This window comes from Pelodiscus sinensis, chromosome 20 (assembly GCF_049634645.1).
Source record: "Pelodiscus sinensis isolate JC-2024 chromosome 20, ASM4963464v1, whole genome shotgun sequence".
NCBI lineage: Eukaryota > Metazoa > Chordata > Testudines > Trionychidae > Pelodiscus > Pelodiscus sinensis.
Window position 1 is genome coordinate 27,478,438 of NC_134730.1, and position 106,083 is coordinate 27,584,520.

At 64.3% G+C, this 106,083-nt stretch overlaps 3 protein-coding genes across 3 annotated transcripts; 1 reads left to right on the top strand and 2 right to left on the bottom strand.

The window, feature by feature from the left end:
• The first annotated feature begins 4,780 nt into the window (after positions 1 to 4,780).
• On the top strand, positions 4,781 to 8,162 carry ACTG1 (actin gamma 1). The gene is made up of 6 exons (XM_075904062.1): positions 4,781 to 4,922; positions 5,634 to 5,769; positions 5,875 to 6,114; positions 6,407 to 6,845; positions 6,999 to 7,180; positions 7,283 to 8,162. Exons 2-6 carry the CDS (start codon positions 5,647 to 5,649, stop codon positions 7,424 to 7,426), a joined length of 1,128 nt encoding a protein of 375 aa, XP_075760177.1. The 5' UTR covers positions 4,781 to 4,922; positions 5,634 to 5,646; the 3' UTR covers positions 7,427 to 8,162.
• Positions 8,163 to 19,010: 10,848 nt separating this feature from the next.
• LOC112543643 (BAH and coiled-coil domain-containing protein 1) lies at positions 19,011 to 105,053 on the bottom strand. Its single transcript, XM_075904061.1, is given in 32 exon segments — positions 19,011 to 21,280; positions 22,050 to 22,286; positions 23,301 to 24,430; positions 24,694 to 24,867; positions 25,002 to 25,124; positions 26,550 to 26,658; positions 27,082 to 27,157; positions 27,517 to 27,631; positions 28,061 to 28,193; positions 28,645 to 28,752; positions 29,334 to 29,668; positions 30,081 to 30,239; positions 31,822 to 32,089; positions 32,936 to 33,050; positions 36,766 to 36,894; positions 37,233 to 37,369; positions 37,871 to 38,046; positions 38,961 to 39,043; positions 39,045 to 39,690; positions 40,398 to 40,758; positions 41,377 to 41,567; positions 41,650 to 41,808; positions 42,046 to 42,254; positions 42,602 to 42,707; positions 43,733 to 44,258; positions 44,260 to 44,526; positions 44,529 to 45,300; positions 45,302 to 45,416; positions 47,272 to 47,394; positions 55,646 to 55,825; positions 90,058 to 90,366; positions 104,924 to 105,053. Coding segments are annotated over 31 exon segments (7,644 nt in total). The 5' UTR covers positions 90,233 to 90,366; positions 104,924 to 105,053; the 3' UTR covers positions 19,011 to 21,073.
• Positions 33,064 to 36,759, bottom strand: LOC142819138 (uncharacterized). Its single transcript, XM_075904063.1, has 2 exons — positions 33,403 to 36,759; positions 33,064 to 33,177 (listed from the first exon to the last, which is right to left on the bottom strand). The coding sequence occupies exon 1, from the start codon at positions 35,571 to 35,573 to the stop codon at positions 34,602 to 34,604; it is 972 nt and encodes a 323-aa protein (XP_075760178.1). The 5' UTR covers positions 35,574 to 36,759; the 3' UTR covers positions 33,064 to 33,177; positions 33,403 to 34,601.
• Positions 105,054 to 106,083: the final 1,030 nt, after the last annotated feature.

A 106,083-nucleotide genomic window follows, 5' to 3' on the forward strand; every position in this document is an offset into this window, starting at 1 on the left:
GGCTCTGCCCCTCAGACCCTACATCATGGGAGGCTGGGTGGGCAGGACTCGGCCCTTCCTGCCATGCCCTGGGGGGGGAGGTGGCATAGGGGGCCCAGTTCTCCCCCTCAGACTCCCCATTCCAAATTCAGCCCCAGCAGGTTCCCCCCCGGCAGCAAGCCTGCTCTCCCCAGCACGCTGCACCCCATCACGGCCCCCGGCCCGGTGCCGACCCAGGGCTGCAGCGACCATGCCGGGTGGTGCCCGGGTGGGGGCAGCGCCAGCCTGGCCGCTGCCTGGGACCAAGACGTACGGTGAGGCCTACTGATCCGGAAAGCAGCCCCCCCCCCACCCGCCTGAGCCTCCAGGGGCCAGAAAAGGAGGAATACGCAGAACGGGCCCCACGCGGCCAGGCTGCCCCCTCACTACCCTTGTCCGGCTGGGTGTGTTCCCACCTCTACAAAGTCGTTGGCCTAGGGCAAACAGGAACCCACCTCCCTACCGTAAGGGCATCCTTTATCCCTAATGGGGCAGCTGCTGCCGGCTGTGGTGACCCTCCCGCTTGGGCGGGTCTGGGACCCACACGCCTGGGGTACGTACTCGGGCCAATGCCCTAGCCTCTAGGCCAGGGGCTCCCAAAATGGGGTGTGTGAAGAAACTCAGGGGTGTCTGAGGGGACCCAGGCACCTCCCCCCTAAGTTTTGCTGCTATTTTTGTTTTTCGGCCTTGGTAAGTTGATTTTTTTTCGCTCAATGAGTTTTGCTGCTATTGGGGGGGGGGGGGGCGTGAGGGTTTCTCAAAAATCAGAAAGGGGGCGTGATGCTGAAAAGTTTGGGAACCACTGCTCTAGGCCAATCAGAACCCACCCCACTGCCCTATGGCTACTTGCTTCATAGCTCCGGCCCGGGAGGGAGAAAGCAAAGCAGCGAGAGAAACCTTTGACCGGTGCTCGGGGGCGCTGTGTCTGATGCCTGGCAGCTGGTGATACCCTGCGGGCGGCAGCCTTGATGCCCGTTTGCCCCCCGAGCGCTCCGGCAGAAGGGAGGGTGCTCCAGGCAGCCATTCGGGGCAGGCTGGCATTGTTCTTCGTATGTGCTGGGGTCTCGTCCCCACTCGGACGGGCAGAAGGCGTGGCGGTCCCCGGGGGGTACTGTGCCTGGTGTATTTCGAGGGGGTCTACAGGCTGATGTGGGTCGGGGGCACGGGTCAGACGGGTTATCTGAGATGAGTGTTCTGCCCCCGCTCTCGTCACCTGGAGCCCAGGGCTGCCCTACCCAGGATCTGAGTCTGATAGGGAGTTACTCATCCGCGCTGACGAGTGGGGATTGGCGGAGCTGGCAATCGGCTTCCTAGTTTGGACAAGAGGAAGAGAAACAAGTTACTGTCCGGGGGAGGAGGCGCGTCACGGGCACCTACAGCAGGGCTGGCTGGTTAGCCACCTCTGGATGGAGCCCGTGGGGATGGGAAGCGCCCAGCAGTTAACCTGTCGGGTGCCAATCTTGCTTGTGTGCCACAGGGATTTGCAGGCCATCCAGACCCTTGTCTGCAGAGCGGGTTTGCCAGGCCATTGCGCCGGGCCGGGAGAACAAAGAACAGCAGGCGTGGCCCCCCCTCCCGCCCTCTCACCCCAAAGGCCTGGCTGGTTTCCATCAGCACCTCTAGAGCACGGCTATAAAAGCCTTTTAGTGCCGAGGGGATGAATAATGGCTGTTTCCTCTGGTGATTAACCCACCCCCCGCCAGGCCAGGGCCGGCAGTGATGGAAGATGACGTGTTTTTCCCAGAGGCGCTGGAGGTGTCCTGGGCTGGAAGGGGAAAGGCAAAGAGGACCGCCAGCCCACCGCCACCTGGCTATTCATCGCTAATATTAGGAACCCCCCCCCATTGTAAAGAACTCGTCCACATAGTAACTTCCAATCCCACCCCACCTACATGCCACATGCCAGGAAATTCTCTGAGCTCCACCCCCTCTGATTTTTTTTTTTTTTAGAGATGAGCTGATCTGGTGTCCACTCCTGTGTATTTCATTCCTCCAGCTAATCCAGGGGTGTGTTGCTTCGTTTGTGTACACTGGCCTGCCAGAACCAAGCTCACCTTTCCTGCTTCCAAGGTAATGGTGGAGTTTGTTTATGTAGCACCCACATGTGCTCAGGGCTTTACATGACAAAGCCCTTTCTCCAAAAGGGTGGAGTCTCCCTGACAATGAAGATGGGGCTACAAAGATAGTGGCCTGCTCTCCAGAGGAGCCTTTTCCATCACTCCGAGCAGAGACTACACAACAACCTGAGTTGTATTCTGCACGCTGCGCTGCACACAATCATTGTCACACAACAGCCCTCCAGGCAGGGCCTACTCACGGTTCCAGTGGTAACTAGATGTCAGGGGTCCAGCCCTGCTAACTGGCTTGTTGTGACCTTGGAACAACCACTTCACCGTTCTCTGCCTCCATTTACCCACCTGTAAAATGGAGCTGAAGCTAGCTACTCCCTCAGCTGCTAGGCAGGAGAGTCCAGCAATGAGCCTCATCCAGCCTTTTGTTCCAATCAAGTCCTGCTGTCCATTCATTTGCATCATACAGCCAGATTTCAATCGACAATTAGTGATTATCTCCCCAGCCTGACTGACCTAGATTCCTGGGCAACAAAGATGCAGATCCCAACCTACTGGGCTAACCTCTTCCCACCCATACAGGTATGCTGAGAGTTGACAAACACATCCAAGTCACTTTGTACCCCGGTGTAGAACAGGGATGCTCTTTTCGGGGCCTGCTGTGTCATGCTTCACCCCAGAGATGGCTGCATTTCACTGCTGCTGTTTGCATACTCAGTACAACTGTACCTAGAAAATCACGTTTACCCGAAATCCCTGTTCCATGTCCCCTTGTTTTTAATTACATTCACTATTTCCCCCTTTGTCCATATTCATGCAGCTCCCATAATCCCCTAGCTGAGGACCCACTGCACTCTACAAGAGGGCTGGGCACTGAATAAACCTGAGTCACTTGGGGTTTGCTTTTTCTTGCAACTGTGATGCAGGAGGTATTATGTCCCCAGCAATGGCTCCCTGAGGCACCAGAAGAGCCCATGAAAACAACCACAAATGCAAACATTTCTTAGCTTGTTTGGAAACCCCTCTGAAGATGGCAATCGCGATTAAAAACAAATGCAAACCCGGGCAACCCACAGCTAGAGATGCCCGCCCGTCACTGTAAGGTGCCGTTGAAGCCCTAGCAGGAAAGAGGCTGTAAGATTTAAACCATCAAGTTGCAGGCCTTGATTGCAGGGCACTGGTGAGCATGCAGCCCAGGTAGCTCCCCAGGGGCGGCGGGGTGGCGCTGGGCACAAGGTGGCAGAGGCACTGCTAGAGCGAGAAGAGGGATTGGACGATGGGGTTACTGCTGCGGCTCATTAGGATGAAGGTGCGTGGCAGGGTCTGAATGCAACTGGTTAGCAGCTGAGACACAATTACAATACGCTGTGCCTGGGACACGCCATACCATGTCTGGGGGATGCGCTGCCAGTGCCTCTGGGACATGGGGGCACCCCTCCTGGCATGGGGCAGTGATATGTGATATATTTGAGTCAAACACTGCATGACCCAGGGGTGGCAGCAGGGCACAGCACAGGATGCAGGGGTGCCGTTGCGGAGTCTGGGGGTGCAGAGCATGGGTATACCAGGGAATGCAGAGCATGAGGGGGCACAGTGCAGGGCCTGGGGGTGCAGAGCATGAGATCCTGGGTTGCCAGTGGGTGCAGAGCGCAAGGGCTGGAGGTGTCAGGAGGCACAGGGTGTGGGGGCAATATTGGGGCACACAGCGCAGGGGATGTGGGGGGGATACTGGGGGGCACAGTGCAGGGTCCAGAGGGAGGGGGGCTGGTCCAACTGGGGGGGCTCCCGGGGGCTGGCTCAGGGCAGGGCCTGGGGGATATTGGGGGGCTCCCGGGGGCCGGCTCAGGGCAGGCTCGGGGGGATATTGGGGGGCTCCCAGGGGCCGGCTCAGGGCAGGCTCAGGGGGATATTGGGGGGCTCCCAGGGGCCGGCTCAGGGCAGGCTCAGGGGGATATTGGGGGGCTCCCAGGGGCCGGCTCAGGGCAGGCTCAGGGGGATATTGGGGGGCTCCCAGGGGCCGGCTCAGGGCAGGCTCGGGGGGATATTGGGGGGCTCCCAGGGGCCGGCTCAGGGCAGGCTCGGGGGGATATTGGGGGGCTCCCAGGGGCCGGCTCAGGGCAGGCTCGGGGGGATATTGGGGGGCTCCCGGGGGCAGGCTCGGGGCAGGCTCGGGGGGATATTGGGGGGCTCCCAGGGGCCGGCTCAGGGCAGGCTCGGGGGGATATTGGGGGGCTCCCGGGGGCAGGCTCGGGGCAGGCTCGGGGGGATATTGGGGGGCTCCCAGGGGCCGGCTCAGGGCAGGCTCAGGGGGATATTGGGGGGCTCCCGGGGGCAGGCTCGGGGCAGGCTCAGGGGGATATTGGGGGGCTCCCAGGGGCCGGCTCAGGGCAGGCTCGGGGGGATATTGGGGGGCTCCCGGGGGCCGGCTCAGGGGATATTGGGGGGCTCCCTGGGGCCGGCTCGGGGGGGTATCGGGGGGCTCCCTGGGGCCGGCTCGGGGGGGTATCGGGGGGCTCCCGGGGGCCGGGTCTCCCCGCTCCCGCTACTGGCCCAGGCCGCGCCCCCTTCTCCATGCAGGCTGCGGAGCGCGCTGAGCAAGGGAGGGGCGGGGCCAGGCCATCCAGCCGCCCCACGTGGCCTGGGCCGCGCCAGCCAATGGCCGCGCGTGTTTCGGAAAGATCTCCATATATGGCTATGTTCTCGGCCGGCGAGGCGGGGCCGGCGCCCCCGGGTATAAAAGGGCGGGGCTGCGCGCACCACGGTCTCACTCAGCCGGCGGCAGCGGACCCAGCAGCCTCGCGTCCCGCAGCACCGAGCGGAGCCTCCTGCCCACAGGTACTGCCCGGGCCGCGGGGCCTGGCGCCCGCCTGCGCCGCCCCCCTTCGCCAACCGCAGGCCGCGGCGGCGCGCCCCGGGCTCCTTCCCGGCGGGCCGGCTGGGGCGCGCGCCGCCCCCCCCTTTGGGGGTTCGCGGTGGTACCGCCCGGCCGGCCGTTTGAATGGCGCGAGGCCGTGGCCGTGTGCGGGCTCTGGCCAGGTAGGGGCTGTGATTGGTCCCCCTGGCGGGTGACGTAATAGAGCGGGAGGTTTGTTTGAATGGAGAGGGGTGGGGCTGCTTGTCGCTCTCCGCGGGCAGAGGGGCGGGGCTGTAGGCTAGCCCGTTGCTCCGGCAACAGGCCCCTGGCGCAGCGGGCGGGCGGGGGGAGAGGACCTGGCTGCGCCTCGCGCCCTGCCCGGGGCTGTAGGCGGCTGAGCGCGTGCTGCGGGCTGGGGGCAGGGCTGCCCTCGCTGCCATGGGGGGTGGCGCCTTTGCAAGCTGGGCGGGGCAGGCACGTCTGGCTCCAGCTGCTGGGATCCTGCAGGGCCAGGCCTGGGTGCAGTTAGTGACCCCCTGCAGGTGGGGGCCCCCCCGGCCTTGGCTTGCACCTGCAGGTGGCCCCCCCCCCCCCCCCCCCCCCCCCCCGGCCTTGGCTTGCAGCACAGACCGAGCTCTCCTGGCTCAGCCTGTGCTGGACCCGCCCTTGACCAAGGTCTCTCCCCTCTGCAGCAAGATCTCCACCATGGAAGAAGAAATTGCAGCGCTCGTCATCGACAATGGCTCTGGCATGTGCAAAGCTGGCTTTGCAGGAGATGATGCCCCTCGAGCCGTGTTCCCCTCCATTGTTGGGCGCCCGAGACACCAGGTGAGCAGCCAGCCACGTACCCGTGAAGTGAGAGTGGCCAGGTGTAATATTGCTGGGGGTTATGAAAAGGGGCCTTGACACTTACGGCCTGCCTTGTTTTTAAAGGGTGTCATGGTTGGCATGGGGCAGAAGGACAGCTATGTAGGCGATGAGGCCCAGAGCAAGAGAGGTATCCTGACTCTCAAGTACCCCATCGAGCACGGCATTGTCACCAACTGGGATGACATGGAGAAAATCTGGCATCACACTTTCTACAATGAGCTTCGTGTAGCACCTGAAGAACACCCTGTTCTGCTGACAGAAGCTCCCCTGAATCCCAAGGCCAACAGAGAGAAGATGACACAGGTACACTTGCTGCAGTAGTCTGTGATCTGCCTTCCTCCCTGTTTCACAAACCATCTCTTTCGTTATGGATCTCTTTTAAAACTCAAGTGTTCTTTCAATATTTTCAGGGCTCTGTACACCTCCTGGCATTTCCTTCCTGAAGTCTCAGGTTTCTTTTTTTGTTTTCTTTCTGCCTGCGTTCTTTGCTTTTCCTTTCCCAGCACATCAGTTTTTGCATGCAAGCATGTTTTCAAAGATTGGCTTGAGGCGAGGTTTTCGTACTACCTGTAGTAAAACAGAACTTTCTTTGCAGATCATGTTCGAAACCTTCAACACCCCAGCCATGTATGTTGCTATCCAGGCAGTGTTGTCCCTGTACGCCTCTGGTCGTACCACTGGTATTGTTATGGACTCTGGTGATGGTGTTACCCATACTGTGCCCATCTACGAGGGGTATGCTTTACCCCATGCCATCCTGCGTCTGGACTTGGCTGGCCGAGACCTGACAGACTACCTCATGAAGATCCTGACAGAAAGAGGCTACAGCTTCACCACCACAGCTGAAAGGGAAATTGTGCGTGACATCAAGGAAAAGCTGTGCTACGTTGCCCTGGATTTTGAACAGGAGATGGCTACTGCTGCTTCATCATCCTCCCTGGAGAAAAGCTATGAGTTGCCTGATGGTCAGGTGATCACCATTGGCAATGAGAGGTTCAGGTGTCCAGAGGCCCTCTTCCAGCCATCCTTCCTGGGTAAGTATCTACCAAACCGTCATCTGTGCTGGAACACAACAAGCCATGAGAATCGCTGGACTGCCAAGTGCTAGCTTTGCAGTGCTGACTGCAATCTAAAGCTGGTTAGGGGAGGGGTTGGGTAACTGAAGTCTGATCACTTCTGTCTCTTAGGTATGGAATCCTGTGGCATTCATGAAACCACTTTCAACTCCATCATGAAGTGTGATGTAGATATTCGAAAGGACCTGTATGCCAACACAGTATTGTCTGGGGGAACCACAATGTACCCTGGGATTGCTGACAGAATGCAGAAGGAAATCACAGCTCTGGCACCCAGTACGATGAAAATTAAGGTAAATGGCTCTCCTCTTTCCAAAGAGCTACTGAGTCATAGGAGGAGGCTGCCTTTCCAGATATTCTTGACCACTGACTAACTGCTTCTCCTGTCTTTCTAGATTATTGCTCCACCTGAGCGTAAATACTCCGTTTGGATTGGTGGCTCCATCTTGGCGTCTCTCTCTACCTTCCAGCAGATGTGGATCAGCAAGCAGGAATACGATGAGTCTGGCCCATCCATCGTCCACCGTAAATGCTTCTAAATGGACTTTTCACTAGTATACATTTGCCTGGGCAAATTTATACACTTCATGCTAGCCTCATAAAACTGGAATAAGCCTTTTTTCAAAAACTTGCCCTTGGGAAAGTCTGTAAGACAAATGTCAGTGACTCGAAGTTGCTGATTTGACCCTGTATTCAAGTTAACTGTTCCCCTGGTACATTTCAGCACCTACCCTGTATGTATCTGACCAAACCTTGGTACAGGTGGCATCACTCATGTGGCATAAATGCTAGGGTTAGCTTGTATTGGTAGAAGAATGTTCAAGTATCTCACTATGGGCTAGTGACTCCTGGTAATTCTAGGGTTTGAGCCTAGATTTGTACAGGGTATTTGTCAGACTTCCAATACAAAGTGCTGAATATTCCAGATTTTGGTGTAGAGGCTGGTAAAGTTCATCAAAGAACTTATTTCTGTTGCTGCCGTTGTAGCAAGGCTGGAAAACATGACATCCAAGCCTTACGGGCCAGGTTTCATTTTATTATCCCAGCAAACATCCTTGGGGGCTAAAGTTACTCAACTTTTGAGTTGCTAAAACTGCATTTACACCTGTAAATTTTACACATCAAGTTTAATTTATGTAAGATTTTTGTATGTTGCCTTAATGTTCTCACATGACAGTAGAAAACCAAAACTTGTAAGTCATCCTGAAGTTGAGAAATTGTAATGCCCAACAACACATCAATGTGTAAGGAAAATAAAGCGCTGCAGTAAAACTCCATGGGTGTCCTCTTCTGAATAAGAACCTTGGCTTTTCAGGTATTGGACTAGATTTAATACTATCTGACCTTGCACATAGTGATGTTCTAAGTTCCTTGTACAAGCCTTGACAAATCTCAGAGCTGAGGCAAACTAGTTTCCTTGCGTTAGCTCTTACAGCCAGGTATGCTGGGGTCTGATTGGTACATCTCCACTTCTTCTTACACACATTCTCCCTCCCCAGATCTTCTCATCTTAGTTATAACTGGGTTTAGTAAAGACTTCAAGCTTGTTAAGGTGTGCAATCCCAGTTACATTATTTACATAGCTGGGGTTGCATATCTTAAGCTAACCTGGGTCTAGTAACAGACCCAGCCTCAATTCTAGTCTCTTCCCTGGCCTGTAGTGCAAGCAGGCTTTCATCAAACAGATGCTGCTACAGCAAACCTGTAGTTGCTTTAGTGCAAAAGCTTTTGCTGCCTGTCTAAACTGCCCATGAGTTTGTGCGCAAGAACACTGACTTTCTAATGTAAGAAATCAGTGTTTCTTGTGCAGAGCTATGATGCTCCCACTCAAGAATAAAGCCCTCTTGCGCAAGAGGCCAGTGTAGGCAGGCAACATGCACAAAAACTTAAAGTATTTAAGCAGAATCTTGCCAATGTAGCTGCCCTGTTTAAGTAAATGGTACTAACTACCTTGTCAGACTGATCAGGCCCTACATTTTGGTTTTAAAAAGTCCAGCCAGGCTGCTGCTTTGCATAAGAAACAAAGCACCCTCTACAGGCCCCCAAAGACACTTCTGAAAGTCTTGTGTGTAAAATCCTGGCTTTGATTCCCAAGTCTGGAGCTTCTTTAGGCTCACTCGTTTCCCTCTTCATGCTGGGGGAGAGCCACGAGATTCTTTTCTCCCTTCCTGCTCAGCCCTCGTGTTAGGAAAGGCACTGATTTGTTTTCTACCATTATTAGTTGGGGATCCTGCTATGAAACAGGCATTGGAGCTGTTGGCTTAAGCCTGCTGCCAAGCCAACTCCCTAGCAGGGTGGAGTCAGTTTTGTGTGCAACTGACACAAGCATGTATCAAAACTAACTCTCCAGCTGCTAGTTTTGGAGCAGCAGTCAGAGCGTTCACCTGTCTTAAGTTTCTCTGTTCAATAGTATGAATACATGTATTTCCCTACCTGGGAATTTCTGAATATCCTGTAATTGCATCTATAATAGGCCTTGACCCATGCCTTGCTCTTCTGGCTGGTGTTCAGGTGGGAGCCTGCCAAAAATAATTTTTTTTTTTTAGTTGTATGGGGCTAAAACTTCAATTGTTCTTTGGCAGGGTGGTGGGAAGTTGAATGCAAAGAATTTTTGCCTAGCATAAATAAGGACGAGCATTTGGGAGGAAGCTTTCATCCAATAGGGTTTGAAAAACACCAGTCACTTTTAGAGTTTAGCATTAATGAGCTTCCTGTTGGCAGGCAGTGCCTTGCTGTAAAAGATGAGTTTGAGCAGTAGGCAGAGGTAGGGAACTGGATGGTGTCCATAACAGCATTCTACAGGGAGCTGTGAATTTCAATGTGCTGTACAAACAGCAGCTCATACAAAATCCCTGCATGCTAAGTATTTTCATATTAAACAGGGGCGAAGAAGAGATGCTAATTAATTGAAATACCGAAGGTCGTGCAGTGAGTCAGTGGCAGAGCTGCAATTAGGCTCTTGCATTTGCTTCTCTAATTACTGCTGAGCACTGTTCCAAGCCGTGTGGTTATGTGTTAAACAGAGTGCTGCTGCTGTGTTAAAGTGCCATGGCAACTGGTCTTAACAGTCCAACAGAACTTCCCTCATCACATGCAAGCTGCTGTGGCAAATAAATCAGGCTTGCAGTTGGGTTTTGTGTGAGCAAAATCACATGCCGAGAAAAGTAGAAGTCAGCAAGGTGGCTTGGCCCAGAGCCACAGAGGTAGTTAAGCGCCTACTTTGCACTGTGAGTCTACCATTGTCACCCACTGCTAGCCAAAACCTGGGTGCTCTGTGGGAGGTTCCTGAGGGACTCTTAATTTCCTTGGATTTTTTATTCTTCCTTTCCAAGACCTGCCTTAGGCCTTTTCTACATTTGCCTTTCCCACCATGACAGAAATTCCTTCTTGGCCTTAGCAGTAGAGGCTAGTAGGAAGGGCTAGTGCTTTGTCACCCCAAGTGTAACAATGTGCCCCAAAGTTCAGGAGAGCTCAGCCATCAGTTCCCCTGCATGCTTCCCCTCTTCATGGATGCAAGTTCTGTGCTAACCTGCAAAGGGAAAACCCAGGTTGGGGGCATGGGCTAAGGATAGCCAGCTACAAATACCAATCTTAACGGATCTGACTTGGAGGCCTTTTGGCCAGTGGTTTGTCTCGGACACTGGCTGGCACCAGGTGCTTACCCTCCGGTTCTTCCTGACTCTCACTAGCTAGAGATCAGCTGGGCCCTGAAGAATGAAGATTTATATCCCAGGCAGAACTTTCTGGCCAGATCTACACTTCAAAAAAGTTACATCACTCGGGTGTGAAAAATGTGCACTCCAGTTAAACCAACCTAATCCCTGGTGTAGCCAGAACTAGGTCGCCGGAAGAATTCTGTTAGCCGTTTTCACTGGAACAACAGCATGGATTTTTCACTGTGGGGGTGGATTTGAAAAACACCAGGTGGCAATTTTTGCCAAGCTGTTCGGTGCCATAATACACTCATAACCTGTCTCTAGTTGGCTTTTTGCTGTGTGATTTGCAACGGAGCTGGAAGGGAGGAGTCAAGGTGTTTTGTTCATCCATAAATACTCTTCAAAATGAACCAGAGGGATGGGTAACGCCTTACCAGAGAGGAAGGAAGGCTGCATTTAGATTCTATGGGGCAGGAAGATTTCCTCTGCCATGGAAAAACAATTCAGTCTTCAGAGATGCCGTTTGGGATGCCTTACAGATGTCAAGTTAAATAAGCGGAATCTGTCTGTTGGAGAAATTTTAGTTGGCAGCCGCCTGCGTCTCTGTATCCACAAAGGCCTTAGCTCTAAATCCCCTTTCAAGTGTTCGCATATTACAGGATATGATGTAGTGTTCTTAACCTCCTAGGTAGAATGTTTGCACATTAATCACGCCAGGAAAAAAAACGAGAACGAAAGAAAGTCTGCAGGGAATGCGCAGTGAGAGCGGAAGGATGTGGCTGCTTAGTCAGAGCAGCCGGGACTCCATCCCAGAGCCGTGAGCTCCTCCCGCGCCCCCGTCTTAGAGAGCTGCAGGCGTTCCGGCCACGGGCGGCTTCCTCGTGTCGCTGGCCGCACCCTGGCGGTCAGATCACAGGTGCGCTCGCTGGACACGTGGCAATGCCACGGGGGTGAGGCACACAGGGCCTCTCAAGGCACCTTTTGTTAGCCTGGGGAGGGGACTGAGTTGGGTGGGATGCGGGAGAGAGGACCCGGGGGGGGGGGGGGGATGCAGTTACAGGGGGAGTGGAGAGATGGGCACAATCCTGTGGATCAGGGTTGAGGGCAAGTGGTTCCAGCTCCATCCTGCAGAGAACAGGGGCCATCCATGTGATGCACCATGCCAGCGTATGCACACGTAGACACACACAACCCATTTGACTGCTTCAGAAAGCCAGAGGCATGAAATCACCGCTGGGGGCAAGGGGAAGGGGGACGGGGCGTGGTGAGGAAGGGTGCCAATTCTGATGGAATAAAACCTGGACCCAACACCTTTGTCCCTGCCTTGGGTCCCCAGAGCCAGCACTGCTGAGTGCTGCCTCGGGCCACAGCGGAGCCAGGGAATGAAGACCTGCCACTCTCGCTGCCGTCACAGAGCCACCGACGCCAGCCGGCAGGAACTGGGGGTCTCCCCTGGCCACCGTGCGCCTGGAGCCCTGGGGTGGGTCACTAGCTGCACGGCTCACGTGCTTAGCCTGCTGCATGCACCCTGCGTTCCCAGGCCTCAGCCCTGCAGGAACCCGGCCGCTGGAGCCAGACGGTGCTTTCGGCCAGCGCTGCAGCAACCAAGCCAGGCTCCGTGTTATCGAATGCCGGGGCAGCCCTGCGAGTAGACGCCAGGTGCACTAGTAGCATCAGCCCATCCGGGCGGAACAGGAGGTCCCCTCAGCACAACGTCTGACCCACACGTCTCTGGGATCGGATCATTTCCCGCTCGGTTCCCGGGGGGCTGTTGGTCACAGGGAGCCAGCAGCTGCTGGGTCCCATCTGGGCCATTGTCCGTCTGGCGGGCCAGCCGATTTCTCTGCTCAGAGCAGCGTTGGGGGCGGGGCTGCCAGCGTACAGCTCAGCAGTTCCAGCGCTGCCCTTGCCCGGATGAGCTGAGCGCTCGGGGCAGGAAGAATTCCCGACACCAGACTCCCGTTCCAGGCGCGCTGCCTGGTTGGTTCTTTATCTGTATCAAAGCAGGGCTGAGGGTCCCCTGAGGGTCCCCAGCTATGGCCCAGGGCGCCTGGCCTGTCCAAACAGCACAAAGACAGTCCCTGCCGCCAGGGACACAATCCCAGGTATAAGGCAAGTGACCCCAGCTGGGGTTGTGTGTTTTTTCCACAAAAGAAGGTGAATTTTCCTGCTCTTTGCCCCCAGAGCGCCGCCAGCCACTTGTACTTCTACGGGAGTAAACTCTTGCGCCCTGTCGGTCCCGGATCCAACCATCTGTCTGTCTGTCCCATTCCAGCCCCGTCTGCCTGTCTCTGGCTGATGTGTCTAGCCGTAATTCCACAGCCGTGCATCAGTTTTCCCCAGGCGGGTGTCACCGCAGTGGCTGGGTTTGCTTGTGTACATTTCCTTGGTGGCTGGGCCAATAAAAGCTATTACCTTCCCCCCGCCCCGGGGCCAATGGGCCAGCAAACAGCTTGTCGGGTTTGTGCATTCGACTCCCTGCATGGTTGGCAAGCAAGTCCGAGCCGACGGGCCAGAGACAGGTGCGCAGGCAGCATTTCCTGCCAGAGAGGGCCGGCCGGGGAGTGTCTTGATCACCAGTCCCCTTCCCATGCCACTAGCAATGTGAACCCAACGCTAAGGGAGCAGCTTCCGCCCGAAATCCACTCCGGGCCATCCCCAGGGTGCGCACTAGAGGGCGGTGCTGGACCGCTTCAGCCGGCTTGGCGCTCTGGGTGCCAGGCGGGCCACCGATCCTTGGGTTACAGGCAGTGCAGCGGCGAGGGGGGGGGAACAGACACGTACCTGGGGTCCCAGTGTCCCCCCGCCAGGAGGCCTCCCCAGGTCTGCCTACTTCAGTGTCTTTGGGGGCCGGTCCTTATTGTCACCATAGCGCCTGCGGGCCCAGCGTGCCGGGCGCTGCACAGAGTGGGAGCCGGCCCCTGGCCGACCCAGCTCGCTGCCAGCTGCTCTGCTGATGCAGTTGGCAAAGGCAGCAGCTTCCTCCCTGCTGAGCAGAGCGGAGCCTGGTGCCCGGCAGGGGCTGGCGCTGGCCCAAGCGGAACGGCCCCCTCTCTCCTGGCCTTGATTGACGCCCTGGCTGGCAGCCTCAGCGGGGGGCGGGGGGCTGGTCCCTCCCAGGGCAGGCTAGGGTGGGGGCAGGCAGGTCTTGACTGTAGCTGAGCAGGGAAAAGCAGCATGTCCAGCTCCTAGCACGGGGCTGGCATTAACCATTGGGCACCACAGCCTGCTGTGGATTAGATCAGTCTCCTGAGGAGCAGGGGAGGGGTCACAGCTGGCTAGGCCCAAAGGGCCAGCAGGTTTGGGTGCCCAGGCTGTAAGCTGGTTTTCACCCACCCTTGTTCTCCCTTCTTGGCCATGAGCCCGGCTGCTTTGCCCCCTGTGCAGGGTCTGGCCGCTCAGCCCATGGGGACATCGTGTCTGGTGCCCCAGGCCATGATTGGGGATCTCAGCAAGGAGGTTCGGGAAGTGAGTGAGCAGGCCACGGTCCCCGCTATTCTTAGGACGTTGTGTCCTGCGGCCTCTTCATCCCGCCCCGACACCGCTCCCTTGGGCTCTCCTGCGCCCACCAAAAAAAAACCAAACCCAACCTCCATGAATGGCCTTGCAAAACATTGTATTTATATTTGGGTCCCAGTGTGCTTCCTTTTGGTTCCAGGGCCTCCCGGTCGCACCCTAAGTCATGATTTTCAGCGCCCCCCACCCCCAGCTCGTCCCGGCTGGCGCTGTGGACAGATGCCCCCCTTTCTGTGATGCCCTCTGCTGGCAGCACCCCGTGTGTGCGCTGGGCTGGTGGCAGGGGGCATTACCATGTCATGACACATAAGTGAATGGGTCACCCAGAAAAGGGTGTCCTTGGGGCAGTACAAGGCAGGGACGGGGGTGAGCTTGGGGAGCAGAGCAGGGAGGGGGTAAGCTGGCTCTGCCAAGCCCCCTCGTCCCGCCCTGCACGCTGTGCCTCACGCCCGGCTGGCTGGGCAGTAGCCATCCCCCGCAGCCTTTGCTTGTCTCTCAATTGGCATTCGTCATGGCTTCGCTGGAGCCAAGTTGGCTGCGTTTGATTGTTCACTTGTTAACTTGCTTAGTCGGGGACTTTTTATACTGTGGTGTTGGAAGGAATTCCCGGCCTGCCTCCCTGTGCCACGCGGGGGGGGGGGGAGGGGGGGCGAGAGGGGGTCCCCGTGGCTGCAGAGTGATGGGTGGCGGCTTAACTCTTTGACGGCCTGCAGCCAAACCCAGGGGCTAGTGCTGCAGCAAATCGGCGCACCAAGGCCTGTTCCCTGTTCGGAGACCCGGGGGGCTCCAGGATTCTCAGACGCTCCACACCCAGCTGCCCCTGCCGTTGGCAAAGGCCTGCTGGGGTGCCATCTAGCGGCAGAACGTGGGGTGGACACGTGGCTCAGCCTGGGGGTGCAGGAGAGATGCTGTGGTGTGTGGACAAAGGGCCTCGCAGGCTTACGGGCCACGAGGCTGGGCTAGTGCCACGTTGGCTCAGGGTACCGGCTGGGGGGGGCCTCAGGGCAGGCTGGCTGTGCTCTGGCAGAACCGTCAGGACCCCAGGCCTGGGTGGTCACGGGCGTGCCACCGCCCCACTGTGCACCCAGTGCAGGGCTCCCTGCCGGCCAGAGGTGACATGCGCCATGCGTGGGGCTGCCCCAGAGCGCTGGGGTCACCCTACGGGGGCGTTTCCGGGCTCTGTGTTGTGCCCTGGCAGGGAGGAGGTGAGGGGCATTCCTGGGGCCCTGCCAGGGACTCCCCATTGCACCCCACCCTGTGCACCCCGGAGTTGCTTGCAGCTCAGGCATCCCTGCCCTAGGGTGCGGGGGGGGGGGCTGGCAGGTCCCCTGTTCCCAGCCTGTGGCTGCTGGTGCCACCTGCCCTGCAGCGCCCCCTGGAGGAGAGGAGCGGCCTCCACCTGGCCCTGCCTGCGGGGAGGGAAGGGTTAAGATCCCCGGCGTGGCGAGAACAAAAGGGAGCCCCGCTGGCCAATGGGCGCGCAGAGCTGCATTTTGACACCCTCTGGTTGGCTGCGGCAGCGCCAATGGCAGGCGGGCGCTGGCCGTCCGTCCTGCCCCACGTGGGGGAAGGATCCGCCAGGCAGGTCTCCATTGGCTGGCTGGGGGCCCGTCCATCGCTCAGTCCTGCGCGCGTCACCTCGCGTCAATGAGCCGGGGGGGGGAGTCCCGGGAGGGGGCGGAGCCCGAGGCTGCGGTGACGGGCGATGCAGGGGCGGGAGCCGGCGGTCCCCGGCTGGGATCAGCCGCTCTAACTGGGCGGGAGCGGGATCCCCCCTCCCCCCCCCCCCACACACACAGGTGGGGAAACTGAGGCAGGCAAGGGCCGCGATTTGCCCCAGGGCAGGGAGCTGCTGCCCCGCCCAATGGCCCTGTGCTGCGGGTTCATCTCGTTAGCGAGTCCCGGCTCCCCCCGCCTGGCAGGTGCACCCGGCTCAGCGCCTCCCCCAGGGAGCAATACCTGCAGCCCCCCGGACACGTGCCCCCTCGTGCATGTGACTGGCCTTGGGGCTGTATGGGGCAGGGGGCTGCAGCCTGCTTCGTGGGGCTGTGGGCATACGCCAGGCCTGAGCCGGGCTCGCTTGGCGTGTGCAGCCTCTGCCTTGGCACCTGCTCCCCGCTGCCCGGGAAGCCTTTAGCATCTTCCCCCCGGCCTCCTCTGCCAAGCCCTTTGCTGCGCCACGTCCCTGAGACAGCCCCGGCCTGGTCTTCAAGCTGTACCCCCACTCTGACCCACTGGGCACCGCCCCAGCTCTCAGCCCAGGGTGCCCCTGCCCGGGAAGCAGCTGTGGGGTAGCCTGCTGATCAGGGACCCTGAGCCGGGGAGCATGGGGGAGGGAATCTGTGGGCCAGGGCATCCGTGGCTTCCTGAGTCAAGATCGCCCCTCTGAGGCCTGGCCAGCGCTTGGTTTCAGTGGAGACCAAAGTCTCTCTGGGACTGTTGGATCTAAAATCCCCCCCCCCCCCGGTCGTTTCTTGCTGGCTTCACTTTTGAGCCACTAAGCGAAACCAGCCTGAGCCCCGCCAAGCAGCTGGCAGCCCCCAGCCCCACCCCCTGCTCAGGGTGGGGGCTTTGGAGGGGTCATTTCCGGTTCCTGCTGGCCCCTGACCCAGCTTCTCAGATAGATCAGCCCCCCCCCTCTCCTCCAAGGCAGCTTCTCCCCAGGACCCAGAGACATTCGACCCCTCCCCTTTGGCCCAGGCGCTGCGCTCGCTGGCTTTGCACTTGGGGCTTTGTGGCAGGGTCCCCTGGGCAGTTGGCTCGGGTGGTCACAGGGCGCTGCTACCCCAGCTGCCACTGCCCCAGGTTCCAGCTGCCCGGACACAGGCAGCTCCCTTACCCTGAGCTGGCGGCATGGGGCCTGCTCCCAGGTGCACAGGAAACCGGCATCCAGACAAAAGCACCGGCAGGGCTCCCGTCTGAGCTGGCAACCGGGGGCCCCACCTCGCCCTGGGAGCCTGGGGCTACTGGCACGAACTGCTGAGCTCGGCTGGGGTGTTACCCCTTCCCTGGACCCAGCACCTGGAGCTGGGCTGCAGCGAGGCCTTTCCTGGAGCCAGGACTGCCCCCCACTTCAGTCTCCGAGCTCCCCGGAGCAGTGCCCTGCCATGGGCTGGTGGGACGGGATGCTCTCGGGGGGCCAGGCTGCCCAAGGGAGTCAGGGGCCCAAAGGCACAGCCGGGCACCCCAATGTGTTTCAAACAGGGCTATGGAGCGCTGAGGTGGCAGCTGTCCCCAGGCAATCGGTGCCCCCGCCTGCACAGCCGTCAATGGCCATGACGTCATCATCGGGCACCCCGGGCCGGCGGCGCCCTAGGCGACCACCTAGTCTGCCTAGGCTCACGGGCTGCCCCTGGCTGTCACTTCCCACGAAGGCCTGGGGACGGGGCGATGGGAGCAGCTCAGCCGGACATGGGCTGGCCCTGGGGCGGCTCGTGCCCGGTGCGGGCCTGCTGGCCGGAGGCTGCCCATGAGCACTTGGGAGCGTCTGGGAAAGCCCGGCCTGCAGTAGCTCCCTCCTCATTCACCCGGCTCCGCTCACCTGTGACCAGCCAAAGTGCCCGTTGACTGGCTGGGCTGGGCGGGCACCTGGCTGAGCTCAGAATTTCTGGCCATCAGCCAAGATGCCTTTTGGGGGGAAGGTCTAGCCCCCCCCCAGCCTTGGCATCTTTGCATCCCCCCTTGCTGTGGCTGTGGGGGCTGGGGGAGGAGGGGGCTGCCTGCTGGTGTCTGGCCTGGCCCCCGGTTCGGAGGTGAGGCAGGCGCTGGGCAGCTGAATAATTAACAGGCCCGCGTGCCCAGTTGCTTTGTGGTATTAAAAACGAATTGCGATCAGCCCCGCTTGTCATCTCTACCGGCGCCAACGTCACGTCTATTGATCCGTCACCCGGGGCCACCATTTATCTTGCTGCGGCGGTTCCCATAAAGCCTCGTTTGTCTTGGGCACAGACCGGGTGCTTCCTTTTTAACCCTGCGCAGCCTGGGTACTGGGCACCCTCCCCCGCCCTGCCTGTGGGGGGAGCCTTTCCTGGGGGATGCAGTGGAGGTGGGAGGGGCAGGAAGGCTGGGGGGGGGCACCTGGCCATGGCCTTGGTGGCTGGGATGGGGGTCAGCAGGGCTGCAGCGCCCACGGGCGGGGATGGGGGGGGCATTGCGTGCAGCTCAGTGATGTGGTCCCTGGAACGTGACGACTGCTGAACCGGCTCCTGGCTAGTGAGAGTCAGTAGCCAGCCAGTCTTGCAGGGTGCTGCCTGGGGGGGGGGCGGGGGGGGGCATGATGGACCCTTGTTCGTATGATGAGGCAGCTCACCCTGCCCCATTGTAAAAGAACCCAACTCTCTGCTCTCCCTAGCTCCTACCCCCAGCCCTGAGGGGGCAGAACCAGACCTGTGGCTGGGGCAGGCTGGCTGGGGGTCTGCCCCCCCCCCCTCAGATCTGTTGCGCTGGGTGGGGCAGATGTGGGGCACTGCTGGAACTTGGCATCCAGCCCCTCCATCCTCCCGAGCCAGCAACCTCTCCACCTCCCCTCCCACGAGTGGCGCGGGCCTGGCCATGGGCTGACCCTGACTTCACACTGCTGGAGAAGGGGGTTGGGGCTGCATCAGGCCAGCCAGGTTCTGACCATCTCAGGTCAACGGGGAAACTGAGGCACTGAGCCACCACCTTCCCCAAGGGACTTGTCTGCAGCTGCGAGGGGGTGTCAACATGGAGACGGGGCCCTGGGACCGCTGTAGCTGTTCTGTTCATTCCGCCCCTCCCATGGGACAGCTGCCTCGTCACCCCCTCCCAGGCCAGGGCATTCCCAATGCTCCCCCGTACACAGCCCCCCCCCAATCCTCCCCTCCTCACACCCCTGCCCCCAGCCCCCCCAACACACTCCCACCCCCCAGAGTGTGGCCCGGCGGCCCCCATGGGGGGGGAAGCCCTGCCCTGCGAGGGATCGGACACCGGCAACGTTTCATATATTTATTCGTAAGCCAAGTTATCGATAGAAAAGATCCATACTAAAAGGCCTTTACATCGTCTGCTGTTCAGAAAACCGTTGTGTTTCCCCTTTTTTTGTGGTCGTTTTTAGTGTTTACATTGAAAAAAACCTCCCAACCCCTCAGCGCGCACGGCCCTTTACACACGTACAGCGTAGTGCGGCCACGGGGAGGGGGCCAGCCGCTGGGGGTCCGGGGGGCGGTCTCGTGCTCTCCTCAGGAATCTGGGTTCCCCTGGGACCGCCAGGGAGAGCGGAGGATCCTGTCTCTGCTCTCTGAGGCTTGACACGTTCGGTCCTTTTCCTCCGGGGGGGGGGGACAGGCCAGCGCCTCCTGCCCCAGTGAGGGGCCTCTGACCCAAGGGGGCAGCAACCACAGACCGCAAAGTATTGCACGGGGGTGGGGCCGGGGGGGCACCTCAGAATACGTCAGCCCCTGTTGGGTCCCTGAGGCGACCGCCAGGCCCTGGAGCAATTTGGGGGCTCGGGGACAGCTGGTTCTTGGTGTGGTTGGGGGAGGGGGTGCCTGCGCAGTGGGGCTGTTCCCCTGAGCCACCACGGGCCACCCGCAGCCCAGCTGCCAGAGCAGGCGCTGGCCAGCACAGGGGCCTTCTCCGGGCATCCCTGTGGCTCCCAGCATGGCCCTGTGGGGGGACCCAGCGGGGGGGAGGGGGAGAGGTGCTTTGGTTTGTCTGCAGGAAGCCACCCACTTGCCCAGGCGACAGGATCCGAGCAGGGCACAAGACCCCACTCCTGGCTGGCTCAGCCCCACCCGTCCTGGGCACCTCCCTGGAATGCCCCAATCCCCTTGCCCGGGCAGCCCAGCAGGGGTCTGCCGAGCCCCCCTTGCCGGAGCTGCAGGCCGAGGGCACCCGGAAAGAGACATCCCAGCCCCTGCCCAGGGCATGGGGGCAGCCCTGACCCATGGGCAGTGCTGGGTCCGGCCAGGCCCCTGCACCCTTTCCTGCTGGGCGAGTTTGGTTTAATGGATTACGAGGATTCAGTAAAGAGGTTTGGGGCCGCCTGGACACAGCAGGGGAGCGGCTGCGGTGCTGTTGGGTTTTGCCTTGTCGGGCCCGCGCCCCCCCATCTGAACGCCTCCGTGCCCCCCCTGGAGCCCCACCCTTGTCCTTTAACCAGGGCGCTGGCGCGGCTGGGAGACGCCCGGCCCGGCCTCCTGCTTGTGCGCGGGGTGGGTGCATGCGGAGCAGCAGGTCTGTGCGTGTGGCGGCTGCATGCGTGGGCCCGCCTGGCGGCTGCGTGGGCCCGGCGGGCGCGTCTGGCTCCCGAGGGAAGCAGGCTGTGACGGTGGGATTTCGCCGAGCGTGGCTTGGCCTTGCTGCCCTAGAATAATATATATACTCTGTGTTCCCCGCCACAGGGCTCGTGGCCCTCGACAGCACGCCGGGGTCGCCAGCATCCGAATCCGAATAATATTACTACACCGAAGGCCCGAGGGAGCGCACCCTGGGCGGGGGCTATATTACAGTCTGGCCAGGCCGGCACCACCCTGTCGCGGGCTGAGCACGCCCGGGCCCTCCCTATGTACATAAATCCCCGGCTGTCCTTGTCGGGCTGAGGGCAAACAGTGCATTGCAACCCCTGTGGTCCGTCGGGTTCTCCGCTTTCCATAAAACTTCCCAGAAGAAATACAATATTTACACGAGAAATAAATAGAATAATACACCTGATTTCTGCTTTACCTGCTGGCAAACAGTCCGAGGTACTAGGGACAGTATGGCTTGAATTCAAATCGCTCCGCGCCTGCCAACGGGAAGGGGAGCTGCGTGCAGGGCTCCAGCGAGCCAGGCTGGCTCTACCCCGTGGCCGGGATCCGGGCCGCTGCTCCGCGGAAGCTGCCGCTGGGGGGTTTGCATAATTACCGGGCCCGGCTCCAACCAGCGGAGGTGACGCCTCCCGCGGCTAGCCCACCCAGAGAGGGGAGGCCAAAGGCCCCAGCGTGCCCAGTTCCCAGCGCCTTCCCTGCGGTGCCGGTGGGTGGCCGGTGGTGGGTGGTTCCGCCCCCGGCGGGGTCAGCACAGGATGGGGACGCCGTCGGCAGTCACCAGCCGGCCCGTGGTGGGGTCGTAGGTCCCTGCTAGGTAATAGAGGTCCTGCCGGTCCTGGTACTTCTTGCTCCGGGTCAGCTGCTCGTAGTGCTCACGCCCCACCACCTGGCACTTGTGAGAGATGGTCTGCACGTCGTTCTCGTCCTCGTGGCACGACTGGTACAGCGCGTTCTGCGGGCAGAGGCCGGGCCCCGGCACGTCAGCTCTGGCCGTGCTGCCCCAGCCCCTGCAGGCGTGGGGCCAGCCTGCTCTCAACGCAGCCTGCGGGTGCTCCCGCGAGGCTCGGGGAAGGGGCCCTCCGGCAACCCGTCTGGCCGCCCGGCGACTGCGTCTCGTGCCCCCTGCCCATCCTGCGCCCGTCGGCTCAGCACGTCCCATGCCTGGCCGCCCAGCAACTGTCTTCTGTTCCCTGCCCCAGCTCCAAGCCTGGCTGCCCAGCGCCCCCACACCCAGGCTCCAGGCCCCAGGCCCGGCCCCCCCCACACCCAGGCTCCAGGCCCGGCCCCCCTCCCCACACCCAGGCTCCAGGCCCGGCCCCCCCCCATGCCCAGGCTCCAGGCCCGGCCCCCTCCATGCCCAGGCTCCAGGCCCCACCCCTCCCATGCCCAGGCTCCGGGCCCGGCATCCCCATGCCCAGTACCCCCACGCCAAGGCTCTGGGCTCGGCCCCCCCCCCACACCCAGGCTCCAGGCCCCGCCCCCCCCCCATGCCCAGGCTCCGGGCCCGGCATCCCCACACCCAGTACCCCCATGCCCAGGCTCCAGGCCCGGCCCCCCCCCACACCCAGGCTCCAGGCCTGCCCCCCCCCATGCCCAGGCTCCAGGCCTGGCATCCCCATGCCCAGTACCCCCACGCCCAGGCTCTGGGCTCGGCTCCCCCCCACGCCCAGGCTCCGGGCTCGGCCCCCCCCCACGCCCAGACTCCGGGCCTGGCCCCTCACCTTGCCGTCGCTCTGCCGCTTGCCCAGCTTGGTCTCCTCGGGGTGGTAGAACCACTTCACCTTCACCACCATGTTGCTCCCCCACGACTCCCACATGCTCTCGATGCGGCCGATGTAGGGCAGGTGGGGCCGGCCGGCTGAGAGGAAGACGGCACAGTCGCCAATGCGCAGCGTCTCCTTGCCCCGCACGATGGCCTTGTAGAACAGCTTGCGGGCCTTGCCTTTCATGCCCCGTCTCTGCGAGGGGCAGACGCAGTCAGGGCCCAGCCCCCGGCCCCATGCTGGCCTCCCCGGCACGGGCAGGAGGCGCTAACAGCAGCCCGGCCGGCCTGGCAGGATTGGGGGGGGCTGTAGAGAGCCGGCTGCTCCAGGCCCCCTGCAGCCAGTCCATCGTGGGGGTGCCAGCCTGTTCCAGCAGCTCCCTGATGCAACACAGCCCTGTTCAGGGCGTGCCCGGCCCCTTGCCCAATGGCCCCCACTGGCACCGCTCTAGCAAGAAAGGGACGAGTCCACCAGCCCTGCCCCGAGGCTCCTCTGGGGGCGGGGCCAGAAGACCCAGGGGCGGGGCCAGATGTACAAGCGAGTGGGGCCAGATTACCCAGAGGTGTGGCGTACCTGGGGGTGGGGCCAAATGTACCCGGGGGTGTGGCTAGATATTTCCAGGGTGAAAGAGGCCAGATGTACTTGGGGAGAAGGTCAGAGACACGTGGGGGTGTGTCCAGATGTAGCTGGTGGCGGGCCCACACGTTCCCAGAGGCGGGGCCAGACGTACTTGGGGGCGGGGCCAGACGTACTTGGGGGCGGGGACAGACGTACTTGGGGGTGGAGCTAGAGGTAGGCAGGGTTGGGACCGCACATTCCCAAAGGCGGGGACAGACGTACTTGGGGGCGGGGCCAGACGTACTTGGGGGTGGAGCTAGAGGTAGGCAGGGTTGGGACCGCACATTCCCAAAGGCGGGGACAGACATGCTTGGGGGCGGGGACAGACGTACTTGGGGGCGGGGCCAGACGTACTTGGGGGTGGAGCTAGAGGTAGGCAGGGTTGGGACCGCACATTCCCAAAGGCGGGGACAGACGTGCTTGGGGGCGGGGACAGACGTACTTGGGGGCGGGGACAGACGTACTTGGGGGCGGGGCTAGAAGTACAGGGGCAGCGCTGGACACACCCAGAGTGGACAGGGCCAGATGCACTTGCGGGGGAAGACACCCGGGGGCGGGGCCTCCCGTACCCGGGGGCGGGGCCAGACCTACCTGGGTGGGGTTCCCCGACCACTTCCAGAGCTGCCGCGCTGGCAGGAAAGCGGAGATCTTTGGCCGATTTTCCACCGACGGCAGCCGCTGCCTCCGGGAGAACTCTTTGGCTTTGGAGAAGCTCAGGGCCTCCTTGCGCTTGAGCTTGGCCTTGGCGCTGGCGGCGGCGGCCTTGGCGAGGAAGCAGCGCTGGGAGGCGCTGCTCTTGGTGCGCAGGGCCTGGGACTGCGCCAGCAGGGTGGGCACGGGGTGGGTGAGGCAGGTCTGCAGCAGCAGGGCCGAGGCCTCCTCGTCGGAGCTGTAGGAGGAGTCCTCGTTGTCGGAGGAGCAGAGGCTGGAGGTGGAGCCGGAGCCGGAGGAGGAGGAGGTGGAGGAGCCGGAGGAGGAGGAGGAGACCGTGAGGCGCGTCAGGAAGCGCGAGGGCACGCTGGCGCCCAGCCCGCCGGCCTCCTCGTCCTCCTCGGAGTAGGAGCTGGGGCAGTCGCTGTCGCAGTTCAGGGCGTAGTCGGCCTGGCCCCCGTACTTGCGCAGAGCCAGCCCCATGGGCAGCTGGTGCAGGGGGGCCCGCCCCTTCCTGTCCTTGCCCACCAGAGCTGGGTGGGCGTAGCCGTGAGGGGGGAGGGGCCGCTCCAGCTTGGGCCCGAAGCCCTTCTCGCCCATCAGCAGGGCCTTGCAGTTCTTGTTCTTGGGGGAGGTCACGCCCTCGTGGTCCAGCTTGACCAGGTACTCGCTGCCCGGCTTCCTCCTGCCCCCCTTGCCGCCCTCCGCCTCCAGCCGCTCCGCCTTCTTGGCCCGCAGGAGCTTCTGGGCGCCGGGCAGCCCCAGGCCGGCGCCGGCGCCGAAGGAGGCGTAGGAGCTGGCGATCCGGCTGAAGGAGTCGGAGCCGAAGCCGTTGCCGAAGACGGGGGCGGCCACGCTGTGCACGGGGAAGAGGGCCTCCTTGGCCCGCGCTTTCTTGCTGCTGCCGTTGAGCGGGAAGAAGTTCTGCAGCACGGCTGGGTTCTTGCTGGCCGCCTTCCGCTTGGTCTGGGCCACCGCCGACCAGCTGAGCAGGGGGCTGCCCCGCCGGCCCAGGAAGTGATCGGCCGGCGGCAGTGCCTTGGCAGCCAGGCCCAGGGCGTCGGCTTTACCTGCTGGGGAGCGAAACAGCCGGGTCAGGGCAGGGGACGAAGGCGCTGGCTGGAGAGAGGCCTGACGCCGGGGGGGGGGGGGGGTGTGCGGCGCCCACGGTGCAGCTCTGCCAGCCCCGCCCTGGGATCCACCCTCCTGGCTCTGGCGGGGCCCCTCTCCCGACCTGCAGCTCCCTGCCGGGCCAGTCCCCTGCCAGGTGGACTTTTCCCTCCGGTGCTAGGGCCCCCTGGCCTGCGAATTCCCAGCCCTCGGCTCCGCCTACCGGCTTTCTCTTTGCTAGCGGCCTTCTTGCTGGTGCTCTTGGGCGGCTCGGGGCCGTCACGCCCGTCCGTGCACAGGCTGGGGGCCGCCTCGCTGGGAGGGGGGGCCTCGCTGGAGGACCGCTTTGTCCGACGGCAGGTGCTGGAGACCAGCAGGGCCGGGGAGGGCTCCGTGCCTGTAACCACAGCCAGCGTCAGGGCCGGGGAGACCTGCGCCTGCCGCCAACACGCGGCGTCCTGGCCCAGCCCCCGGCCGTGCGCGGTGAGTGCAGACCCCGCCCTCTCCCCCGGGCCCTGCTGGGCGGCTCACACTGGATCTGGTAGTCCGGGGGCAGCAGGCGGATGTTGGACACCGAGATGTGGCCCGTGTCCCCGTCATCGAACTCCACCACCACCGAGTCCAGGTCTTCCTCCTCCTCGTCGCTGGAGGGACCTGGGGGGACCTGCTGTCAGGGTGTGTGGGGGGGGAGCCCCAGCGCCACCTCCTCCCCCCTGGGCAGGGCCCCGGAGCGGCCGTGAACGGCGCCAGCATCCTGGCCCGACCCCCCCAAACGTCCCCTCCCCCCGGTACATGCACCCGCATCCTGGCCTGACCCCCCCAAACGTCCCCTCCCCCCGGCGCATGCACCCGCATCCCGGCCCGACCCCCACAAACGTCCCCTCCCCCCGGCGCATGCACCCGCATCCCGGCCCGACCCCCCCAAACGTCCCCTCCCGCCGGCGCATGAACCCGCATCCCGGCCCGACCCCCCCAAACGTCCCCTCCCCCCGGCGCATGCACCCGCATCCCGGCCCGACCCCCCCAAACGTCCCCTCCCCCCGGCGCATGAACCCGCATCCCGGCCCGACCCCCCCAAAGTCCCCTCCCCCCGGCGCATGCACTCGCATCCCGGCCCGACCCCCCCAAACGTCCCCTCCCCCCTGCGCATGAACCCGCATCCCGGCCCGACCCCCCCAAACGTCCCCTCCCCCCTGCGCATGAACCCGCATCCCGGCCCGACCCCCCCAAACGTCCCCTCCCCCCTGCGCATGCACCCACATCCCGGCCCGACCCCCCCAAACGTCCCCTCCCCCCTGCGCATGAACCCGCATCCCGGCCCGACCTTCCCAAACGTCCTCTCCCCCCGGCGCATGCACCCGCATCCTGGCCCGACCCCCCCAAACGTCCCCTCCCCCCGGCGCATGCACCCGCATCCCGGCCCGACCCCCCCAAACGTCCCCTCCCCCCGGCGCATGAACCCGCATCCCGGCCCGACCCCCCCAAAGTCCCCTCCCCCCGGCGCATGAACCCGCATCCCAGCCCGACCCCCCCAAACGTCCCCTCCCCCCGGCGCATGCACCCGCATCCCGGCCCGACCCCCACAAACGTCCCCTCCCCCCGGCGCATGCACCCGCATCCCGGCCCGACCCCCACAAACGTCCCCTCCCCCCGGCGCATGCACCCGCATCCCGGCCCGACCCCCCCAAACGTCCCCTCCCCCCTGCGCATGCACCCGCATCCTGGCCTGACCCCCCCAAATGTCCCCTCCCCCCTGCGCATGCACCCGCATCCCGGCCCGACCCCCCCAAACGTCCTCTCCCCCCGGCGCATGCACCCGCATCCTGGCCTGACCCCCCCAAACGTCCCCTCCCCCCGGCGCATGCACCCTCATCCCGGCCCGACCCCCCCAAAGTCCCCTCCCCCCGACGCATGCACCCACATCCCAGCCCAACCCCCCCAAACGTCCCTTCCCCCAGGGCATGCACCACATCCCACCTGCCCCGCCCCACGGCCCCAATCGCCCAAGCGTCCCCTCCTCCAGCCCATGCACCCGCATCCCGGCCTGCACCCTCTCCGCCCAGGCCCTGCGGCTCCCACCCTGCACGACGTTCCCTGGGTAGAGGCAGCGGGACTTCTGGCTCCAGTACGCGCAGACCCTGGCGCCCGGCGGGAGGTGGTGGCTGGTCTGGGGTCTGACGTCCAGCACCTGGAAGGAGACAGGAGCACGTGTCAGCGGGGATCTCCGCAGGGCCGGCCCACGGGGCAGGAAAAGGGGGCGCCTGTCCCCCCCTGGCAGGGGCTCTGCTGGGTGAGTCCGGCTGTACTCCAGCCCCACGCCCCCGGGCACCCCCAGTGGCACGGAAGATGTGTTCCCCTTCTGCCTGGGGCCCCGCGCTGCCGTCCTGGCCCGGCTCCCATCCCTGCGCTGGCCCCGGCACGCCGGGCGTGCTTGCCCGTGTTTGCCTTGGCCGGGCGCTCGCCAGCCCTCCCTTCCTGCCCGCGCTTTGAAGGCTGCCCTGCCCGCCCTGCCCAGCTGGCTGGGACCTTCCGATTGTCTGAGGCAGGGTGTTCCCCTCCCCAGGGCGCGGGGCCAAGCTGGCTGTTTACCCAAGGTGAGCAGCGCACTTACAGCTTCCTGCAGGAGCTGCTCCAGCGAGTAGATCCGCTGCCGGTTTCCTCTCTCCCCCTCGATCACCACGCTGTAGCTGCGCAGGGGACAAAGGGGTCAGGCCAGTGCCCCTGGGCTTCCGGAGTGCGCCCCGCCGGGGAGGGGGGGGGGATGTCCGGCCCCGCGGGCCCCGGAGCCCAGAGTGCAGCTCTGCTGGCGGGATTCGGCTGCAGGGACGGCCGGGGAGCCCAAGAGAGGGGGGCAGGGCCAAGGGCGGGGGGTGGGCTCCCTTTGCAGCCCAGGAGCCACGCCAAAGAGCGATCGCGCCCTTGGACTCTGCAGGGGAGAAGAGCCAACGGGGGCCCCGAGAAGGCAGCCCCTCCTGGCCGCTGGCAGGGGCAGTCTGTCCGTCTGCTCCTCCTGGGCCCCCCGGCCCCTTCCCTGCATGGCCCTTACATGTCCGGAGGCTGCAGGGTCTTGACGCTGCCGGCGTAGAGCAAGCTGTCCTCCTTGGGGATGAGCACGCGCAGGCCGTCCCGCAGGTCCTCCTTGTGGATGGTGCAGACGTGCGCTGGGGGAGAACACAGGGTGTGAGCCGCTGCCCCAGGGTCGCTCACACGCCGCGTGGCCCCTCCCGTGGCTTAGGGGGGTGGAGCGCGCGCGCTGGCTGCTAGGGGCTGGGCACGGGAAGCCGGCTCTGGTCAGCGGGCGCCGAAACGGGACGCGCGATGCCCCCCCCCCCCCGGGACCCTGTCCCACCCTGCTCCGAGGATCCCAGAGACGAGAGTGGATTGAGCCCCACAGCCCTGCTCTTAACCATGGGGAAACTGAGGCACGGCGTGGGGAAGCCACACAAAGCCAGGCAAGGACCCGGGAGTCCGGACGTGGGGGCCTTGGCCCCGACTCCTCTGCCCTGAGCCCTCCGAGCGGTGTGTCTTCATCCCATGCCCCAGGCAATGCCATCCCCCCCCCCACTAGGGGCCTGGCAGCCTGAGCTCACCGTGGGCTGTGCCCTGCCCTGCCCCCCGCCGTGGGCTCGCCTCCTCCTCCGAGAAGCTGCTGTTGTCGTCAAACTCAAAGTCGTCCTCCACGGCGAAGCTCTCGAGCAGCTTGCTGACCGCCCGCCCCTTGCACTGCGGGGACAGGGGCCGGGGCCGTGAGCAGCCAGGCCTGCGCGGTGCAGGGCCACCAGGGAGCCGCTCGGCCCAGGCCCCAGCCAAGTCGCCTGGGGGCTCGGCCAGGCCCTGAACCCGGGTCGCACCTGACAGCACCAGCGGGGAGGTGGCAGAGGTGGGGGAGGGGTTGCCACGGCGGGGGCTGGGCTGGCAGAGGTGGGGGAGGGGTTGCCGTGGCGGGGGCTGGGCTGGCAGAGGTGGGGGAGGGGTTGCCGCGGCGGGGGCTGGGCTGGCAGAGGTGGGGGAGGGGTTGCCGTGGCGGGGGCTGGGCTGGCAGTGGTGGGGAGGGGTTGCCGCGGCAGGGGCTGGGCTGGCAGAGGTGGGGGAGGGGTTGCCGAGGTGGGGGCTGGGCTGGCAGAGGTGGGGGAGGGGTTGCCGGGGCGGGGGCAGGGCTGCCTGGCTCATTTACCTGTTTGGTGGCCACCTTGCTCTTCACCTTGGCCAGCTTCTTGCCTTTGCTGAGGATGCTTTTGGCGTTCCTGGGCGAGAGGGCCAGGGCCAGCGCCCCGTTCTTCCGCTGCCAGGCAGGAGGCAGAGTTTACTGCCCAGCTGGCTCCTGCCCGCGCCTGGCCCGCACACCCTGGGGCTACAGCCCAGAGACCCCCAACCACCGCCACAGGCCCCTGCCCTGCACCGTGCAACGCCCCCCAACCCTGCTCACTCCCCCGCAGGAGCCCCTCACCCCTCCCAACTGCAGAGACCCCGCCCCCAGCACTCACCCCCAGGAGGCCCCCCCCCAGCACTGACCCACAGGAGGCCCCGCCCCCAGCACTCGCCCGTAGAAGGCCCCGCCCCCAGCACTCGCCCGTAGAAGGCCCCGCCCCCAGCACTCGCCCGTAGAAGGCCCCGCCCCCAGCACTCGCCCGTAGAAGGCCCCGCCCCCAGCACTCACCCGTAGAAGACCCCGCCCCCCAGCACTCGCCCGTAGAAGACCCCGCCCCCCAGCACTCGCCCATAGAAGACCCCGCCCCCAGCACTCGCCCATAGAAGACCCCGCCCCCAGCACTCGCCCGTAGAAGGCCCCGCCCCCCGGCACTCGCCCGTAGAAGGCCCCGCCCCCAGCACTCGCCCGTAGAAGGCCCCGCCCCCAGCACTCACCCGCAGAGCCGACTGCAGGACCTTGCTCTTGCGGGTGGCTTTCTTCAGACGCTCGCTGGAAATCTTCGCCCCGTCCTCCCTGGGTGCAAACTGCCTGGCGGTGCCGGGGAAGGGGCTGTCGCCAGGGGCCAGGCTGCCCGCGCTGGACTGCACCAGCTGCCGCAGGCTCTCCTTGGGCTTCCCCTTTAGCTTCTTCTTGGCGGCCCCCTCGCAGGCCCCCGTCTTCCTCCTGGCGGGCACCTTCTCCAGCTTCCCCGGGCCCGGCTCCACGTCGGGCTTGCCCGGGCGCCGTCTGATCTTGACTTCGCCCTCTGGGCTGGAGATTCGACAAGGCCCTGCAGGGCGAGAGGGGAGGGACGGGCGGCTTAGGCCAGGGGTCCCGGCGACTGCCAGCCTGTGCCCGCCCTGCCCCCCGAGCATGCCACGGAGCACAGGCCCAGCGCCGGCTCGCAAGCCAGCATCCTTGGGCACCCGCAAGGGACGCGGGGACTCCTGGACAGGTGTCCCCAGCCTGATGTGGCCCCCTCCACTAGGCGGTGACCCTGCTCCTGGCGCCCGGGGCGCTGCCCTGCTCTGACCCCCGTGTCCATGGGGGCAGCTGCCGAGCACAGCCCCTGCCTTCGCTGCGTATCTGCAGTGGTGTCCGCACGAGCCAAAGGCAGCTCCGCCTTCACGGGTCTGCGCCCGCGGCCCCCTGCGCCCGGCACCTGCCGACCCCCGGTACCCGCGGCCTGCCTTTCCCGTTACCTAGCAACCCCTGCCTTTCCTTTTTCTTCTTCGCCTTCTGATTGGCCTCCATCTTCACCACCGAGGACGGGGAGGGCCCGACCACGGCGGGGGGCGCCGAGGGGGGCAGGGTCTCGTCAGGCGACAGGGCGGCGCTGTCCTCACTCTCGGAGTCTGCGTCTGCAGGGGGAGAGAGGGGCAGGAGGGATTGCAGGGGTGGGCACTGAGCAAGGGGCCTGTCTCTACCCAGCCCCCCTCTCCGCTGTGCCCAGGCTGCCCTGCCTGGCCCTGGAAGCCTGGGTACATCCTGAGGGCAGGACATGGGGAGAGGCCTGGGGCCCAGGGAGCTCCAGCCACAGCATCCATGGGGCCTGCGGCAATCTCCTCTACTGCCCCAGGCACGGGTCCCACAGCAACCCCCCGCTGCAGGCCCTGCCCCGGCTTCGCCCTCTTGTCTGAAGCCCCTGCCCTGAGCGTGAGCCGGGGGATTACCGGGGGGCCTGGCATGGGGCGGCTCCCCTCTGGTACTCACCGCGGCGGTGGGAGTCGGAGCGACTCGGCAGCCTGGTCCACCCCGCCTCACCGCCCATCCTGCTGTGCTCCGCTTCCCGGCAGCTGTGGGCCGCAAGGCGCCACGGCCCCAGGGCGCTCCGGGTCCCACCGCCGCAGTGAAGCCGAGTGCAACGGGCCAGGAGAGGGCGGGGGAGTGTGTGTGTGTGTGTGTGTGTGCGGGGGGGGGGGACCCCTTCTGCTGCCCCACACCAGGCACCTCGGTAATCTCTGGGCCATGCTAGGCCCTGCCCAAACAACGGGTGAAGCAGCCACCAAAAGGGGGGCCTAGGAAGTCCTATGGAGGGGACAGTTCTGCCTGGGATCCCCTGGAAGGGTCGGGCGCAGGGCTGGGACCCCCCTTCTCTGGGTGGCCCCCCCAGACAGGAGCAGAGCCATGCTGGCCAGGGCGGGGGAGGTTTGCTGCAGCCAGGCACTGCTGGGGCCGGCACAAAGCCTTGGATTTCCTCCTCTTATCTGGCCTTCCCATGTCGCTGCCCCTTCACCCGGGGCCCAGGGAGGGCGCTCCCCAGAGAGGGCACCTCCTTCCCCTTCCCAGCGAGCACTTCCTGGCCCCGCTTCCTCCTGCCTGCATCCTGCCCCTCTCTTTGTTCTGCCGGACCAAAGGGCTCTTGGGCAGAGGAAGCCGAGGCTTTTTCCCACTCTTGTGTCAGGGCCTGGCGGGCCGATAACCCTGCCCGGCAGCGCTGGGTCGCCCCAGGGCCGCAGGAACCCGCCCGGCTTGGCTATTTTTACATTTGTAAAGTCCCACAGAACTTCCTCCGTCCGCCAGGTGGAGGCCTGCCCGCCCCTCCCCTAGCGCTCAGCGCCGTGCGTGCCCCCAGCCCCGGGGAGCTCCCTGCCCAGGGCCGGTGCTAAGCAATTAAAAAGCAAAAAAAAAAAAAATACCGGACAAAAAAGGTTGGGGAGTAACCAGGGAAACCTGGGGGGAGGGTTCGAGAGGTGGGGCCGAAATGCGGCTCTGGCAGCGGCCCCAGGCGAGCGCCCGGCTCACCCGCCCCTAAGACCGGCTCTGTCCCTGCCCCACACCCGAGAGCCTGCAGGGAGCGCTGTGGAGCGGGAACAACCCGCGGCAGCCGCCCTGTGTCGCTTCCCTCCCCGGGGGCCCGCCCGGAGCAGCGAGGGCCCCTCTGCAGCAGATGAGGGGGCGCAGCCCTAGAGCCGTGGCCCGGGCCCTCCCCCACTCCAGTACCTGCGCCGGCTGCCCCCGGGCTGGGCGTGGCTTTGAAGTGAGCCGGGTCCTGCGGCGGGTACTTGGGCGAGGCGGCGGCTTTGGCGCTCTTGGCCCTGGAGAGTTTCTTCTGGATCCGGCTGCCAGGGCTGGGCTCTTTCCTGCGGAAGGGGCTGATGCCCGCCGGGAGCCCTTTGCTCTTCACTTTCTGCTTCAGCTGCGAGACCTTGTGAGCCACCTTGGAGGCCAGTTTGCTCTGGGAGCTGCTCTTCTTGCACCGCACCTTGTCCTGCGCGGGCCGGAGACAGCACAGGCCTCAGCGGCCACCCGCCACCGCCCCCCGCCCGGCAGCCGCGGCTTCTCCTGCCCCGCAGTGCCGGAGGAGCTGGGCTTTCCAGCAGCGCTAGGACCCTGGCCCAGACAAAGGGAACAGGGCCGCCTGGAGACCCGGGGGCTCCACGCTTAGTGCCCCCCCAGCACCGCTCCGGAGCCACCTCTCGGGGGACCAGGCATTTGGTTTCCGATCAGGATGCTACAAATCCGGCCAGGGGCGCAGCAGGGCTAAGCCGGGCTCCCTGCCTGCTGCCCACCGGGCTCCCGGAAGCATCGGCTTGTTCCCCCTCCGGCTCCACACGCTGCCCCCACCTCACGCGCCGGCTCTGCAGCGCCCATTGGCTGGGAACGGTGGCCAATGGGAGCTGCGGGTGGCGCCGGCGGACGGGCAGAGCGCAGAGGCCACCTGGCCATGCCTGTGTAGGAGCCGAAGGAGGGACGTACCGCTGCCTCTGGGAGCTGCTCGACGTAAGCACCACCCGGAGCCGGCATCTGAGTCCCCCCCCACCCTCTGAACCCCTCGGCCACACCTCACACCCCCATCCCAACCCCCTGCCCCACCCCAGAGCCTCCTCCCAAACCCACTCCAGAGCCTGCACCCCCAGCCCAGAGCCTGCACCCCAAAACCCCCAGCTCTGGCCCCAGCCCATAGCCCAAACCCCCTGAGCCTGCCCGTGAGTGAGGTGCCAGGCTCTGGGCTGGGCTTTGCCCCCAGATGGGGCTCGGCACCAGTTCATTGCTCTGCTCCCTGAGCTGGCCGGGGGGCCATTCCCAGGGCCGGCGGCCGGCAGCGGGCACTCACCTGGGCGCCCTTCAGGCTGCTGTAGGCTGCCTCGGCCATCCTGCTCCGCTTCTTCTTGGGCTCCCCCTCGCTCCGCAGCTCCGCGCACAGCAGGGACAGGCTGGTCTTCACGGCCCTGCGAGCAGGGACAACGGCCTCAGGGCACCGGGCATGCAGAGCCGCTGGGACGTGGCCTTGTTCCAGACACCCGCCCAACCCAGCCAGGAACCAGCCCTCCTGCCCCGCCCTACCCAGCCAGGAACCTGCCCCCTTTGCCCTGCCAGGAACCTGCCCTCCTGCCCCGCTTCACCGGGCCAGGAACCCGCCCCCTCTGCCCTGCCAGGACCCTGCCCTCCTGCCCCGCCTCTTGCCCCACCCCACTGAGCCAGGAACCCACCCCTTCTGCCCTGCCAGGAACCTGCCCTCCTGCCCCGCTCCTGCCCCGCCCCACCGGGCCAGGAACCCGCCCCCTCTGCCCTGCCAGGAACCTGCCCTCCTGCCCCGCCTCCAGCCCCGGCCCGCCAGGCACCCACCGTGCCTCCAGCCCCACCTTGCTGGGAGCCCTGTCCTGCTGGCCCAGGAACGGTAGCCCCCCGCCAGCCCAATATCAGCCCCGCCCCCCAGGACCCGTGTCTCTGCAGAATGGGCAGAGCCCCCCCCCCCCCCCAGGCCCCTCAGCAAAGCACTGACCCAGGAGCGCCCCCAGCTCCCCACGGCCACTGAGCCCGGAGCCCTGGGCAGCACCTTGAACTACCCCAGCACTAGGCAGCTGAGGGGGGTGGGGGGTTTACATCTCCCCCACTCCAGCCCCTTTGCCCAGAGCCACATTCTAGGGAGCTAGGGCCCAGGGCACGCAGCTAGAGATGGGCCAGGCCTGTGCTGAGCACAGAACCAGAGCGACTCCAAAGTCCCGCCCTGGCCTGCCGGCTGAACAGGGCGCTGGGTTCTTGTCCCACCGAGGTAACAGGCGCCTAGTCCCCGGGTCGCCCCGTGCCTCAGTTTCCCACTGCATCGAATGGGGCCTTTGAAACGGCAACGTGTTACCTTCAGCTGCCCCGGCCCCGCCCGCTTCCTTCCCTGGCAGGTGTATTATCGGGGGGATGGGCTGCATGGGGATCCCCCCGCCACACAATGCAGGCTGCAGCTGGGGCGGCCGTATCCACCCCCCCTCCCCACCCTGCATCTGCTCCTCCGCGGGGCGCTGGGGAGGGGGCGTCCTCTCCCTGGCACATTCCTGGGCTTCTCGCGCCTCCCTGGCACATTCCTCCGAGAGCGGGAGGCGGGGGGGGGAGGGGGGCGCTTCACGGACAATCGCCCCTTTCACCAAACACGAATTGCCGTCCCCAGCTGTCAGGGCGCTTTCTGGGCACGGGGCTGGCAGGGCGCCGGCCGTTCTCACGTGGGGCTGGCCTGGCTCACGGGGGGGGGGGAAGGGGAGGACCCCCCCCCCCGACTGAGGGAGCGGCACAGGTGCTGCCCTCCCCCCCCCGCCCGGGCTGGGGGCTTTTCTTACTGGCTAATTGCCAGAGTCGTTAGAGTGCGTGAAACCAGGCATGGCCGGGGAGCAGCAGCTGGGCACAAGCTGGGGGGGAGGGGGGCCGGGAGGCAGTTCACAAACGGAGCCAGTTCCGGGGAGCGGCACGCACAGACCCCCCCTGCCCCTCCCCCACCTGTCCCCACTGCGCAATCAGCCTGGGCCCCCACCTTTTGACCTGCTGCCCAGCGTCTGCGGCTCTGCCGGGGGGGGGGGGGGGGGGAAGCCCCGGCTAAGCACAGGGAATTGTTCACAGGGGAGGAACAGGCCTGGGGCCCATGAGCCACCCCGGAAGGGATGGGGCCGTGAGGAGGTTCCCCGGCCCGAGGCCGTGGCTCTGCTCCGGGCTTTGGGAGGCGTCTGCGCAGCCGGCTCCGGGGGAGCTGGAGGAGGCAGGAATGTCTGTGATAGGACGAGGGCCAAAGGGCCGGAGCCGCAGCTGCTGGAGGAATTCGCGCGCCGGGCTGTGGCCAGGCTCCCAGACGGGGTGCACAGGGAGGGGCAGATTCCCCAGGGCGCCAGGCTGTGCGCAGCGCATGTGCCGGGGCGTGCCAGTGAGAAGACGCACGTGTGCACGGGGTCACGAGCAGCGTGCGAGCCGGTGGGCTGTCGCCACGATGGGCCCAGAGCACACGGGTGTGCAGCCCCCAGAAAGGCCGGGCGTGAGTGCGCAAACTGGGGTGCGTGTGTGTGAGGCTCTGTACAACAGGAGCCAAGGAAAGCGCTGGGTGATGGTGCCTGTGTGTGTGCACTGACGCACACCGTGTCCCTGTGAGGATGAACGTGTGAATGCGCGTGCACGGGAAAGCATGTGCGTGAGCAGGCGTGTGCACGAGTGTGCCTGGGAGAGCGCACGTGCTTGTGCGTGCACACGGGTGGCAGGAACAGGTCTGGGTGCGAGCCCTGCCTGGGGAAACGGCCCGGCCCCACATGGCGGCTGTCTCGGCAACGCCAGGAAAGCAGGCAGGCCAGAGACTCAGGCCTTGCGCCAGGGGAGGGATGTGGCCAGATCTGGAGCTGGGAAGGAATTCCAGTCCCCTGGCCTGGGTCCCACCCAGGCGTTTGCTGCCCCCTTCCCCACAGCCCGGGTAGCCCTGGCCCGGTGTCTGGGGCAAGGGTGGGCATGCCCTTTGCCCCAGCCGCTAGAGGAGACAGACCTCGGTGGGGCTGGCAGCCGGGGCGCCATGGGGCACGCTGGCGATGCCCACGGCGCAGCGTGCGGTGTCTGACCAGGACCCTCCTCCCAGCAAGCTAGTCGCGGGCTGGTTTCCCAAGAGCTACTGGAAGCTGCAGAGCTCTGAGGAGGGGCGACCGGGGGGCAGAGGGCGGATTTCTCCTCTTTCCCCTGGACTGGGGGAAAGGCGCAAACCCAATTGCCCAAATAACCCAGGAGAATTCCCATCAGCCATATGGTCGAGCCATGTTGCAACCCTAAGCCAACACGAACGGCTTTTTTTCTGTAACTCTAACCTTCACTCCATTTGCTAATGTTTTGTGACATAAAACCTCGAGATTAATTTTTTTCCTCTGTCTTAATTGAAGGAACCATTTAGTACAGATTTAACTATTATTACCAAATCATCAGGATTGATGCTCTGCGCGCACACACTCCAATCATGTTTGGACTAGCTCGGAGGATTTATGCAAATGGGCCTGCCGGGAGAGGCAATTTGTAGCCGAGAAGGACAATTATACAGGGCCCGGGAGTGCGGGAATGACTGTGCCGGGCGGCTAATGGATAATAATAAAGCGCCAGCAGCAATGAACAGCGCTGCAGCGTGACCAATGACTTTATACAGCGCAGATAAAGAGGCTTTTATGCAACGCTGCCTTCCCCGTCCAAGGGGGGGGCTCCCCGGGACTGTGCCGGCAAGTCGGGTCCGCTGCGCTGGGCGACGGGGCGGGAGGGAGCACAAGGCGCGCAGCGGAACGGGGGGAACCGGCCGTGCCGCCGGCCCCACGGGGAGCCTGACGCGCCCGGCCAATGGCCCGTCATCTGGGGCAGAGGCGCTGCGAGGCAAGGGAGACGCAGGCAGCCGACTGAGGGCACCGGGCCGAGGCCCTGGCACCCCCAGGGCAGTGCCAGCGCTCGGCTGCTGCCCACCACGGAGCTGGGGGTCTGGCAGCCGGAGCTTCTCAGACCTGGTGCTGAGACAGCCAAGCGGGGGTGTCCCGCCGGGGGTGGGAACGAGCCCCCCCGCTCTCCCAAGCCACCGGGCAATGTACCCAGCACCCCCCTGGCATCAGCGCCTGGGGCTTCCTCAGCCACGCCACCCCCAGCAGCCGGCGTAGCCCACAACCCCGCAGCCTCACTCACTTGACTTTCCGGCCGTCCGCCCTGCTGAGCGCATTGCTGGGCCGCAGGGCGCCGAGCGTGCTGGAGTGCTTCCGTTTCCTCGGCCGCCCTGGGCCGCGCCGCGCCGGGCTCCGCGAGCTCTCGTCGTGCCTGCGGGCAGCAGCCAAAACCCACAGTGAGGCCAGGAGGCCCCCGCTCTGGAACTCGCCCCCCCCCCCCCCCCCCCCCGCAGTCTGCACCGGGCTCAGCCTGGGCTCGAGTGTCCAACGCAGGCTGAGAACGGCTGCAAACTCGTCACACACCGGTGACCTCACTGCCCCACTGCTATTCCGGGTTCTGCCTAGGGAGGGTGCTCCGACACCTCCTGGGACACAGCAGAGGCCTCGGGGGACCCCTCTTCTCTCCTCCCCGATACCCCATCCCTCCCCGCTCCCTGCAGCTGCTGCGGGAGGCGCCGGGCTCCGAGGCGGGTGTCGGGGGGCACGTACTCGTGGTCGTGCCGGCGCTGCAGTTTCACCAGCTCTCGTTGCTTCTCCTTGTAGCGACGCTGCAGCTCCGCCAGCCGCACCCTCATCTCCACCTCCTGCGTGTCCAGCTGCTCGATGGCGGCCTTCAGGGGGCAGACCTGGGGGGCAGGCCCGGCGTCAGCAGGGGAAGGAGAGCCAAGGGCCTGCCCGCCCAGCTCCCTTCGCTGGCACCGCCAGCCTGGCACCTCTCCTGTGCCTGAACCGGCCCGTGGAGCCCCGCGGAGCTTCGGGCGACTGGGGAGAGGAGCCCAGGCATGTGCCCCTTTCAGCTGGGACGGTCCCCCTCCGCCAGAGGCAACGGAGCACCCATCTGCTGGGGATGGGCCACCCCACCCAGCCACCAGGTCCCCTGGCTCCGGTTCCTAACAGGGCACGGCACCTGGGCCCCGCAGGGAACTGCCTGGCGGGGAGCCTGGAGTCCCCACGTGCCAGAGAATGCGCCTAGCTCTGGGGGGTGGTAGGAGCCAGGCAGGGCCCTGGGCAACCAACAGACTAAGCGTGGGAGGGGGCCAAGGGCCCCAGAGGCCAAAGTGGGGCTGGGGGGCGAGCACGGGGCTCCCAGGAGCAGAGACAGGCGGGGGGCCGGGGCTGGCACTCACGGGTTTGCTTTTGGGGGTCCAGGTGTATTTCCGCCGCAGGCCCCGTGTGCGGGGGGGCAGAGGGGCTGCCAGGGGGCTGAGGCAGGGCGGGCTGAGCTCCTCGCCGGCCGCCTCCACCAGGGCTGCGATGGTCGCCAGGCTCCGGAGGTTGACAGCCACCAAGTCTTCATCCTCCCCTGCCGGGAGCAGACAGGTCAGGGGAGGGGGAGCTGCCCCGGCCCCACAGCGGGGACCATCCCGCGCCCCCAGCCTCACAGGCCCCCTGGGCTCATCAGCTAACGACCCCCACGAGCCACCCCCGCCCAGTGCCTGCTGGCGCGCCCTGAGCCCGGGACCAGAACCCCTGCCATCGCCATCGGCTGCCACAGCTCCTGGCTCCCCGCCCGTGCACGCGGCGCTGGGAGGGTCTGCAAGCCCCAGCGATCCAGCCGCAGGGAAATCCACGGGGATGCCAAGTACCTTGGCCAGAGGGTCCTGGCAGCTGCTGGGAAGGGGCGGGGGGGGGGGGGGGTTTGTTCCAGGCCAAAGGGCATGGGCTGGCAGGCAGGAAGGAGGGGCAGGGTCCCACGGGTGCAGATGGGGCGGAGGGGGGGCAGAATCCCACAGGTGCGGCCGGGTGGGGCAGGGTCCTGGGAGTGCGGCTGGGTGCAGAGGGGGCAGAATCCTGCAGGTGCAAGCCTGGTGCCACCCCTGCCCCGCCCCCACCGGGCGATGCCGCCCTGCCCTGCCCCCACCGGGCGATGCCGCCCTGCCCTGCCCCCACCGGGCGATGCCGCCCGCCCCGCCCCCACCGGGCGATGCCGCCCTGCCCTGCCCCCACCGGGCGATGCCGCCCTGCCCTGCCCCCACCGGGCGATGCCGCCCGCCCCGCCCCCCACCGGGCGATGCCACCCTGCCCCGCCCCCACCGGGCGATGCCGCCCTGCCCTGCCCCCACCGGGTGATGCCGCCCTGCCCTGCCCCCACCGGGCGATGCCACCCTGCCCCGCCCCCACCGGGCGATGCCGCCCTGCCCCGCCCCCACCGGGCGATGCCGCCCGCCCCGCCCCCACCGGGCGATGCCGCCCCCCGCCCCGCCCAGAGCTCCTTACCTTGCGTGGCGGCGTCGCACCTCTGCCGCTGGAGCTCCAGGTCGGCCAGCTCGCTGAGCAGGGCGATGCCGGGGACGCCTGAGCGGCAGGGGCAGGGCGAGGGGGGGGCCGGCGGGGGGGGTCCCGCCAGCCGGGCTCAGGGCAGGCAGGTCTCCCAAGTCGATGCCCGCGATGACCAGGGCGTCCAGCCCGCTCAGAGGGGCCCGGAGGAGGCGCAGGGCGTCGCCCTCCTGCTCCTCGCCGCAGGCGGCCTCCCAGCCCGCTGCCTCGCCGGCCTCCTCCAGGCCTGCGCCCCCCAGGGCCTTCGGGGCGGGGCCTGCCAGGGCCCCCGGCTGCTCCTCCAGGCCCCCGCTCTCCTCCAGAGCTCCCTGAGCCGAAGCCAAGCCAGGCCCCCCCAGCACTGGGCCGTAGGGGGGCTCTCCCAGCTCCTCTGCGGCTGCCCCAGGCAGCTCCCCGGAGGCCTGCCCCGGGGGGAGGAGGAGGTGGTGGTGGGAGAGATGCTGGCCCAGGGGCTCAGGCGCGACCCCCTGGGCCACCCGCTCCTCCAGCAGGGCCGGGGCGGGGGGGCAGCGCGGCTCCTCGGCGGGGGGGAACGTCCGGGACTGCTCGGGCTCGGCTGCCGGGGTGACGCTTTGCATAGTGTCGGGGTCGGCCGGCTCAGCGGCGTGCACGGCCAGCGGCGAGGCGTAGCCCATGCTGACGGCCGGGAAGCCGTAGCCCAGCGGGAGGTCTGTGGGGCAAGGCGGCACCGTCAGGAGAGGGGCCCGCGCGCCCCCCACCCCAGCCCGGGCAGGGGCTCTGACCTCCGCTGCTCGCCTCAGAGTCGGGGGGCTCCCTCCCTCGAGGCCTAGCCTGGATGTTGTGTCCCCCATTGCCCCGGGGCCCCCCCAGCCAGTCAGAGGGGCCTGGAGAGCCCCAGCCCCGAGGTGCCAGGGCCCACACGGCTGCTTGGTCGGTGCCCCCCCAGTCACACCACAGAGGGTGCAGGGGAAGCTCGATACGCCCCTCAGGCTGCTCCCCACCAGAGCTCCCAGCCCCCCTGCATCCCCCGGCTCGGCTGCCCCCCGGTACTCAGGGAGCCCATGATGGCTGGGGCCAGACCTCCAGCGGGCATCAACTGGCCAAGCTGGGCATTGGCCCCTCTCCCTGGCCTGGCACCGGTCGCCCCATGGGGGGCCGCCCGGGATGGGGAGGCTCTGGCCTTGCTGATGCCCCTCCTCCTGCCCCCTTTGACTGACGTCTCCCCACCCCCACCCCACCAGGGCCACCCTCCTGCCCCCGAGGATCCTGAGCTGCCAGCATCTCCCCGGGCCTTGCCACCGCGGCGCCCAGCTGCTGTCCTGGCCACGCTGGAGCCTCAGAGACCCGGCTCCCCGCCCCACGGCCAGCGCCAGGCCTCAGCCATTCCCACCCCCCCCGTCCCGGCACGCTCCCCACCTGGCTCCAGCGACTTGGGGTAGCCCCGGGCAGGCTGCCCCTCCGCCCGCTTGTCTTCCGCTTCGCTGCCCTTGGAGCTGGGCGCCGGGCCGGGGCTGGCAGGCGGGGAGCGCGGGGCCACGGCCGAGCTGGGCGCCGGGCAGGCGGGTAAAGTGCAGGGGGCGGCGGGGTGCGCCGAGGGGCATTTCGAGGGGTGCCGCAGGGCGGGCGAGTGGCAGCAGGGCGAGAGCTTGGCAGGGCAGGGGGCCGGCGAGGAGAGGCCCTTGGTGGGGGGCGTTAAGGCAACTGGTTTGTGGTTCAGCTTGAGGGGCTTCTCGGGGCCCAGCTCCTCCAGCTCAGCAGGCTGCTCCTCCGCCTTCCGCTGTGGGGCATGGACATGGGTCAGCCCCGGACAGCCCAGCCCCATGGCCCAGCCCCACAGACCAGCCCCACGGGTCAGCCCCATGGGTCAGCCCCGGACAGACCAGCCCCACGGCCCAGCCCCACAGACCCAGCCCCATGGGTCAGCCCCGGACAGACCAGCCCCACGGCCCAGCCCCACAGCCCAGCCCCGGACAGACCAGCCCCACGGTCCAGCCCCACAGCCCAGCCCCGGACAGACCAGCCCCACAGTCCAGCCCCACAGCCCAGGCCCACAGCCCAGCCCCGGAAAGACCAGCCCCACAGCCCAGGCCCACAGCCCAGGCCCACGGCCCAGCCCTGGAAAGACCAGCCCCACGGTCCAGCCCCACAGCCCAGGCCCACAGCCCAGCCCCGGACAGACCAGCCCCACGGTCCAGCCCCACAGCCCAGCCCCGGAAAGACCAGCCCCACAGCCCAGGCCCACAGCCCAGGCCCACGGCCCAGCCCCGGACAGACCAGCCCCACGGTCCAGCCCCACAGCCCAGCCCTGGACAGACCAGCCCCACGGTCCAGCCCCACAGCCCAGGCCCACGGCCCAGCCCCGGACAGACCAGCCCCCCGCCGCCCCCCGCCTGACCTGGATGTGGGATTGCCGCTGCAGCTCCAGCGCCTGGGCGGCCCGCTGCTGCTGCAGGGCGTAGAGCTCCTGCTGCCGGAGGAACTGGGAGCGCGAGTAGACCGGGAGCTGCCCCGCGTGCTGCAGGTGGGAGCCGGGGGCCCGGCCCGGGTACATGGGCGGCCACAGCGAGGCCTGGTCCATCACGTCAGCTGCCGAGAGAGCGGGGGGGTCAGCGCCGCAGCCCCGGCTGGCCGAGCCCCCCCCAGCCCGCTGCCCGCTCCGTGGCCTTACCCAGCGCGTGGGGGGCGCCGTGGGCTGCCGGCTCCGTGGGCAGGAGGACCAGCTGGGCGGGGGGGTCCTGGGGCAGGGGGAACACAGACTGCATGGTGCTGGGCATGGAGGCCGGGAAGCCGGGCGGCAGGTTCTGGTGCAAGGCCGGGTGGCTGATGCCTGTGGAGGGAACAGGAGGCTCATGGGAGCAGGTGTCCCCGGGGCTGCACCCCCCCCCGCTCTGCCAGGCGGGCCCAGGGCCCCGGCGCTGGCGTTCCAACCCCCGCGAGTCCCGGCACAGCTGGAGGAGCGCCCCGGGGAGGGGGGGGGGGGGCTGCCAGCCCCTCCCTTCAGTCACCCCCCGCCCGGAGCGGGAGCAGGGATTTCCCGGGGACCCCCGCCCCACCTCGCACTGACCGTACGAGTGTCCCCCCATCCAGAGGGAGGGGCTGCGGGTGCGGGGCAGCCAGTGCGTGTGGGCCGGGTGCGGGTGGCCGGCAGGGTCCCCTCCCAGCTGGCCGGGCTGCAGAGAGGAGCCGCCTGCGATCATGAGGTGGGAGGTGAGGTCGCCCGGGCAGCTGCTGGACGGGTGGATCCTGGCAAAGTCCACGAGGTCCTTGTTCTCCCTGCAAAGCGGAGGGGAGACGGAGAACAGTGAGAGGCCCCCCGGAGCCACCCCCAGCACCCCCCCGCCCTGACCCCCAGCCTGGGCTGCCCAGCTCCGAGATCCCCCCCTTGTCTCCCGCAGCCCCGGCAAGCGCTGCCAGCACGCGGCACCGTGCAGGATCGGGCCCCAGGTCTGCCGAGAAGCTTCGGTGCAGCCTGGCCGCCCTCCGGCACCCGCCCCGGGGACACCCAGAGGCCCCATGGAGGAAGGCTCAGGGCACAGTTGCCCAGGAGGTGGGATCCGGGCAGCCCTGGGGGGGCGCCGCCCAGCCTGGCTGTCGTGGGCCGGGGCCCGCTGGGTTCTTACTGGAGGAGAAGCTCTCGGCCCGCGATGCCCAGCCGCTCCTCGCACAGGCGGCCCCGCTCCTCCTCCGCCTCCAGGTCGATGACGTGCATGGGGCGTGCGGAGCCGGCTGCAGGCCACAAAGCGACACGTGAGGGACACGTGGCAGGGCCTCGGCCCTTCTCCCCCCCCCCGGCTCGGGCTGCTGTGCTCAGGGTGGGAAACCGAGGCGGAGGCTGAGGGGCCCCAGCAAGGCGTGGATGGGGGCTGGAAGTGAGGGGCACCGGCACGGTGGGGCTGGCAGGGGCTGCGGGGCGGGAGCGAGGGGCACCGGCAGGGTGGGGCTGGCAGGGGCTGCGGGGCGGGGAGCGAGGGGCACCGGCAGGGTGGGGCTGGCAGGGGCTGCGGGGCCGGAGCGAGGGGCACCGGGAGGGTGGGGCTGGCAGGGGCTGCGGGGCCGGAGCGAGGGGCACCGGCAGGGTGGGGCTGGCAGGGGCTGCGGGGCGGGAGCGAGGGGGCACCGGCAGGGTGGGGCTGGCAGGGGCTGCGGGGCGGGAGCGAGGGGCACCGGCAGGGTGGGGCTGGCAGGGGCTGCGGGGCGGGAGCGAGGGGCACCGGCAGGGTGGGGCTGGCAGGGGCTGCGGGGCGGGAGCGAGGGGCACCGGGAGGGTGGGGCTGGCAGGGGCTGCGGGGCGGGAGCGAGGGGCACCGGCAGGGTGGGGCTGGCAGGGGCTGCGGGGCGGGAGCGAGGGGCACCGGGAGGGTGGGGCTGGCAGGGGCTGCGGGGCGGGAGCGAGGGGCACCGGGAGGGTGGGGCTGGCAGGGGCTGCGGGGCGGGAGCGAGGGGCACCGGCAGGGTGGGGCTGGCAGGGGCTGCGGGGCGGGAGCGAGGGGCACCGGCAGGGTGGGGCTGGCAGGGGCTGCGGGGCGGCAGCGAGGGGCACCGGCAGGGTGGGGCTGGCAGGGGCTGCGGGGCGGGAGCGAGGGGCACCGGCAAGGTGGGGCTGGCAGGGGCTGCGGGGCGGGAGCGAGGGGCACACGCTGACTGGCAGGGCCGTGGCAGGGGGCTCAGGCTGGGCCGGCGGGGAGAGAAGCAGACGGGGGGGGTCTGATTGGCGGGGCCCAGGGCAGCGCCCGGCCAGCCGGCCCCGTTACCTTTCAGGCCCATGGCCGCCCGACTCTGGCGGCTGGAGTTGGCACCGTAGGACTCCGGCCGGCTCAGTGTGTCCTTCTGCCGCGCCACCGCCACGGCGATGCCCACGGGCGGCTGCCGCACCTCGCCCTCCCCGTGGGCCAGCTCGTGGTCTCGGCTGCGGGCGCAGTCCGGCCGCTCCAGCTCCTGCGGCCCTTTGCCGGCCTGGAACTTCCCGTCGGGCTGGGCGCAGCTGCCCTTGATGGCGCCCAGCCCCCGGCCCACGATGAGTGCTTGGTTGCTGTATTTCAGCAGGTTCTTCATGGCCGACACCTCGTCGGGGGGGCTCTGCATGTCCTGGCCCAGCACCGAGCCCTGAGACATCAGCGCGGCCTGCTGCAAGCTGGTGCTGAAGGGGTCGAGGTAGGCGCCCTTCCGCTCCTCGCCCATGGGCATGGGCCCGCCCTGCCCCTGCACGCCCCACGGGGCCAGGGGGGTGCCGTTGTAGCCCATCGGCTTCCGCTTGGCCTCGGCGCCGCCCCCCCCCCAGCTCCAGCTCCGGCGGCACGTGCTGCTGGTGCCGGATCCGCGCCACCTTCTGCCCGCTTGGGCCCTGGCTCTCCTTGGGGCCCTTGTCCATCGTGCAGCAGGACTGGCTGAGTTTGGCGCACAGGGCCTCCTGCCGGCCGGCCCGGGAGCAGTCCTGCGGCGGCGCCATCTCGAAGTAGCTGCCTTTCTCCGGGCCGCCCTTGGGGGGCTGGGGCAGGCTGGGGAAGGGGGCCTCGGGGCCGCTCAGGTACTCCGGGCCTTTCAGCCGGGCGCCGGAGCTCGGCGCCCACTCCAGCCTCCGCTCCCGCCTTGCCCTCCGCCTTGAGGGGGGTGGTAGGAGTTGCCGTAGGCGCCCGCGTGCTCCAGGCCCATCTCTGGCCTGTCCTTGGCCTCGCCGCCCAGGCCGCAGGCCTCGGCCGCCACCTGGAAGGACCTGCTCTTGTCGGTCAGGTGTCCCACGGACGGCACGAAGGTGGCCCCGCTGAGCTTCAGCTCCCGCCCGGCTTTGTCCTGCAAGGGGCACAGCCCGTCGGGGCTGGAGTGGAGCTGCAGGCAGGGGAAGGTGCCGGCCGAGGTGCTGAGCGAGGGGGCCATGGCGGGCAGGCTGGACGGGACCGTGTAGGAGACCGAGTGGTGCAGCATCTGCCGCCGCTCCAGGCACTCGCTGTAGGGCTGGGCCGGCTCATGGGGAGCCAGCTCCCGCTCCGACCGGGCCCCCTCCTTGGGGCAGCGGCTCTGGGCGTGGCGGGGCAGGACGCCGCCCGTGCAGCTGGGCAGGACGCTCTTGTGGGCCTCGCCGTTGAGCACTTTGGCGTTCAGCAGGCAGGCGCTGAGGTGCCTGGCCCGGTTCTCGCAGGCGCTGCGCAGGGGGGGCCCCTCCTTGCAGTGCCCCTCGGGCGCCAGGGGCAGCACCAGCTTGTGCCGCTCCTTGGCCTCCTCCTCCGCCTGCCGCTCCTTGGCCTCCCCCTTGGCCGCCTTCTCCTTGGCCAGCAGGTAGCGGTCGTACTCCTTGGGCGGCTTCTGCCCCGAGCCGGCCTCACCGCTCCCGGCTGCAGGACCCGATGGGGTGGCCGGGGGCGGCCCGGGCGATGCTGGGGAAGTTGTGGTTGGCTGACAGCAGGGCGGGCTGGGCCGGCAGGTTCCGCAGGTAGAAGTTATCTGGGGGGAAGGGGGGGAACAGTGAGTGCGGGGCCGTCGGCACCCACGAGCGCCTCCCTCCGCCGCCCGGGACACGGCCCCCGCCTAGGCGGTGCTATGGCCCTCGCCAGCAGCCCCCCCCCGGCCTCCTGCCCCCACGTCCTCCTCACCCAGAGTTCCCAAACTGCCCTCCCCATCCCCAAACCGTCCCCCAGCCACCCCCCGGCCTCCTGCCCCCCCATCCTCCCCACCCAGAGTTCCCAAACTGCCCTCCCCATCCCCGAACCGCCCCCCAGCCACCCCCCCCGGCCTCCTGCCCCCCCCCGTCCTCCCCACCCAGAGTTCCCAAACTGCCCTCCCCATCCCCAAACCGTCCCCCAGCCACCCCCCGGCCTCCTGCCCCCCCATCCTCCCCACCCAGAGTTCCCAAACTGCCCTCCCCATCCCCGAACCGCCCCCCAGCCGCCCCCCCCGGCCTCCTGCCCCCCCCGTCCTCCCCACCCAGAGTTCCCAAACTGCCCTCCCCATCCCCGAACCGCCCCCCAGCTTCCCCTCCCGGCCTCCTGCCCCCCCATCTTCCCCACCCAGCGTTCCCAAACTGCCTTCCCCATCCCCGAACCGCCCCCCAGCCACCCCCCGGCCTCCTGCCCCCCCATCCTCCCCACCCAGAGTTCCCAAACTGCCCTCCCCATCCCCGAACCGCCCCCCAGCCGCCCCCCCCAGCCTCCTGCCCCCCCCCCGTCCTCCCCACCCAGCGTTCCCAAACTGCCCTCCCCATCCCCAAACCGTCCCCCAGCCACCCCCCGGCCTCCTGCCCCCCCATCCTCCCCACCCAGAGTTCCCAAACTGCCCTCCCCATCCCCGAACCGCCCCCCAGCCGCCCCCCCCGGCCTCCTGCCCCCCCCCGTCCTCCCCACCCAGAGTTCCCAAACTGCCCTCCCCATCCCCGAACCGCCCCCCAGCTTCCCCTCCCGGCCTCCTGCCCCCCCATCTTCCCCACCCAGCGTTCCCAAACTGCCCTCCCCATCCCCGAACCGCCCCCCAGCCGCCCCCCCCGGCCTCCTGCCCCCCCCGTCCTCCCCACCCAGAGTTCCCAAACTGCCCTCCCCATCCCCGAACCGCCCCCCAGCCGCCCCCCCTGGCCTCCTGCCCCCCCCGTCCTCCCCACCCAGCGTTCCCAAACTGCCCTCCCCATCCCCAAACCGTCCCCCAGCCACCCCCCGGCCTCCTGCCCCCCCATCCTCCCCACCCAGAGTTCCCAAACTACCCTCCCCATCCCCAAACCGCCCCCCAGCCGCCCCCCCGGCCTCCTGCCCCCCCGTCCTCCCAACCCAGAGTTCCCAAACTGCCCTCCCCATCCCCAAACCGCCCCCCCAGCACCCTCTCCCGGCCTCCTGCCCCCCCCATCCTCCCCACCCAGCGTTCCCAAACTGCCCTCCCCATCCCCGAACCACCCCCCCAGCACCCTCTCCCGGCCTCCTGCCCCCCCATCCTCCCCACCCAGGATTCCCAAACTGCCCTCCCCATCCCCGAACCACCCCCCCAACCCCCTCTCCCGGCCTCCTGCCCCCAGCCCCCCGAATCCCCCCCACTTCCTGCCAGAAGCGTCCCACCTTTTTCAGTCCAAATGGCCCCAAAGAATCAGCCTCTGGCTCTGGCCCGTAACTGACCCTTGGGGGGGGTCCCCTCCGGCCGGGGAACAGCCCCTGCGCTGCCGTCACCAGGCCAGCGCGCCAGCAGAACGCTCTCGCCGGGCACAGGCTTGTGCCAAGAGCTGCCTGCCTCTCCCCCGTCCCCTCCGGGGCACCCTGGCAGCCCCTGCCCTGGGGAGCAGGCGCCCGGCCGCTGGGCCGGCCCAGCCCCTCCTGGTACCTGCCTTTCTGGCTTTCGTAGAAGCGGTGCTGGCCGTAGAGGACGTTGCTGTTCCCATGGTGATCCAAAGGGCTCATGGGAAGGAAGGTGGAGGCCAGACTCCCCGAGAACCTGGGGTACCCTGGAGCTGGAGAGAGAGAGCGGGGTGAGCCGGGGGCCGCGCTCCCTCCCCTCCCACGCCCCCTGTGCCTGCTCCCCCTGCCACGCTCTGAGGATAGCAGCCCTGCACCCCGGAGAGCCCCCGTGGGCCCAGCAACATGGGGCCGTGATGCTTTCCTGAGCATGTCCCCGGGCCCAGCCCCAGAGGTGCAGGCTGCGCCCCGGGGCCGTGCCCCACCTGGCCCTGCCAGCTCCTTGCAGGTCCCCAGGGAGGGGTCGGCAAGAGCCGAGTCGGCCCCAGGGAGGCTGGGCTGGCATCCACCCTGCTTAGTGGAGTTTGCTGGGGCTCCACCACGAACGGGGCAAACCCGGCAGCTGCCCCTCGTGAACTGGCTGCGTTTACCGGCCCTCCTTTACATCGAGGCGTCTGTAAAACCCACAGGCCCTGTGGGTCCCCCGCACACTCCCATCCCTGCTCTGCCGCAGCCGCCCCCTGTGCCTCGGTATCCCCAGAGCCCCGCTGCAGCGGGTGGGGGGCGCCGTGCTGCTGCCACCCAGGCCAGGGCTGCCCCATGCTGTCCCGGGAGGGGGCTGCAGCCTCCAGCACTCAGGGTGCCTGCCAGGGCGTCTGTCCGCAGTGCTGGGTTCTCCCCCAGCTCCCCCCCCCCCCCCCCCGTGCTCTGTGCGGACACGGCGAGAGCCAGGACCCAGGAGTCCTGCCAGTCACATGCTACACCTGCAAGGCGCCTGGCCCCCGTCGCCCTCTGCAGGAGGAGGGTGGGAGAGCAGGGGCAGGGCATGTGGGTGCCCCCTCCCCATTGCCTGCCCCCTGGAAGGAGACAGGGAAACCCCAGCGGTCAGGGGCCCTGCTCAGCCCCTGGAGCCAACGCCAATGGGCCCACGATGGCTCGGTGCGCCCTGGCAGAGGGGCGTCCCAAGGGGGTGCGGGGCCTGGGACAACCCCTCTGCCGCAGGCCCTGCCCCCTCCCTGCCCCACTCCACCCTTCCCCAAGCTCCGCCCCTTCCGGCTCCTGCTCCGCCCCCTTGCATAAAGGCCCCCTCCCCAGCAATGTGAGCTGGGGGAGTACTGGGGAGGGGGGTAGACACTCCTGCCCCGTGCTGGGTCCCCCCCAGGCAATCCCGGGCTGCACTGGGCCCCCCAATGGCCCTATGGATGGGACGGCCCCGCTGGGCAGATGCACCGGCTGTCCGGCCGCAGGGAGGCGCCCAGCTGCAGCAGCCGTGGGCGGGGCCGGGCAGTGTCCTCCCCTCACAAAGTGCCCTCCCCGACCGGCCTTGCCCCACGGCCCGGCTCTGAACTGGGCCCCAGGCTGGTCCTGGTGCCGCCTCACAGCCGGGAGGGAGCGTGTCTGGAGCCCTGCTAGCAGGAGGCCCGGCAGCCCCCCCGTATGTTTGGGGGGCGAGCACATGGCCCCCGTTTGGCTACGGGACCCGGGGAGACGGCGGAGAGGAGAGCCCCTTTCGGGCAGGAGTGGGGCCAAGGGGTTCAGGGAGGAGGCTCTGGCCACACAGAACAGGGCTCGGGAAACAGGGGCAGTGACGGGGGAGGGGCACTTGGGGGGCCCTTCAGGGGTGCGGGGTCCGAGCTCTGTGCCGCCAAGCCCCAGGCCGAGCCGAGTGGGCCCAATCGGATGATCCCTGGTTACCCAGAATCCCTTGCCACGGCCAGCAGTGCCTGTCCTGGGACCCACGTGTGCCCGGAGATGCGGGGGGGCAGGCCAGGAGATCCAAGCAGCTTCTGACAGCCTGGCCCAGCCTCAACGGCACCGAGGGGGCCTGGCCCAGGCTGGGGGGGCATATATAGCGGGGGTGGGGGGTTCCCTGTGGCTTGCGGCTGGGAACTCCCAACCTCTCAGGCACACGCTTCGAAGGCAGGGGCAGCAGGCACCGAGACCCGAGTGCACAGCCCGGCCGGGAGCTCGCCCCGAGAAGGCTCCGGGGAGTCGGGGCGGGGGGAGTGTGGAGTTACTTGCACACGTGTGTGCACACAGTGCGCCTAGCTGCACACGCGTGAGCCTGCCTGCACTCACACCCGTGTGTACACACCAGCACACACACACTTGTGCACAGCCCCCCCCAAGCGTGGCTGTGCACATGAGGGACACAGACACGTGTGAGCCCAGCCGTCACCGAGTCTGCTGCAGCTCTGGTGGCTTCCCCCCTCCGTCCCAGCCCCCCAGAGCTGCTGGGAGGTCTGGGGCCGAGCCCAGTGCGTTTGCTGCGCTCCTGGCTGAGCCAGCCGTGTGGCTCTGGGGGTCACAAGCGGCACGAATTGCTGAGGTCTCAGCGGCTGCCTCTCAGGAACAATCATGCTCAGCGCCCAGGCAGCCAGCCAAGGGATCTGAGCCGGACACGGCACTGCCAGGCCTGGCTCAACTCTGGTGCCCAGCAGGCACTGCCCAGAGGAACGCAGCCTGCAGCCCCAACGGGACCCTGCTCTGGATTCAATGTCCCCAACTACGGTGCAGAGCTGCTCTGGGCCCAGGGCCCTCCGCTCAGCAGCCCCCCAGGGCCTGGCTCCCCCTTCAGCCCACCCTCCGACCCTCTTCCAAGCCGGCCAGCCCCTCTTCCCCCAGCTCCCAGGCGTGGGGCACTTCCCCACCCCCCTGGCCAGAGGCTCGGAGCCCCCCAGGAAGCCAGTGCAGCAGAGCACCCCACATGCCTGCAGCCCCTCCGCTTCCCACCCTTCACGCACCCAGGGATGGGGCCTGGTGCTGACCCGGGGATGGGGCCGGGGGCTCGGTGGGGCCCCATCTCTGCCCCCTGGCTGAACTACAGGCTGCACGTTTCCCATTGGCCCCTTCCAGCCTCACTGGCCGCCAGGGCTCGGCCCGGCTGCCCGTCAACAAGGCCTCTCGCGAGCCTGCTCAGGCGGCCGTGTGCTGCCCCCCCCCCCAGCGCTCAGCAAGCCCCGGCCTGCCGGAAGCCAGCTGGCACCCGTTCAAACGAGCAGCCGGGCGCGGTGCCAGGGCGCGGTGCCAATACCACCTCGCTCCGCACTCCTGCAGCCGCATCTCCCTCGCTTCCCGGCGCTGGCCCCGGGATCAGGTGGGGACAACGCAGAGTCAGCCAGCCGGGCCGGAGGGGGAAGGAAAAAGGGCTGCAGGGCACGGGCAGAGCGGGGGGGGGGCAGCAGGAGGAGTGGGGTGGAATTGAGGGGCACGGGCAGAGCGGGGGGGGCAGCAGGAGGAGTGGGGTGGAATTGAGGGGCACGGGCAGAGCGGGGGGGGGCAGCAGGAGGAGTGGGGTGGAATTGAGGGGCACGGGCAGAGAGGGCGGGCAGGGCTGGGGGTCTGAGGTGGAATCGAGGGCATGGGCAGAGCTGGGGGCAGCGGGGTGGCCCGCTGCCAGTGGGCGACGGGGGGGGCTGCTCTCTTCGGGGGGGCAGGCTAGCGGGGGGATGAGCTGTGCGGTCGGTCCCATGAATTCCGGGGGGTTGCCCAACTCAAAGAGGGCACTGGGGGTGCTGCTCCCCCCCCAGCGAGTGAGCTGGTTCTCTGGGGCTGGGGGGGGCTGGCCATGGGGAGCCCAGGAAGCTGCCTCCCCCCAGCATGAGCCCCATGGTGCAGGGCCGCGGGGCCACGGGGCCGAGCCAGGAGCGCCCCCCGATCTGTGGCAGCGGGATCCCCTCCCCCCGGCCGTTAGTGGCACAGGAAACCGGAGCGTCGCCGGTTTAACCACAGAGGCTCTGTGCTGAGGCGCGGCGATGGGGGGCAGGGAGCGACCCCCTCCCCGCCCCCCAGGTGCGATAGGCCCCGCCCCCACTCTGGGCGCCGGGGGCAGTGAGTCAGGCTGGGGGAGGGGCACAGGCTGGGGTCAGCCCTGCACCCCGGAGGGGCCATTCCCCGCCCGCCACCCCAGGCTCTGCCCCCCGCGGCTTATCGTGGAGATCGGGCCCGTGGCAGGCACCAGCCCCTCGGGGCCCGGCGGCGGTTATGCCGGCTGCTCCCTGCGCCGCTTCCTGGCACCTGCCTTCCCAGCCCGTTCCAGGGCCCGCCCCAACCTGCGACCCGCCCAGCCCCCACACGATGGCCCCACGTGGCACGAGTCTCACCGGCCTCAGCCCAGCCCCGATGGGAGCAGGCGCTGGGGGAGGGGAGCCGGCTGGCCTGGGCTCCCCCCTCCCCCCCTCGCTCTCTGGCACGTTTGGGGTCTGGGCAGGGTGCTGCTCCACGCCCGTCCTGCCAGCCCCCCACCCAGAGGCCCCAGGAGGCGAGCGGGCTGCAGGGAGCCCCCCCGTCCCGTCTCTCAGCACTTGCTCTGCAGGTCACGGCGCACCAGGTGCCAGCGGCACACAGGACCCTGTGCCCGCTGCCAGCGCCTCCCGCGAGCCCGCCGCATGCAGAGCGAGCACCTGAGTAGCCTGAACTCCGCTGGCACCGCCCGCCCTGCCCCGGGGCAGGGACCAGAGCTGGGAACGCCCGGACCACCCCCTGGCCTGTCTCCTAGAGCACAGCTCATACAGCCGCAGGGCGGGGACAGGGCCGCACAGCCAGCCTGGCAGACGCCAGCCCACAAACATGGGGCACTGCCAGGAGGGTAGATGGCACATCTGGGGACGCACCGCTGGGGGGCAGCCGGCACATCTGGGGACGCACCGCTGGGGGGCAGCCAGCACATCTGGGGACACACCGCTGGGGGGCAGCCAGCACATCTGGGGACACACTGCCAGCGGGGCAGCTGGCACATAGTTTTAAAGATTCCAGGGCCAGGAGGGCTGGCTGCGATCACTCGTCTGCCCTCCTGCAGCGCATGGGCCAGGGCCCCGCCCCACACTAACCCCCGCGCAGAGCTTTTCCCGACCCGCCGGCGATGACGAGTCCCCTGCGCCCCTCGGGGGACGGGTCCGATGGCGAGTTGCTCCCACCGTGAACCATTCACGCCTCGGCCTCCAGCCACGGGCCGTGCGAGACCTTCCTCTGCTGCCCCAAAGCGCCACTGGGCAATATCCCGCCCCACATCGGTCCTTACAGCCGGGGCCTCGGCCCCCGGAGCCATCTCTGCTCTGCTCCCGGCATGTTCTGAGCCCTCGAGCCCCCCGACTCTGCCCTGACCCGCCTCCGATCAATTCATCGACCTTCCCCTTGAGTTGTGGCCTCAGGACTGGACCCAGGAGCCCCGCCGGGTGGCCCCAGAGCCCAGGGAGGGGTGCAAGAACCTCTCGGCTCCTGCTCCAGATCCCCGTGGGCGTCCCAGGGCCCCAGCGGCTCTGCTGGCCACGTTGCACCGGGAGCTCGCGTTCGGCTGATTCCCACCGCCACCCCCAAGCCTTGTCCGGCATCGCTGCTCCGCATGGCTGCCGCCTCTGCTCCCGCCCTGCAGGGTCACGTCTGTCCTTATCGAAACACCTGTTTGCCTGTGCCTCGTTTACCACGCGACACGAGCCGGCTCCGTGCCGGTGGCCTGTTCCCTGCTATTCCCCACCCCCCCAATTTCTGGGTCACCTGCAAACGTTGTCTGTGCTGAGCTGCTGTGTTTGCCTGGGTCACTGGTGAAAATGATAAATTGCAAAGGGCCAAGAACCGATCCCGGCGGGACCCACTGGAAAACACCCGCTCTATGGAGAGTCCCTGCTTACACCTACATTTTGAGGTGGGCAAGTTTTTAATCCACTTCAGGTGTGCCAGGGTAGTTTGATCTCATGTTAGTGTTTTAATTGAAATCTTGTATGGCAGCAAGTCAAAACGCTTTGGAGATGTCTGTGTGTGCACATCTTGGGCTATGTGGCCCTGGGACACACCAGGGAAATCGGGGACACGTGGCCCTGGGATGCGCCTGGGACATCTGGGGACACGAGGCCCTGGGACGTACCTTGAACATCTGGGGACACGAGGCCCTGGAATGCGCCTGGGACATCTGGGGACATGAGGCCCTGGGACGTGCCTTGAACATCTGGGGATACGTGGTTCTGGGATGCGCCTGGGACATCTGGGGACACGTGGCCCTGGAATAAGCGTGGGACATCTGGGGACATGTGGCCCTGGGACGTGCCTTGGACATCTGGGGACACGTGGCCCTGGAATAAGCGTGGGACATCTGGGGACATGTGGCCCTGGGATGCGCCTGGGACATCTGGGGACACGTGGCCCTGGAATAAGCGTGGGACATCTGGGGACATGTGGCCCTGGGACGTGCCTTGAACATCTGGGGACACGTGGGCCTCGAATATGCCTGGGACATCTGAGGACACGTGGTCCTGGGATGCGCCTGAGACATCTGGGGACATGAGGCCCTGGGATACACTGGAACATCTGAGGACATGTGGCCCTGGGACGCACCTTGAACATCTGGGGACACGTAGCCCAGGATGCGCTTGGAACATCTGGGGACACGTGGCCCTGGAACGAGTGTGGGACATCTGGGGACACGTGGCCCAGGATGCGCTTGGAACATCTGGGGACACGTGGCCCTGGGACACGCCTGGGACATCTGGGGACACGAGGCCCTGGGACGCGCCTGGGACATCTGGGGACACGAGGCCCTGGGACGCGCCTGGGACATCTGGGGACACGAGGCCCTGGGATGCTGTGACATTACTGGATTCTGATATGAACACGCAAAACACTGTTGCAACCACTGTTCTATGTTTGCACCAACTCTTGTGCAAAGTGGGGCAAGTGAGGGGTCTGGAGAAAGCTGGTGAATCGCTGGTTCTGTTGACGCTGCTCAGAGGCACGTGAAGTGATGCGTGTTGGCTCTGGGCTCGTATTGCAAACGTTTGTTTCTGGGAGACCACACGGGAGGCTTGGCCAGCCGACCACGAGAGGGCGGACCTGCAGCCCTTCCCTGACAATGCACCTCGAGTGGGGGCTGCGCACATCAGAGGAGCTTTGCTGTGAACGCTCGGCCCAGCCGGGGAGCCAGGGCTGCTCCAGCGTCAGGCCTGGGCAGGTGACTTGCTCTTGCGCGTGACAAACTCCACGCGGGGCTGACGGCCACAGGAGAGCAACGGGAGCCCCTCCACGTGGGCAGGGCTATGAAGAGGGCCCTGAGGGCTCCTCCATCTTATTCCAGCCCATCACTCAAGGAGCATCTGTGCTGTGAACGGGGCCCGGCGGGACGGATGACCCAGCCTAACGGAGGACGTGGCCCAGAGACTTACAGGACAGCCGGTAAATCCACCTCTGCTACCAGCCTGCACCAGGAACCTCGCAATTGGGGGGGGCAGTTTGAGTCTTTTAACAATTTCTTTCTTACCATCATTAAATGGCAGATTCTTAAGGCTCGGCCCAGCAGCTCTTCTGGGTCCGATCCGAGGTATCAATTGAGCTGGGATTGTGGTTGGCCCTTTGGGACTGGGAGAACCCGTTTGGAGGTGGGGGATGGGTTATAACCTCTCCCCTGTGTAAGGAGGGGCTGGGGGGCACAGGGAACACTGGGGTGTGTGAGGGGAGGTGGGGGATGGGTTGTAACCTCTCCCCTGTGAACGGGGGGGCTGGGGGGCACAGGGAGCGCTGGGGTACGTGAGGGGGCTGCTTGTGTGACTCTGCTGGCCAGGGGGGCAGACAGCAGTGCTCGGTGTGGCTGGTTTGTGCCCTACAGAGGAGGCCCTGCAGTCCTGGGCTGTCAGTAGCTCTGTCTTTAAGCAAATCACCCTGATTGGACCCGCTCAGTGCAGCCTGCAGAAACCCCATAATATTACAGATGCTGCTGCCACATCCGGGGACACGTGGCCCTGGGCTGCATCCAGCACCTCTGGGGACATGTAGCCTGGCACGGGCCTGGCACCTCTGGGGAAACGTGGCCTGACACGGGCCTGACACCTCTGGGGAAACGTGGCCCTGGCACGAGCCTGGCACCTCTGGGAACACGTGGCCTGACACCTCTGGGGACACGTGGCCCTGGCACGGACCTGGCACCTCTGGGGACACCTGGCCCTGGCACGGGCCTGGCACCTCTGGGGACACCTGGCCCTGGCACGGGCCTGGCACCTCTGGGAACACGTGGCCTGACACGGGCCTGACACCTCTGGGGAAACGTGGCCCTGGCACAGGCCTGGCACCTCTGGGAACATGTGGCCTGACACGGGCCTGGCACCTCTGGGGAAACGTGGCCTGACACGGGCCTGACACCTCTGGGGAAACGTGGCCCTGGCACGGGCCTGGCACCTCTGGGGACACCTGGCCCTGGCACGGGCAGACTGCTCACTACCGTTGGTTCCCTGGCCAAATCCCCGTCATATGCCGGGAAGAGCAATTTGTGGAGGCTGCTCTGCTGCTGCTTGTGTCTCCCCCGCCTGCGCACCGCCGAGCCCTTACCTTCGTGGGAGTGCGAGAACCAGATCTGGGAGGTGCCGGAGTGCGGGCCCCGGTAGGCCGGCTCCGAGGGGGACGAGGTGGGGCCCGTGGGATGCGTGGGGGCGGCCGTGCCCAGGCTGCTGGTGAGGAAGCTGCCCATGAAGGAGGAGGCAGGCGTGTTCCCCATCAATCCGCTCCCTGCTGTGAACACAACACAGGACCATCAGCTCCGCGGGGGCCAGCGCCCCCTGCATGGGCACCCCCGTGCTCTGTCCCCTGCGCACGTGCACCAGGGAATGTGTGCCCGGGCGTGCACACGCCCACCCACACCACCTATTGGGAGGCTGACCCTCGGCTCCCTTGAGTCGGGGGGGGCGTGGAGGGAAGTTTAACTCCAAGCCGCTGCCCCTTCTGGTTCACACTCTGACCCGGGTGCAGGGCAGGCTGGGAGGCATGTTTGGGCACGTGCACCAGCGCAGGGCCCGGGCTGCCCGTCTGTCGGCGCAGGCCTGCAGGGCACACGTGCGTGTCTGGGCGCGTGCACACAGTTAGGGCCAGGCGGAGGGTCCGAGGAGCCGACTGTCTGCCCGTGGCAGAAGGCACCCCCTGCTCCTTCTGTTCGGGGGGATGGCAGCGTGGTCCCCTCCCCACAGGACCACAGACCCGCACAGCACAGCTGGGACGCCTTTCACATGCTCCGTCCAGCGCAGTCCCCCCTCCCCCGCAGCGGAGGCACTGCACACACGTGTGGCTGTGACGGCGCGTCGGGGTCCCCCTGCCTCCTGCACCCCCGTGGTGGCACGAACAGACTCCCCCAGCCAGTAGAACAGGGGAGTTTATTGCTTCCCCAGGATGCAGCACAGATGTGATCTGGTTCCAGGGCAGGCCTGGGATGCCTCAGCCCCCCTAGAGATGGGGGAGACTGGGCCCCTAAATTCTAGCCCCTTGCTTAGACAGAAACTAAAAACCTCTCTCCCAGCCCTGACCCAGCCAGGTGCGGGTCTCCGCCCTCCTCCCTTTGTCTCCCTCCCTGGGAGGCTGAGGCTGGGTGTCTGGGTTAATCCACATTTGGGAGAGTCAATGAGAATCTCCCATCCCAGCACAGGGGGACCCCGGTCACAGAGCAGACAGCCCCCCCACTGCACCACAGTGGTCCCCAGGGCTACCCACGGAAGCGCTGCGCCCTTTGCTTGGTACAGGCAGGCTGGCTGGTCCCGGGACAGCTGGCGCCAGAGGCAGTGCCCCGAGGGAGCAGCGCAGGAGGCGGAAAGGTTGCGTTGGTGCACACTAGTGAGAGCACGTCAGCTGGGGCACGAGCGTGCATGGGCTGCCGGACAGCACGTGCAGAACGCAGCCCCACCCAGGCCGGTCGGCCCCTCCTGCCTCCAGCTCTGGATTAGGAGCTGGCAGAGCTCCAGGGCACTGCCCCAGCCCGTGGGACCCCACGAGCCGTGTGGGGGGGGGGGGGAGGACAGAGGGTGGGGGCAGCGCCCCTCACCACCCAGCCCGCCCCACCCTACAGCAGGCAGATCTCTCCTGCAGCAGACACAGCTTCCCCGCAGGGCGCACGCGCCAGCTGCTCACCCAGACCGGCCACGGGGTCAAGGGGCCGGATCCGGCCACGGGGTCAAGGGGCCGGATCCGGCGGGGAGCGGCGGGGGAGGCGAGGAACGTGGAAGACTGGCCCGTGAGCTCATGCTGGAAACATGGCAGGCGGTAGCCAAGTCCAGTCCCCGCCCCAGCCCACGTGTTTGCGGCCGGGGGCACGGCCGGGGAGGGTCGCTCCCCGATGGGAGGCAGAGCGGGGCCTGGCCAGGCGCCCATGCGGGGAGGAAGTGAGTTTTGCGCTCTAAGCCGGCCCACGCTCTGGAGCTAATCCCCAGGATGCCTCGGGGATGAGTGTCGGGATGTGGTTACACTCGCCCCGGCCTTCCCGCTCGCAGAGCCGGGGCTGGGCACCGCAGAGCGGGTGGGGCCAGGCCGCGCCCAGCAGCTGGGCCGGGGGCGGGCGCCCGGGCTGCTGCTCAGGGCGTGTCTCCGGGGGAGCCGAGCCGCCGGAGGGGCTGGGACGCAGGGGCCTGGCTCCAAGCAGGAGATGGATTTTCCAGGCTGCGGCTCTGAGAACAGGGAGCCTGGGTCCTCCCACGTGCGGTGAGAGGGGATTCCCAGCTGGAGCAGGGGGGCCTGGGAACAAGGGGGGGGCCCAAGCCTCTGGTGCCCACCACGGGGCAGGCGATGGCATCACGGCGAGGCCCACGCTCTCCCCCGACAGCCCCCAGGGCTGCAGGGGTGGGATGGCCGGTCCCAGCTCTCCATCCTCCCAGCTCGGGGCATTTGGGCATCTCTTGGGGCACCCGCAGCCAGGCCCCCACCAGCTACACCAATACCCCCAGTGCTGACTGCCCAGCCCTCCAGCTCCGCTCCCCTCCCTGGTAGCCAGGGGTTCACGCAGGGGCTGGCTGTGCCAGGGAAGGAGTCAGGAGGGTGAGCTGTTCCCCACTTCCCAGTGTTTCAGAATGAAACGTCCCGGCCCATGGTGGAGCCAGACGAGGCCTCCTGCTCCCCTTGGGCTCGGAGACACTGGGGTTCACTGCCCTTCCCCCGACCCAGCCTCGGCCAGGTCGCTGTGGCAGGGGGAGGCCATGGGGCCAGAACGGACCGCGGGGGGGAGGAGATCACGGGAGAGGATGCTCCGCGCCCCTGACATGCAACCCTGGGGCTCTCCCTCACCTTCCCTCTCGCGCCCCCAAGTCCCCCCAGTTCTTGTTCTGCAAACATCTCCCCCTCCCCCTGGCTCGAGACACTGCCCTCTGCTCATGGCCGCACTGGGGCTCACAGGGGGCTCACCAGCCCCCACCCCCCACTGCCGCGCCCCCCGCATCACTGCGCCCTGGCAAACCGCCCCAACCCACTGCGCTGGCTTCTTGGGGCAGCACCTGGCGCCGTGCGCTCAGACACCGCCCCCAGCGTCTCCGGCTTCCCCTCCTGGGGAGCCTCCGGGGGGGCAGGGCAGTGTGGGGCCGTGCCCCCTGGCACCTGCCCTGGAGGGGGCGTGTCCGGCTGGCTGGCTGCTCTCCCGTGAGGGCTGGGCCCATCTACTGGCCTCTGGGTGACTCAGTGATTCCTGGGTTTGGAATCCAGCCCCCAGCGCCTCTCCCACCCCGCCGGCTCGCTCGGGCCCGGTGACGCGCCTGGCTCCTGGCCGGAGCCGCGGATGCATGGAAACACTTTGCCTCGTCGCATCTGATTCACATCAAGCTGGGAGCGCTTGGACACAGGCGGAGCTTGGCAGGGCGTGGGGGGCTCACAGGGGTCCCCCAAGCATGCAGGGGAGGGGCCAGAGGGGATGGGGGGAGGGGAGGAGGTGTGGAGTCCTGGGGGGGGAAGAGAGCGGGTGTGGAGTCCTGGTGGGGGGAAAAAGGGGGTGTGGAGTCCTGCGGGGGGGGGGGGAAGAGTGGGGGTGTGGAGTCCTGGGGGGGGACGAGAGGGGGTGTGGAGTCCCAGGGGAAGGGAAGGGGGTGTGGTGACCTGAAGGGAGGGGAGGCATGTTTGGTATCCTGGGCAAGGGGGTGTCCTGGGGGGCGGGGGAGGGGTGTGATGTTCTGCAGGGGAGGAAATGGGGGGTCCCCGGGGAGGGGACAGGGGTGTAGGGGTATGGTGTCCCAGGGGGAGAAAAGGGGAGGGGGGTGTGGTGTCTCGGGGGGGAGGAGATGGGGTTTTGGTGTGCTGGCAGGAGCAGAGGGGGGTATGGTGTCCCGGGGGGGGAGTGAGAAGGGTGTAGTGTCCCAGGGGGGGAGGGAAGAGAGGAGGTATGGGGGGGGTATGGTGTCCCGGGGGGGAGGGAAGAGAGGAGGTATGGGGGGGGGTATGGTGTCCCGGGGGGGAGGGAAGAGAGGGGGTATGGGGGGGTATGGTGTCCCGGGGGGGAGGGAAGAGAGGGGGTATGGGGGGGGGTATGGTGTCCCGGGGGGGAGGGAAGAGAGGGGGTATGGGGGGGTATGGTGTCCCGGGGGGAAGGGAGGGGAGGGGGTGTGGTGTCGCTGGGGAAGAAAGGGGTACAGACCCACCAAGCTCTCACCAAGGCTCGGGGCCAAGCCGCCCCACCCTGGCCCCTGGCCAGGCAGTCTCTGGGCAGCAGCCGCGCCCCTCGGGCTGCCGGGTGAACAGGGGGTTCGCCAGCAGAGCGAGCTGATTGGCTGAGCCCGGGCCGGCGCTGCGGGGTGCGTCAGGGCCGGGGCTGCCACGTGCGCGGCGCAGGAGGGCGAGGGCTCCGGGCCCAGCTAGTTCCGGCAGCGGGGAAGCAGGCGGCAAGGCTGGCTGGCTCGGGGCTCCCTGAGAACAGGGCCCCCCCGGCCGCTCTCACACTCCCCCCCATTTCCGACCATGACTCACAGGCGCTGGCACCGGCTCCGCTCCCCAGGCTCCGGGCCTGGCTGCCGAGCCCCGCGGCCAGGCATGCGCCAGGTTCCCACCCCCCTCCTTTCACACACTCCCAAGCAACCCCCCCTCTCCGGAGCTCTCTGCTCCCGTAGTCCTGCCAAGAGCCGCGGAGACGCACGTTTCCCTCATTCCCAGACCCAGGCCTGCTCTGCAAGCAAACCTACAGCCCCTCGCAGACACCGGGCCCTCGAGAGCCCCACGCCGGCCTCGGCACAGAGGGCCCCTCGCAGACACCGGGCCCTCGAGAGCCCCACGCCGGCCTCGGCACAGAGGGCCCCTCGCAGACACCGGGCCCTCGAGAGCCCCACGCCGGCCTCGGCACAGAGGGCCCCTCGCAGACACCGGGCCCTCGAGAGCCCCACGCCGGCCTCGGCACAGAGGGCCCCTCGCAGACACCGGGCCCTCGAGAGCCCCACGCCGGCCTCGGCACAGAGGGCCCCTCGCAGACACCGGGCCCTCGAGAGCCCCACGCCGGCCCCGGCACAGAGGGCCCCTCGCAGACACCGGGCCCTCGAGAGCCCCACGCCGGCCTCGGCACAGAGGGCCCCTCGCAGACACCGGGCCCTCGAGAGCCCCACGCCGGTCCCGGCACAGAGGGCCCCACGCCGGCCCCGGCACAGAGGGCCCCAAGCCGGCCCCGGGCACAGAGGGCCCCAAGCCGGCTCCGGGCACAGAGGGCCCCAAGCCGGCCCCGGCACAGAGGGCCCCACGCCGGCCCCGGCACAGAGAGCCCCAAGCCGGCCCCGGCACAGAGGGCCCCACGCCGGCCCCGGCACAGAGAGCCCCAAGCCGGCCCCGGCACAGAGGGCCCCACACTGGCCCCGGCACAGAGGGCCCCACGTCGGCCCCAGAACAGAGGGCCCCACGCCGGCCCCGGCACAGAGGGCTCCATGCTGGCCCCGGCACAGAGGGCCCCAAGCACGGCCCCGGCACAGAGGGCCCCACGCCGGCCCCGGCACAGAGGGCCCCACGCCGGCCCCAGAACAGAGGGCCCCAAGCCGGTCCCGGCACAGAGGGCCCCACGCCGGCCCCGGCACAGAGGGCCCCACGCCGGCCCCGGGCACAGAGGGCCCCAAGCCGGCCCCGGCACAGAGGGCCCCACGCCGGCCCCGGCACAGAGGGCCCCAAGCCGGCCCCGGCACAGAGGGCCCCACGCCGGCCCCGGCACAGAGAGCCCCAAGCCGGCCCCGGCACAGAGGGCCCCACACTGGCCCCGGCACAGAGGGCCCCACGTCGGCCCCAGAACAGAGGGCCCCACGCCGGCCCCGGCACAGAGGGCTCCATGCTGGCCCCGGCACAGAGGGCCCCAAGCACGGCCCCGGCACAGAGGGCCCCACGCCGGCCCCGGCACAGAGGGCCCCACGCCGGCCCCGGCACAGAGGGCCCCACGCCGGCCCCGGCACAGAGGGCCCCACGCCGGCCCCGGCACAGAGGGCCCCGTGCAGCGAGAGCTCAGGACAGACAGGCAGAGCGTGGGAATGGACGGACCCACATCCACATCCAACCAAGCTCCAAGGCGCAGCAGGAAACAAACATTTCCCCCGTCACTCCTGTTCCCTCGCCCCGGCCCGAGAGCTGTGGTCACACAATCCCCCTGCACCCTCCCGCGCCCAGCGCCCCAGGAGAGGGGGCGGCGCTGGGGGGGAGCCAGGCTGCTCCCACCTCTCTACCCGGGGGGGGATGGTCACAGCCCCCTGCCCCCATACATTGCTGGCTGACGCGTTCCCAGCCCCGCCCCGGATTGCAGCTGGCCGGGGATCCTCCGCAGGACTCCGGGATCCTTAGGGGAAAGCCCCGGCGAGGGTGTGTCCTTCCCACGGCCGGGGCCTGGCTCCCGATCTCCCACCAAGCCTGTGGCTGGTTCTCACTGGCGACTGGAGCCCTGCGCAGCTGCGCTGCCTCCGGGGGCTGCTGCCGGGCAGGGCGCAGCCGGGGGGGGAAGGGGGGAGCAGCTGCAGTTTGGGCCAGGGCAATGGCCGCACCCCCACATGGCTACTGACTGCCCAGGGCTGGCCACTGAGTCCTCCCTCCGCCGCTGGAAGGCGAGCACAGGGCCTGTGCATGGGAACAGCCCGGCTTCCTCCCCAGCTCTCCGCGACCCTCAGCCCCCCGGATCCCAGCCCTGGGCTCCCCACCTCGGCTCTGCCCGTGCCCCCAATCCCGGCCCTCAGCGCCCCGGATCCCAGCCCTGGGCTCCCCACCTCAGCTCTGCCCGTGCCCCCAATCCCAACCCTCAGCCCCCCGGATCCCAGCCCTGGGCTCCTCACCTCAGCTCTGCCCGTGCCCCCAATCCCAACCCTCAGCCCCCCGGATCCCAGCCCTGGGCTCCCCACCTCAGCTCTGCCCGTGCCCCCAATCCCAACCCTCAGCCCCCCGGATCCCAGCCCTGGGCTCCTCACCTCAGCTCTGCCCGTGCCCCCAATCCCAACCCTCAGCCCCCCGGATCCCAGCCCTGGGCTCCCCACCTCAGCTCCGCCCGTGCCCCCAATCCCGGCCCTCAGCGCCCCGGATCCCAGCCCTGGGCTCCCCACCTCAGCTCTGCCCGTGCCCCCAATCCCGGCCCTCAGCCCCCGGGATCCCAGCCCTGGGCTCCCCACCTCAGCTCTGCCCGTGCCCCCAATCCCGGCCCTCAGCGCCCCGGATCCCAGCCCTGGGCTCCCCACCTCAGCTCTGCCTGTGCCCCCAATCCCGGCCCTCAGCCCCCGGGATCCCAGCCCTGGGCTCCTCACCTCAGCTCTGCCCGTGCCCCCAATCCCGGCCCTCAGCCCCCCGGATCCCAGCCCTGGGCTCCTCACCTCAGCTCTGCCCGTGCCCCCAATCCCGGCCCTCAGCCCCCGGGATCCCAGCCCTGGGCTCCCCACCTCAGCTCTGCCCGTGCCCCCAATCCCGGCCCTCAGCCCCCGGGATCCCAGCCCTGGGCTCCTCACCTCAGCTCTGCCCGTGCCCCCAATCCCGGCCCTCAGCGCCCCGGATCCCAGCCCTGGGCTCCCCACCTCAGCTCTGCCCGTGTCCCCAATCCCGGCCCTCAGCGCCCCGGATCCCAGCCCTGGGCTCCCCACCTCAGCTCTGCCCGTGCCCCCAATCCCGGCCCTCAGCGCCCCGGATCCCAGCCCTGGGCTCCTCACCTCAGCTCTGCCCGTGCCCCCAATCCCGGCCCTCAGCGCCCCGGATCCCAGCCCTGGGCTCCCCACCTCAGCTCTGCCCGTGCCCCCAATCCCGGCCCTCAGCGCCCCGGATCCCAGCCCTGGGCTCCCCACCTCAGCTCTGCCCGTGCCCCCAATCCCGGCCCTCAGCCCCCCGGATCCCAGCCCTGGGCTCCTCACCTCAGCTCTGCCCGTGCCCCCAATCCCAGCCCTCAGCCCCCCGGATCGCAGCCCTGGGCTCCTCACCTCAGCTCTGCCCGTGCCCCCAATCCCGGCCCTCAGCCCCCCGGGATCCCATCCCTGGGCTCCCCACCTCAGCTCTGCCTGTGCCCCCAATCCCGGCCCTCAACCCCCCGGATCCCAGCCCTGGGCTCCTCACCTCAGCTCTGCCCGTGCCCCCAATCCCGGCCCTCAACCCCCCAGATCCCAGCCCTGGGCTCCCCACCTCAGCTCTGCCTGTGCCCCCAATACCGGCCCTCAGCCCCCCGGGATCCCAGCCCTGGGCTCCCCACCTCAGCTCTGCCTGTGCCCCCAATACCGGCCCTCAGCCCCCCGGGATCCCAGCCCTGGGCTCCCCACCTCAGCTCTGCCTGTGCCCCCAATACCGGCCCTCAGCCCCCCGGGATCCCAGCCCTGGGCTCCCCTATGCCCCCACAGCTCCCTGATTCTCTGTAGTAGCCCAATCACCGGGGATTAACTCCAGTTTTCTTAACATGAAAACCCGCCTAGAACAAGTCCCTTTCCCTGGAGAGACGAGGCTGGATTTGAACGGGGGCGCCCGAGGCAGCAGCCCCCAGCGCTGCACGCCCGCTCCCCGGCCACCGGCTCCTGCCCAAAGGCTCCCCTGCTCCCCGCCTGTCGCCACGGGAGGGATTTGAACCCACTCCCTGCCCTGCAGCAGATGGTTCCCCAGAGGCCGGACAGAGCCCAGGGGGCTAAGCAGCACTGGCCACCCCGCCCCGCAGCCGCCTGTCCTGGGCCTGCCTGCTGCGGCGAGGCAGGACAGCGATGCCGAGCGCTGGAGCTGCTCCCCTCTCTGCTGCTCCGGGTACCAGGGGAGGGGTCTGAGAGACCCGAGTGAGGGCCACGCGCGCTGCCCACCCTGGGCCCTTCTCCGCACTGGGCCTGTCGGCCGCCCCCTCCCCGGGGCCAGCATCGCTCGGAGTTTGGCCCACGGGCCCCCAGGCCACGCCGGCGCCCACGGCCTCACCCCAGGCAGCGAGGGGTCTGGGTGGGACTGAGACCCTGGCACCCCCCCAGTCCCGCAGCTCGCTGCGGCCACCCGAGCCAGCCCACGTGTCCGGACGAGGCGAGCCGTGGCCGGGCCGGTGAGTGGCCAGAGCCTGGCTCCCATGTGCAGATCAGGGCCCTTGGCGGGGGCCTCGTCCGGGAGCAGCTCGGGGCGCACTGGGCTGGCTGGGGGGTTCTGCAGCACCCGCCTGCCCGGCCTGTCCTCCCTGGCACCTGCCTGGCTCACGCCTTACGCCCTGCGGGCTCTGACCCTGGGAGACCTGCCAGGTGCCCTCTCCTCCCCCATCTCTGGCTCCCCCCGGACATGCCCGGCCCCCCGGGGGCAGGAAGGAGGGGCAGGGGCTCGACAGGGCCGGGCGGGCGATGGGTGCAGAGGGGTGAGCGGTTCCCACGTCCGCCCCGGGAACGGTCCTGCCTGCCGCAGCTGGAAGCGCTAACCCTGACCCCCCCAGCGAGCCCCCAGCGAGCCGGCCCACGCGCCCGTGAATGGGACGAGCCGGCCCCGCCCACGGCTCGGCTCCTGGCAGGGAAGGTGCTTGGGAACGGGGCGGCCTGAGAGCCCTGCGGCCCCATGTGCTTCCCATTAACGTGGGATGGGGCCAGCTGGGCGGGGTCTCGCCTCCCACCACTGAGAGCTGCCCAGCGGGGTCCCGAGCCGGGGGGAGTGACAGGCTGCCCCGCCCCCCCCGAGATCCGCAGCCACTCGGCCTCACCCCCAAACTGGCAGAGGCCACCAGCCCAGCTAGGGATGGGAACGTGCCTGCGGGCAGCTGTGGGCCCAAGGCTGCCCCAGCCCCAAAGGGACCCCACATGGGCCTGGGGCCGGCAGGCTGGGCTCCACCAGGGCTGCATGCTAGGGGCAGGGCAGAGCTCCTGGTGTGGGCATGGGGGGTCTTCCCATCCCGGCCAGAGGGGCAGCGAGCGGGTGTCTGTCCCAGGGCTGGCGCGGGCAGGTGCTAGAGACCCTGCTCTCCTGCCCATGGGGGCGCCTGCCTCATGACGGAATTTTTCCTTTTCCCATAAAAAATCCTTTCCTTTTCCCCGGCATGCCTGAGACCCTGCTCCAGGCCGGCGTCTGGGCTGACGGGGGTCCGGTCCCTCCCAGGCCCTGGTGGAGGCCAGGGTTTCCGGGTGGGGGTAGGGGGCCACAGGCGGCAGGCCCAGGACAGCCTGGGAGCCCCTCAGTCCCCACGCCCCCTGCCAGTGTCTGGGGAGCAGGCATGACGGTGTCCCCCGAAAGGTCCAGCAGGGAGCATCCCCCTCGCTCGCCCCATCCTGCCCAGCGGGCACCGCGCCGCACCAGGGATGCTGAGGGACACGGCGAGGCCTTACAGGAGGCTGCTACCGGGGGCACAGGTGCCCACCCCAACCCCTCGTGGGCCCTAATCAGCCACCCATTGAATGAGGCCGGGCCCCGTAGCAAAGCTGGCTTGGTCCTTGGCCCAGGCAGCCTCTCTGCACATGTAGCCAGCGGGCTCCGACCCACGCCCCACTCCTCACGCCAGGCCGGGCTGGGCCCATGTATCCTACGCCCCATCTCAGTCACAGTCTCCACTCCCGGCATTCCCCTTTGCTCGCCGCTTCGGGCCTCTTCCCCAATCCCAGGCTGGGCCGTGGGACGTGTCTGGGCTGGGTGGGGGTGATGTATTGCAGTGCTATCGCCAGGCCCCCACCGCGCCCGGCACCGCACAAGGCACAGCCAGCCCCTTCCCCAGTGAGCCAGGCAGACAATGGCTGGGAGGGGAAACTGAGGCACGCAGCAAGGGAATGCCTTGCTCATGGTCACCCAGCAGCTCAACGGCAGAGCTGGGAACAGAACTGTGCGTATACATTCTCACACACGCACGTGCATATGCACACACATGTTCTCACACACGTACACCTGTATTCACACACATCTCGCCCGCGCACACGGACGGACGTCAGAACCTTTCGCAGGAAAGAGATGAAACTCGGGGCGCCGGAAAGGGTTAAAACCAAAACCTCCGGAAAGGTGTTTAGCCTCATTCTCCTCCACCCCTGGAATGGGGGGGCCGCGGGAGGGAGCTCTGGGGGGACTTGGGGGCTTTTCCCTTTGCAGACCCTCATTCGGTCCCAGGTGAAGCGAGTCCAGCAGGACTGGGGGCTGGGGAGGAACCATCGGTCCACACCGTAAACACGAGCGAACTGCTCGTGGGGCAGCGCCAAGGCGAAGGGCTGGGCGTGTGGGGAGCCCCGGGCCGGTATCCCCGAGGGGAGACAGACAGACACACGGACAGACAGACACGCGGACGGACAGACACACCAAGGCGAAGGGCTGGGCGTGTGGGGAGCCCCAGGCCGGCATCCCCGAGGGGAGACAGACAGACACACGGACAGACAGACACGCGGACGGACAGACACACCAAGGCGAAGGGCTGGGCGTGTGGGGAGCCCCAGGCCGGTATCCCCGAGGGGAGACAGACAGACACGCGGACGGACAGACACGCGGACGGACAGACACGCGGACGGACAGACGCACACAAAGCGCTGGGCGGATGGAAAGTTTTGCTCGGCTACTCAGCTGGGCTGGGGCTGTGGGCCAGGGCTCAGCATCTCCTGAAATCCCCTGGCCAGGGAGACCTTGCCCTGGCCACAGACCTCCCGGCCACACGGGAAATGGGGAAGAGGCAACATCTGTTCCCGACGAAGCAGGTTTCTGGCCAGGGGCTGAGACGCCAAGTTCCAGCAGAGGGAGCGGAGTCAAAGCAGCGGAGCCAGGAAGTGGGGGGGGGGGGGGGGGGAGGCTGAGCCCAGCTCCGAAATAGCCTCTCGCTTCGGCGCAGCATCCCCTGCCCTCCAAGTAATAACACCGGGCCCCCTTTGCCCCCCAGGCCGTCTCTGCCCCACATCACCCCCCAGGCCTCATCTCCGCCCCCTTTACCCCCCAGGCCTCATCTCCGCCCCCTTTGCCCCCCAGGCCGTCTCTGCCCCACATCACCCCCCAGGCCTCATCTCCGCCCCCTTTACCCCCCAGGCCTCATCTCCGCCCCCTTTGCCCCCCAGGCCCCGGCTCTGCCCCACATCACCCCCCAGGCCTCATCTCCGCCCCCTTGCCCCCCAGGCCCCGGCTCTGCCCCACATCACCCCCCAGGCCTCATCTCCGCCCCCTTTGCCCCCCAGGCCCCGGCTCTGCCCCACATCACCCCCCAGGCCTCATCTCCGCCCCCTTTGCCCCCCAGGCCCCGGCTCTGCCCCACATCACCCCCCAGGCCTCATCTCCGCCCCCTTTGCCCCCCAGGCCCCGGCTCTGCCCCACATCACCCCCCAGGCCTCATCTCCGCCCCCTTTGCCCCCCAGGCCCCGGCTCTGCCCCACATCACCCCCCAGGCCTCATCTCCGCCCCCTTTGCCCCCCAGGCCCCGGCTCTGCCCCACATCACCCCCCAGGCCTCATCTCCGCCCCCTTTGCCCCCCAGGCTCCGGCTCTGCCCCACATCACCCCCCAGGCCTCATCTCCGCCCCCTTGCCCCCCAGGCCCCGGCTCTGCCCCACATCACCCCCCAGGCCTCATCTCCGCCCCCTTTGCCCCCCAGGCCCCGGCTCTGCCCCACATCACCCCCCAGGCCTCATCTCCGCCCCCTTGCCCCCCAGGCCCCGGCTCTGCCCCACATCACCCCCCAGGCCTCATCTCTGCCCCCTTTGCCCCCCAGGCCCTGGCTCTGCCCCACATCACCCCCCAGGCCTCATCTCTGCCCCACATCATCCCCCAGGCCTCATCTCCGCCCCCTTTGCCCCCAGGCCTCATCTCCGCCCCCTTTGCCCCCCAGGCCCCGGCTCTGCCCCACATCACCCCCCAGGCCTCATCTCTGCCCCCTTTGCCCCCCCAGGCCGTCTCTGCCCCACATCACCCCCCAGGCCTCATGCCACTGGCACCATTCCCCTGACCCCCCCCCCATGGGCAGCTCCCACCTCGCTGACAACCCCCTGCACTTCCCCCCCTCCCCGAGAGCAGTGCCGTGGCAGGACCCCGGGAGCAGACACGGGAGGAAGCCAGCGACCCTGGGGAGAGCCGGGTGCAGTGTGGGCAGCCAGGGGAGCTTGGCCCCCTTGCTAAGGGGGCTGCTGAAGGAAGGGTCATGGGAGCAGAGCACAAGTGAAGCCAGCCCCCCAGGCGGAGGACGAGGCGCAGCACCGGGCTCTCCCGGGGTCTGCCCAGTGCCCACCCCCGTGGGGACCCCTCCCCAGCGATCCCGCTGGCACGAGCTGCATTGCACTCCCTTCTCCTCCCGCCATGGGCTGAGGCGGTGGTGCCAGCCGCGAGAAACACAAGCGTCTGGGCAGCGGTGCCCCCCCGTGGCGCGTCGGGGTGGCAGAGTCGATTACGGAGCCTGCGTAGCGCAGCCCACGCCACATTCCCGAGACGAGCTGACATCCCTAGCTCCCTGGGACGGGAAAGGGAAACTGAGGCAGGGGGCAGGGAAGGGACTTTCCCAACGGCAGAGCCAGGCTGAGGCCTCAGGAATTCCTGGCTCCTGGTCCCGAGCGCGGGCTGCTGGCCGACGCCTCCCTCACGGGGACCATCTGGCTGGGTCACCAGAAATGCCAGAGCATGACTCAGGCCTCAGCAGAAGCCGGGGAAGCGGCCAGGCCAGGAGTGAGTTACTCACTCGTCTATTTCAGGGTTAGAACATTCTGAGCGGGGCCGGGTCCCCACGGCCGGCAGGGAGCAGCCACCCGGCTGGGGCAGGCGCTGGGAAGGTAACGCCAGCCTGTCCGATGCCAGCCCCTCGCACTCAGATCCCGCCTCAATCCACCCCCCAAATAGCGAACTGCCAAGGGCCCCGATCCTGCCCTTCGGGGCTGTGTGCACCCGCTTCCTGCAGGGATCACCATCTGGCGGGCACACCAGGTGTGAAACCGTCGTGTCTGCGTGCACGCGCGTGGGCACCAACAGGCGGGCCTAACGCTGATGTGCGTGCACATCCACAAACCTACCGGCAGGCACCCACGCATGTGTGAGAGAACACACGAACACGCAGTGGCCTAACGCCCGCGTGCGTGCGACCGTGCAGTCACCAGTGCTGCCCTCGTGCGAAGGCTGGGGCACATGCACATTTGAGCACGTGCTAAGGTGAGACCAACAGGCCCGTGTGCCTCGGAACACCTGTTGGCACGACACTGACGATGCCGGCACTGCTTCTCCCCAGCGGATCTTTCCTCCTCCGACCTCTTCGCCGGGGGCCCAGGCTCCGGACTCTCCTGTGCCGGGCGTTTCCCTACCCAAGCCCGCTGCCAACCGGCAGGCAGCAGCAGGAGGGAGCGAGCAAGACGCACACGCCGGAGCCAGGAGCCCGAACCACAGGTCGTTATCTGCACCAGGCGAGAGACGCTCCCTGGGTTGGGTCCGCCACGGGCGTTTTACAATCCCTCCCGGCCACACAGATACGTCACAGCCCAGACCTGCGGCCAGGTTCCCCTCCTACCATGGAAGATTGCGCCCCCCAAAGCAGGCGTGTCTTCACCCCCCCAAGCCACTCACCCCTGTGCTGTGCCCCACCCCCCTCCATCCTGCCCTGCACCGTGGGGACAGCCAGCAAGAGCCTGGGGACAGGGTAGCCGGACCATGCACAGCTGGGACCTCAGAGCGCTGGCAGCCGCCGGCATCCCCCCTGCACCTCAACCCAGTGTCCCAATCCTCCCCCCCCCGGCCCAGCCATGCGTCCCACTCTGCCCCCCAGCCCTGGGTCAGCTCTAGCGCCCCCTGCAGGCCCGGGGTGAGGCAGGCTGAGTAACCCGCTCCGGAAGGATGGGGAGGGAACGCTGGGCAATGCACCAGGGCAGGCCGCTGGCCAGGGTCTTTCCTGGTTCTTCCCAGATTGTCTCAGCTCCCTGCGGCGGGAGCAGGGCCGGCGCCAGCTCCGAGCGGCAGCGCGGACCAGCCGGGCGGCGGAGGAAGCTCTGGGCTGGGCGGGAGGAGGCCGGGCTACGGCAGCAGCTCCCAGGAACTCCCTGCAGCCGGGCCGTCTGTAGAACTGTGCGCCCCGTGCCCAGAAGGCAGCTGGCGCCCTGCAGCCATGCCAGATCTGCCATGCTGTCTGCTCGGGCGCCTTCGTCCGCCCGGCTGCACCCAGCTCTAGGGCCAGCTTGCGGGGGCAGGGACTGACTTGCTCGGGGTCGGTCCGGCACCACTGTGCGCCAGGGCCCCCTGCTAAGGCAGATGCTAGACTGGGTGGCCGGGAGGTGGGGAAGGGGGCAAAGAAAGGACCTACAGAGCAGGCGGCCTGCGCAGACCCTGCTGGCGCTTCGCAGCTCTCCCCACGCTCGCCACCCTCGGGAGCCGGTGTGGAGCAGCGACTCCGGCTCTTTGCACCATCCCCTGCTCCCCCCACGCCCCCGGCTTTCCCTCGGCACACCCAGCCGGCTGGGGCGGAGGGCGCCAGACCAAAGGGAGAGGCACGGAATCTCCCGGCTCGGCCCGATTTCTGCCGGTGAGAGAGACGCGCTGGAAACCGTCTTTGCCCCCCCAACAGCAGTGGGTCCAACCAAAGCTATGACCCCTCCCCTCACCCCGTCTCTCTCCTCAGCTGGCTGCCCCCAGCGCCGGCGGATCTGTGCACGGGACGGGCCGCACCTCCCCCAGCCCTGGTGTCGGGTCTCCGCAGGCCCGGGCAGCCTTTGCCGTGTCGCCGGCGGCCCCTTCGCAGCTCCCCAGAGCTCGCGCTGCCCGGGGGGGGCTGGAAATGGTTTTCAGGCTGAAGTTCGGCAGCACCTGGAAGCGCTCGGGGCCTCCGCGCGCCTGGTGCCGAGCCAGGAAGCGAGCTGTCCCCGCGACTTGGGTTTTTAAAGGGGAACTAGGGTCCTCCCCACACCATGCTGCTGGGCAAGCCAGTGGCTTGTGGGACCGGCCTGCCCTGCCCAGGACAAAGGGCCCCACTTCCCCCCTGCCCAGGCGCAGCGCTGGGACGCAGCTGGGGACGAGAGGAGCGGCCCCCAGGCGTTATTCTGGCAGGAGACTGCAGCTGCGGTGGGGGGGGGGGGGAGTCCCTGTGGCGGCAGCCCCCACACAGCCCTTCGACGGCCCCATGGGTAGCGCACCAGGGGACGTCCACACGGCGCCTCTTTCGAGAGAGGAATGCGCAGGCAGGTGAACGGACTTGCAAACGACGCGCGGATTTGAATTCCCCGCGCTTCATTTGCATAATCGCGTCTGGACGCTCTTTCGAAATACCCGATTTCGAAAAAAGGAAACGCAGTCCAGGCGCGGTTGTTTCGAACGAAAACCCTTCTTTCGAAATCACCCTTGCCCCTCACGTTCTAAGGAGTAGGGGTGATTTCGAAAGACGGGTGTTCGTTCGGGATAACCGCGTCTACACAGCGTTGCTGTTTTCGAAACAGGGTATTTCGGAAGAGCGCCCGGACATGAGTATGCAAATGAAGCGCGGGAAATTCAATCCTGTGCTTCGTTTGCAATCCCGTGAACCTGCATTTGAATTTCTCTGAAAAGAGGAGTGCAGTGTAGACATACCCGCAGGCAGCAGGAGACAGGGAACGGAGGCGGGAGGCTGAACAGGACTTTTCCAATTCTCACTAGTCTCCTGCTATCGCCCGGCGCGACCCTTCCTCTGCCCCGCAGCCGGACACCCATTATTCCTAGGGTGCCAGCCAGAGTCGTTGCGGTGCCCCTCTGCCACTGGTCCTGACTTCTCAGCAGGGACACCAGCTAAGGCTCGGGGGGACACCTTTCCTCTTGTCAGCTGCCCGCTTATTCCATCCTTCCACGGCAGGTTATGCAGGTCTAATCTCGGCTGGAACACCGACTCCCTCAGTGGGCCTCAGTGAGTCACTTCCCTGCGCCGTGCCTCAGTTTCCCCACCTTTCAGGGCGAACACAGCTCACTGCCCCACCCAGGCAGCTGGCGCTCCTGGCGTTCCTCTAAAGAGGAGATGCTTCTCGCACGTTGTACAGTGAACGGGAAACATATTGGAGGTTCAATGTGCTGCTAAAATGCTACAATCTAGAGCAGTGTTTCTCAACCAGGGGTACTCGGGAGAAGTCTGGGGGGTTATGTCCACACAACTGAAATTTGGAGAAAACGGAATGTTTGTTTTAAGTTTTACAGCGCTTTATTGGTTTTGTACTTTTTACACCCAAAAATTTCATCGCCCGCCCGGCTAGGGTTACGTTGTTTAAACAACTGTGTTGCAATAGTAGAAAAAAAGTGTGTGTCTGAAAACTGCAGATCCTGGGGATACTTTATATATATATTTAAAGGGGGATACGTATCAGTTTTTAAAAGGGGTACTTTATACAAAAAGGTTGAGAAACACTGTTGTAGAAAGAGATTGTTACCAATCAAACACTGGTAGGTCCCACTGAAATAGGGAAACCAAACAAAGAAAGCACAATTCTCGGCCCCGAGAAAGGCAGAGCCGGGAGGCAGGCATGTCACCGGAGGCGCAAGCTGGCGTTCCGTTCCGTTTCACTGGGACCATCCCTCTCCAAGCGTTGGCCCTGAAAACGTGTGAAATTGCTCCGGCTCCCCCAACAATCTGGCTGCTCATTTGCACGCCGTTTAGCAGGTTCCAGAACCCGCACGGAAAGCCGAGGGATGCAAATTAGCACCCGAGTAGCATCGCCGCCCCTACCTCCTGGCTGGTCCTCACCAGTATCAACAGCCTGCCCCCTCCAATCTCATCTTCCCCCATCTTCCTCATCCATCAATTTGTCCCATAAAGCTCCCTGACATGCTGAAATATCGGCTAAACATCCACTCCATCAGTTTATGCAAATAGAATAAATCCATCCCGGCTTCTCTAAATATTGATTATGCTTCTTAATTTATAGCAAAATAATCATGATAATAAAATGAAAAGTTGGGTGCGGTGCTGGGGGGAGGGAGCTGTTTGTGACCGGAAAATAAATTGCAGCTCACATGGGATGGGGGGTGGGGGGGGCGCGGCAGAGAGAAACTCGCGGACAATGCTGGTTACCTGCTCCCCGCTATTTTCGCTGGGGCCCCGGTGACCGGGACGACCTGCACTAGCAAACGCCGAGGCCTTGGTCTAGCTGTGAGCTTGGAGAGGGAGCTGCCGGGCAGATCCTAGACCTCGCTGAGCCTCCGGCCTACCACAGAGCAAGTGTAGAGTCAGCATACGTGGGTCCAGCTCCTGGCTCTCAGGCGGTCCCAGCTCTGTGCCTCAGTTTCCCCCCTAAAGAGGTGGCTAATGGTGCCAACTCCCCCCGCTCGGTGAAGTGTGCGAGCGTCACTGCTGAAAGCCCTAGGGACACAGAGCACGGCGGGAAGCAAGAGCGGAGAAAGTTTGTTGGGCTGTTAGGTGCTGCTCCTCAGTGCTCCCCTCCCGGCTCAGCCACAGCCCCGGCTGGCAGAACCTCCAGGCCCCTTCCACACCCACGAGATTCCCGGGGGCAGCCCTGGGGCTCATTTCCCCGCAGGCACAGCAAGCCACCCCTGCGCGCACCATCCCCACCCGCTGGGAGCCCTCCTCCCCTGCAGCCTCTGGCCTGGCCACAGCTCAGGGGGCATTTAGCACCGCCACTGCTGGGGCTGCGCGGAGCCGGGCACTTGCGCTGCCTCCCGGGGAAAAGGCTGAAGGCAGCGGCTCTTTGCACATGAACCCACCGGGGTGGGGACAAGCTGAGAACACATGCACCGAGCTGGCTCCCCCCGGCCCCGTGGCGCCTTCCACACGAAACATGGAGCGTGGACACCGCCCTGCGTCCCTCCGAGCCTCCCATCCCAGCTCCCGGCAACGCAGCCCTCTCCCCGCTGTGCAGGCTGCCGCGTGGGTGCCCGTCTCTCCCGCTAAGGACTGGACCCATGTTCAGTTCTGCTCCCTCGGCTCCTGGGAGGTTTGTCTGCACGGGACAGGGGGTGCGTGCGAAGGCTAAACCTGGCATCCTGAAAGAAACGGCAGGAACGGAATCACACACAGAGAGGAAGATAAGGCATGCGGCTGGGCACACGCACATGGGAATGCACACGCATGTGCGTGCATATGTGCACGCCCCCACACGTGTGTGTGCACACCTTTTTCTCCCCTCCCTGCTGTTCATGTGCCCATTGCTACGTGAGACACAGGAAAGAGGCTGTTCGTGGCCCCGAGGGTTTATCTCTAGTTGGGCACCTGCCCCTAGGTGTAACCCTTTGCACACTGATGTGAAATGTGATCCAAGGGGGGGGGGAGACTGCTCCCATCTCCTGTCTGCTCTTAGAACCGAACTTTGGGGGGGGGGGGGCTGGCTGTTGGATTTTTTTTAGTAACAATGAAACCAAATGTTGTGTCTCAAGTTCCCCCGCCTGCCCCCCGTTTTCAGCGACTGTCACCCACCCTTTCAGCAGCGCCTAAAACTGAGCCCCACTAGGACGGAAGGGCTGGAGAACTCCGCCCTGCAGGCCGCAAAGGCAAGGAGAACCAACAAGCAGCGTAAATCATCTTTTCAAGTCCTTCTCTTGCAGTTATCTAAAGCCTTATCCCAGACCCAGGCCCGTGACTTTGCTTTGCTTTTCCCTCCGAATAATGAGATTTTTTAACCTGCTGCTGCCCCTTTAAATGTTTGGCAAATAGGAAATAAGCGTAATACAATTTCCTCCGCGTTATAATTTAAGATTAATCCATATTGTTATGGCACTAAATAAATGCAGTAATATTGAAATGCAGCTCAAATTAGCTTGACAGAGTGCCAGGAGCACAATTAAAATGTTATCCAACGGGTAATCACAAGCTAGTTTCCACGTTCTAAGTGCCACTTGCAATCTGTTGCCTTTCGAGGCAGAGAGGGAAAGCCGGAGTGGTTCTGAGCAGCGCCACTTCACGGCCCGTGCTGGAAGAGCCACCGGAGCAAGCACCTCCAGAACGCCCCTGCCACGCTCAGCTCCCGCCCTGGCACGGGTACCGCTCTCGAGAGGCTCCAGCGCCGGTGCTGGGAAGCAACGGAACACATAGATCCTAGCACTGGAAGGGACCTCGCAAGGGCATCGAGTCCTGTCCCCTGGCCTCATGGCAGGATCAAGCCCCATCTAGACCATCCCTGACAGGTGTCTGTCCAACCTGCTTCGAAATATCCCCAGAGATGGAGATTCCACAACCTCCCTCGGCAACTTATTTCAGCGTTTAACCCCCCGACACGTAAGAAGTTTTTCCTAACGTCCAACCTAAACCTCCCTTGCTGCCGTTTAAGCCCATTGCTTCTTGTCCTGTCCTCAGAGGCCAAGGGGAACAATTTTTCTCCCTCCTCCTTGTTACACTCTTTTAGGTACTTAAAACCCACCATCATGTCCCCTCTCGGTCTTCTCCTTTCCAAACTAAACAAGCCCAGTTCTTTCAGCCTCCCCTCACAGCTCGTGTTTTCTAGACCTTGAATCATTTCTGTTGCTCTTCTCTGGACTCTTTCTTCATATCTTTCCTGAAATGAGGTGCCCAGGCCTGGACACAACCCTCCAACCGAGGCCTAATCGGCGCAGAGCAGAGCGGAAGAATGGCTGCCCGTGTCCTGCTCACAACACGCCTGTGAATACCTCCCAGAAGCGTGTTGGCTTTTTTTGCAAGTGTCACACTGTTGACTCATGTTAGCTTGTGGTCCACTATGACCCTAGATCCCTTTCTGCAGGGCTCCTTCCTAGACAGTCACTTCCCATTCCGTGTGTGTGAACGGATTGCTCCTGCCTAAGTGGAGCACTTTGCATTAGTCCAAACTGACCTTCAGCCTATTTACCTTGGACCATTTCTCAGGGTATGGATCCCACTGATCACGCCCCCTCCTCTCTCCATGGCCTCAATCTGGCACTTGGCACACTCCGGTTCAAATCCCTGCTCTGCCAGAGCACCACTGGAAGCTGCATCTTTCTGGGCCGAAGTTCTCTGGCTCCTCGGACGACAGCCCGGCCTGGCTGCAGGGCAAGAGGGGAGGAAGACTCCATCCAGACAGTCTGAGTCTTGTGCATGCGCGGTGGCGGCTCCGCGGGGGGCAGGTGCACCCCGGGAGGGGGGAGGGGAACAGCGCTTCCCTGCTTGCAAGGCAGTCAGATGTGCACCGAGCACAGGGTGACGGGGCACCTGCTCCCTGCAGGGACAGATGGCACCCCGGCCAGCTGGAATCAGGAGAGCTTGGTGAGCCAGGGCAGTGAAGGACGGCTGGAATGCCTTCTCCACTGGCCCCGTGGCAACTCACGCAAAGTGCTACCTGAATGCGGTCCCGGCCAGCATTCCCCGTAAGTGGAGTGCTTGGGCGGCCACCCAGGAGAGATTCAAGTGCTGCCCAGCTGATTGGCAGAACGCCCACAGCCGGCAGCGTGTTTCTACTGGTGGTGCACATTTGCACATGCCTCGGCGCACAGAACAAAATGCATTCCACACATGAGCGGGAAAAAATGAGAGGGTACATTGGTCCTGGCAGCCAATAAACTCTGGAACTGGAATCTGATCCCAGCCCACTTTGAGCTTCCTGGCCCCAGACGAGGGATGTGAAGATTAGTCAACAAGGATTAGTTATCGGATAGAGGCAGCAAGGGGGGGAGGAGAAGTGGGGTACTTCAGAGCAGCACCACAGCTTGAAGCTGGGGGCCAGACCCTGGGCTCCACACAGCGCTGCCGCTTTGAAACGCCGCATGCAGCTGGGGTGTCCCCCGGCTCCTCGCCGCGTTTCAAAGAGGCAGCACCGCACAGAGCCTGGGATCAGCGGGGGAGTCTCCCCCCCGACCCTGGGGCGGCGCTTTCACCTTGGAAGCGTAACAGCCCCAGGGCACTTCAAAGGCGGAGAGCCCCACAGACTAACAGAGTGGGGGCAGGGCTAGCTCAGTGGTTGGAGCATTGGCCGGCTAAACCCAGTGTTGGGAGCTCAGTCTTTGAGGCCGTTTAGGGTTCTGGGGCAAATCTGCCAGGGATGGTACTCGGGCCTGCTGGAGGGCCGGGGACTGGAGTCGACGACCTCGCAAGGTCCCTTCCGGCTCTAGGGGACAGGTCTAGCTCCATTTATTATTATAGCCAATGCAAAATGCATTGATTAGTCAATTACCCAACACTTAGCATCCTTACCCCGGACAGGCGCCTTCCCTTGCTGCTTTGGCTCCTGCCCCCGCTTCTCCCTCGTGCCACCCTCTGGCATTCTGAGCCGAGCGACTGCTCCGCCACTTTGCCCCGGGGCACGGAAGAGCCAGCACGGAGGGACTGCGAGGGGAGCAATGTCCCCTCTAAGGCGTGCAGGCCAGTCCGTCTCCTTGCCAGAGCCGTGCAATAGCTGCTCCGGAGCGGGGCCACGTGGTGGGTGGCTGCCCCGACCCTAGCGTCAGCCCCCCCCATGGCAAAGGGGGCCAGGGCTACTACTGTGGCTGGGGCTGCGTGGCAGGGGGGCCAGGGCTGCGTGGCAGGGGGGGCTGGGGCTGCGTGGCAGGGCTACGTGGCAGGGGGGGCTGGGGCTGCGTGGCAGGGCTACGTGGCGGGGGCACCAGGGCTGCGTGGCAGGGGGGACTGGGGCTGCGTGGCAGGGGGGGCCGGGGCTGCGTGGCAGGGGGGGCTGGGGCTGCGTGGCAGGGGGGGCAGGGGCTGCGTGGCAGGGAGGCTGGGGCTGCGTGGTGCGGGCACCGGGGCTGCTTGGCAGGGGGGGCTGGGGCTGTGTGGCAGGGAGGCTGGGGCTGCGTGGCAGGGCTACGTGGCGGGGGCACCAGGGCTGCGTGGCAGGGGGGGCTGGGGCTGCGTGGCAGGGCTACGTGGCAGGGGGGGCTGGGGCTGCGTGGCAGGGCTACGTGGCGGGGGCACCAGGGCTGCGTGGCAGGGGGGACTGGGGCTGCGTGGCAGGGGGGGCCGGGGCTGCGTGGCAGGGGGGGCCGGGGCTGCGTGGCAGGGGGGGCTGGGGCTGCGTGGCAGGGAGGCTGGGGCTGCGTGGTGCGGGCACCGGGGCTGCTTGGCAGGGGGGGCTGGGGCTGTGTGGCAGGGAGGCTGGGGCTGCGTGGCAGGGAGGCTGGGGCTACGTGGCGGGGGCACCAGGGCTGCGTGGCAGGGGGGGCTGGGGCTGCGTGGCAGGGCTACGTGGCGGGGGCACCAGGGCTGCGTGGCAGGGGGGGCTGGGGCTGCGTGGCAGGGCTACGTGGCGGGGGCACCAGGGCTGCGTGGCAGGGAGGCTGGGGCTGCGTGGTGCGGGCACCGGGGCTGCTTGGCAGGGGGGGCTGGGACTGTGTGGCAGGGAGGCTGGGGCTGCGTGGCAGGGAGGCTGGGGCTGCGTGGTGCGGGCACCGGGGCTGCTTGGCAGGAGGGGCTGAGTCTGCATGGCAGGGGGGGCTGGGGCTGCGTGGCAGGGCTACATGGCGGGGGCACCAGGGCTGCGTGGCAGGGGGGCTGGGGCTGCGTGGCAGGGCTACGTGGCGAGGGCACCAGGGCTGCGTGGCAGGGGGGACTGGGGCTGCGTGGCAGGGGGGGCCGGGGCTGCGTGGCAGGGGGGGCCTGGGCTGCGTGGCAGGGCTACGTGGCGGGGGCACCAGGGCTGCGTGGCAGGGGGGGCCGGGGCTGCGTGGCAGGGCTACGTGGCGGGGGCACCAGGGCTGCGTGGCAGGGGGGGCCGGGGCTGTGTGGTGGGAAGTGGAGCAAGGCTGCTCCAGTGGCCAGGGCTATGAGGTGGGGGGAACCAGGGCTGCTTCGCCCCTTCCCCAAGCCTGGAGCTGTGTCCAGGGCCACAACGTGGCCTCCTGCCTGCTCCCTGGGCAGGCCGCATGGCAACTGCCCAAAGCTGGAGCTGAGCCGTCATTTAGCTGCTCCGGGGCAGCTCTCTTTTGCCCCTCAGAGCCCCCTCCCGCTCCCCACCCCCAGCGCCTCCCTCCCTGCAATGCCTGGGCACTGGCACCTGCTTCCCTCTGCCCCAGGCTGGGACTCGCAGCGTCCTGGGGCAGGGCTGCCCTGCACACAGGCTGCCCCTGGAGCAGCGCTCCGAGGGGGGGAGGGGGGGGCGCATCTCCCCTTCTCCCCACGGGGGGTGAGCACTGCCTGGGAGAGTCTCTCGGGGGAGCACCACAGGTGGGTGCCACGGCGGCCCCCCTCCAGACAAGCGCCCGTGCCCTCGCTGTTGGCATGCAAGACAGAACTCCCGCCGCTCGCGGATGGAAAATCTTCCAGGGAAGCCCCCACCGCCTCTCGCACCCCCAGTGGTGCCGGGAAATGGGTCCACCTCCCACCTGGCTCCCAGCTCTGAGCGAGGCCACGTGCTGCCATCCCAGGCCGACCCAAAGGGCCTTTGCTGACGAGCTGCTGTCTGCCGGGCTGGGAACCAGCTCCTGGAATTGCTACATTAAATTCTCGGGAAGTGTTTCATATAAATAAAACCACCACAAAGGGCGAGAAGGCAGACCAGCCCCCTTCTCTGGGGCCCAGAGCAAAGCAACAACAAAAAAATTACCAAAACAGACCGTGAGCAATAAAGCAAAATTTATAGGTAGGCCAGCTCTAAGCCATGCTAAGATAAATATTGGTTTTACTCGGTGAATCCCACTTCAGCTTCAAGAGGGGGGTTTCTTCACCCTGCTTGCTATTTGATGACGTAGTCCTGAATTTCTGAGTTTCCCTAGAAATAAATAAAAGAGAGCTGGGTTTTGAGCCGTGCCGTGCCCACGCGCTGGGATGCGGCTAAGGCGGGTTGCTTCCGAACGGGAGCTCCGAGAGCAGTGCGGCTCAGTGGATAGGGGGCACGGTCCGTCTGTCCGCCTGAGTGGGCGCGAGAACAGGTGTGTGTAGTGCTTTCTAGCGGTACAGCTCTGCAGAAGCCGCGTTTCCTCACCCTCGCGTTACACGGGGAAATTGATGGCTCTGAGAGGGGATGTGACCATGGTCACGTGGCAGGGCAGTGGCAGAGCCTGAACTAACGCCACGGCGCACCGCCGCTCCCGTTCACTGGGCTGCCTGCTCACCACGGCAGAGTCCTCAGCTCCGTGCAGGAGGGGCGCTGGCCCGGTCCTTGCTCATCGAGCCAACTCCCCGGGGTGTTCCCCTCGCGGCTGCCCCGCAGATTTCTGTCATCCTGCCTCAGCCAGAGAGCTGAGCCCAGACTCAGCCGGGGGGCGGAGGGGCTCCCCAGCACGGGCACGGGCTGCACAGCCAGCCTGAGGGCTGCATTTCACCCACCTGCACGGGGGCAGGAAGGGCCCCGTATCGCTCTGCCCGGAGAAGGGAGTAGGGCGCATTACAACTGCCGAGTTTCTCAGCTGCCTGCGAGAGGGAGGGCTCTGCCCTCTACCCCCACATTCCCAGGCCTGGGGGGGAGGAGGAGGAGGACCTGGTCCCAGGAAAGCCAAAGGCCCAGCAGCCCCCAAGTTGTCACAGCCCGACAGCAGCTGTGGTCCCACGCGGTCCGGCCCCCCGCGCCAGGCCGAGGCGGGTTCGGGAACCCGAAAGGCGAAGAGCATCGTGAGGGGAGACCAGCCAGGAGCTCAGCTGCATCCTCAAGCCTGGGCCAGGCTGCTCTGGGGTCTCCCCATGGCCGTATGTGGGGCCAGCCCACCCCCCGGCCCTGCCTGAGCGACCAGAAGAGCCTGGGAGGCCTAGAGGCAGGTCAAGCCCCCAGGCAGGGGAGAGTGGGCTGGGAGGGGAGACGTGAGGTTCCCACCCCTGGTTTGATGGGCCGTGCAGGCAAGAATCGGTCTGAGGCCCCGGGGGAGGGGGAGGGGGAGGAGGAGGAAGGGATTCGGGGTCTGCTCCAGTCCCGGCAGAGCCCCACGTCCCGAGCGAGCCGGGCCAGGTGCAGAACCTCTGGGCTCGTCTCTTCTTTGATTTGACAGCGCGGATGACAAAGAAAACGGCCCAACGCTCCCGGGCCTGGAGCGCGGAGGGTTCCCGCACCCCCCGAACGGGGGAGGGGGCGAGGTCTCCCTTCGGAGCCCGTGCGGATCTTCACGGAGGCACCGAACAGCCCAGCCCTGCCCATGGTTTGTTGGAATTCCCCCCACTCGCTGCCACTTCCCATCACCCTCAGCACGTGGCGTCCGGAGCCTGCCTGCCAGGGCGGAGCGCACATGCGGATTTGCCGCCAGGCTCCCTGTGCGGTTAGCGCTCCGGGTGCAGCCTGGGGACTCGTCGCGGTCGACTCCCACGGCATCCTTATGGGCAGGGATCCCCCAAGGAAAACCGAGAGGCGCTGGGAGGACAGAGAACCCCACGCCCAGAAACCTGCTCACGCTGGCCTTGCGGCCGGCCGGAGGCCCCCTGCTCGGCGGAGGTGGGGGAGATCAGCTCTCGCACACCTGAGCCCCACCATCTCCCCGCAATTCCTCCGTCCTACGCCTCAGCTCCGCTTGGGCAGCTCTGGCCCCCTGCCTGCTAAGGGACCTTGCTCCGGCAGGCAGCTTGGAGCGATTCCCCAGCCAGGGACGGAGCAAACGCCTCCCTCCGGATGTGCTAGGGGGGCGCCGGACCCAGGCTCCCCAACCTGCCTCGCAAGAGCCCTGTTTTCAAAACGCTTTCCAACCTACGGTTTGGAGCGAGGTGTCCAGGATGCTGCACCCTGGCCCTGCTCACGCTTTCTGCCCGAGCTGTGCACGCCACGGGGCTCTCGAAACAGCCCATCAGCAGTTACAGGAAGTGCATTTAACACGAGTTTCTTGGCTCGGCCCGGCCCCCTCCTCGGTTCCTGCTGCACATGCCCTGCCCCTCGCCTCTCCATGCAGGCAAATGAAGGGGCTATTTGTTCAGCTCTGGAGTCCCTGGGAACAGAGCTCAGCGACGCCCCCGTACGTTTTTCTTCCCCTAATATAAGTTTCCCCCTTCCCTTCAGGACCTCGCTCTCCCTCCTGGCCAGACACACACAGTCACTCACAGGATCTCCCTCTGACATCACCAGCAGCTGGAGAATTTATGTCTCTTTCACCATGATGAATAACAAATTTATACCAAACCAAAAAAAAAAAAAAAAAAAAAATCCCTCCGTACATCAAAGAGATTCACATCCCTGAAGCAGGAATCCAATCCCACACCGGCCCGGCTGCTCTGGCCCCCCGTGTCACGCAGGCGTTTCCACATTTGGGGGCAATCGTGCCAAGATTTATCAGAGACACTTAGCGCCCTCAGGTGAGATCATAAACGGGCCATCCAGCTCCTCCAGTCCCGGCCCCTCCGTCTCTCACACACAAACGCGAGTCTCTGCCCAGATCCAAATAATAACTAATGAACAGATGAAACCACTCAAGTGTAATTCCACAAGATTTTGGTTTCTCAGTATTCTGCTTTTTTTCTCCCTGACACATGTGCCTTTACCTCCCGCCTCCCCTGCTCGGTAATCTTCCGCAGGAGTGTCACTAATAAGGAGTAGACAAGTTAATCTCAAAATCTGTTTTAACTTTGACACCTACTTTTTAAAATGCAACGCGTGTTGCAGGGAGGCTGGGCTGGCGAGCCGCAGTAAAAGACAGGCCATACGGCGGGGAGGAAGAAAGGGCTCCTTTTAGCATGACGGATGGCTGAAAGATGCCTGTAACTCCGGAGACTCAAACTTGCTCAAGCTACGCCCGTAAAAGATGGGAGGTTAGCGGCGTCCGTGGCTCCCAGCCCGAGTGACTGGGGCTGGACATATAACGCCCCCCCATCCGCACACACACGTTCAACCAGTCAGTTTGAATCTAAAGGTAATTAAAAGCCAGTTGGGAGGTGGTTTGCCTGAAGATACATTCTTCATTCCCGCTCCCACTCGGCATTGTTTTGGTTGCTTTTCTCATGCGCGGTGGTGGATTTCTGCTGGAGACACACACAGCTGCACATCAGCCTGTGCATGTGTGTGTACCAGGGCTCCTGTATCCCCATTCACCAGTGACGTGGATTCGGCTCCTTTCAAGGCCTTAGGAAACGAGAGAAACAATCGCAAGTCCATTTAAAAATGAAAACCCAGCCCCCCACCTGCTTCTGAGCCATCCCCGTCTCGGGAATTCAATCCACCAAGACAGATGCCGGGAGAACAAACTGCAGCAGGAGAGGAGGGCAAATCAGGCGCACAGGACTCGCGTCTGATCCACGATGAGGCCTGCGTGAAAACCAAAAATTCCCAGGATCCCAGTGGCACTCCCGGGAGGCCTCCCCGTCCCTTGGCTACTCAGCCAGGCTTGGCCCCAGCAAAACTGCTACCCCGCCTCATGTAAAATCCCTTCCAGGCGGCTGTTTGCAGGGTACGGCATTACTATATATTGCAACAAACCGAGAACTTGGCTACAGTGACACTACATGAGCGAACCTACATAGTAGCCTATAAAAATGTCACAAGGACAAAAATGCAGCTGGGTGTAAAGTATCAAGTTCACTGAACCTCTTTGTCAAAGTTTTCCACTTCTTCTTGCCCGTCTTTCATTCATTTACAGGCATTTCCACCCCGGAGTCTGAGCATGTGCGGTTCAAGGCCAGGGCCAATCTCCACCCGCAGCCAGACCAGAGTGACTCTGGAGTCACCCTGCGCATTTACACCGGAGTAACGTTGACGAGGCCGGTTTGCTGCTCAAAGGCAGGATTCGTTTCTGTCTCTTTCCCGGACCACGAGGGGAGCTGGCAGGCTTTTCATATTGATTCAGCGATAATCTTTCAGTTCCTTCTTAGAATTTTAATTGTGGAACAAAGTGACTTTTATAGAAAATCTGTTCTATATTACAGGGCATGTTCCAGGAGGGATTTTCAGGATCTGAATGGGAGTTATGCCGGAAAATTAAAATATGCCCCTATAGGTTCCAAAGGACAAAATGAATTCTGGTCTGCCTCCTTCTCTCTGCAATTGCACCAGAAATGAGAAATGTCAAACAGCCAAACTCTGACATACCAAGAAGTCACCGGGCACATCCCAGGAGCTGATGCTGCGCCTAGAACAAATTAATAATACAGGTTGGACCTCCCTCATCCGGCACCCTCAGGACCTCCCAAACAAGGGGAGGTCCCTCCCAGTATGGCCGGTGCTGCCCCCGGCTAGGACTCCAGCTGAGCCTCACTACTGCCTGCCTGGCCATAGCTCCCGAGACTAGAGCTCCGTGGCTGCCAGGGTTCTGTGGCTGCCGTGGCTCCTGCCGGGACCCAGACTCCGCGGCTGCTGGTACTCTGTGGCCACTGCTGGCCCCCCCCTCCCCCTCGCTACCACCCAGCAGCAGGGGCCAGAACTCCCTGCAGCGACCCCTCCCCCAACACAAGGCTCCCGGCTCCCCTCCCCCGCTCCCCGACCTCCTTACACCTGGACTCTGTGGTCCAGGAGCATCCGTGGTCCTGCCAAACTGTGGATGTTGCCAGACCGCAGAGTCCCGGTTAAGAGAGGTCCAACCTATACTTTGCCCCTGTTAGTAACTTGCATCAGAGGATCGCACGGCCCTTTGCAGAGCTGGGCAAGCGGCCTCCTTATTGAGCAGACGAAGAAAGGAATCGGAGGCCCAGAGTAAGGCCCAGGCAGCAAGGAAGTGACAGAAGTTGGAAATGGAGCGAGCGCAAGGGGCGCGATTCCCAGACCTCTATGCCAACGCTGGAGACAACTCTCTGACATGCTCATTTGCATGATGTGCGCGCCACCCTCCGCTGCAAAGCGACGGCTGCCGTAACCGCCCGGCTCTGAACGATGGGTTTAACAAAATAAAACCCAAACCTCTTCAGCTTGTACTCGGCACATCCGCCAGGTTACCCACAGCCTTGGAGCCATCTGCAAGGCATTCTGGGACATGTAGTCCCAATGCTTGCAGGGGCAGCGGGGGAGGGAGACATGTTACAGACAGACAACCCTCCGGCCTCATTTCAGGGCCATTTGCGGCCTGGGAGCTGCACTTTGGACAGCCCTGGCAGCGGCAGGCCGTGCCGAAGCAAAGGGAAAGGCCGATGTGGAGGTCAGCACCCCAGTTCTTGCACATCTGGGCAGCTGCAGGGGAGTGAGGCTGGTTTGCACCAGCTGGGGGATCCGGCCCTACGCTGTAATTAAAGCCCCGCTCTCGTCTTTCCACCTTTTCGATTTACTGCAGCCAGCCTCCTATTTGGTTTGGTTATTTATCGCCGAGAGTAATTATTAATCATCACTCGTTAGTGTGCGCCACGTCTCCAAAGCGCTCAGCGCCATGCCAGGGAACGGCAGCGAGGAAAGACTGGAGCTGGGTTAGCAGCCCCAGAAGTAACCGCAGGCTATGCCAAAAGAGCAGCAACGTCACCTCCTTGCAAGCAACGGGGCTGCTCGCCTCAGCCACAACGCGCCCGAGCGGGTGCACCCAGCTTTCCCCGGGTCACATCCGGTGCCTCCATTCTCCTGAATATGTTTCTGTGTGGAAGGCTCTCAGCTGGCAGCAGCTACAGGAGCGAGTCCTACAGCGGGAAGGCGGGGGCGGAGGGGGGGTCTGATTCTGCTCTCAGACATTCCCAATGCCAAGGGACTTGCACAGGCCCTTTTGTGGGTATCAAGCAGAGGAGCGGGGGGTATTCAGAGAAGCTGCGCCTGACCATTATTTATGCTCACCGCCTGCACTAATGACATAGGTAAGTTGACAGCCTACATCCCGTTGGCCGGCTGGAGTGCATCTTGATTGTTCAAACACACTCTTAAAGGTGTCCAATCATTTATCACATGGAAACGACCGTCCACAACGCACCCTCATTTCCTAGCACCACTCCTGGCAAAAAGGCACCGTTTGCCGGGCAAGGCTCCTCGCCCTGCCTGTGCCCAGAACCACGGCATTCCATGATTCGGCCTTCTTTCCTTCTCCGCCGTGTCACAAACTCCAATACAAATCTACTAATCCAGCAGGAAACGATGGACTCCAGAAACTCCACCAATTAAATTTAGACTCATGAAAAGCTCGATGGCTAGTAAATTATAATTTTTATTAGCTTGAACAATGTTCCCGTAAGAGAAAGTGGAGACTCTCCCATGAATGGCTCTTGTATAATTTATTTAACTTTCGGGGCCTTGCCAAAGCCCGGAATATTTTTAGATCTTTCTGTTGTCGGGTTTGGCTTTTTTTTTTTTTTTTTTTTTTGTAAGTGAGTTTCTGGAGGGGTATTTTTAGACTCACGCATGTTATTTTAACAGACTCCTTTGCATTTGGACTTCCATATGTCACACAGCCTCTCCTACAAGGCTGGGCAGGTTTCTAAGAATGACTGGGAGTCAATTTCTTTCACTACGGATGTGCTATTTGCACCCAGGCGCTGCTGCCTGACGCTAAATTAGCATCACACAGGGTGGATAGTCCTATAGAAAAATTCCACTTCTTATAGGAATAATTAGACATGATGGTGTAGCAATTCCCAGTGGAAAAATGCACATTCCAAAATTGAGCTTTAATTTCCCAGTGTGTGTGTTAACCGCAGCTGCCTTGCATAACAATGTATATCTTACGGTTCTTGTGCAAAAGATCAGCTCTGGCAGTTCCTAGCTGTTATCTGTGCATTGCCTTTGATGTCTCATGCTACTTGTCATTTATAAGTAAAGATGGTTAGAGTCTTTAGAACACATCTTTGAACAGTAACTCTTTTAGCACCTATTTAATGCTGGTAACTGTGTTGCAAAAACACTGGCTGGTGTCATGCAGTTAATGAGATATTTACTAAAATGTATTTTCTTTAAAAAAAAAAAAAAAAAGAACACTAAAGGCAGTGGGGGAAAACCCCTTACAGGGTTTGTCTCACCAGGAAATTACTGGATTTAATGATAACTAAATCGATACGAAGATCTATTATTCCTCGCAAGTTTCAGGGCTTGGACGGTGGTGGGGTAAAAGCTGGAAATACTCCACCAGAAATTCTCAGCTTGCGGTCCTTTATGATCCCTGCTAGAGACGGCTGCCATTCCTGATTACTATTAATCTTTATTAATTAGAATGATGATTATATTTGTGTTTCTAGCTGCAGCAGTTCGCAGATTATTTCTTATTGTCATTTTCACTCAAGCCAAAACCTTGAAACATGCAGCTACCTTGGAAGGGTGGCAGGGGAGAAAGCAGCAGTGTTTATATTTGGAGGTTTCCCCAAAAGATAAAAATGTCTCTCTTCCTAAATAAGAGTCTACAGCAGTGTGAAAATTTCAACGGCTTGAGGCAGCAGGACTGCTAAATAATCCTGCTCCCCTCCCCCCAACTTTCACAGCTTTGACTTTGGACCATCTGCATTAGAGACAAAAAAAAAAATCTTACCACGGCACTAAAAATAACGCTACAAAACATTTTAATTGCACCTTTTGTGACAAGGTTACTACAACAGCACTTTACCATAAAATTTCTACAGCAGGATTATAAAACTATCAGCACTCCGTTTTAAGAAAAACAATTTGTGAAACATTAAAAGCTAACTTCAAAATCAAGGTCTTTGCAGCTGACTTAAAAAAAAAAAAAAAAAAAAAAAGGACAGTTAAGAGGGGAGAGAGGGAAGCTTGCCATGGGGAGTGAATTCCACAGCAACGGGAGTGTTATAATAAATGCTCGATCAACTATGTATGCCTTCTGGAATTTTGCCTGACTAGAGGAATGACTGGACATAAAAACAAAACTCATTCTGAGCAGCGCTTTTCTTATTAGAACCAATATCTTCTTCCCCCCTCTCCCTCCTCACTGGAACTGTCTCATTCAGGGGCCTTCCCGGCTGCACATTTCAATTTTTATCCAAATCTCAACCTAAAAATTGAAGGCGTCAAAAACAATTCCGTCAGGGCAGGTTTTGCTTGGTGCCTTTCTTAAGCCATCCCGTTTGTGTATGTTTGGAATGCTGAGCGCCGGGGGTTAAGCGACATTAATAACCTTTTTCAGATTAAAAGAAACTGGCAACGCTCTCTCCAGTCTAGCTGGTCTATTCCTACTCAGTGGCCTCTGGTCCTTGTGAGGTTGTTCCCTGTATTATAATTAAATACTCTATGTCGAGACACCATCAATAATTTATTCTACCGGAATCACCAATTTGCTTACCTGCAAATTTTCTCATCTCCCTTGAATTCCCCACTGAGACTTAAATACAACGCGGAGGACTTCAGAAAGAGGGTTTCTCTGAGCGACATGAAACACTATGTGCTTGATCCATGGAAGACTACACGGGGCTTTGGATCAAACCTTCTCTGCAGCAGGATGGGGCCCTGTCTGAACTAGGGGCTTTAACCAAGGAGTACAGAAGAAACAAGATTTAAACACAAATCTGACTATTTGCCCTGTTTGTCCGGCTTTATATTTTAAAATAAACCTTGGAGTCATTTGGGAGCAACTGTTTCTAAAAGGTTGAGCTGCAATGAGCATACTACAATTTTTTAAAAGAGGAAAGGGAAGGGAAGAAACAGTAAGAGGAAATACACATTTCACCAGGGGAAAATTCTGCAAATATATGATGTAATTATTTAAAATATACCACGTTTAAGAATAAGTATGTCTAGATCATTGCGTTTGTTAAGGGCACTTTTTTTCACCTCATCATGCTAAAAGCCCATTAGTAATTATGCAATTTTTGTGTGTCATTTTTTTCATTTTAGGAAATTTACTGTCTTCTTTTGACTGCGCTCCCAGATGACAATTCTCCATTCTAGTCCATCTCATGCCGTCCTTTTTAATCCACGCACTAATTGTAATCCCATTAAAGCAGATATAATTTTATTAGTATTCACAGTTCATCAAGCTAGCAATAATAACTCTTACTGCCGAGTTTCAAAAAAAGGCAAAAAATGTACTCTGATGTTGAAAGCAAACTGTAAACAAACCCAGCTAGCACTGTGCAAGACTAACATTACGTCCATAAATACAGCCCCTCCGTACACACAATGCGCACACAACTTCCCATCAAAAAAGCGCTATTGGGTTTCAAATCGAGCAGTCTGTGCACTGAAACTTTGGAGCACCAAAATATATTCACTGCTGGATTAATATGGAGGCCGCCCAGGGAAGCGGGTCAGAATTCCACCATTCCCACTTGCAAAAGAGGATTGCAAAAGTAAATAGGGAGGGGAGAGATTTCGAATGCCAATCTTTCATTTGGCACACAGCAGATCAGCCCGGAGGAAACCTATGGAGCCCACAAGACTCCCAAGCAAAGGCAAAAAACACCAGAGCCAGATTTTGAAGCCTCGGTGGCATTTTCCGGTACCCCCGCTGAGCCAGGCCTGAGAATAACACTACAGTCCTAGCGATGGCTCCCTCCTGCGCTGGACACCAGGCCATGAAGATAGGTGTTACCTCCACAGAAATCCTAAACCGTCCATGCATATAATTGATCAGTTGATCGTTTTTATTGTGTTTGGTTTAATACTGCACAAGCAGCGAGTCGGTGCCTGGTAGATTTCCCCTCCCCACCTTCTCTGGCTGCAGGCTGCTCCCAAAGCATTAGCTGATTAAAAGGGCGCTGCGGAGGCTCCTAGCCCCACTGCGTCTCCGGTTTGCTGGCCACGCTGTGCGCCTCGAGCAGGATCCCAAGGGCACTGGTTACAGTGCGGACGGGCACCGCAACCCCCCTGGCATGCTACCAGCAGGATCGCCCAGCCCTGTGCGCCCTACCCCGGGGTCACACGCTGCAGGGAGCAGCCCCCCTAGGGTTCTACAAAAATGTGCAACCCCCCCAGTTTCTCAGAGGCTGTTCAGGCAGCAAAGGGGGAATCGTTCCCCTTCGGCTCTGGGCAGGAATCAGCCCAGCCCAGCCCAGCATAACCCCCCCCCTCCCCCGGGGGCCCGATCCGGCTGCCCACTGACCTGTGTGCGCCGCCATGGAGATGGGCGCGGGGAAGAACTTGCCCGGCTGGAAGCGGCCCGGGTGCTGCACGGGGCTGTGGCCGGACGCGGCCAGGCGGCCGGCGCCGCTGCCGTGACCCACGCTGCCCCGCTCGGCGAGGAGGTGCGGCGGGGGCGCGAACTCGCGGCCGTCCATGCCGGGGCGCACTGCATGCAGCCCGGCGGGCGGCGGCGGCGTCTCAGCGGGGCAGCGCGCCTCCTTCAGGGCTCCGGCGGGCTCGGGTCCTGCGGGGGGGCCCCGCTCCGGCTCCTGGCGGCCCGGTTCATCCTCTGCGGGGGGAGGGAGGAGAGAGAGCGTGAAGCCGGCGGCAGGAATCCGCGCCCGGCGCAGCCCCGAGCCGCTGCGCCCCTGGAGCGTTTTCAAAATGCAGCGCCCGCGCAGGCCCCCCTCCCCGCTCCGAGAGACCAGCCCCCCCCCCCCCCCAGCGCCCGGGGCGCCGCCGCTTCCAGCCTGTCAATGGCCCCCGCGAGGGAGAAATCCACCCGCGGGGCTGAAAATCCACCCGCGGGGCTGAAAATCCACCCGCGGGGGCTGCGCGGCCCGGGCTGCTCCCAGCGCTTCCTCGCCCCCTTTCTCCGGAGCGCCCCCAACTCTGCCTGCAGCCGGGCCCCGCTTTGCCGGGGGGGTCCGTTCTGTGCAGCGGGAGCCGGGCCTGGCTCCCCCCGCGCCCCGATCCGCCACACGCGGGCGGGGAGTTGCACTATTGTCTCGAATGGCTACCCCGAAAAGGCAGCGGCCGCCGCAGCCCCCCACGGGCGAGCGGGAGGACGGGGCCGCATTTCGGGGCAGCCCCGCCAGCAACCTCTCCCCGCGGCCCCCTCGGAAGCAGCCCCCGCCTGCGGCGCGCAAGGCCCGGGCTGTGACTTGGAGCCCAAACAGTTATGTAAGATGCTTCCCGTTTGCACACAAGGCTCCTTGGCTCGGGCCCAGCGCCTGTAACATTAGGCTCGGGTGGGGGGGGGGGGAGGGTCTATGCTTCATAAACGTGCAGAAAAGCAAAGGGCTGGGTAGCGGCTCCGTTCCCCTCGCGCCCGACTCCCGTGGAAATAAACACAAACAAAGCAGCGGCGATTCCTCTCCCCTTCCAGCCCCCCCAGCTCCTAGGCTCATTTTTTACATCTCTCCTCTCCCTTCCCTCGGCAGCGGCTGAACGTTTCGTCTCACCTCCAGCCAAGAGCCCCTACCAGGATCGCTCCCTCGCCTTGCAAGAGGGGGGACGGGCTGGGGTTTTTTTTAACGCTCGGCTCCTACCAACAAAGCAATTAAGATGGTTTTCATTTAGCGAATACCATTTTCAATTGCTAGATTGAATGCTTCCAAGCCCTGCAGTGTCTTATTTGCAGGCTATTTTGTGTTTGATGTAATCTACGACCGAAAACACAATGTATTAAGTGAATACATATTTGCACAGCTGATAATGGATTATATAGTTATATATATTTATATATTTAGATGGGGGAGTTTTTTGCATTGTAAATAAATTGGAACCAACACAATGAGTTCTCTGTGGCGTGCAGCTAACTGCAGAGGGGGGTGGGTTTTTTCCTCCCCCCATCGAGATCACCCTCTATCTCTGAGAGCCGAACGATTTGCAAGTACAGGGAATTCTTTGCAAGAGCCGTGCGGAAGGGCGGTTGTTGTTGTTGTTTTGGTTTGTTTCCTTCAGCGGTCAGCAGCCGAAATCACCTAAAAAGCCGCGGAAACGGGTCTGGGTGAGCATCGAGGAAAACACCCCGTGAAAGCGACGCACTAGATATGAAATTCACAGGGGGGGATGCAGGCTGTCAGACAAAAGGCTCCGCCGGCCGCCGCAGCAGCCCGGGGTGACTGGTTTCACAGAGCCATGCGGAGGGGGAAGGCGGTTTTGCAGAAAGATTCCCCCTCTCGGATTCATTTCGGATGCAGATGAGGTTTTTTTTTTAAATGAATAAAAGGGGAGCGATCGGGCCAGCAGGAAAAGTCCCGGGATCGGGGACAGCAGGGGGAGGGACACCCCCGCCCCGCTCCCGGCTTTGTTTGCACAATGGCAGGATCGGGCCCTGCGTGCAGGCCAGGGTGGAGCAGGAGGGGCAGGGACACCCACATTCCCAGCCGCTGGGTTTCTGCCGGATCCCGCCGGCAGCCCGGGAAATTCCACCCCCTTCCCAACCGGGCCCCAATCTCCAAACCCCCTTCCTCGAATCGCCCCCCAAAATCTCCCCGTCCCCCTGCAGCCATGGCCGCGCCAGCGGCTGCTGGAACAAAGCGAGGAAGGACGCAGGAGCTGGAAGCGGGTTGCAAATAAAATCGCGGCCAGGAGGTGGGAACGAATATCCCGCCTAGGTCCGAGCCGGCCCAGGCGAGCTTGCCCGCAGCCCGCTTGAACTGCGCGCCCGGGATCGGCTCCCGGCCTTCGGCAGTCGGCTCCCGAAGAGCTCTCCGCCGGCAGTCGTGGGGAGCGCTGGCGAGCTACTGGGATCGGCCGCGCGGCAGGCCCAGCGGGCCGGGAATCTGCCCCCCTCCGCCGAGGCTTTTTTTCCTGCTTTCTCTTTGATTTTTGTAAACCCCCTTTTGTACCGAGAGGGGGAAAAAGCCGCCCCAGCTCCTCGGAGAAAAGGCAACTTCCCAGCTGGGCTCACAAAAACCTCCCTGCCCCAGCCGCTCGCGGGTCCAAAGGAAAAATTCAACCAACCAACACACAAGCAAACAGCTTCCCGCTTAGAGGAGACACCCCGGGGAAGAGAGAAGACGCAACAATCGCCCCGGCCACCAAACGCAGATTTGCAACGAGCCGGCCTCCCTGCGACCAACGACAACGAAATGTACCGAGCCCTCCGATTTAAACAAGCCGGATTTTCCAGTATCTCCCAATGAAGCTTCACTTAAAAATCTACAAATTATCATGCAAAGTCCGTGAGACCGTCAAAAATTAACAGCCTCAAGTTGCACCTTCCCACAAACCTAATTTTGTTTTGGGTTGGGTTTTTTCCCCCCCTTTGGATTTTTTTCCCCCAATTCAGATTTCGCCTCTATTCAAATGTAACAAATGCGCTGGGGGAGAAAGAAAGAAAGAACTCCCCGGCGTTCGCTGCAAAGCTAAACCTCTCCTCCAACCACCTATTATTTATTTTTAAAAACAGAAAGGGTGCAAATTTGCATCCATTGCCTTTTTTAAAGTGCTACAATGGCTCTGTTTGTTTTTCCTTGCAAAGCACCATTCATGGCTGCATTTAAAAAACCTTAGAATTGCATTAGGAAATTTGCAAACAATTGTGTTTTTGTTGGTGCTACCCGGCGCTAGGTACAAATTTCCAGGGGTATAGAGAGTAATTTACTGTAACCATTAAAAAATGCCCTGTAGCATTTCTTTTCAATAGAGGAGCTACGTGTAGCGTATTCCAACATGCCTCTTTTTTTTTTTTTTAGTATTATTATTTTCAATTGATATGTGTTATAAACAGTTTCAAGCAAAACACTGCCATTAAAATTTTTACAGATGTAACATCACACAGAACTACAGAATGCTCCCAAAAGAAAAAGAATAGCAACATGGTATTTTCAACCACCAAAAGTTCTCACTATGCAAAAAAAATAAAAAATAAAATTTACAATCCTGAATTTTATTTTAATTCTAAAAAGTAAAGCATTAAAAAAAGCAAACAAAAATATAATTGCAGTTACTTACTGGAGATATGTTCCTTTCACACAGTGAATGCAATACAATTAAATCAGTAAATGGGACTTTGTATTGTATTCCTATTGGTATTTGCACTGTGCTGACTGTTGCACTGTAAATGCACTGGCTGCTCTTGCAGAAGGGAAAGGACCCTATAGTGGGTTCCTTCCAGCCTCAGCAGCTCCCCAGCCCGCAGCTCAGTCCTGCAAGCAACTCTCCCTGCATACTAATAAGCTCGTGCCACTCACCCAGGGTGAGCACGCTCGCTGATTGGACGCCGGGCCCTCCACGGTAATAAGCTCGTGCCACTCTCCCTACGTAAACAGGCCTTCCAATAGGCTGGCGCGGGGCCAGTGAGCTGCCAATCAGAGAGCAGCAGGGCTACTACTCAGCCCAATGGCGCCTAATTCAAGCTTGCAGCTGCGCAGCTCCTCTTGCGCAGCTCGCGTCCCTGCTTGCTTGGTGAATGGGGATGTACAGCAAAGGCGGCGGCGGGGAGGGAGCTGGGGTGGAGGGAAGGGGGGGGGTTCAGTGAGCTCTGCCAGGGAGCTGCTCCAGCCCACACACACTCCGAGCAGCTGGGCAGGGAGAGTTTTATTTTTTCCTTTGCCTTGCTGACCTGGACAGTGCACGGGGTGTTTGCACCAGACGGTGCCGGAAGCTCCGGTACAAACCACTGCATGGAGCTATTGCGCAGTCTGATGTGTGGGATGGTGGACGGGGCTGGGGACGTGGGCGTTGCACCAAACCGGGCGTCCCTTTTAATCCAGACGTGCTGCAGTCTCCGAATGGGCTGCTTGCGGTGGCTCCTGCCCTGTTTTGAAGGCTTTAAAAGGAGCAAGGGCTCCAGGACTGGGACGTCGAGCTGCGGCCTCTCTCCCCCAGCAACTCGCCTCGTGCCGGATCTCAGAACAGGGCCTTTGCTGCGCTTTTTCTGGCAGGAGACCTTTATTCGCCCCCTAGGCATTTCTCTTTCGGCCGCTTCCCCCCAAGAGGCAGCCAGGAAAATTCAACCCTGCCAGCCCAGTCATGGGCAAGAGGAAGGATTTGCGCTCAGGTCAGCTGGAACCTCCAAAGGTGATCCTTGGGGGGGCCTTTGGATTGTTGCCGCGTGGGCTGCAAAGTGCCCGGCTTCGGTACACGCCGAGCCCGCCCAGTAAAGAACGAACCGGAGCGACGGGTTCTCCCCCTCGGAAGCCAGCTCCTTTCACCGCGCTCTCCGCATGCACACGGCGGTGGCGAGCATGGGGGGGATTTTCCCTGCCCCCGGAGGCGTGGAAAGCACTGCCATTTCTTTAGCTTGGTGACAACAGCCCCCCACCTGTAGCTCCCCTTCTGCACCCCCGCCCTTCCGAAACAGCCGAAGAACTAGCGAGGCAGACACGAAAATGCACATTCCGCCTTTCTCCGTTTGGCAACGCAGGGGTTAAACCCAGCGCTTGAAACCTCTCTCCCCCCCCCCCCCCCGCCACCCCTCCACGGGATGTCTACGATTGGTTGGCAGCCTGCCATCCCGCTGTCAATCACCCAGTGTAAACAAGGCGCTGATTGGCTGTTCGCCAGTCCGCACTGGGCTGCCTGAAAAAAGCAATTACTGGCCCCGCGGTTTCAAGGCGGCCCGGGGCTGCTTGATGAAAGGAGATAAGATGGGGACGGTTTCCAGGCGGCCCCCAGGCAGACCCCACTGGCCCCGGAGCCAAGAAGAGCAAAGAGGGAGAGGATCAAAGGGACAGAGGCAGGAGCAATGGACTGAGCCGCTATTAGGGGATGCCTAAAACAAGGCAGGTTTGGTGCCCTGGGCACGGGGGCAGCCCCCTCCCCTTGCAGCGGGGGGAGGAGGGGATCAGCCGGTGCATCCGGAAAGTTTGCAGCGCGCAGGGCCGGGCTGGGTAAGGGGAACAGCCGCCACCCCCGGGAAGCGGAGCGCTGGGGAGGGCAGCTCCCCGATGCAAATAGGTAAGAGGGGCGGGGGGCCGGAGGGGACAGGGATGGGGGCGGGAGTGCTGGAGCTATCGATTTCCACAGCAAGCCGGCCTCCCCGCGTGAGAGCGTGGGCAGCTGGCCTTCCACTCTGGGGGTGTAGCTGCGCGGGGGGGGGCTTTGCAGGCGCCCCCTCTTTCCCATGCGGGTTCCCAGACATTCCAGCCCCATTATCAGTCGCGGGGGGCTAATGGGCTTCCCTGCAGAATCGCTGGGTTGGGATGTTCCGAGCCGCAGGCTCCGGGGAAGGGGGGTGGGTGGGGCGGTGTGTCCCGGGGATAAACCGGGCACAACCCAGTCCATGTCCCCGCTAGCGATCGGGGAGAAGCGGGGGTGAGGGGCCGCCGCGATTCCTGAGGGCGATTCAAATTATGTAAAAAATAATAAATCCGAGGCCGTCCTGGACTGAGAACGCGGGAGAAATCCAGGGAGCCCGGGCGAGCGATTCGATTAGCAGGGAGCTATTCATTAAGCGGAGGAGCCAATTGAATTAGGAACGAGCCCGATCGCGCAGCCCCCAGAGGCTGCAAACCCTACAAGCAGGCGCCCCGCCAGGCACTTTCCCGGTGGGCTGCGGGTCCAGGGGCGCACGGCTGGGAAAGGAGAAAGGCCGAGTGGGAGAGGGACAGACCGCGGCGAAGTAACGGCTCCGAACAGCGAACCGGCGAGGCGACTGGGGGGGTCTCCCGCTGGCTCGCTACCCCAGGGCCGCATGTCTGTTCCACTTCCGCGCCCCCAAAACGCGCATTCTCCCCCCTCCCTGCCACTGAATGTGGGCTCCTGCTAGATGTGCGGTCTGCGATGTGCAGCTGCAGAGCCCAGGAACGACCCCCCCTCCTCCCCCGCGGGGGCTGCTTCGTTCCACGTTGTGAAACTTCCTTTAAAAAAAACAAAACAAAAAAGAAGCTCCCGGATCCGAACGCGAGCTCGCCGCAAAACTCCGCGTTTCCTGCCTTCCAGGGCCCAGCCCGCGTTCCCAACGCCCTGGACTTCACGCTTGTGTGCGCGCCTCGGGCTAGCAGATCCTCGGGTAAATGAGCCCCCGAGCCTGTCACTCCCGGGCAGTGCCGAGCAGTGAGTCAGAAGCAAGTGGCCCGAGAAAAACCCCAAACCCTGCTGAACCCAACACAAACAAGGCGGCGGAACATTATCAAATACACATTCTGGCTGGCTGCTGTCGCTTGCACGTCGCAGTGATAAGGGGGGGGGGGCTGCAAACCTCTGGGGGCAGGCGTGGGAGATTGGAAGGTCCAGACCTCAAGGCCTTTTCCTTTCGGGGCTCTTTGTTTTTGGGGAGGGGGCAGGGCTGGGGGGCTTCAGTCCTCCGCGGGGTGCCGCGCAATGAATGCGCCAGGCCCCTGCGATGCAGCCGTTGCCCTGCAGCGGGGACTGGATGGAAGGGTAATTAATGCGGAGTGACTGATTGCTCTTGAAGAAGGCCAGTCCTGCAAAGAGGATTGTCCATGATTACTGGAGCGTCTCTGACACTTCCCTTCTATCTTCCAGCGGAGCGCGCGTTTGGCACCGGCTTAGGCCGCGGGTTGCAAAAATCTCCAAGCTCTTCTCCTTGAAAAGGCTGGGGCATTTATTGCACCCCTCCGGGAGGGGGGATTGCTAAAAGGGGGGCCCGTTGGGTTGGCTCGGGAGCGCAATCCGAACGCACCGAGGGGCCAGGCAGCTGTGGGTGAAATGGACCAGCAGGACACAGCCGGATCGCCTCTGCGGGGTTTTTTATTCCTGATTCTCCACAGGGCTGGGTTGGGTTTGTTTTAAACGCCGCTGCATTTCTGCCAGTCCCCCTCACACAGGCGCTTGGCTGGAAGAAGAGAATTGGCGAATAGATTTTGCTATCCTGGGTCGAAATTCCTTCCCTGTCGCTGTGACCCCTGGGCGGGCGGGCGGACAAACCCGGGGGCTGCTGGCAAATCACCCTTAAGATAAGGGAGAGAGGCGGGGGTGGGCGCCCGGGACATGCCAGGGTTAGCCGGGCAGGCCAGGAGTTAAAGCTTCCCCATGGCCGAGTTTGTAACTGTCCAGACCTCCGAAAGGTTTGGTATCTTGCACTTCCTTTAGACGAGAGCGAGCGCAGATAATGCACCCAGAAATAAATATTTACACTCCCGGGAGAGCAGCCTTGGAGAGCCGCCTCCAGGGTTTTGCAAATGAACCGAGAGGCGCCCCCCGAAGCCCCGCACAATCTTTGCTTGTCGCTGCGCTGGGTCAAAGACCGAAGGGGAAAGCTGCAAAAATCCAGCCCTGTCCACACACACACACACACACCCCCGCCCAGGGCCTGGAACGGGTCGGGGGAATTGAAAGCGCTGCCTGATCCACCCGGTCCTCGCCTCCCAGCCCTGCCCCGCATCCCTGCTTGGGCTCGGCGGGGGCTTGTCTTTGCACGCACGAAAAAGCCAACCGATTTTGCAGATTGAAAAATCCAACTCGCCCCTTTCCTCGTGCAGCGATTTTCTCCGAAGAGTGTCCGCTCGCTGCTTTGGCGGCGGGGAGCCGGGGGCAACCGAGTATCCCGCACCAGTGAGGGGCTGGCGAGTGGCGTTTTGCCTCCCAAAGCGACTTCCTCTCCTGCCCAAATGCCCCCGCCATCCCTGACAAACCCTCCGCGCGCTGGGGAGCGGGCGAACACGCTGCAATTGCAGATCGCTCCATCTGGAGAGGGGAAGGGAACGGGCCCGCTACGTTAAATAATATTGTAGATTAACCCAGCGCGCTAAATAATTGCCTAATAGGGCTGCAAGATGCAAATCTCTGCATTTGGGTAATTGCAGGTTGGGCGCCTCTGAGTAATGCAATTGTTTGGGGCCGACTCATTGTTCCAAGTGCCATTAGTCAACGAGCAAATTAGAAACAATTTCTTGACTACAAAAAATGACTCTTCATTCTTCAAACCCAAGCGCTCCGGGCACTGGGGGGGGGGGGGGACGGGGACAGCGGCCTTTGCAGGAATCCCTCCCCCGAAAGGCCAAATCCAGCGCTTCGGAAATACCGAAATTGCCCGCCCCTCCCCCTGGACACCCCCCCCCCCCCACACACACACACACGCTCCGATCAAAACGCAAATAATCAAATACATCAGCTCCGCCACGACGGCCGCTCTGTTTGCTCGAATCCAGAGATCTCGCAAATGCAGGAGCCGGCTGGCGACTTTTACATTTTTTTTCCAAGGGGGAAGGGGGGGGAGTCAGCACGTGCTGTAACTTGCTGCCAATCTCCCAGCAAATAAGCTCTGTTTTGCATTACTTGCTACAAAAACAGGCTACTGGGGGGGGGGGGGGGGGGACAAAAGCCAGAGGGAACGAGTCAGGCTTACGGCTGGGGGGGGGGGGTCCCTGCCTTCCACACGTGGAGGGAGTGTGAGCACCGAGCCCCTGCCCCCCCCTTTTCCGGGCATTGCCTTGGCACCCAAGAGTTTTACACCACAGCCGAGAAATCACAGGGCATTTGCTGGGGCTTCAAACCAAGGCAGGGAAACAGGAGCCAGGTGGAGGCCACAAGGCCAGGTGCCCTCTCCCTGTGGCCAGGTTCTCTGGAGTCTATGAGCACCCACTACCTTAGGGAGGGGGGGAAGTGGATTATCCAGGGGGCTCCTAACTCCCCTGAGCTGTGAGCCCCCCTCCCTGCCCGTAGCCCCTGGGGGAAAGGAGCGCAGGGCCTTCGAGCTGGCACAGGGGATGCCCCAGGCCACAGACAAGCCCCCGCCCAGCAGCAAGGGAACAGCCCTTCCCCCAGAGCAGGGAGGGGCCTTGTGGCCACCTGTCCCGCAGGCCAGTGTCTCTGCCCCTTCTGCCTTGGCCTGCCCCCTTCCCAGTATGGCTCGGGACATCTGCCCAGTGCTGCCTCGGGGCCGGCGGAGAGCAGTGGGTGACATCTACGGGGTAGTCACCCGTCGTTTGGGGGGTGTACCCCCTGCCCTGGCAGCACTGACCACCATGGGCTTGGCAGGGAGAGGACAGCAGGCAGCACAAGTCAGAGTGGGCCTGAGAAGGCCCCTTCCCCTCCCAGACACACCAGTTCGGGCTCCCGATCGGCCATAGGCCTCCAAACGCCCAGGCCCGGCCCCCCTGGCCTCCCCAGAGCTAGCCGCATCTGGCAGGAGCCCGGGCCTCCCTCCTTCTGCAGGCAGGGCCTGCCACATTTGCCAATGGACTAGCCCTACCTCGCTCAAGTCCTGGACACAGCCACGCAGATACTACACAGACAGATACTGCACAGACAGGCAGATACAGTGCACAGACAGGCATACAGATATCCCACAGACAGGCAGATACACAGCACAAACAGACAGCCATATCCCACGGACAGGCAGATATACTGCAGGGACAGGCAGATATACAGCACAGACAGATATACAGCACGGACAGACAGCCATATCCCACGGACAGGCAGATATACTGCAGGGACAGGCAGATATACAGCACAGACAGATATACAGCACGGACAGACAGCCATATCCCACAGACAGGCAGATATACTGCATGGACAGGCAGATATACAGCACAGACAGACAGCCATATCCCACGGACAGGCAGATATACTGCATGGACAGGCAGACAGATATCCCACAGACAGACAGTATACAGCACGGACAGACAGCCATATCCCACGGACAGGCAGATACAGCAGGAACAGACAGATATGGCAGGGACAGACAAAGATAGCCCACAGACAGGCAGATACACTGCCCAGACAGAGAGATATCACAGAGGCAGCCAGATACACTGCACGGACAGCCAGATACAGCTCGGACAGACAGGTGCTGCACAGAGGCCCCCAACACCGCTTTAACTTCCCAAGCACCCTGGCTGCCGCCCTCCCAAGCGCTGTGCGTTGTAGGAAGGGGCTGGAACCCAGCTGAAGGGTCACATTGGCCCAGATGCACCCAGCCTCGCTCACCCAAACAGGATTCCGGCGCGTTCACGCCAGCTCCCTATCCCCACACCCCGACAGACCCAGGCCCGCACAGCCTTACCCGGACAGACCCTGTGCGCCTCATACATGGAGCCCTTGTGTCTCCTCCTCCCGCATGAGACGGAGCCCCCGGAACCCGATCAGCTCGGAGCAGAGGTTTGTGGGTCAGGAGCCACTTAGCGAATGGCCCATTACATGCAAAACCCTCCAGAGCAGCCCCCATTCCGTCCGCTTGGGCAGGGTCCCAGTGACATGCCCCACGGAAGCAGGGTTAATAAATGCCCCCCCCCCCCCAGGAGTTTGGGAATTAAGAGGCAGGAGGGGGGCAGCGAAAGGTGTCAGGAGCCACAAAGCCTGGCCAGGTTCAGTAAGAAGGGATTTTCCAAGGGGGGAGGGGAGACCGGATTTCCGCTGCCCAGGTACAACACTGATCCCACATATGCCTTAGGCCTGTAGGCCTCAGGGGACCTCACGGGGAGCAGCCCCCTCCCCCCATGCTGCACAAACACGGGAACCCACGGGGGGGGGGGGATTGTGCAAACCTGCTGTGACATGGCAGCGGGCCCGTTTGCATCAACGCACAAGTAAGGCCCAGGCCTGGCACCGGAGGAGCAGGGTTGGCAAAGGCAGCCTAGAGCGATCCTTAGTGTGTCTGTTGGGCCAGCCCGCCTGTGTGTGGCTGCGGCCACGGGGCAAGGAGGCCGGCTCTGGGGGTGGCTGTGGAGAGCTGGGGTGCAGGGCTGGAGTGCTGGGCTCTTCCTCCAGCATCCCAGGAACAGTGGTCTCCTTTGAATGGTGTCCTTGTGTAAAGGCCAGGAGTGTGTGGCACAGTGTGTGTCCCAGCTCTGGGCACAGTGTGTATGTGTGTGTCCTGTGTGTGTGTATCCCAGCCCTAAGCACACTGTGTATGTGTATGTGTGTGTATCCCAGCCCTGAGCACAATGTGTGTGTGTGTGTGTGTGTGTCCTGTGTGTGTGTATCCCAGCCCTGAGCACAGTGTGTATGTGTGTGTGTGTGTGTGTGTATCCCAGCCCTGAGCACAGTGTGTATGTGTGTGTGTGTGTATCCCAGCCCTGAGCACAGTGTGTATGTGTGTGTGTGTGTGTGTATCCCAGCCCTGAGCACAGTGTGTATGTGTGTGTGTGTGTATCCCAGCCCTGAGCACTGTGTGTCCTGTGTGTGTCCATCCCAGCCCTGAGCACAGTGTGTATGTGTGTGTGTGTGTATCCCAGCCCTGAGCACAGTGTGTATGTGTGTGTGTGTGTATCCCAGCCCTGAGCACAGTGTGTATGTGTGTGTGTGTGTATCCCAGCCCTGAGCACAGTGTGTATGTGTATGTGTGTGTATCCCAGCCCTGAGCACTGTGTGTCCTGTGTGTGTCCATCCCAGCCCTGAGCACAGTGTGTATGTGTGTGTGTATCCCAGCCCTGAGCACAGTGTGTATGTGTGTGTGTATCCCAGCCCTGAGCACAGTGTGTATGTGAGTCCCAGTTCTGGGCATAGTGAGTGTGTGTCTCTCTGGGTACGATGTGGGTGTGTGTGTGTGTCCAGCTCTGGACATGGTGTGTGTGAAGTGGGTGTGTCCTAAATGAATCCTGGGGGCACGGAGCAAATCCAGTGTCCTCCAAGCCGCTGCAGTTGGGGGCTCACAAGCTTAGGGCCAGATGGGCCAGGAGTTCCCCCAGGAAGCTGCCCCCACCCTGGCTCCACGTGCAGCACAAAGGACTCCCCCCCACCCCCAGGCACTGCGCGTTGTAAAGGGGCTACAGTGGAGCTGGCTCCCGCTGCAGTTCGGATCCGCTCTTCCCATTGCAACGAACCGGGGACAAGCCGGGAGGACCGGGGGCTACGCCCGGTTCCATGCAAACCGGCCCCAGGCGGGCGCTGGCGGGGAGGCCTCGGATCTCGCGGCTTTCCATTGAAACGGTTTTGTTTTGGACTTTGAGCGGCGCCCCACGCTGGCGGGCGGGGGAGGCGGAAGCAAAGGGGGGGGGGGGGGCAGCCCGGGAAGCCCCCTCTCGCCTTGCCTGCTCCCTGCGCACCGCAAAGCGCGTGTGTCTGTCACCGCCGCTCGGATTGGCACCGGGCTGCTGAGCGCACCGAGCGCCGCCGCGACCGAATGGAGGAGGCGCAGCCCAGGCGGGCTGCTGGGGCGGCTCGCTCCGCTTTTCCAGGCCACACGAGCCTGGGGCTGCGGCTCCGGCCGCTGCCGCTGCCAGGCCGGTCCCAGGGGAGCCGCGGGAGGGAAGCGGGGAGCTTTGGCTTTGCGCTTTTTTTTTGGCGACACGAGCCCCCGAACACGCTGGGGAAGGGGCGAGGGAAACACTCCCGCAGCCTCCCCCGGCTCTGGCCTGGGACCGGGGAAGGCCCCAGCCTGCGGGTTCTCCCCCGGGGCTGTGGGGCAGGGCGGGAGGGGTGCTGCAGCGAACCGCGCCGGCTCTGCGCTCCCGTGGGACAAGGCCGGAGCCGGGTCCAGGCGACGCCGCACTGGGGCAGACCCAGAACCGCCCGCCTGCTCCCCCGGCTCGGCTCCCTTGCCCGGCCGGCCGGCCATCTTCCCTGCCCCTTCCGGCTCTGCCCCACAGCCGCCTCCAGCCCCCCGGGGGCCTCCATTTTCGGGCCTTTTCAATCCCCGCGACAGGGGGCTGCGAGCCGGGGGGGTCCCCCACTCGCCTGGGTCTCGCTGGCAGCAGGAGCCCCGCGGCCGGCGGGTTACTCCCGAGGCAACACACGGAGCCGCACGAGCAAAACAAACGTGCGGGCTCGTTTCGGAGGGTTCAGAAACAAACCGCCGAGCCCACGCGAGCCTGGGGGAGGCAGGGCCCGGGGTAGCCGCCCCCGAATTCCCCCGCGCGAAAGGCGAGAGAGGAGAAGAAACAAACGCTGCAAACACAGAGTCGAGCTGAAACGTACCAAGAGCGGCCTGGAGAAACCGGCGCGCGTGTGAATCAGAGAACTCGCGGCCGCTTTCACTACCTCTTTTGTTAACCGAAAAGTCGATCCCTTTAATTAAAAATCGTTACGCAAATCTATTTTTTTTTTACTAGCACAAATATACTTTTTACTCTGAATCTGCAGCCCAACTGTAGGGGCCGATTCCAGCGATCGGAAAAACGGAAACAAAAGATTTGGGTCAGTTGGTTTTTTTGTTTTTTTAGGGCGCCCAAGAAAGTACCATGCGGGGGATTCATCTTTGCCGTCTTCCCTTTGAGGCCAGTCGCAGCGGGTTGTGCTTTTATGTTGTTTTAAAAGGGTGGGTCGTTTTATTTATTTGTAATCACGTTTTCCAGTCTGGGGCAGAAAGAAAGCTGGCATTTTTTTCCTTGGGTATAAAGCAGTTACTCGCCCAGCTAACGTTTGGAGCCGTGCAAACAAAGATCGCTACGTTTTTAGATTGTTTCTCAAACGGCAGGTTTTACAGAGCCGGTGTCAGATTTTGTTTGTTTGTATGAAGCCGGGTTTTTGGTGCCTGCTTTCAATTGTCCTTTAGGCTAGCCAACGCACGCCTTACATGCAAGCTTTCGCGCAAACCGGGCCTGACGCCTCGTGTTTTCCTGGTTCGCTGTAAATCCATTTGCAAAGGACACCTGGAGACAAGATACGTTTTGTTCTAGCGATTTGTTTTCGCGCAGTCTTGCTGTTGGGCTTGAAAAGTACAAGGACGAAAATGATTTAAAAAAAAATCCGAGCCAGGAATTTGGTTTGGGGGGGGGGGGGGGAGGAATCTCCAGTCTCCCTACAACAAAGCGGGTTTTAACCCAGCCCGCACAGTGCGAAGCGAACCCAACTGCCGAGACAAAGGTGAGGCGGGGACCCGTCCGCTGCGGTTTCTTATGAAAGCAGAAGCGATTTATTTTTAAAAAGTTGGAAATGAGAATCACGTGTGGGAGGCCCGGCGTGTCCCGACGCTGTAATATATTATCCCCTGGCTGAATCGGCCCCGCTCTCCCGTGCGCAAAGTTAGTGGGAACACCGCCGCGCTCCCCAGCCAGCGGGCGCCGAGCCGAGAGCAGGGCTGCTCTTCTCCCCATCTCTTTTGTTGTGGGGTTTTTTTTGGAGGGGGGGGGTTGATTCGAATTACTCCTTGAATTGCAACGGTGTGGGGGGGGGGGGGGGAAGAAGTTGGCCAGGGCGAGGGAGCCGGTCTCCCGAGGCTCAGTCGCCACGAATCGCGGAATGAATGAGGGGAAGGGGCAGAAGGAAACCCGGCGAAAGACCTTCCCGAGAAGAATGACAAAAAGGCAACACAAGCCCGATGCACCTACCGCCAGGACGCGGCCTCCCGGGCCGGCGCGGCCGGAGAGCCCCGAATCCGGAGCCGGGCAGAGGCTGGAGCGGGCAGCGAGGGGCCGGCGGCAAACGCCGCGCACGGAGGGTAATTTGGAGACTCTGTTGCTTTAACGAAAGCGGAAACGGCTGCTGGGGAGGGGGGGGGCTGGGGCTGGATCCCGGATTTTTCCACGGCGGAGCTGGGAAGCTGCTTTCTGGGGCCGGCTTATTGGATCTTTTCGCTCCGGTGCCAGGGTCCCCTACGTGCGTGCGCGGATCAGCTGGCCCAGAGCCCCCCCAGAATCCCTCCTGGCCGGGGGCCAAGATGAGCTCTGCCCCTCACCCAGATGCTTCGCTGGGGACACTGGGGGGGGGGCACGTGTAGAGCCCCCCCCCCCCATGCAACGCGGCGCGGGATTTTCTTTCCTTGCCAGCCCCTCCCTCCCTCCCTCTCGGGCGGCGCGGGGAGCCCGGCTCTGGCGTCCCAGGCGTGGACTTACCTGACTGGTTTGGGATTTGTCATTGCCCGGCTCCATCTTCCCCCTCCTCCGGGGGCCAGGCGGAGCCGCCCGCTCCTGGGCCCTGCCTGGCTTGCTGCGCGGCCAACTGGAACGCGTCCCTCGCCGCCCTGCCCGTCCGCCTTTGCGCACGCAGAAGGGGAGGCTGCGGCGCGCAGGGCCCGGGGACATGCCCCGCCGCTCGCTCCCTCGCCCTCGGAGCTGAAGGCTCGGGTGGGCTACAGACAAAGTAGCGTCCTTGTTGCAGCTCCTAAGCCGGCGGGGCTGGGGGAGGGAAGGAAATCGCTGCCTCGCCGCGCGCAAAGCGAGAGGAGGAAACGGAGATTTGCGGCTCTGACTTTTGCTCTCACAAAAAGAAGAAGCGAAGGCGGCAGCAGCCCGACCCCTCACCCGGCGCCTGGCTCAGCGCGTCCCCCCCGGCCGGGCGGGAGCTGGCTCCGAACCTGCAGTTCTTTCCCTGCTGTCGGGGGGGGGGGGGGGGCTGGTTTTTCACCTCCCTGACAGCGATCTCCAGACTGGAGGCTCTGCCGGGCTCGCCTCCTGCCTCAGCCTCCCTCCGGAGCCACTGACCTCCCCGCCCCCAGCCGCGGGGCCGACCCTGAAAGGGTCTCTCCCCCCCCACCCCCACGATTCTGGGG

What these genes read in the sequence shown, in the direction of transcription:
- ACTG1 (XM_075904062.1), top strand. Translation starts at nt 5,647, where the DNA reads ATGGAAGAAGAAATTGCAGCGCTCGTCATCGACAATGGCTCTGGCATG. An exon ending in TTGGGCGCCCGAGACACCAG is followed by an intron (nt 5,770 to 5,874) that starts GTGAGCAGCCAG and finishes TTGTTTTTAAAG; the next exon opens with GGTGTCATGGTTGGCATGGG. An exon ending in ACAGAGAGAAGATGACACAG is followed by an intron (nt 6,115 to 6,406) that starts GTACACTTGCTG and finishes CTTTCTTTGCAG; the next exon opens with ATCATGTTCGAAACCTTCAA.
- LOC142819138 (XM_075904063.1), bottom strand. Translation starts at nt 35,573, where the DNA reads ATGCCCACCCTTGCCCCAGACACCGGGCCAGGGCTACCCGGGCTGTGG.